The sequence below is a fragment of the Ascaphus truei genome, chromosome 6, assembly GCF_040206685.1.
Source record: "Ascaphus truei isolate aAscTru1 chromosome 6, aAscTru1.hap1, whole genome shotgun sequence".
Taxonomy (NCBI): Eukaryota; Metazoa; Chordata; class Amphibia; order Anura; family Ascaphidae; genus Ascaphus; species Ascaphus truei.
The window spans coordinates 80,173,775-80,317,953 of record NC_134488.1 but is presented as its reverse complement, the minus strand read 5'-3'; positions in this window follow the sequence as shown (position 1 = coordinate 80,317,953).

Sequence of the window (144,179 nt, the reverse complement as noted above, 5' to 3'; positions counted from 1 at the left end):
CTTGACTGGCAGGGGAAGAGGTGGAACCAGACCTGGTGTCCTTCTTCTGGCTTACTTAAGGGGATTGCCACCCAAATTTAGTCAGTGCCTCTCCCCACTTGAGAGAGGCAGGTCTCACACACAGGTTGCCTGAATACTGGCCTTCCCTGTTTCTCTTCCCCTTGGGGGAGAGTGAGTGTGTACCTTTTCCTGTTATCCAAAGGAACCTTAACCCTACACGTTTCGTCTTGAACAAAGACTTCTACAGTGGTGTATCTTACTGGTGTCACCATCACTATAATACACAAATAGATATCTCTTTGCATTTAGGAATTAAAAATTCTGAGATACAGAACTGTTGCAGCCCCTTTTAAACTCCAACATCCCCGAAAAAATTTGGGGATGTTTTCCGTCTCTCACGGACCTTTTCCGTGCGGCCCGAAATCACCAAATAGCGCTAATAGCGCTAGACAATGAAAGCGCTTAGCGCTAGACAATGAAAATGCCCGCAGGTGCCCAAAACTGCCGAAAACAGCCCGCATCAGCCCGCGATCTGCCCGCGATTTTAAAAATCGCGGGGAAAAGGCCGCAAGAGGCTAAAGGCGGCTGTCACTGTACAGTATGTTATGGGATTTTGAGCCGAATATAGTTTAAATCTGAGTTTTCCCCATTGTTGTGCATCACAATCAAGAGCATATGCTGGTATGGGCCAATTAAGGAAGGATAAAAATCCAGAGTATTTTAGAAACCCAAAATAGGTTTTAAGTAAGTAAAAGTGCCCTGGTAGCTCAACATAATAAAGAAAAGATCAATGAGATTATTTCCGAGAAGATCATGTGACAAATAGTAAGATCCATTCAGTAATTATTTTAGCAATAATTAAGATACCATTCAAAAGAGAATGTTCAAGTAATATAGACTAGGAGGATCCCTATTCCCAAAAGCAATTATTCATGGTTGCATAATACCATGTCATTTGAGAATCACATCATCTCACAAGTGATTTGTTTATAGGTATATGATTGGCAAAAACTAATAATGGGGAAAGTTTCAATAAAATAATGAGAGTTAACACTGATACTGTAGGGGTTATAACTACAATAAAACCAATCACAAGTATCTGCTCATTACTTATTAGTAAAAGGAAAACCCAAAGTCTTGATATTAAATATTTGTGGTTTGGGTATAAATGTTTCATGGACATTGTTGTATACACAGGTACAAAGTGACATGTCTGCCACTAAAAGTCCAGTTACCTAAATTGGGGGACAGACATATGGTTAATGATCGTATTTATGAGACTATGCTTTATACGGAAGTGGTCTGGCACAGACTACTCTATATGAAAATGTAGTTATTAGTTTCATAGTTATACAGGCCACTGCACTGCATGCTAGGCACTTGCACTAATACATACAGTAGAGTAATGAAAAATAATACACCTAATACTGGGTGACAGATGATGGACACTTCCCTATACCTGTAAAACTTTAAGTGAGTTATGTATATCTTATGAGTTAAAGGTTATCTATGAGAAGTACTGTATTGATATAATCACATTTCGTGCATCATGAATAGGAAATTGTATGTAGATCATCCAGTGTATTATTTGGATAGAGTGAAGTATATTTTTATTTGTAGAAATGAGGAAATGTTGTGTTTAACATTCCAGACTACTCCACTTTTCTTAATATTACAATAGATGAAGGAACTTGGTGTCCTAATGTAACTATGCAGTCCTAAAGACAGAGTATAATTTATATCTCAGAAAATCACTTAGAATTGAGTATGGCATTTAAGTTAAGGAACATGTTGTTATAATTTGGAAAATTAAAACTTCTCCTTAATGAGCTACAATATAATGTCGGTACCACACCATAGTTGCATGCAAACGGAAACATATTTAAAGCAGTCATTAAACAGCTAAATAACATAACCTTAAAGGTTATTAATCAAACGAGAGAGGCATGCAAACTGTTTTTGTGGCAGGGTCTCTTCGGCTTATGATTACCCTATGTATTGTACAAATTATGATAGGTCTTTGTAATTAAAAAGAATATTGTGGGGGGCGTATGCGTGGTGGCATTGGGTATGGCAGCATAAAGAAACTGCTCATCAGTACCTAGACTTATAAGACGCAAAAGCAACATTAAAAGTGACCAAAATTTTAAACAAACTAAAGAAAAATATGGAGAAGCTCTCAGGATGGCAACGAGATCCCAGAAGAGGAAAATTATGATGGACTTAAAGAATTATTTTGCTAACTCAGACCCGAGCATAGCGGGAAGAGCTCCTGCACTGGTGTCAAGTCATGGGTCTGACTCTGAAATGGAGGAACAAAGTTAACAAACCGCCAGCAAAGAACTTGTCACACGTACAGTAGAGGCAACTCTTATTCTAACAAAAAACAGTGGCAATTCCCCAAAAAACCCAGGAAACACCCAGGTACATTCTGAATACATGCCTTAAACTTTCCTTAAACTAGCCCCAGCATTTCTGCATTGATTAATGGCCTATCAGATTAACAGCGGGGGTCCCTGGCAGTCCCATTCAAACTGAATTGGACTGCCAGGGATCCATGCTGTGTTAATCCTATGGGTCGTTAGTCAATGCAGAAATGCCTTAAACGTGCCTCAAACTAGCCCAGAACATACCCAGCACATACCCAGCACATACCCAGAATGTAACCCGGCTAGTTTACGGCAAATGTTAGAATAAACGTTGCCTCTACTGTAGTGACCTTAAATGGGACCCACTCTCTTGGCTGTGCGCTTCACCTCTTTGGATGTTTACCTGGATTCTCTGTCAGTGGTAGCACGCTTCAGAACAAGCACAGGAGGGGGGTACTACAGAGATGTGAGTAGAAATCTATATACAATATTGCATTACTCTTTGTGTTTTAATAGTGATCCAGGGTCCTTCCCAATGAGGTTCTGAGCAGTGGGTTTTTACCCCCTTATTCAGTCCCTTCAGGGAACATTGGCCCCTTTTAGGATTTTGTACCACTTAATGCTTGTCTCAAGACTAGTCTAACCCCTCAAAACCAGTGCTGTGGATCAATTACTGATGACTATAATTGTATGTATTAAACAGATCCGGCGCTAGAGAGCATGTACAACATCAAATCTTGTTACTGCTATCCCTGCCTCCTTGTCTTGTACCTTGCATCCTAGTTCATCTGTTTCTATGTGTCTGACCTTGGCTAGAATCTGGACCCCTTACTTCTCCATTCTTGACCCCAGCATTACCTACCATGATTCGCACCTCTCCAATCTAGACCATGGCAAGTACCTAAGATGAGCCGCACCTCTCCAATCTAGACCACGGCAAGTATCTACAATGATCCCGACTTCTCCAACCCCGACCCGGATACCAACTACCAATCTACACTCCCGACACGCTCTCACGGCTGGAGGTCGGTGTATTCACACTCCCCACCTCGGCCCCGCGGTCGTGCCCTGTTTGTGGTGAGCACTCCGTCATACAGCTTCTGATTTTAATTAGAATGTATGGAACCTTTGGACGTAGCATGCAAACCCAAAAAATAACTACAGTAACAAAAAAGAAAAAAGTGAAGGGGAAACTAAACATTTTTACATTGTTTTAATGTTGTACATACTGTAGCTGTTTATTTTTTTGTTTACTTTTTGGGATTTTGAGTGTGGTTTACCTTGTTTGGTTATGGTTTTCACATTATTGGGTTATCAATAGTGGTAGTTTTGTTTCCCTTCACTTTTTTCTTTTTTGTTACTGTAGTGTGCTTTATGATTATTAGGTTCCATCCTGCATAGCATTTTCACTTGTATAATGTTTCTGTGTGCTACAGTCACTTCTTTGCATAGCCTATTCATATTGACAGCTATTGGCATAAATATAGTGTTTAACATTGTATGCTTCACTAGTTTAATATAAAATATAGCAGTTTTCAGACTTGTATTCGTTGTCTTTGTTTACTCTTTTGACCACCCTCTTCTTGTTTGTATTATTAAAAGTTTATTTAGACCATCTAGTCTGGGAGGGGTCCCCAAAAACACAATACAGCAGCACCCACACTGACATTCTATGCATGCAGTATTGCATGTGTCCCTAACATCTCTGTCAGAATTGACAATTTCTAAATTGGTACCTGGCAATACAGGATGGCCAGCCACCAATTCCATAACATCTAGATTTGCATTGGCACAGTGCTTAGCTTGTTGTGTTGGTAAGTATGTCCTAATTTAAGCCACCTTTACTGTAATATCTTGCAGTAATGCACAGATGGGAAGGGGGGCACCCATGACATTTTTTTTATTTGGATCCTAAAAATGACTAACCTGTGTGAACACTAACTTAGCACTCTTTGGGGTATATGCACTAAACTGTGACAAATCAGTGCATTGTCGAATGATTCTGCATTGATTTTACGCACACTAAAACATGTGGGCAGAAATGGTATTCACTTAGAATGAACGCATTTTTTTAATGCGCGTCGGACCAGTTTTTTTTATCAGTGCTATCGCGCTATATAACCTATAGCGCGGCAACTGATAGAAAAAAATCAGCCTCGATGTGCTGTATAGAGATGCTGCGTCTTTTTGCACGGCTGTTATAGGCGATCGTACAGTTTCAATATGAATTTCAATCATAGTGTACGTCTGCAGGGGGTCTCCTGAGCAGAACCGCATTGATTTCAGCCTCTGGGACCCCCTACTTCCTGAGATACAGGCCCCGGTATGGGGTGCTGGTATCCCATCACGTCACGTGACTGGGGGATTTAAATCCTGCAGTGGGATACTGGCACCCATAATGGGGCCTGTATCTTGGAAAGAAGTGGGTCCCGAGGCTAAAATAAATGTGGTTCACTTCAGAAGACCCCCTGGTCCCGCACCAAAGTATCAAAACCCAAATAAACTAATCATTACCGTAGCGGCTATCCGCTAAGGTAATGAAGCTGCTTTTTTAATTTTTACTAATAGTGTGCGCAAGCAGGGGGTCTCCTGAGCTGAACTGCATTGATTTCAGCCTTGAGAAACCCCTGCATACAGAGTTACAGGCCACGGTATGGGGTGTCGGTATCTCCTTCAGTATGTAAATCCCTGTCACGCTGCGCTCACAGGACTAAGACTGCAGGGCTGAGGTGAGGTTGGAAAGACACCGTCCCACAACCACGCAGTCTGGTCCGGAATGCATAGGCCAAGTCGTATAGCGTAGTAGGGTTGGAGAGGTCAGGGTAATCAGGGTACTTACACATAAATAATCAGATGATTACATAAAGCTCCCTATAATTGCACTCTGGATAGGTGACATTGATAGTACAACGTCATCTGTCAAGGGGCCACTGAATGGCCTATTCCCTTATTAGGGTAAGCCGCAAAGGTCACACTCAAATGAAAATAAAAAACTTTTAATCCGTAATGTTTAAAAACGACGAGACACCATAAAAATGCATACACAATGCATATTAAAATCCCCAAATGTGTGTGGGCACAGAAGTAGGCAAAGGACTCTCAATGTCCAGAGCCTGAGGATAGGCTGACACAATACTGCATAGATCCACACAGTAGGTGTGTGTGGTTGCGTGACCAAAGTTAAATAAAGCAATGGTATGCTGCAGTAGGTAATGGAGTATCAAACACTCCTCGGTTAGGTGAAATACAACCTGATTGTAAGCGTGTCAGCGGCTGCAGTTCCAGGAAGTGATCGGGACTGATCGTGCCTTCTCCACAAGCCGCGTGGACGTCAGCGTGATGACGTCACGCGTACCCCGACGTACGTTTTGCGCGTCACAGCGCGCTTTCTCAAGGGGGAGGAGTAATAAGCATGATATGGTTAGACCTTATATACACCTCCCTGAAGGGGAGGGGCGGGCAGTGGATGCGAGACAAACGTATACGCGCATCATAGGGAACGCATAGACCCTAACGAAACATAAAAGAATCAATGGGAAGGGGGGAAAAAAAGGGGGGGGGGGGGGATGGTTGTATGGAGAAAAACCGGAGGGGACGTGCAAATCATAACCACAGCAACTCTGAAAAAGACATGTACCAACTAGTGACTGATTTATGGCCTTTAGTCAGTGTAGAGGGATGGCCTCACCAATGTTTTGGAGACCAATGAAATACATCAAGTGGGTACATCTAAGAAGCCTCAGTGGATGGAATCCTTAGTAACAAATAGAGTGATTCAAGGGGTAATTAGAGGCTCAGAGGGTACAGGGGCCAGTGTACGTGTGTTAGATGTAGAATTGTACTACTCTGGGCGAAACCGCCTATAAAGTCAAAACGGTTCCTATTAGGCTGATGTTAATAAATACTGTATACCTGGATCCCTCTAACCCCTTATGATGCATCAGGTTGGGCACAATGATGGATAATAGCAATAGTAATAGACACTTGATGGCACGTTGGCACGAAGGCAGATATATGTGCTTATGTAGGAATGAACTACTCTAGGCGAAGCCGCCTAAAGAGTCAAAACAGCTCCTGCTAAGCTGATGTAAATATATCCTATATACCTGGATCCCTCTAACCCCTTTTACAGAAACGAAGAGAAGATAAAACCTTCATTGAGGCCATGTGGTGCCAGTGTCTTTAATGCATGTATCCATCGACATTCGCATTGGCGTAGCTTCATGTCCCAGTTGCCCTTGCGTGGGCCCCAGGGCACATGAGCTATACCAATGAACCCAAGATTAGAGGAGTCTCCCTGATGTTCTTCATTTATGTGCCTTGCAACAGGTGTGTCAAGTTTGTTCCTGATGGAGCCAAGGTGTTCTAAAATGCGTACCTTGAATGCTCTGTGAGTTTCGCCCACGTATTGTTTGCCACAGGAGCATTGGATGAGATATACAACTCCTGTGGTAAGGCAATTTATGAAGTCTTTAATGATGTAAGATTGGTGTAATGTTGAGTCCATAAATGTTTTTGTAACTTTAATCGATGGACAGGCCTTACATCGCCCACAGGTGTATGTCCCCTTAGGTTTGTTACCCAACCATGTGCGTGAGGGTCTGGTCTGAAAGTGACTTCTCACTAAGCGATCGCGAAGACTACGCGCTCTGCGGCTTGTCATATTAGGTGTTGATTTTAATATTTTTGCCAAATCCTCATCTTGAAGCAAGATGTACCAATGTTTCGTTAGGATTTGGCGGATGATATGCCATTGGTTACAGTAAGTGCCAATGAAGCGTATGGTTTGTAATCTGTTGTCTGTTGGTTTGATACGATCAGTCAGTAGGCTGGGTCGGGGTGTATTGACTGCTCTGTGGTAGGCCTTTTTTACAATTGTTTTGGAATACCCTCTATCTGTAAATCGCTTCATAAGATCTTTTGACTGAATCTTAAACTCACTCGGACTAGAGCAGTTGCGTTTAAGGCGTAAAAATTGTCCTGTAGGGATATTGTTAGTAAGTAATTTTGGATGGTGACTATCTGCTTTTAGGAGACTATTTGTAGCCGTAGGTTTACGGTAAATGGTTGTCTCTAGTCGCCCATCTTGTTTTTTCGAGATTGTAATATCCAGAAAATTGATACTAGCCTTTTGTATGTCATAAGTGAGTTTTAGATTATGTGTGTTGTGATTCAGTTTGTCTATGAACTCGACCAGGAGTTTCTCCGTGCCGTTCCACAGTACCAGCACGTCATCAATGTACCGCGACCAAAGCTCTATATGGTCGGTACACATAGAATAATCCTCCATGAACACCACGGTTTCCTCCCACCAGCCTAGGTAGAGATTGGCGTAGGTGGGGGCACACGCGGTGCCCATGGCGGTACCTTGAATTTGATGGTAGATCTTAGAGTTAAACAGGAAGAAATTCCTGGTCAGGACAAAGTTCAACAACCGCATAACAAAATCATTGTGTGCCCGTGCATGGGTGTCTCTGGCCCGGAGAAAATGTTCCACAGCTTTAAGTCCAGATGAATGGGGTATGCTTGTGTAAAGGCTTTCTACGTCAATCCCTACTAGTAGTGTGTCCTTGTCTACAGTGACATCCTCTAGTCGTAGCAGAGCTGCCTTAGTGTCCCTAAGATGTGATGGAAGGGTTTCCACAGAGGGACGTAGGAAGGTGTCAAGATAAATACTCGCGTTGGAGGTGAGATTTCCAACGCCAGACACTATGGGTCTGCCCGGTGGGGGTAGGGAGCCCTTGTGTACCTTTGGAAGATGATAAAAGGTTGCTAGTGGAGGGTGTTTAATGTAAACAATTTCAGATTCTGATTTTGTTATCACCTTATTTTCCAAGCCAGATTGAAGAATTACTGATAATTCAGTGAGAAACATGTCAGTTGGATCTGAATTGAGTACTTTATAGCAGTGTTTATCAGAGAGTAGCCAACGTGCCATCAAGTGTCTATTACTATTGCTATTATCCATCATTGTGCCCAACCTGATGCATCATAAGGGGTTAGAGGGATCAAGGTATACAGTATTTATTAACATCAGCCTAATAGGAACCGTTTTGACTTTATAGGCGGTTTCGCCCAGAGTAGTACAATTCTACATCTAACACACGTACACTGGCCCCTGTACCCTCTGAGCCTCTAATTACCCCTTGAATCACTCTATTTGTTACTAAGGATTCCATCCACTGAGGCTTCTTAGATGTACCCACTTGATGTATTTCATTGGTCTCCAAAACATTGGTGAGGCCATCCCTCTACACTGACTAAAGGCCATAAATCAGTCACTAATTGGTACATGTCTTTTTCAGAGTTGCTGTGGTTATGATTTGCACGTCCCCTCCGGTTTTTCTCCATACAACCATCCTCCCCCCCCCCCCCTTTTTTTCCCCCCTTCCCATTGATTCTTTTATGTTTCGTTAGGGTCTATGCGTTCCCTATGATGCGCGTATACGTTTGTCTCGCATCCACTGCCCGCCCCTCCCCTTCAGGGAGGTGTATATAAGGTCTAACCATATCATGCTTATTACTCCTCCCCCTTGAGAAAGCACGCTGTGACGCGCGAAACGTACGTCGGGGTATGCGTGACGTCATCACGCTGACGTCCACGCGGCTTGTGGAGAAGGCACGATCAGTTCCGATCACTTCCTGGAACTGCAGCCGCTGACACGCTTACAATCAGGTTGTATTTCACCTAACCGAGGAGTGTTTGATACTCCATTACCTACTGCAGCATACCATTGCTTTATTTAACTTTGGTCACGCAACCACACATACCTACTGTGTGGATCTATGCAGTATTGTGTCAGCCTATCCTCAGGCTCTGGGCATTGAGAGTCCTTTGCCTACTTCTGTGCCCACACACATTTGGGGATTTTAATATGCATTGTGTATGCATTTTTATGGTGTCTCGTCGTTTTTAAACATTACGGATTAAAAGTTTTTTATTTTCATTTGAGTGTGACCTTTGCGGCTTACCCTAATAAGGGAATAGGCCATTCAGTGGCCCCTTGACAGATGACGTTGTACTATCAATGTCACCTATCCAGAGTGCAATTATAGGGAGCTTTATGTAATCATCTGATTATTTATGTGTTGTTGCCTTGACGTTCTCCCTTGCACCAGGTAGTTTACCTTTAATATATCTTTTGTGTTTGTATGGTGATGCGACGTGCCCCCTGTGTAAATTAATCAGGGTACTTGCCATGGTTCAGTGTTGGAGAGTGGAGGATGGTAGATATCCGTTAGCCAATGTCCAGGGTTAGCGAAGGTAGAAGGGTCAATGGACGGAGCCGAGGTCAAGCGTTGGAGAGCGTGGGAATCCATAGAGCAGCCAAAGGTCAGGACAGGAGAGAACAGACAAGTCAAAGGCAAGCAGGGTTTAAGGCACAACGAAACCCACAGCAGTGAGCACAAAGCATAAACAGGAGTTTATGCTCAGCAGGGAAGGAAAGGCAGGACTAAGTATATAAGGGAGAAGGATCCAATTGCCATGCAGGGGTGTGATCCGATCCTCCAATGGCAGCAGGAAGGTAATGAGCTGGAGACAGCGTTCAGGTGAGGCACCCCGGGTTCTCCACTGATTGGGCACCGAGCGGCCCGCGCGCGTATGCGATGCACGGCGCAGAGCGATGACGTCACGTGGGTGAGCGGCCGCGATTCCTCCCTGTGGGAGGCGCCGCCAGCAGTCAACAGTGCGTGCGCGCACCAGCTTGACAGTGCGCGGGTGAGTTGCTCTGCCCTGTGACACGTCAGCCAGGCAGGATCTGGCGGCTGCGGCGGCTGCGGCGGCTGCGGCGGCTGCGGCGGCGCTCACAATCCCCCGGTCTCGTGATGCGGAGAATTTAAAAATGGCGGCGATTCTGGCACCCCATACACCATAAAAGGGCCTGTAACTCAGGAAGCAGGGGTCCCTGAGGCAGAAATTAAAGTTGTTCAGGTCAGGAGACCCCCTGCTCCCATACACTAGTATTAAAAATTACATTAAAGCAGCTTCATTAATTTAGAGGCAAGCCGCAAATGAAATTAAGGGGTTAAGGCACAATAGAAGGTTTATTGGGGGCAGAGGGGGTAAGTTAAGGGGGTACACTTGGCCCAGGGTGGGTGGTTAAACCTACCGGGAAGGTTGAGGATAAAAGAATCAAGCACAAATACCATACAGTATTAAATATAATTATGAGCATACTAGTGAAAGTGAAAAAAAATGGTATAAATACCATTCCTTTGATTAGGTGCCACTCCTGGGGTGGACTCAATCCAGGTCCATAAATGATAATGAAGACAGATGGTCAGAAGCGCACTCACAGCCAAGGGTATATAAAAGGGCAAAGAAACACATACAGTATATAGTGCGAAAAAGTATGATGACAATGGTTCGTATAGTATAATAAATAAAAACATTTATGTGTGTGATAAGTGTTTTGTGGTTATTAGGAGTGACCACTTCATAAGATGTATCAATGATGATGCCCATCAGGAACGTGAGGAGGGGAATCCCATAACATGAAAAGTAGAGGACACAAGAAATAGTGCAGATAGCTTTATGACATAAAAAATATATATATAAACTCACAAACATAAGTCAGATTCAAGCATTGGGACCACCTTGGGTTAGACAATGACGAAAGTCCAGCACTCCCTCCTTAGCTGGGCTCCATGGTGGCTGTCCACCATGGAGTTTGAACGAAGGAAGGACTCAATCATTTGTTGAAAATTCCTCAAGGTACACCAAGGCTTCAAAGTCCTTATCTAGTGTCTGTTGTTCACCCTACGCATTTCGTTCTTAACAGAACTTCATCAGGGGTCAGACGTCTGTGATTGGCACAGTGTTAAAACATGCCCTCAAAATATGAGCATGCTTTGCCACTATAGCAATAAATGGGAAAGCTAAAAAAAACAGGCACAAAAATAAACACATTACATTAAAAATATACACATTACAAATGTCAATAAACCAAATGATTGGCACAGTGGTACATCATGCCCATATAATATGGGCATGATTTATCACTATGACAGTTAATGGTCAAGCTAAAAAATAAACAACCACCAAAAATATAAAATTCAATCAAAACAATCACCAAAGAAACACACCAAAAATAAACAACAATAAAAAAGTAAACACAAAAAAATAACAGAAATACAAAATAGAAAACGCAAAAAAATCCACATTGAAAATCAAAACACATAAAATATCATAAATAAATAAAAGCAAACAATAAAAATAAATGTAAAAGAAATAAAAGCAAGCATTTGCCAAAACATGCATTGCTTGTCACTGTATTTATCTACAGCCCTAAAGGGGTATAAATAAATACATTGGCAATCAATGGGCAATGACATTTTTTAAAAGAAAAATACAATGAAAAAACCTGGAAAATTAAAATAACATACATTCAATAGTTTTTCTTACCTTTTAGATGTCTTCACCCTCCGATTCCAGGGGTCTCAGGAAGCTCTCAACCAAAGAAGCAATGATCCTCAACAGCCACAGTTCTCAGGTAAGTTCGTTTCTTCTTTCTTTTCTTCTTTATCTTCATCTGTTAATTGTAATCCAATTGGGGGTCTTCTTCCTTCTTTATCTTCATCTGTACAGTTCATTGTAATCCAATCGGGGAGGAGATGTTGCTCTGATGTCTTCTTGAGGGCAAATGAGACACAAAAGGCCTTTTATATGGCCTATGACATCATATTTACTGTCAAATAACATCTCCAACCCTATTGGACGATGTACAGTGTGACAAACAGATCTTTTTTTTTTAGGATGTGACATCATGTAAATAGTAGGTATAGATGAAGCACAGCCGAGGAAATCCTTCTTCCGGTATCCAAAGAGGGAAAAAAGGCAAGGCCACTCCAAAACTGACAAAGGGGGTAATTTATTGCAAGCTAAACATACAGTGAAAAAAGGACTAGATGAACGCACCTACGCGTTTCGTACACAGAGTACTTTATCAAGATGACAAGGTAAAACAAATGCTGCCTATTTATACTTACCTGAATTGTCCATCGCACTATCAGGTGTATTTTGACAAAACATTGGAATGTTTTATCATTGGATCCAATTCTAAAACCGTATGTCGCAACAGGCCCTAATGTTGTTTTCAACGTGCTAAAACCCTGTCCAACTCTTTATCGCCAAGTCTTTTTGGACCCAAAAATTTAGATAAACCATTGTTGCCACATGGAACATATTATTGTACTCATTGTAAAGCTTGTCCTAAAATGAATCAGAGTAAAACATTTTGTTCTTTCAATACTAGGAAAACTTACAAAATCAAGTCTTTCATTAATTGTAATTCTACTTACAGTACATTATCTATTTGCTAAAATGTGGATGTGGCTGACAATATGTCAGAAGGACGACTAGGTGCTTAAAAGTAAGAATACTTGCGCATTTACGTCTCATTAATAACGGAGATCAAAATCATCCCGTGTCAAAGCATTTTGCTAGTTGTCCAAATGGCAATAAGGACACTTTTACATTTCAGGGCATAGAACACATTCATGTACCCCCAAGAGGTGGGGATACAACTAAACAATTAGACAGACGTGAATCATATTGGATTTTCACCAAGGCTGTATGTGGAGCCCTTTGGAAGTGCACAGATTGGTGGGGCTGTCTCCGGTGTGATCCGTGATGGCGTTGCCGGTCCTGCTTGAAATATACTGCAGCCATCTGTGTGTGAGTCCATCAGCTGTGTTTCAGAGACTTCTTTGAATGCTTATCCTAATCCTGCTTGTCGTAAGTAGGATTCCAATTTCCCCCCCACCGGAGCAGACAGATACCAGTTCTTTACCCATGTGTGTGCTACAATTGCATTTTATATATCTCTTTTTATTAAATTAGTTTTTAGTTCAGTAATTAGGTGCTGTTTTGTTTTGTGTTGTTGTTCATTTTTTTGTGAGTTTGTTAGGTTTTGTTCATGTAGTTTTTATCTTTTTAGTATTGCAGATGCGCACTTTGATTATTTTATTTGTTTTTGTTGTTTCCCACATATTGTGAGACAACTTTCAAGATAAGTTTGGAGGTCCTTGGCCCACCGTGACTGGACATTAATATTTGGTCAAATTTAACCATCACTTTGGATTTATCACGTAGTTTTTGGGCACCAGATTATTTGTTTTTTCTATTCTTGTTGCCGATTATGTGGCAATCTTGTTTATCAAATCCCTATATTGTTATACTGACAAGACATAATGGTTTTATTCCTAATACGTGCATTGATATGCTGTGCTTCTGGCAGTGAATTGGTCACAATGTGATGTGCATACCATACAGCACAGGTAATCTATGAATCAATCTGTAATTTGCACTGTATCAGATCATAGACTTTTAACCATGTTAGCATGTGTGACGGCGAAGGGGTCAAGCCCACTTGGTTAACACTGACCCGTGCGTTAGGGTTTTAGAGTGTCAGCTCTGGGACCCAGATCTCGAAAATGTATTAGTGCAACTGAATACTGATTTTTGTTCCGGAGTTATGGGATACCCCAACAGTTGTTGAGATTGAGTGATACCTTTGGATGCAGCTAAGCGCATTACTCCACCAACCTCGGACCCTGGAAACGTTCTTACGACTCACCGCCTGGATCCATGCTGCAGCATCTTCCAGACAAGATAAATGGGTATGAAGGGGTTAAAATATATATTCAGGTATACACGGGGTATAGCAGGGGTTCCCCAGTATAGCAGAGGTACCCACATACATACCCATGTATCCTGAGCCTAGAGTAGGGGTTCAGGAAGTTGCTCAAGCTAAGGTTATAAAGCTGAGCATGTTTGCAGTGTTTTAAAAGTTTAAAAGTATTTTTCTCATGTGTGCCAGGAAAGAGGCTAGTGATTGAAAGGGAATATATACAATCACTTCACCCCTGACATCAGAATAAGAGCTCATAACTTTTAGCAAACAAAAGACAGGGCACCATATCTTTTATTAAACGGGTATAGTTTAATGTGTATAGATATTGATAACATGTATACTGTATGAACTGAGGGCTTTCTAAGTCATGGATTCCAGAAGACCCAGGTGGCTAATAGTTGGTGCCTCTGGGTCTGTCCGGAGGCCATACTTGAAAGGCTCAGTGATGCCTAGGAGTTTGGACAGGAGGGGCACTGCCCTTATTCTGGAGTGCCCATATACTGGCCTGACACAAGGCAAGCTAACACCATTTACCAAAATACAGACTCTGTGGAGCCTGAGCAGGGGGTGGGCTCAGTATGCAAAGAGGCGGAGGGGTCAAGTTAACCCATGCCCCCTTGCTACCTGAGAAAAGGTGCCCGTCCCGCTTTACAATACTGGCAAATTGATGATTGGCAGGCAGGAGAAGTCCCACAATCTGATAAGCTGTACAGGTTAGTGTATGAGGGTCTTAACGCTTTAGTGGGCCTGCAGCCAATGGGGAGTGCAGATTCCAAGGAGATTCCAAGCGCCACACCAACAGCGGTGAAGTAACAGATGTCCAGGACTTTTTGTGAGTAACTACCGGTCATTGGAAAGTGCTCTAAAAAGGTGATCTGAAGGAATTTCGTTCCGGAAATGGATTTATTCGTTAGCCCCATCCCCAGTAAGTGTGTTAATCGTGAATTGTGTAACTTTGTGTGTCTGTCTTTTCTAAGAAATAAATAACCATTTATTTTACCATCTTGTTTTGCTCAAACAAATTATCCCAGTTATAAAAGGTGTAATAGAACCTGGTCTCCCGTGACAGCATGGCTGTGAATTTATTTATTTAGCACCTTTAGGGACATATTTTCCAGCACAGTGCTTTGTACCAAACTGGTTTAAGAAAGACCGCAGTCAATGATGCCACCTAATTTGGTTTTCCCTAGTAGGACATAGGGAGCATAACCAGGCCTTTAATGTCAGGGGGTATTTGATAGTATGTATTGAAACTCTCATGAAACAATGATGGTACTACTCACAATAGTATTGCTTTATATTGCAACATATTCTTTGCTGTGCTTTTGTGAGGAAATATAAAAGTATCATGGTTATCATCATTTACATAGTGGTAGTACATCCTAGCAGTGCAATTAAAGGAATACATGAATGTGGGATGCAGTATAATGATGACTTTCTTCTTTTAAATCAGCAGGTTGAACATTTCAACCCTACACCATGGAGACCATTCATGAACTAATCACTTCCGCCAAAGAAATGCTCAGCCAGAAACCCCAACAGGAAGATAGTATAAATGTATGTGCTTGGCAGCATTCTGCTGACCTTTTTTGGGGTGGTTATAGGACTGGTCGCGACTGTGTGCAGTCCATTGACAAGGCGAGAACAGAAGGATACTCTTCCCAGATACAGGACTGCAACAGTGCCAACCACAACAATGCCACAATGTTCATCATTACACAGCTCAGCATTCAAAGCAATACTCATCACGTGTTCACTGACTGAATAGTAGCTGCTTCACTTGACTTTGTCTCATGCAGTCATCATCCATCATCACACTACTTGCTATTTTCTGCTAGTTCTTCTCCTCATCATAATCACACTTTGATTTACACAGATATAACACTCAAATTCACTAAACCTTGATAAGATTAGTGCATTGCCGAGCGACTTTGCATTGTTTTACCGCACTATAAAACGTGTGTCAAAACAGTATTCACTAAGAAAAAACACAATTTTTTTAAAGTGCGGTCAAAAAATGCAAATCGCACAACTTGGTTTTTGTTTTTTTCTCTAAATCTTATCACATTGAAACTGTTTGTTTAAACTGGAGCCTGGCAGAGCTGCACAGAGAGAACTGTATCTCCATGCACAGCTCTTACATGCGATCGTGCAGGTTAAATGTTCATTTTAATAATACTGTACAAAAGCAGAGGGTCCCCTGAGCTGAACTGCATCATTTTCAGCTTTTGGGAAGCCCTGCTTCCTGAGTTATAGGTCCTGGTATGGGGTGCCGGTAACCCAGCCATATTTAAATTCTCAGAGTCACGGCCCACGTGACAGGGGGATTTAAAAACTGGAGGAGATATTGGCATCCCATACCGGGGCCTGTAACATGGGAAGCAGGGGGTCCCAGAGGCTGAAATCAATGTGGTTCAGCTCAGGAGACCCCCTGCTTCCGTAAACTATTATTAAAATTCGCATTAAAGCAGCTTCATTACCTTAGCAGCCAGCCGCTAAGGCAATGAAGGGGTTAAGCCACTGCATCTGGTTTATTCAGTTTACATGGGGTTGTTGAAGAGGCATACTTGGCCTAGGGTGATTAGGCCTACAGGGAAGGTTTCAGGAGGAGTTAACCCTTTCATTACCATAGTGGTAACCACTATGGTAAAGAAGGGGTTATCCCCTCCCGCTACCCACTGAGTCGGCCTAACAACCCACCCTGGGCTAAGTACCCCCCATTTTTATGTATTGTATTTTTTATGTGTTTTTTTTTGGTTGCCCATTGACTGCCATAGCGGCAAATCATGTTCATATTATTTGGGCATTATGTACCACTGTGCCAATCAATTTTCTTATTGAAATGTAATGTATTTTATTTGGTGCTTGTTTTTTTATTTGAAGCTTGCCAATTCATTGCTATAGTGGCAAACCATGCTAATTATATGGGCATGGTTTATCACTGTGCCAATCAATTGGTTTATTGTCAAATGAATTTTTTATTTAAATGTAATGTGTTTTATTTTGTTTTTATTTAGCTTGCCCATTCATTGTCAGTATGGCAATCCATGTCCATATTTGGGGCATAGTTTACTACTGTGCCAATCAATGGGTAGCAGGTTTGGAGGGATGGGATAGTTGCTCCGGGAAGGATGGTAAGGCCTCTCAGGTGGGTAGCGGAGGATTGTGGTTAACCCCTTAATTACTATAGTGGTTACTAACTGCTGAGGTTATTAAGGGGTTAGAGGCCATTAGTTTTTTTTTATTGTAATGTTTCTACCCACAGAGTCTGGAGAGGACATGGAGGAAGATGAGGACAACCTTCTTCCTGGCAGGGGTAAGTGAAACTTTAATTTAGTTTATGCTGGCTGGTTTTATTTTTAATGGGCAAATGCACTTTTATCCATATCTGTGACATCATGTTAAGGGAGGGAAGCCAGACAATCAGGAAGGCTGTGCTTCCCCCCCTTTAAGATGGTGTCACCAAAACCAAGATGGCTGCCGTCACGTTACTTCAACCAATCAGATTGGGGTTATACATCTCACAATGTTATTAGTTGAAGTTAAATCTGACGCAGCCATATTGGTTTTGGTGACGTCATCTTCAATAGACCGCTCCGTCAGCTTCTCCTACATGGAGTGTGAAGTCACGCGGTCACCATGTGTGCAGCCTCTCCGCGCCGAATGGCCAGACTGTGCACGCACACAGGGAAGTCTTTGCTCACCGCGGACCCACCGTCAAAATCCACAACTGGCCGACAGCACGAGATAGCCACAGTTCAAGACAATAGTCCCCAAAGTGTTAACACGTTTCGTGAAAAAAGATCAGTTCTTCAGGGGCATGTAGGTGGGCAAATGCTGTATATATACACTCACAAAAGTTAATTGATATCACATCAAATTAAACAATTAGAACACACAAGAAGGTGCATACATATGACAAATACACAGTGCTTCTCCGTGTAGGGAGCATGCAGCTGGTGAAAACATTGGCCTTACATTTGTGAAAAACAGAAAGTGAATCCCAGCGCTTCTCCATTGAGCTATCAATAAATGGGAAAATAAATATACATAGTGAAAACTAAATCTGTAAGACAAAGGAGACATTTGGTTACATCATGAGCTTTTGAATCCTCAAGCAGCAGAGTTTTAGTGTTACCAGTTGGGTCCATATTGTGAAGTGTCCAGTGTGCAGGAATCTATTTCCTTGGAGTGCCTGTAGCCGGAGGAAGCAGCACTGTGAGACACAGGATGCAATTACCTTATCCGGTACACAGAGGAACCAGGAAATCATATTGAACAACGTGTGCAGTGAGAGAGGCACCATAATCACAATAATAAGCACAATATTACTCTGACAATCTCCACCAAAATACATCAAACCCAGCAAAACTTCTGGAAGGTTATCAACAATATATTCCAGACTCCTAACCATAACAACCAAGTAATATCACTAAGTGGAATATTACTCTGACAAACCCCACTGATATTGCAAATGCATTCAATGATTACTTTATGGGGTGTGCCACTAACTTATTAGCGAAACACAGCCCAAACCACAAACCTGAATCTCATCCTGGGAGTACCCACATAGCCCCACCCCCTCCCAACACTGCCCACAATTTTCAATTTGGCCCAGAATCTGAAGAGGATATTACACAAGCGCTCCTCAAACTAAAACTAAGCAGCCAATGTGGACCTGACTTACTACAATCTAGGTTGCTACGACTTGGTGCCCCAGCCATTGCCAAACCAATTGCTTCCATAGTCAACTCTATCCTGTCTGCAGGCCATATCCTTAAGACCTGAAAAACTGCCAGATTTGTCCCAATCTTCAAAAGTGGGGACAAAAACACTGTCTCAAACTACAGACCAATCTCACTTCTCCGATTCTATCCAAAATCATGGAAAAATGTGTCCACACCCAATTAAGCGATTACTATACCAAGACAAATTTCCCTAGCCAATTCCAATCTGGCTTTCGTCCCAAACACTCCACCGTAACTACCCTGCTAAAAGTTTGCAATGAAATCCATTGTGGAATGGAACAGGGACAACTCACTGGTGCAGCATTCTTAGATTTTTCAAAGGCTTTTGATACAGTTGATCATGCTATCCTGCTTAACAAACTCCAGAGCTCTGGAATAGGGAAGCATGCTTTAAACTGTTTTCAGTCCTACCTATCAGGAAGATCCCAACATGTGTCCATCTCAGGCTCTAACTCCAACCCCTTGATATCACCTGTGGTGTCCTGCAAGGCTCTGTTCTGGGGCCCCTACTCTTTTCAGTGTTCATTAATGATCTTCCCACAGCTTGTAAGGAAGCCTCAATACACATGTATGCAGATGACACAATCCTATATGCACACAGCCATAGCTTCTCTGACCTTCAACACATACTTCAGCCTGACTTTTTGAGACTCGAAAACTGGATTTCCCAAAACAAACTGTTTTTAAACACTGACAAGACTATAACAATGGTATTTGGAACCAAGACTACATTTTTAAAGCTTCCAGCGACTGAGCTCCAGATTAGAACCAACGCTAACACCACCCTAACCCCTTTCACTAGTTTTAAATACCTGGGCTTATGGTTTGACTCTCACTTAACATTCGGAATGCACATTGATACCCTGACAACCAAGACCTATGCCAAAGTAGGAGTACTTTACAGGAACAAATCCTCCCTAAGTCTCCTGGTCAGAAAGCGTATCGCACAGCAGATGCTAATGCCAATTATTGACTATGGAGACATGGTATATGGCACGGCACCTCAAACCCACCTTAGCAAACTTGACACCCTCTACAATTCAATTTGTCGTTTTGTTCTCCAATGCAACTACAACACACATCACTGCGAAATGCTCAAAGAACTAGATTGGTCATCACTAGAGTCTAGGCGCAAAGTTCACTTTCCTTTCTTGCCTTTAAATTCTGTATTGGCAAGCTACCCAGCTATCTGAACAAGCTCTTCACCCCTACCACATGCAGCACTTATCACCTGAGATCTGACTCCAAAAGACTGTTCATGGTCCCAAGGCTCAACAAAGTATCCGGCCGTTCCTCCTTCTCTTACCGTTCACCCCAAAACTGGAACAACCTACCAGAGACTCTCACATTCATAACCAGTTTAAGTTCTTTCAAATCTAAGCCTCTCTCACATTTTAATCTGGGCTGTAACTGTTTCATTCGCCCATAATATATATTTTCTTTAACTGTGCATGCAATGTCTTGTATATAATGTATACCCTGTTCATTTATGTAACTGTATTTGTAACCATGTATTATTTGTCTTAACTCTGTGCCCAGGACATACTTGAAAACGAGAGGTAACTCTCAATGTATTACTTCCTGGTAAAATATTTTATAAATAAATAAATAATCTTCCAAGGATGCTCAGTTTGGATCCGTTGCTCCTGTGCTGCATTGTTGGGGTTTGAGATTTTCTCATACATTCTATTATTCAAGTTCTGTTTGTGAGTGCACATTTTATATTTTTCCAGCCCGATAAAATTATTTTTATGCTGTAACACACTAGGAGTGCGCCTGTTTTCTTTGTCTTTTTGCGTGTACATATATACAGCTTAACTCCATTATAGCGCATTCCTTGGGGGCCACCCAAGACCACCGCGTTAACGGGGTTGCAGAAAAAAATGGCCGCCGCCGGAAAAAAAATTATTAAAAAAAATGGCCGCCGCATCAGTGCTTTCGCGGTTGCCGGAGGGGGAAAGCTGAGAACTCTCCCAGCATTCCCAGACCCGGTGGGGCAGCGGCAACCGCGCACAGTTCTTACTTGCCTTGCATCTGGCAGCTCTTCTCCCGGTCTCTGCTAGTGTTAGAAATGCCACACCATATCACTGCTGTGTTACGATCACAACGAAGCACTGCGCATGTGCATCGGATCGGGTTTCAAAGAAGAGACTGTGGCGTCCCTGTTTTGTTCACATGAGCCATGTGCAATGCTCTCTTCACATCCAGACACATGCGCTGTTCATGGCTATGGACGAAACACTACACAGACAGTATGGGCGTACAGTGTGTGTGTGTGTGTGTGTGTGTGTGTGTGTGTGTGTGTGTGTGTGTGTGTGTGTGTGTGTGTGTGTGTGTGTGTGTGTGTGTGTGTGTGTGTGTGTGTGTGTGTGTGTGTGTGTGTGTGTGTGTGTGTGTGTGTGTGTGTTACTGTGTGAGTAGGGAGGGGGGTTATTGTTGAGCAGGGGGGATATTTTGAAAAGGGGGGGTACTTTGAGCAGACGAGGGTACTTTGAGCAGGGGGTGTAATGTGAGCATGGGGTGTACTTTGTGCAGGGTGTGTACTTTGAGCAGGGGGGTACTGTGTGAGCATGGGGGTGGTTACTGTTTGAGCAGGGGGTAGTTTGAGCAGGGGTGGTACTGTGAGCAGGGGGGGATATTTTGAGCAGGGGTACTTTGAGCAATGGAGGCTGTGAGCAGGGGGTGTACTGTGAGCAGGGGGGGTACTGTGAGCAGGGGGTATATTTTGAGCAGTGGGGTACTTTGAGCAGGGGGGTACTGTGTGAGCAGGGGGTACTGTGTGAGCTGTGTGAGCAGGGGGTACTGTGTGAGCAAGGGGGTGGTTACTGTGTGAGCAGGGGGGGTACTGTGTGAGCAAGGGGTGTGCTATGTGAGCAGGGGGGTGGTTACTGTGTGAGCAGGGGGTGCTGAGTGAGCAGGGGGGGATACTGTTTGAGCAGATGGGGTTACTGTGTGAGCAGGTGGGGTTACTGTGTGAGCAGGGGGGGTACTGTGAGCAGGGGGGATACTGTGAGAGCAGGGGGGTACTGTGAGCAGGGGGGTACTGTGTGAGCAGGGGGGGTAATTCTGTGTGGTCTTTTGGTTAACATGAAAGATGTTGGCATTTGAAGTGGTAGGGTGCTTTGTGATCATGGCCTTGAGCACCCACAGCGCCCAGAACTCACACAGCACACAGAGTTCCCACAGAGTGCGCACTGCGCACAGAACCCACAGCCCGCCAATAGCACCCACAGCCACCCACAGAGCAGTGGCAGAGGCAGCACAATCCCATAAAGAGGAGAGGTAGGAAATCTTCAGCTTATGTCCTATTCACTTATACAGTATTCTTTTGGTCTATTGTGCTGTTTGGTGGATTTGTGTTTTTATTTTATTTTAAGCTTTTATTAATGTTTTGTCCCAATTTTGCCCAAACACCCCCCACCCCCCCCCCCAAAATAAAATAAAACGGGAGCCACGTGAATACTGCGTTAAATGCGGATTCGCGTTATAGCGGATCGCGCTATAACGGAGTTAAGCTGTATACTGTCCCGGCCAGCTTTAATCAAATGCTGCGGACGGCGCGCAGCTATCTTTGGCCGTTTTCGGCCGGTGTTCCCGCGCCTCGGGCGCTTTCAATAATAAGCGCCATTGCGCTTATCTATTGAAGCGGCCGCCGCGCGGGAAACTCCAATTCAAATCGGAGAAAAGCCCCTCGGTTGGCCCACATTAAACCCGGCAAGCTTTAGAATAAAGCTGGCCGGGACAGTATATATAAAAATGGTTTTGAAGCAAAAGGTGGCACAGTGTGTCCATTTTCATGTCACTTCCCAGAATCCCTTGCTGCAGTGGAAGTGCTGTGTGCTGGGTGATAATGGTGAAAGGCGGGGTTGCAGATCTGTCTAAGACCTGCAAATGAGCGCACAGTAATATTTCCATTTGTTATATGCTTTGCTGTGGAGGGTTTTTGTCACTTTTTATACCCACCATAACTTAACTAAGTATATATATATATATATATATATAAACACACACACACGCACAATTTTTATATTATATATATTTCTAGTACAACTGAAGCATATTACTTTAGCAATTAATATAAAACCTATGAGCAATCTCTTGCAAATCAGTATAAAGATATACTCTCAGATATCCACAACTGATATTAGAATCCTGTCTCATTCACTCGTTGCTGTCTCATTCACCCTTTGCTGTGTGTATTTTAGCATATGCAACTGAAACAATCCTAGGTAAATCCATATTTGAATCCTGTCTCATTCACGCCTTAATTAAATTAAGCTTTCACACCTAGGCAGAGAACACCCTGTGTAGAAAAAACACCTGTTTGAATGTGCCTCACATGTGCTAATTAAGCAGGCTGAACTTAACTGTCAGGTGACTTGTTAGGCCCATATAAACACAGGCATAGCAGCCTTAAGCTGTCTGCAGCCCATGTCCAAGTAGCACATTGTAAGTAGCAAGAAAACTGAAGCTCAAAAGGAGTGGAAACAAGTGGACAACAACTACTGGCCCTGATTCCTGCATTTGATCTATGCTGGAAAGGAGGATATTATCTATCTCAGACTGCACATCTCAGCACTTTACTGTAGCTGTGATGTCGCCTTTACTATTTATATTTGCTATGGTCTCACTTCTTTTCTAACCATCCTTTCTACCAGCTTCATAATGTCTCTAACTCTGTTCATATATCTCCATCTCTCCTTCCTTCACCACTTCTCAGTTCACAGGAACTCCTTTCTTACCTGCGCCCTCTGACAATACACAGCTATATCCCTGCACTAAATCACACCACTACAAATCATCCACACACAATTTCTATTGTGTGTCCCATGCTTCTCATCCTTGCTTCTGGGGATCTCTCCCAATCCTGGTCCCTGCCTTATCCCTACATGCTTTCGTCCTTGCCTGTCAAATGCAACCTCTACTCCTTCTGGTGTTAACCACTCCAACGTCATACCAATCCCTTGCTACCCTCTCTCCCTTCTCCTGTGCCCTTTGGAATGCTTGCTCCCTTTCTATCAAGTTCTTCTCTGTGCATGGCTTCTTTCTCTCCCACTCTCTGCTACTATTTGCTATAACTGAGACCTGTCTCACTCAGTCTGCCCTCTCTTATGGTGGCCTTTCTTTCTCCCACACTCTGTGCCTGATGGCAGGGGTGGAGGTGTGGGGCTCCTGCTCTCCTCTCTCTGCCGTTACTGTACCCTTCCTATTCCTCCCTCTCTTGCTTTTCCCTCCTTTGAGGCTTACATTGTCCAGATCGTGTCTCCTCTCCCTGTCTACGTGATGGTCATTTATCACCCTACTCACCCTACTCACTCTACTCATCCCTCTGCCCTTCTCTCTCACTTTGAATCCTGGCTCTCTTTCTTTTTCTCCTCAGACTCCCCAATTCTTCTCCTTAGGGACTTCAACTGCCACATTGATGACCCCTCTCTCCATTGGGCTTCCTGCTTTCTCTCTAACCTCTTCGTTTGGCCTTCAACAGTGGACTGCAGTCGGCATGCACAAGGATGTCCACTACCTAGACATGGTTTTCACTGAAAACTTTTCTCTCTCTGATTTCACCATTTCCCCCTTTGCTCTCTCTGACCATCACTCCATATCATTCTCTCTCTCTCTCGCTTCTCCCCTTCTCCACATCCATCTACCCCTCTGTTCTGCAGAAACCTGCGCTCTATTAACCTACCAGCCTTTGAGTCCACTTTATGCTCCTCCCTCTCCTCTCTCAGTTCTGCTATTGACTCTGACAACCTGTTTAGGAACTACAACTCTGCCTTATCCTCCTCTCTTGATCTACATGCCCTGCTTTCTCTCTGCCATCCTCACCCTTCTAACCCTGGCTAAATTCCCACACGCGCATGCTGCATTCCTCCACTCGTTCCTCTCAACGCCACTGGAGGAAATCTCGCAGACTTCCTTCACTCCAAATTTATGGTATCCATTTTCAACTCTGCCCTCTCTCAAGCTAAACAAACCTACTTTTCTTAATTAATCAACATGCACAAGTCTAACCCATGCTGACTCTTCTCTGTCTTTGACTCTTTACTCAAACCACCCTCAGTTGCCTCTTCTTCTTCCTCCATCTCACTTCAGGACTTTACTGACAATTTTAAGGAAATGGTGGAATCCATACATCAGAACATCTCCTTTGTTTCCTCCTCCGATCCTATACCGCTTCCTAACTCTCCTCCTGCCTTCCTTGACTCTTTTTCCACTGTTTCAGAGGAGGATTGTCACTGTTGATCTCCTCTTCTCCCTCTATCACTTGCCCTTTTGACCCCATTCCCTCCCATCTCCTAAAACCTCTTGCTCCTACTATAATCCCTACGCTCACACACATTTTTAACTCCTCCCTCTACTCTGGAACCTATCCATCCTTCTTCAGGCTTCAACAGTTATACCATTATTCAAAATCAGCAAGCTGGACCCTACCTGTCTTTCTAACTATCAACCTGTCTCTGCTGCCTTTTGCCTCTAAACTCCTTGAACATCTTATATTCTCTCGCTTGCTCCATTTTCTTAACACCTATTCTCTCCTAAACCATCTGCACTGCTCACTTGACTGAAACAGCCCTCACTAAAATAACTAATGACCTCCATGCTGCCATAGACAGTCATTATACTCTGCTCATATTACTCGACCTCTCTGCAGCATTTGACACCGTGGACCAACCTCTTCTCCTTCACATTCTCCATACTCTTGGTATTTGGAACAAAGCTCTATCCTGAATCTCCTCTTACCTCTCCCATCGTATTTTCAGTGTCACTTCTGCTAACGCCTCCTCCTCTATCGATATCTCTGTAGGGGTACCCCAGGGCTCTGCCCTGGGACCTCTTTTCTCTGTACACACTTTCTCTAGGTGATCTAATCACATTTCTTGGGTTTAAATATCACCTCTATGCTGACGACACACAAATTTACTTTTCAACCCCCGACATTACACCTGCTGTACAAACTAAAGTTTCTGAATGTCTCTCTACGATATCATCCTGGATGGCGTTACACGACTTAAACTTAACATGGCAAAAACAGAGCTCCTCATACTTCCTCCAAACCTGGTCCTACTGCCTCCTTATTACTGTTGGAAGTACTATCATTCACCCAGCACGCTGCCTAGGGGTCACAATTGACTCCTCTCTCACATTCAAAACGTTTCTAAAACCTGTCGCTTTTTCCTCCGCAATATCACAAAGATACGCCCTTTTTTCTGTTGCTCGACTGTTAAAACTGACTCAGGCCCTCGTCCTCTCCCGTCTTGTTTACTGTAACCTCCTGATGTCCGGCCTTTCTGCCTCTCACCTGTCTCCCCTACAATCTATCCTAAACGCTGCTGCCAGAATCACTCAACTCTTTCCTAAATCTGTTTCAGGTCTCCCCTGCTGAAATCACTCTCCTGGATTCCTATCAAATCCCGCATCTCGCACTCAATTCTCCTCTTCACTTTTAAAGCTTTACACTCTTTTGACCCTCCTTACAGTACATATCAGCCCTAATTTCTCACTATGCACCATCCCAACTCTTGTGTTCTTCTCAAGGATGTCTTCTCTCTACCCCCTTTGTATCTAAAGCCCTCTCCCGCTCTCCCCCTGTTATGGGGTGCCGGTACTGTATCTCCTATGCATTTAATTGTCCCGCATCACTTGACTGTGGGAATAAAATGTATAGGAGATACCGGCATCCCATAACGGGGCCTGTATCTTGGGAAGCAGGGGGTCCCCAGACTTAAAATCAACACGATTCCGCTCCAGAGACCCCCTGCTCTCTGCACTAGTATTAAATTTTTTATTAAAATACATTCATTTCGGGCGTGATTTGCGCAGGGAGAGGCAGCTCTCTTAGCAGCTCTCTGTAGCTGAAAGAAATTGCTGGGTGAGGCCTTTTCAGAGAGGCGATCATCACGCCACTGTTTACTCGCCCGTTTTGGGAATTTTGTTAGCACAGGTAATCGGGGCTTTCTGAATACAAGGATAGCAACGCTCAACAAAATGACGATTTAAATGGCCCAGCGTTTTTTTTTTTTAATGAAGACTACTAGCATAGGCCCTTATATCTCATATGCCCTGGCCATGACCCCTTGCAAACACACACTTACCAGAACACCCTCCTATTGTCTCTGTAAATTCTCCCTATATACCACTTTGAGTGTAAGCTCCTCGGAGCACAGACTCCTTTTCCTAATGTTACTTTGATGTCTTAAAGCATTTGTTCCCATTATGTGGTGTATAATTATGTCACATGCATTACTGCTGTGAATCGCTATGTACATGGATGGCTCTATATAAATAAAAATATACATACATACATACATTTTTGCCATAATTTTATTTGTTAATGTTACTACTTTATAGTTTTAATAATTCTATGTACAGTACTTCTTAAATAATGATAATAAAATATGAATTATAACACAATAGAATGAAACTACGTGAGCTGTGAGACGAGGAAGCATGTCAGGCCAGAAACCTTTCTAAACATGCACTGTTGTTTGTGAGTAGCATCATGACGACATTCACCAAGCACCAGTAAAGCGGTATAGGAGCTCAATATGCTGTTAACTGCCATTAACTTGTATAGCAGTTGACGCCGGATCAAGCGCCTATACCCCTTTTTGAAGCTTAGTGAATCACTCCCTTAGTTTCTATGTTCAAAAGATACATTTATATTGTTTAGGGCAACAGAAAGCATATCAAATCAGTTATAACATTAGCAGTAAGAACAGTTATTTATTTAGCTACAAGTACATTTAGTCATCCCTGAAAATGTGCAACCTCATTTCACACCAAGAGTTGAGTGACTCTAACCCGCTCTTATATTGCTTCACATTATTTATTTAATAATTTGCAATTTATAATACAGTTTTTTGCACCAACATGAATATTTACATCCGGTAAAGGTATTGAACATAAATATAGTGTGGTCCTTGTGGAACAACTATAAAAAAAATTGCAACAGATACTGAACAGTATATGTGTATTTATTCCCAAACTACAAGTAATATATGTAAATATCTATTTTATAGTTCATGTAAATGTGAAATTATTTACTGCTGAAGGGACCAGAATCAAAATTATTTGCAGTGTGTCAAAGGAGAAGCATAACAAGGACATAAAGCCTAAAAGTAACTAACTATGTGAGGGGTTTTTTTTTTGCTGAAGAAGAGAGTTAAGCTGTTCTCTGGTATTTTTAAGAAGATCCTCATCAATACCAAATAAAACAGCAGAAGCACCATAATTTCAAATCTGGCCTTGCAGATAAAGGTGCTGTACTTTAGAGGACAGCAAGTTTTCTGGGATTAACCTATTTTCCTTAGCACTTTTAACGGCAAAGCTTCATTTTATGAACAAAGCGAGAGTATGTTCCTTTGATGTAGGGTTTCATTCCAAGCATGAAATTGAGCCTGCAGTAAGTCGGTTTAGGTGATTACAAGAAACAATCCACATGCAGTAACTTCCAATTCAGTGGATGCTGACAAATTGTTAAAATGGAGCAATTGTGTGGTTCAATGTGAGCTATAAAAAGCTTTCATTTTAACTTTATGGGGCAAATTCACTAACCGTCGATGTGTGTCATAGTAACTCTATATAACGTGAGCTGCCATGACAATGTCAATGGCAGTTAATACACGATTGCATTGCAATGCGCTGCATCGGCACTTAATGAGTCCCAGCGTACAGATGTAGCAGTCATTTTTGATCTTTTTTGCGCATTGTAGCGGGGCACACACCATGCCCCAGTGGGAGCAACTGTCATTTTAAATGCATTCAACACGTACGCAAGATAGGTGGGGCAAGCACTGCAGCATGTGCAACATTGCCAGGTATATCTGCATGTGCCATAAATTATGCCTTAAATCCAAAATGGCTGCCTCGACCAAAAAAATGAAATACATACAGTACAACTTAATAAATTATCGTTTAGATTTAATTCCATATCTTTCCTGCAGTAAGCTTTTACTTTCTTAAATAATATGTATCAAAGTAATGATAACTGTTTTCAAGCCAATGTAACCAGGTTCCCCCTTCTGGGTTGTCCCCCCCTGGCTTTCCCTTTACCTCCGCTGCAGCTGGGGAGAGCGCGGCTAGGCATGGAGGTGCGGGGAGGTTACGTTTGGCGACCGGGTCACCGGGAGGTTTGCGGCACACCCGACAGCGGGGCCTGCCATGTTGGATTGGTCGCTCATGCGCAGAAGCACTCGTGCATGAGCTGAAGTATCCCCGAGTTGCGGCAGCCATCTTGCTCCACCTCGCACATGCGCAGGAGCTTAGTAGCGGCAGCCAATACACCCAAAGCTCCGTAGGGGAACTACAATTCCCAGCAGCCCCATGGGCTGTACAACACATGACACCTAGCAGCCAATCGCGCAGCCGGATTCCCCTGCTTGCATATGGATACATTTCAACCACACCAGCAGTCAGAGCTGGGACAAGGAAGGGGTCGGTTGTGTGTGTAGGTACTTAAGAGACTATCAAAGGTGTACAATCCATGCAGGCCCCACCCAACGTTGAGGCAGAAGCTTTGCGGGTTATGTCAACGGATCCGTGGATCCCATCTTGCGACATCAGCGCACCCGGGTGTGGAACCACCCGCAGGTACCTCATCTCATCAAGTGCACCAACAATACAGGGGCTAGTGGGGCAGCGCTGTCTCACACACTTGGGTGGGTGTTAGACTCTGTGGACACCAGGGTGGTTGGGTGCCCTGGGACACCTCAGTATATTGGGATAAATCCTACAGGGGTGTGGACACGGTGTTGGGGAAGCACGGTGAGGGGTTACAGCCCTGTGGGGCTGAGAGTTTCGGTAGTGTTATTAGTACCATATCTTTTTCAGTAAAAGCTGTTATATCATACTTGTGTGTGTTTATTATATTGTCCTGCACGGGGTTATCCCACATTGATAGGATCCAGCGCAGGATGAGGTGCTGTCATCAAACGGATCAGGTACACCCCAGGCTCCCAGCAGTGGAGGTTCTGGCCTCCTGTGAGCCGCTGGTACAGCACCACATATACCGCAGCCACCATATCTCCCAGGAGGTGGGGGAAAGTGTGCTACATTTGGAGGTACTGCTGAGATCTCAGACCTGGGGTGCCCAATCTAAATTAAAAGCAGTCCTTCCAGTCAGGGACCATGTCTATAAAATCCTGCCAGTCAGGGACCATGTCTATACCATCCTGCCAGAGCGTCCATGAGTGGGCCGTACGGTGCCACACATATCCTCACCACGTGGTCGCCATTAGTCAGGTCCCAGTATCCCTGCCCTTGCCCAGCTTGCAAACCGCACTGAGACAGATACCGGGTTTCAGAAAAGTATGTGTGGAGGACGCTAAATTGTCACTGTGACATTACGGGGGGAAATGCCCTGCAGTTCCTTAAGCTCCCTTAAGCCCCACCGGATGGGAGTCTACTTATCTACCAAAGACTGGGCACCAGAACAAGGGCCACTAGTGCGCCCCCAAGCATAGAGGAGTGCCAGCCGCCCCCAGCCGTCTCTCCCCCGGGGAGCGAAGCTGGCAGCCGCCGGTCCGGACGAAGCCACCACGGTGCCCGTAGTTCCAGTGAAGCTCAGTTATTCGTGGAGACCTTGAAACAACTGACTGAGAAAATATGTCAGTTGGCCCCGGCGCAAACCTACCGCAAATTGAAGGCTTTTTCCGGGCTATCGCACACTCCTGTCGGAGAAGAGGGAATCGTAGTATGGAAGGAACATGCCCTCAAGGTAGTGGAAGAGTGGACGTGCACCGAAGCGGTAAAAAGACGGCGGCTCATGGAATTCCTGAGGCCTCCTGCATCTACGTTGATGAGTATGCAGAGGGGGCAGAATGGGGGATGAAATGGCCAAGCATATATACATACACTACCCCCCAAATATATACATACCCTAACCCCCTAAATACATACATACACTACCCCCCTAAATACATAGATACACTGCTCCCCCATATACACACACACAGTCGTGAAAAAGAAAGTACACCCTCTTTGAATTCCATGGTTTTGCATATCAGGACATAATAACAATCATCTGTTCCTTAGCAGGTCTTAAAATTAGGTAAATACAACCTCAGATGAACAACAACACATGACATATTACACCGTGTCATGATTTATTTAACAAAAATAAAGTCAAAATAGGGAAGCCATGTGTGAAAAACTAAGTACACCTTATGATTCAATAGCTTGCAATAACTTGCAGAAATCTTTCTGTATGACTTTATCAGTCTCTCACATCGTTGTGGAGGAATTTTGGCCCACTCTTCATTACAACGTTGCTTCAGTTCATTGAGGTTTTGGGGCATTTGTTTATGCACAGTTCTCTTAAGGTACTGCCACAGCATTTCAATCGGGTTAAGGTCTGGACTTTGACTGGCCATTGTAACACCTTGATTCTTTTCTTTTTCAGCCATTCTGTTGTAGATTTGCTGGTGTGCTTGGAATCATTGTCTTGTTGCATGATCCAATTTCGGCCAAGCTTTAGCTGTCGGACAGATGGCCTCACATTTGACTCTAGAATACTTTGTTATACAGAGGAGTTCATGGTCGACTCAATGACTGCAGGTTTTCCAGGACCTGTGGCTGCAAAAACAAGCCCAAAGCTTCACAGTTGTTATGAGGTGTTTGTGCTGATATGCTGTGTTTGGTTTTCGTGGCGCTGTGCATTATGACCAAATATCTCCACTTTGGTCTCGTCTGTCCAAAGGACATTATTCCAGAAGTCTTATGGTTTGTTCAGATGCAACTTTGCAAACCTAAGCCGTGCTGCCATGTTCTTTTTAGAGAAAAGAGGCTTTCTCCTGGCAACCCTGCCAAACAAACCATAATTGTTCAGTCTTTTTCTAATTGTACTGTCATGAACTTTAACATTTAACATGCTAACTGAGGCCTGTAGAGTCTGAGATGTAACTCTTGGGTATTTTGCAATTTTTCTGAGCATTGCACGGTCTGAACCTGGGGTGAATTTGCTGGGATATCCACTCCTGGGAAGTTTGGCAACTGTCTTAAATGTTTTCCACTTTTGAATAATCTTTCTCACTGTAGAATGATGGACTTTAAATTGTTTGGAAATGGCCTTGTAACCCTTCCCAGACTGATGGGCAGCAACAATTGCTTTTCGATCATTGGCATTGTGTTAACACACACTTGAATGCTCCAGACCAGCAAACTGCTAAAACTTCGGCTTTTACAGAGGTGGACACACTTGCTGGATCAATTATTAATCAAGGGCATTTGATTAGCAGCACCTGTCTGTTACTTAGCATCTTAATTCCTATGGAAGCAGTAAGGGTGTACTTAGTTTTTCACACATGGCTTCTCTATTTTGGCTTTATTTTTGTTAAATAAATCATAACACGGTGTAATATGTCATGTGTTGTTCATCTGATGTTGTATTTACCTAATTTTGAGACCTGCTAAGGAACAGATGATTGTTATGTCCTGAAATGTAAAACCATGGAATTCAAAGAGGGTGTACTTTCTTTTTCACTACCCCATCAAATACACACATACATACACTACCTCCACAAATACACACACACACTTTCCACTCAACACACAAACATACACTACCCCTCAATACACATACATATACTACACAACCAAATACACATAAATACACTAGCACCCCCAAGTACACATTCAGAAACCCCACAAACACATACATACACAACCCCCAAATAAATACATACACTGCCCCCCCAAATACATGCACACTACCCCCAAAAAACACACACACACACACTACCCCCCAGAAATACACACACTACCCCCCCAAACAAACACACACAATACCCCCCAAATAAACACACAGACACTACCCCCCAAATACACACACACAGACACTACCCCCCAAATACACACACACTACCCCCCCAAATACACACACCTACAGTACACCCCCAAATACATACAGTATTTCCCCCTCAGGGTGAAACGCGTAAGAGTTGCGGGGGGTGCCTTCCCCTCTCTCTCTTTTTTTACTTCCATGCTGCAATAAAGAATTTTCTATGCCCAGCCCAGCCTCTGCCATTTGTTGCGCTGCCGTGCCCGCTGTTTTTTCCTCCCCGGTGAGGATTCCCTGCCTCTACTTTCACACAGCCTGGTGCACGCAAGAATCAAGAAAAAAGCCGGATGAACTGTGAAGACACGTGTGAGTTATTTCATTCATTACTTTTGGAGCATCCCCAGGTATTGTGGGTCACAAAGCAGCGGGACTTGTATGGGGTCTGGGTGGGTTTCAGGACCTCTCCCAGACAACCCTTCATAGTCACCGCCAGAACCACATTCCAACTAGGGGTTTATTCATTGATATGCTCCTGTATACAGTTTGTTCTTCCGGATAAAGCAACACATCTTTATTATTCAGGTGGAAATCAGCTCTGTAGCACTGTTAATTTGGGAAGCAGTGCACCCCAATGTTCTTTCTAGTATTTAAACATACAAAAAAAAACTATCGCATTATATAAGGATGCAAAATCAAGATCTAGTACTGGCAGTCAAGTAGTGTAATTATTTGCAACATCCATGAACAGAAGAGCCTCTTGAGATTATTGCAGAGATTTCTGTTGTGACAGAGCTAGTCTGGAGAGATTACTCAGATTTTACCTTTAGTGAAGGAGTAAGAAAGGAAATCTTAAAAACGACTTTAAATTATAAGGCTTTATTTCACTCCTCAGCAGTGCTTGGACATACAGTAGCACCGATTTATATAATAAATCTAAATTAAAGAGACTTTGCATGATATTTGCTTTGAAAAATACATTAATAAATGGCCTAGGAATAAATAATTAAATCCGACGATTGTATTATTTTATTACAGCATAATTTGAGGTTTCTTAAAGGAATTAAGCAACAATTACTATAGGTAAGGGGTTGCTCCTGCTTGAATAACAGGCAGGAATAAACATACTTGAAAAAATACCAGAATACGATATCAGTATTTTTCCAAATACAACCACCCTTGAATATGTTACTGAATAGCAGTAATTCTAAACAAGGGCTTCAATAAAATGTATAGAGCAAGATAAAATGCAGCTTTACACTAATGTAGCCCCCTCTTTGGGGACTACTAGTTCTGTAAGGGGTTACATTTCTTAAGGGGTAAACTGTGATCACTCAGGCTACCCACTCCCCTAAGTTAAGTATGATGACAATGTAAGGGTATATATTTCTATTAATGCAGCCACAATGTCTGGTTTTAACATAAAAACCCAAGGTATTTATGGTATGTAAAACATTCACCACAATAAGAAAATTAACCCTAAGTAGATAATCCTCGAGAGGGGGGGACTGATAATGTAATTAACGCGAGTAGATCAGAAATGTCCTGAACTTGCAATAGAAAATATCAATATGGAGAAACCATCAATGGATGTAACTTACAATGTTTACAGCAGACGACAGAGGAGCCCAATGCTACATCCAACATGACAGAAATACTTACATATTCTCTTGAAGTAGTGTCATTTAGTTTAACCCTTTGGCCAAAGCGTCGTAAGCTTGCGAGCCACGTCAAGGCAGACACCTGTTCGCAAGGCCTAACACTACCAGATAAAATCTATTAGGATTAAAATTCTCATTTACCTCTATTAGGAGGGAGAAAGACCACAGTGGGTCTATATCCAGCAGAATGAGGCACTTGCAAACTAGAGAAGTGGGGAGGGGCGGCTTAAAACCTTGGAAGGAGGAGCCACTAACCTCCACCAGCTGAAACAGCTGAGAATGGGTTAACAAAACTTGAGCTTGCTGGGGTTGCTGGGGTTCTGTGTTTTGTTAACTTACAATGTTGCAAGCAATTCAGTTGTGTAAATAAAATCCCATTGAAGTGTGCTTGTACATCTTAGTTTCTCTGTGTCTCCGCCTCTGTGACCCAAATAATCGGTTAACTCTGACTGTGTGTCCGGCTGTTCATCGTTGAAGCTGGTGTCTGTGCCTTTCTGCTGGATAAGCTGCTATCCGTCACCTCTTGCTGTACAGCGTGTCCAGGCTCCGTTTCGGCTCCCAGGTTATGGTAGGGGGTTCACGCTGATGACTGATCAGATCCAGTCTCCTGTGCCACTTAATCTTGGCGTTTCAGTGCCTCAGCTTCTCTGCTGTGTCATCCTTCAACCATGGATCACGTTCCTGCATCCTGCGTCATTCTGACTCCAAGCTGGGAATGACGTCACCTCACTGCAGAGAAACCTCGATAGGGGTAGAGGCAGAGTGTACACAGAGCAAAATCAGCAAATAACAACTCCACATATTGGAAAAAATAAAATAAACACAACAACCCTACTATGTACCTCCTCTACCCTCAACACACGTCTCCCCTCCCCCCAAAAAAATACAATATAGTAATGGGCAAAATTACTATAATAGTGCATTTGCCCATTATAAAACCTAATATTAGCCAGCCAGTATAAATAAAGTAAATAAAACGTTAAACATACCCCTGCCATCATGAAAGGCATCCTCATTAGCATACTCCAGGTCCATGTCCTCCTTTGCCAGAAAGAATTCAAGAAAAAATACAATCCAATGGCCCCTAACCCATTAATCACCTTAGCGGTTAATAACCGCTATAGTAATTAAGGCGTTAACCCTGTCCCCGCTACACACCTGGAAGGCCTTACCACTCTATACACATTTATTGGCATAGTGGTATATCATACCCATATATATGGGCATGATAAGCCACTGTATCACCCAAGGCTGGGAGGACACTGCTCCCCAGGATCCAGTTCGGGTAGACGCCCCCCCCCCCCCCCACATGCTGCAGCATCTGAGGATCTATTGGGACGCTGTCCCCATCTGTCAGTTAAGGACTCAATGTTATCTCTGTGTGTTATTTAAAGTTGGTAACTGACTTACCCAGCAAACATTGCAGATAGGGATATGCATGTGAGTTAGACTCCTGACAGGAGTAGATGTTTTTTTTTCTTGACTTACAGTCCCTTACATCCACAGACTTCATTTAACGCTTGCTGTATCTTGCACACAATCAATATTAATAACTTCATCAGGACTTTCTATCCACTTTGTATTTGCCCTGTGCTTCCCGAGATACAGACCCCGTTATGGGGGTGCTGGTATCTCCTATGCATTTAAATGTTCCTTGTCCCGTGACCGAGGGATTAAATGCATAGGAGATACCGGCACCCCATAATGGGGCCTGTTTTTCGGGAAGCAGGGGATCCCCGGACATCAAATCAACACTATTCTGCTCCGGAGACCCCCTGCTCTTCTACACTAGTTTTAAAATGTATATTAAAAAAGCTTAATTACCTTAGCGGCTAGCTGCTAAGGCAATGAAGGGGTTAAACCTCAGAAGCCTGTTTCTTGTGGCAGAGGGGTGGATGAAGGGGGTAGTAGTCCCATGGTGGGCGATTAGGCCTGCCTGGAAGGTTGCAGGAGGAGTTAACCCCTTCACTACCATAGCAGTGGAAACTGCTATGGTAATGAAGCGTTACCCAGTCCCGCTTACCCCCAGAAAGTGGTCCCTCTCATTGGCCGTGAGGTCCAACAATTTGCAGGCATCGGCCATCTCGGTCTCATAGTGCAGTATTAGGCCGGCCGATTGACTCATTAACTTACTCCGACGGGAGTACCACTGGACCTCCAGTGATGCTTTTTTCCACGTACAATCGTGGACGCCTTTCTGTCCTATTCTTATTAGAGACTCCATCTTTATAGCAAATTGTAATACTGCAACGGAATTGCAGAAACGCTTATAGGAACGCACAGCTTGCTTGGTTAGGAGGAACGATTGATATCCACTCTAGCAGCTTTTCCCATGTCCCGGTAGCGTCTTTGTTGCTGATACTTCCTAACCTTTAACTGTAGTAAAATCACGCATTCCTTCAAGTATTGATACTTCTTTCTTTGCTGCCTCAGATTTACACTAGGAGTGCGCCTGTTATTTTTTTCTTTAGGTATCATTGTGGGAAGTGGTGGCTCCTGCAAACAGGCTGCAAAGATCTCCAGAGGACTGTGCTTTGGAACTGTTTACATTTTTCCAATTCTCTTATTTATTGGACATTTTTTTTGTGTTTTTTTTATTTTTATTAATTTATTGTACATTGGCATATCTATATGGTGCTACGTGCAAATTGCGTCACCGCTCCGCGTTTCGTCTTTCCGACTTCAGAGTCATGGCCATAAAATCCAAAGACTAAGTAGAGCTGATTGAGCTATCTGTAATAGGTACCGTCAATCTCACGGGCATACCTTCCCGTATGTCCCTGAGCCCATAATGGATGAAATAGATCAACCGGCATGAGTGGTTGAGGTTGGCAGTCATTAAGAATATTAAAGTCAAAACGAGTGATAACAGATTTATTAAAGATTATATGATTCGCTCGGTAATGGAAGAATGGCTTGTGGGCACATGTACAGTATTTTAAAAAATAGAGTAGAGGTGAGACAGTGCCCTGGTCCTCCTAAGGTATATTATATCTGGACCAGGTTATTCAATGGAAGGGTGGTCAAGAAACCGACCCAAAACATTATAAGTGAGGGTTTCCTTGTATCTTCCCGTTGGGAGAATAAGTTATTTGATTATCATTGCTGTCATGAGTGGATGATAAAGGGTTGGTAATCTGTGTACAGTATGAGGTTACTGGTACATCTGCTTTAACGTGTATTTATTTGCAGAGACCAGGTGTATGGATGTACCCATATGAGGATCCAAGTGAGGATGTTGGATGTTTCAACCAAGGGGAAAGTATAGCATTTGCTGGTCCAGCTATCTCTCTACCTACCCTGTCATGTAAATTCTAGTAAGACACAGACAGTGACAGGCTGTCCTATGGGGTTTTCCCCATCCTCAAGCTGACTTCCTCAGTGACAGAGGGGTGTGCATGTGCTGGACCTCCCTCTTTGAGCTACAGGAAGGAAGTGCCAAAATTATAGTATGACGTTCAGCCCTTTAGGGGTGGGTCATTCAGTCTGTGATTGGGGTTCCACTTATCCCTTCATGGGGTATGAGCTCTGAGCTCTCCTCCTGGCTGGGAGAGAGAGACATGTGCTCAGTTCCTCATTGGCTGAGGCACTAATTCAATCCAGAGAGGCCTCACTATTACCAGCAGGCCAGTACCATCAAGATGCCAGGGATCTACCTTGTCAACTAAAACATTTGATGTAGCAACATCGCAGTGGCCACTATAATAAAGATACAGTAATCCTCATTTATACTTCTGGCTCCGTGGCAGTCTGTGTGGAGGGATATTGTGAGTAAGGACTGTCATAGCGGGGACCGCCTTCAGCCTTGCTGAAGCCCCCTATGTCTGGAGACACTGTCACAAAGAAGAAGAACCAGAGGAATCCCTAAAAGTCTGCCTGTCTTTCCCCACACCATCACGGGTACCTCAGCTCTCCTGTTCCAAACAGGTAACCAGCATTACACCTAGCAATAGCCATGAGGGGGGGCATGTGCTACATTACTATAGGGCAAATTTAAAAGCAATAACATACAATTCTCATTTATAATAATAACAACTTTATTTCATATAGCGCTTTACTCCCAATGGGACTCAAATCATTTCACAATTACAATATAGTATGCAGTACGCAGCTCATAAGGTTATTTACAGACACTGTTGCTGTTCAGATGAGCTTAAAATCTATGTTTCTGATGCCTGAGTCACAGGGAGATAAAGTGACATGACAAAGATCACAAGGCGCTTACACTGGAAATTGAACTAAGCTTCCTTGCTTCAAACTCAGTGTCATTGTTTACCGAGTTAGTGTCATTACTCACTGACCCACTTCATTTTCCTTACATGTAATAATATCACAATCAGTGACTCCAATGTACGCAGCGCAGTTTGGAGATCAGGGCACAGTCTTTTTTTACCTGGGTGGAGTAAATAATTATGCCTGGGAGTCTCTTTCCCGTGTCCTGATAACCGGCATGCACGTTAACTTATGTACACTCTACGTGTACACCGCTCACAGATAGCTTCTTTCTGGGTCACTTCCGTCTTGACTTCCGACATCACCATATTCACTTAGAGCACCACCACCACCACAAATTAAGGGTTATGCCTGTAGCTGGATAAGAAAGCGGTATGAGTGCTGTGCTGGCTTGTTTGAGCTCCCACAGAATGTTAAACAATAATAATTTACATGATGTCACTGTTATATGATGGCAGCTGGAAATAATGATCATGAGGTAAGTACTGGTGGACACTATTTGGTGTTCGTAATATGCCATGGGTGGGAGGGTACTGCAGTAGCTAATTCAGGTAGCTTAGTACACAGCCATTCAGTCAGTACATTGTATTTTGATTTGAAACTTAATTAGTCAACAACAAAATGTACATAATCTGTCATTTCATTTGCTTCCTCTTCAGAAGGTGGTAACACGGAGACCAACATAATAGTCTTGGTAAATAAGATGTTCATTTATTTTAATGAATTTACGCATTTCCCCACTGCTAGTAGACAGATTGCTTCTGCGATCTGTTATAAGGGATCCAGCTGTGCTGAATTCTTATTCAGATACTATGCTGGCTGGTGGACAGCTGAGGTATTGCAGTTCAGACCACATTGGGTTTTTTTCAAAACCAGTAATTTAATAGGTCAGGGTTAAAAGCAATAAGTTGTCTATCAAGTATGCCTCCACCATGTTAACCACAATTGCTCCCACTTCCTGTTTACGGCCTGGCACACACCAAACCATAATATCCCACAGATATCTACCTTGACTACTACTATCAATACTACCACCACATCTTCTATTATCACACTTTTCCCTCATGCCTTGGCTTGATGTTGAAATTGGCTGACCATTTGAGGTAGACTTTTTACTATGTCTGCTAATACTAGTATCAGGAGTACCCTACTCCAAGTCATCAATTATTTTACTCTTTTAGAGATCACTGGTATATTGAAGCATTGTTTACGCTGACCTGTAGTAAATCTGACCATAGAAATTCACTTTTATTCTTTGTCTTTTCTCTTCCATTTAAAACCAGAGAGAACATGAAACACAGACAGAGCTCAGTGCACATCCAGTGAAATTATACACGGTACAGTGCCTAAATATATATGTATAGATATCTATTAAATAAAATGGTCTTTTAGTTTAACATTTTGGCCTAATTGTTGTAAGCCCCTGAGCCACTACACGGCAGACCACATCTCAAGGGTCCCTAACACTAATATAAATTCTTAATAACCTGTGCATTACCAGGAAGAATGATTTATATTAAATCTGTCAAAATTAGTTGCATAGTTCTAAGTCTGATTGAAGCTCTTATTAACCTGTACATTACCAGGAAAAGCACTCTGTATTAGATTTGGCACAATCAAACTGCAAGCAAGCAAGTTCCCCTGAGAGTGGGAGATGCAATTGAGTGAGCTTTTAACCATTTAAATGTGGGAGGGGGTGAGCTTCAACTAGGTAGGAGGAGCCACCCTCCAATCAGCTAAGACCAGCTGAACAAGAATTGTAAAACACACAGGAAACCTACAAGCTCATATTGAACCCCCAAAAATAACCACAACATATATATAAGCATATAAGTGTCACAGAGGAGTGCTTCTGAGCATGGCAATATATATTTAAAACCAGAGAGAACAGGAAACACAGACAGAGCTCAGTGCACATCCAATGAAACTTATACACGGTACAGTGCCAAAATATATATGTATAGATATCTATTAAATAAAATGGTCTTTTAGTTTAACATTTTGGCCAAAGTGTTGTAAGCCCTTGAGCCACTACACGGCAGACCACATCTCAAGGGTACCTAACACTAATATAAATTCTTAATAACCTGTGATTTACCAGGAAGAATGATTTATAATAAATCTGTCAAAATTAGTTGCATAGTTCTAAGTCTGATTGAAGCTCTTATTAACCTGTACATTACCAGGAAAAGCACTCTGTATTAGATTTGGCACAATCAAACTGCAAGCAAGCAAGTTCCCCTGAGAGTGGGAGATACAATTGAGTGAGCTTTTAACCATTTAAATGTGGGAGGGGGTGAGCTTCAACTAGGTAGGAGGAGCCACCCTCCAATCAGCTAAGACCAGCTGAACAAGAATTGTAAAACATACAGGACACCTACAAGATCATATTAAACCCCCAAAATAACCACAACATATCTATAAGCATATAAGTGTCACAGAGGAGTGCTACTGAGCATGGCAATATATATTTAAAACCAGAGACAGAACATGAAACACAGACAGAGCTCAGTGCACATCCAGTGAAACTTATACACCGTACAGTGCCAAAATATATATTCCTGGAAATGTACAGGTTAATAAGAGCTTCAATCAGATTTAGAACTATGCAACTAATTTTGACAAGATTTATTATAAATCATTCTTCTTGGTAATGCACAGGTTATTAAGAATTTTTTAGTAGTGTTAGGTACCCTTGAGATGTGGTCTGCCGTGTAGTGGCTCAAGGGCTTACAACACTTTGGCCAAAATTTTAAACTAAAAGACCATTTTATTTAATAGATATCTATACATATATATTTAGGCACTGTACCGTGTATACGTTTCACTGGATGTGCACTGACCTGTGTCTTTGTTTCATGTTCTGTCTCTGGTTTTAAATATATATTGCCATGCTCAGTAGCACTCCTCTATGACACTTATATGCTTATATATATGTTGTGGTTATTTTTGGGGGCTCAATAGGAGCTTGTAGGTGTCCTGTATGTTTTATCTTTCCTCTTCCATCAACACTTTGTGAGGGCTGCGGAGGCGCACCGCCCCTGGCATGCTCTCCTTGGGGGTCGGAGCACCGCGCTACCACCGGCGCCGGCCCCCCTTACCGCCAGGAAGTTTGGTGAGTCTCTCATATATATTCCCTGCTTACCATTCACTCCACGGCTGAGCATAATTCTTGTTACCTGTGCATCACCTGTCCAGTACCTTGCCTTGTTCCAGTCTCGTGCTACCCAGCCCTGCCTTGTTTTCAGTGACTTCCTGTGTACCGACCCGGCTTTACTCTTGGACTCTGCTCTTCTGGCTCCCTGACCTCGGCTTACCCATGACGATACGGACTTCTCCAATCCCGACCTCGGCCACAGTATCCTCAACGATCTGTACCTCTCCTATCCAGACCTCGGCAAATATCACTGACTATCTAGACCTCTTCAACCCTGACCCAGCTACCCAGACCAATCTACAATCGAGACATGCCCTCGCTGCTTTGGGTTGCTCTTATTTCAAATCCCCACCTCGGCCTCGCAGTCCTGCTGGTTTGTGGTGAGCACACGGTGACACACTTGCACTCTAGAGATAATTTTTTTCCTGGACTATTCTACTGTCTGCTTCCCCTGTGGAGAAACTTTTTCATTTGCTCATAGATGTGAGTCTCTAAAAAAGCCACCAGAATATATTTCTCCAAAATTTTAACAGAAAATACACAGGGATCATTTTTCAGACAGTTAAGCATGGCATTAACCTGCCTCAAGAATTTAGCATTACCATGATTCTCACACTCTTGCTGCATCCAATAATGCTCCTAACTAGTAGGAATAAAAGAGGGATGACTTAGCTTATGGCAGCATTGTCACTGCTGACCAGAAGGTAGCTTCCTCAAACAAATTCCTTAAAATGCATGTCTGCTCTAGGACAGAGTTTAAACAAAAGTGTGCGTGCCGAGCACACACAATTTAAGTGAAACTTCTTTGTATTTTGTCATTGTTTTGTCACAGAAATTGTATTTTTGATGGTGATGTTTTTAATTAAAAATCAAAACACAATTTTAGTGCCAAAACGCAAAGAAGTTTGACTTAAAACGCTTGTGTGCGGCACACACATCCTGTTTTAGCTTTTTGCACTTCTATATTTATAGTAACTGTGAATTTCTTGTGTGTGTGTGTCTGTGTGTCTTTATGTGTGTGTCTGTGTGTGTCTCTGGGTGTGTGTGCTGATTCTGCGCATGCGCACAGCACCTGCAGCTAATGCGCAGGCACGCGGGGGAAGGGCATAACGGCTCCTGCACATGAGCACCGAGCGCGGGAGGCCTCTGGGCATGAGTGCTGGGATGCCAACACTGATATCGCTGATGGCCTCTTAAGCCAGCAGTGACATCCCTTCTGTGACTGTACTACCGTCACCACAAAGGTGATTTACTGCAAAGGAAATTTTGGTAGGTGTCGGCAAAGAAATTTCACTTCAACAGTTAAGCTCTACTCACAAGTTCACAATGTCATTCTTTATTTATTGTAACAGCCAAGAACAGAGGAGAAACAACGTTTAAGGTCCCATATGGGTCTTTCATCAGGTGATGAAAGGTCCATACGGGACATGACATTTTGTTTCTCCTCTATTCTTGGCTGTTATAATAAATGAAGAATTACATTGTGAACTTGTGATTAGAGCTCTACTTTATACCTCTGCCCTAGAGGAGACCTGCATTTTGATTAATTTGTTGTATAGTAAAGTTACGAAAATGCTAGCAGTTGATATGCTACCTTTAGGTTTAGAGTGCAAAGGCTTTAGGGAGCTACTACAATCTGCTGAGGCGCACTGGAATATACCAAGTAGGGCTCATTTGTTTAGTAATGCTCAACACATGTACCAATATGTTGTTGAAGTAGTGGATTGGGCTCTGGATACGTCAGACAGATATGTGGGCTAGTACAGGGAGGAAGGATCCCTTATAACAGATCGCAGAAGCAATCTGTCTACTAGCAGTGTGGAAAATGCATAAATTCATTAAAATAAATGAACATCTTATTTCCCAAGACTATTATGTTGGTCTCCGTGTTACCACCTTCTGAAGAGGAAGCAAATGAAATGACAGATTATGTACATTTTGTTGTTGTACAGCAGGGAAGCGCAAACTTTTGCTGCTGCACCCCCTGTCTCTCTTGCTCAGGCTCTCGTGCCCCCCTGCCTACCTCAAATCTGCATCAAATGCACTGCGTCACATAGCGCCGCCACGTCATTTGATGCCATGTTGCCATGGATACGCATCACTGCCAGCTGAATCCAGTAAGTGGAGTGTTGCAGTGGGCCTCACGCGATCCCCCAGCATTTTATTTAAATGTCTGTGGGAAGAGCTCGGGACCTCTGCAACCGCCCGCACCCTCCCAGAAAAATCTCCCGCCACCTCTGAGGGGCACACACTCCTGATGTACAATATGTTGTGTTGGCTGCACAAGCAGGATTCTCCTCACCTGAAATTGTTTCTCCGCACTTTGAAAAAACCTGCTCAAACAGCCTTAGTAACTTCCACAGTTCCCCCATCATATGCCACTTGTTTGGCAAAAAAAGTATGCCCCCTCTACTGTACTTGCTTTGAGTTCTCCATGATGTAATCATTCACTGCTTTCTACTGCTCATAGAGTCACTAGCACTTATAGGGTTAAGTTCCTCTGAGTGGGTATCTACATTGTGGTGCTACATTGTTCAAGGTGACAGAGGACATTATGAGCTATGTAGGCCCGGCTAAAGTAAGCACAGCTTTCTTTAACATGCTGGTATTGTAATATGCACAGACATACACAATTTAAAATAAATATTTACTATCAAGTGTAGGGCATGGGCAAAGCAGGGAATCAGGTTGCCCTGATGTACTGTAATGTTGCCACCCGGTTGGTTCCATTATCTTCTGCCACTAGCCCAACTGTCAGGCATCTTGGAGAAAGCCTACTCTTAATAACTTTTTCATTTCATTTTTAAAGAATATATGGTGCACTACTCTAAATTGTAAACTCTCACAATTATCTATCATAACTGGTTCTATCATAACTGGTTGTGCGTGTTTGTACTTATTTGGCATGTAAATCTTTTATGTAATGTACATGCTCTGGAACCCCATTGTACCTCATTACGGAATATTTTGGTGCTTTACAAATAAATAATAATAATTGTGGGCCTTCTGATTAAAGCCCTGCATTCATAGGGTAGCATGCCTCCGATTAGTGTTCCCTTTGCTGCTACTGACGCTCTAACTCTTAGCCTGAGCACTGCTCTACCACCTTCAACACACTATTCCATTTGTCAAGAGAGAGGAAAGCACACCCAATGGATGATAACAGTCCAGTAGTCCCCTCCACAATGTGTACTAACACAGGGGTGCCACGTGCTCTTCCCCAAGGCATTTAAATTAAATGCCAGGGGATCATGAAAGGCCTCTGCAACAATAAACTTACTATGATTGGTAACACATGACAACGCAGCATCAAATGACGCCATGGGGTCATTTGACACAGCTGCAAGGTAGGTGGGGGGGCTTGAGCGTCGGGGCAGGCCAGACAGGGGGGCGCAGCAGCAAAAGTTTGCCCTCCCCTGTACTAGCCCACATACCTGTCTGACGTATCAAGAGCCCAATCCACTACTTCAACAACATATTAGTACATGTGTTGAGCATTACTAAACAAATGAGCCCTACTTGGTATATTCCAGTGCACCTCAGCAGATTGTAGTAGCTCCCTAAAGCCTTTGCACTCTACAACCTAAAGGTAGCATATCAACTGCTAGCATTTTCGTAACTTTACTATACAACAAAAGGGCCCTACTCTGTGTGCTATGCAACATGCACACCGTATTTAAAGCTTTGTGAACAGTGGGTTAGTGTATTAGACTACCACGTGTTTGTCTAATTATTAGGGTGACCAGATGTCCCGGTTTATCCGGGACAGTCCCTGTTTTTTAATGTCTGTCCCAGCTGCCCGATATTCTTTAAAATGTCCTGTTTTTGTGTGGCTGTCCCGGTTTTGCCCATTAGAGCAGGGGAGGCAGCAGAGAGCAAGAATTCAGGGAGGAGAGCAGGAGGAGAGCAGAGTCCGGGACTGAGCTGCAGAGGGTGGGGGCGGGGTTAACTGCAGTGGGTGGGGGCTTGGTTAGTGTCAGCGGAGCCCCAACAGTGAGAACTTCCGGTGTCTGCTGCCAGGGCTCAAGATGGCTTCCCCCCCACATTCCACAGTGACGGGTAGGGACACACACACACACTCACTCATTATAGGGAGACAGAAACACAGCATGGGGAGAGAGACACACACACACAGCATGGGGAGAGAGACACACACACAGCATTGGGAGAGAGACATACAGCATGGGAGAGAAAGACACAGCATGGGGAGAGAGGCACACACAGCATGGGCAGGGAGAGACACACACAGCATGGGGAAATAGAGACACACAATGCATGGGGAAAGAGACACAGCATGGGAGAGAGAGACACACACAACATGGGGAGAGAGACAACATGGGGAGAGAGAGACACACACACAGCATGGGGAGAATGAGAGACACACAACATGGGGAGAGAGAGAGAGACAACATGGGGAGAGGGAGACACACACATCATGGGGAGAGAGACACACACAGCATGGGGAAAGATACACACAGCATGGGGAGAGAGACACACACAGCATGGGGGGAGAGACACGCACATACAGCATGGGGAGAGAGAGAAACACAACATGGGGGAGAGTGACCCACAGAGAATGGGGGAGAGAGACACACAGAGAATGGGGGAGAGAGAGACACACAGAGAATGGGGGAGAGAGAGACACACAGAGAATGGGGGAGAGAGACACAGATACACAGAGAATGGGGGAGAGAGAGAGCGAGACAGAGAATGGAGAGAGAGACAGAAAGGGAAGGGTGGAATGAGAATGGAGAGATGGAAGGGGGAACGAGGCTGGGAGGGGAACGAGAATAGAGAGTTTATTTATTTATAAAATATTTTACCAGGAAGTAATACATTGAGAGTTACCTCTCGTTTTCAAGTATGTCCTGGGCACAGAGTTAAGACAAATAATACATGTGTTCAAATACAGTTACATAATGAGCAGGGTATACATTATATACAAGACATAGCATGCACAGTTAAAGATAATTTGTATTATGGGCGTATGAAACAATTACAGACCACATTAAAATGTGTGACAGCCTTAGATTTGAAAGAGCTTAAACTGGTGGTGGATGTGAGAGTCCCCGGTAGACTGTTCCAGTTTTGGGGTGCACGGTAAGAGAAGGAGGAGCGGCCGGATACTTTGTTGAGCCTTGGGACCATGAATAGTCTTTTGGAGTCTGATCTCAGGTGATAGGTGCTGCATGTGGTAGGGGTGAGGAGCTTGTTCATGTAGCTGGGTAGCTTGCCCATAAAGAATTTGAAGGCAAGACAGGAAAGGTGAACTTTGCGCCTAGACTCGAGTGATGACCAATCTAGTTCTTTGAGCATTTCGCAGTGATGTGTGTTGTAGTTGCATTGGAGAACAAAACGACAAATTGAGTTGTAGAGGGTGTCAAGTTTGCTAAGGTGGGTTTGAGGTGCCGAGCAATATTCTATGTCTCCATAGTCAGTAATTGGTATTAGCATCTGCTGTGCGATACGTTTTCTGACCAGGAGACTTAGGGAGGATTTGTTCCTGTAGAGTACCCCTAGTTTGGCATAGGTCTTGGTTGTCAGGGTATTAATGTGCATCCCGAATGTTAAGTGGGAGTCAAACCATATGCCCAGGTATTTAAAACTAGTAACAGGAGTTAGGGTGGTGTTAGTGTTGGTTGTAATATGGAGCTCAGTCGCTGGAAGCTTTAAAAATTTAGTCTTGGTCCCAAACACCATTGTTAGTCTTGTCAATGTTTAAAAACAGTTTGTTTTGGGAAATCCAGTTTTCGAGTCTGAAAAAGTCAGACTGAAGTATGTGTTGAGGGTCAGAGAGGCCATGGCTGTGTGCATATAGGATTGTGTCATCTGCATACATGTGTATTGAGGCTTCCTGACAAGCTGTGGGAAGATCATTAATGAACACTGAGAAGAGTAGGGGCCCCAGAACAGAGCTCTGCGGGACGCCACAGGTGATAGCCAGGGGGTTAGAGTTAGCGCCAGAGATGGACACATGTTGGGATCTACCTGATAGGTAGGACTGAAACCAGTTTAAAGCATGCTTCCCTATTCCAGAGCTCTGGAGTTTGTTGAGCAAGATAGCATGATCAACAGTATCAAAAGCCTTTGCAAAATCTAGGAATACTGCACCAGTGAGTTGACCCCGTTCTAATCCACACTGGATTTCATTGCAAACTTTTAGCAGGGTAGTTACGGTAGAGTGTTTGGGGCGAAAGCCAGATTGGAATTGGCTAGGAAAATTTGTCTTGTTATAGTAATCGCTTAATTGGGAGTGGACACATTTTTCCATGACTTTGGATAGGATTTGGAGAAGGGCGATTGGTCTGTAGTTTGAGACAGTGTTTTTGTCCCCACTTTTGAAGATTGGGACAACTCTGGCAGCTTTCCAGGTCTTAGGGAGAAGTCCAATGCAATGTGGGTTGGTGCAACGCACAGCAAAATAAAGGGGGTGATGGCAGGTCTGGCAAAAATGTTTCTTTATTGTGTGGACATAAAAACAGAAGGCTGCAACCTTCTACGCGTTTCGTGCAGACAAATTGCACTTTATCAAGAAGTGTATCAACATGGTACAGCCGGTATATATAGGGGGACAGTCTGCCGATTTTGGCGCCAAACTCGCTCATTGGAAGCCTCATGCTACTTAAACAAATAGTGTATAGCTGTGAGGGCATGTGGGAATGGCTAATTACCTGTTGGCACTCGCAGGAGAGCCGCCTCCAAACACCGTGCTCGGTGACACGCACCGCACTGCAATGGAGGGCCAAATCTCGCGAGATGCGCCTCATGCAAGCCACGTTCTTGCCGCGCATGCACAGAACAAAAAATCTCAAGAATCAGTCCTGAATCACACGAGCAGTACCCACAGGGTCATAAGTGCTCGCGCATGCGTCCCTATGCCCGTTAGTGAAAAAATGATGTATGCCCCACCACACAATAAGGATGTTAATGGAGATGCCTATAAAACATAATGACACTCACATTGCTTGTCCATGGTGCGGTGGGGGGGAAGAGGGGGGGGAGGAGGAAAGAGACGGAGGGGGTGGGGAAAAGAAGGAATGGGAGGGTAGGGGGGAATGAAGAAGGAGAAGTGGGAGGGAAGAAAAAGGGGAGAAGGAAAGGGAAAGGGGGAGATAAAGAGGGAGAAAATAGGAGGGAGGGGGGGGGAAGGGAATGGGAAAAAGAAAGGGGGGGGGAAGGAGAGAAAGGAAGGGGAAGAGGGGGGAGGGGGGGGAAGGGGGGGAGGGGGAAAAAAGGGGGAGGGGGGGAAAGGAAAAAAGAAGAGGGGATAAAAAGAAGGAAAAGAAAAAGACAAGAAGAAGAAATTGGAAAGAAGGGAGGGATGGGAAAACTCAATATTCTAAAATATATTCATAATTCACGTTGGGGGCAAAATTAGGCAGACTGTACACCAGATATACAAAACATACATTGATTGTGAACTTAAAAACAAAAAATATATATGATCAGACATAACACAACATATTTTATGGAATTCTAACTTATACCTATATTAAAAACATATAAGCAGCCTTCCTGGAGAACAGAGGATGACTACTAAATTGGAAGTACATATATTCAGTTTTTTCAGTTTTTTCAAACCGTGAAAGGAAAAGAGTTACATACAATAATACTTGTTCGGTTTATCCAATAAATGGGAATGTTGTTTGACTTATATTGCTAATGATTGCAACCATAATAATTTCATACAGTCCAAAACCTTCTTTGAACATTATAGACTGATTAGTCAAAAACAAAGATACAAAGTTGTTACGGTTAGTGTACACAATGTAATACATCGATGACCTTAGAGCGGTGAGACTATGCATACTACATAAAAATCTAGAGAAATCTGACCATGGATTATTTTAGAAAATGATTAATGCTCCATTCAATGTTAATTCCATCTGGATCTTAGGTATATGGCCAACAGACAGGATAGAGTTGACTATGGAAGCAATTGGTTTGGCAATTGCTGGGGCACCAAGTCTTAGGAACTTGTAGTAAGTCAGGTCCACATTGGCTGCTTAGTTTTAATTTGAGAAGCGCTTGTGTAATCTCCTCTTCGGATACTGGGCCAAATTGAAAATTGTGGGCAATGTTGGGAGGGGGTGGGGCTATAGGGGTATTCCCAGGATGAGATTCACGTTTGTGGTTTGGGCTGCGTTTTGCTAATAAGTTAGTGACACACCCCACAAAGTAATCATTGAATGCATTTGCAATGTCGGTGGGGTTTGTCAGAGTAATATCGTCCTTAATGATATTACTTGGCTGTTGGTGGTTAGAAGGCTGGAATATGTTGTTGATAACCTTCCAGAAGTTAGCTGGGTTTGATGTGTTCTGGAGGAGATTGTCAGAGTAATATTGTGCTTTTGCGTGCCTTGTTTGCCTTGTGCACACGTTCCGCAGGCATCTGTAGTGATTGAGATCCTTGGTAGTGCCAGTTATTTTGTGGCTTTTCCACAAGGCATCCCTGAACTGGTAGAGTGTTATAAGGTCAGGTGTAAGCCATGGAAGGTGGGCACCCCGTACCCTTATTCTGCGTAGTGGAGCATGGGTATCACAGAGTTTTAAGAACTCGGATTGGAAATAGTCGAGCGCAGAATCAGGGTCATGAATTAAATTGATTCTGTGCCAAGGGCAGTTGGTAAGGTCAGCCAGAAATTGTTGTGGGTTAAAGTTTATAAATGTTCTAGTGAGGAAAACTTTAGGGCTTGATTGGGGCGGTTTAATTTTCCTTACACAGTACACTATTGCATGGTCACTGAAAATGTCAGGAAGGATGCCAGAGGATTGGATTCTGCTGGGATTTGAGGAGAGAATCCAGTCAAGCAGGGAATGGTTGTGCGATTTCAGGTTTTTTCGTGTGGGTTGGGAAATGAGTTGCGATAGTTTAAGCGACTTGATTTGTATGTGGATTTTGTGGTTTTTAGGGTCAAGCCAATTGAAGTTGAAATCCCCAAGAACTAGCAGCTCACTCTTCTCATTCTGAGAGGAAATGGAGCCAAGAAACTGGGTGATATCAGTCAGAGATTGTAGAGGGGCTTTAGGGGGGCGGTAGATGCCAGCAATCAGGACGGGCTTAGAGAAGGGGAGGCAGATTCTGCCAACTAGGATTTCAAAAGAGGTTGGTCTTGGGGGGCAGTTTACCAGTGTAAATTGTAAGGTGTCTGCAATATAAAATAACACCCCTCCTCCTCTTTTTGACCTATCTCTCCTAAAAATGGAGTATCCCTGAATGGTGATATATGCTTCAGGGGTTTTAGGGGTTAGCCATGTTTCTGTGAGAGCGATGGCTTTTGGTTTATGCATAAGGCACCATGCCCTTAGCTCATCCAGTTTGGGCAGCAGACTCCGGATATTTATAAGGGCGAGAGATAGGCCTTTTTGGAATTTAAAGGGGGTTTACTCATGGGTATGGGACAGAGTTGACATGGGAGGGCCTGGGTTAGGTTCCATATCACCTGCTAAAGAGAGTAATAGTATGAGTAGAAATTTGAGTAGTTGTTTGCAAGTTGTAACTTTATGATTTTTGCCAATTGAGTGGGTGGTGGTTGGAGTGCTGGTTTTCAGAGTTCTCCACCAACATTCAGTAGATAGTGCAAGGCTTTTGAGTAGTCCAGGGTGTATGGTGATGTTGGGCATGGGCCAGGAGGGAGGAGTGTGTAGTGGATAGAGAGAATAACATTTCAATGAGGCCATGAGAAAGAACAAAGTGGAGGTAAAAAGCAGGTTCATTATGCCAGAGGTAGGTAATGCTGCATTGAGCTGTTGTGAGCCAAGTGTGTATGCGTAGACTAAACAGCAGGGATTATAGTGTTGTCAAAATAGCTCACCGTTTGTTGCCATGTGCAGATGGGTTTGCAGTAGATCCAATCCCCAGTCACCTCTAGTCAAACTATAGTTTAACTATATATTCGCACTTAAAAAGCTCACTTTAAATGCCTCAATATCTAATGCCAAATGCAGTTCCTGCAGGGTTGGAGTGGGGGAGATAATAGGCTGTGTGTGTGAGGGGCGGAGAGACATAAAGCGTAGTTGATGTTGTCATTTGTTTTATAAATATTTCTTTTAATGTGTCCCGGTTTTAACTTTTGTAAATCTGGTCACAGTACTAATAATGCCAGAAGGCCTGCTTCCCTTGTAAGTATATACTGTATGAAACTCTCCACAATGCAATCACAACATTTGACACCTTTACGAGCCTCACCCCCCCCCCCCCCCAGATTTGACTACCTGTGAAACATTTAGCCAAGCCTCAAAGGGCTAACGATGTTGTCAAATTAGTACGCTTTTACCAAAATATCACCAGGCAGTGAGTGAGACATGGTGTGTGTGTCCTATTTATAGACTCACCATTAAGCTAAACTAACAATTGTAGAACATTTTTGAAAGAAAATATAGCAATTTTAGAAAATTGTGCAAATTAGCATATTCAATTAAATTGCAATGAGCACTGACTTAATGCACGGCGAATCATCTGCGAACCCTAGCTGAATTACTTCTTTAAAAAAGGGTACATTTTGCATGGTTTGTGACCTCATGTGAGAGGTTTGCACATCTCTACTAAATTGTTCATGCTTCAATTTTTTATATCTATTTATGCACTATATTTTCTTACAAATTTTGAGTCCTTATCCATGAGTAATGCAGTGCAAAAAAATAAAAAATGAAAGCTAACATATCCCAAGCCTCTCTATCTTTAAGACAAGATTACAACCCTGAATTTTGAGCAGTAAATAGAATTCCATTAGAAATGTGCTGATTTATTTTATTCCTCCCGAACCCCCCACGGCCCAGCAGAAATCAGAGCCCTGAAAACAACTATTGCAGAGCAATAAGTATATAAGAATCCCAGGTTAGAAGTTTACATAATAGAAATATACCAGAAAATGTCATGTTTAATGCTGGTGTTAATTTATGCATTAGCTAAAATAACTACTTTATGCACCAAATAAAAAAAACTTCTAAACATTCACAAACAAAAAGACAGCATACAGCTAAATTGAAATTCCCATCTGCCATTATATGCAGAACCTATAGTAATTATAGAGAAGATTAGATGTTCTTGCTTTCAAATGTGCCACACATAAAAGCCCGGGGTAGTTTCACTTAGCAACATTTAATGTGGATTTCACATGACTATTTAATCTAGTATTCAAAATAGAATATTCACTGTAGAAAATAGTTACCATAGTAACTGATGCATCATACGGTATTGCTACTCATTTGTACTTCTGAGATCTAAAATGCCTTTATAATGGAAGTCGTGTGTGCGCTGTATAAATAATGTAGCTGCTTATACTTTTCATAAATTTTGTAGTAAGTAATGGCAGTATTCTCCACGGTAACTTACATTTTTGTGTGAGTGTAGCCGAGTCCCCCTACCCTGCCTCTGGTGCGGGGGAGCTGTTTAGTGGTTGCAAGGAGCTTTGCACAATCGGGAGGTGGGGGTGGCCATTTTGTGAGGCGCGCATGCGCAGAGTAACAATGTGCAGCGGCCATCTTAGGTTAGCTCAGCACATGAAGTGCTAACCAACAATAATCCTTTGACATATATCCTGACCTCGGCCAAGTTAGATGCCTCCGTCAATAGGCGGTTGGCTGCCCTGTCTAATTATCGGTTCATGCTGAAGTACAAGCCAGGGCTATTGAACATCGGAGTCAATGCTCTATCCAGAAGGCCTGGACTGAGTGCAACGCCAGATGATGGCCCGTGGAAGAAATTCCTGGCCCTTGGATTTAGGCCATGTGCTTCACAGCAGTTATCGTGGAGGACAAAGCAGCCTTTTCCAAACTCAGAGTAGCAGCTCATGAGGGTGTCAGTCAAAGGCATTTCCTGCAGCATACTGCCATCCAGAAGACATGTCATCACGCAATATACCATAATGAGGCGGAAGGAATTAGGGATACACCAGATGCAGGATCCGGTGGCCAAAGACATCCAAGAAAACAACCCTTCCTTAGTGAATCGTGCTACTGCTGACACGGTCACCGTCATCATGAGGGAATGGGACAAGTTCCGCATGGACCGTAGCCTACTCTACTGGGTTAACCCCTATCACTACCATCCCGATAGGAGACAACATGTCCTGCCCCGATGCTTGCAGTACCATATCCTACGATCTCTGCATGATGATCATGGACACCTGGGAGTGGACAAAAGATTCTGACTAGTACGAGATTCTTCTGGCCTAAGATGCAGGAATCAATGGAGCACCATTGTCGGAAGTGTCTACGGTTGTCACGGGACACCAATACTTTTACACCAAAACCACCGGGATCACTAGCACCAGACGGGACAAGGTTTTTGAATAAAATTAGGTTTATTCTGGCACAACAGCAGACAAAAAAAAGATGCACAAAACAAGATACTATACCAACTGAAGACCTGGGGAGTAGACTCTAGCCTCGCTAGGTGCAAGGGCCTGCTTCAAGAAGACTTGCCCTGTCCACTTCTTGTCCAGGATATCAGAGTGCTGATCCCACAGTAGCCACTCTGACATGTATGTCTCTAGCTGGTCACAGTCAAGATCCAAACTCCTCCACAGAATGTCTCTATAAGGGATGTCTGAACATCCAGGAAGTAACATCATCTGGAGCAAAGCTACCACAGCCATCCTGCTTCCTGGAAAATTCTGCCATATTCCCCTTACAGGATATCAGCCTCTCTTTGGTTGTCATTGCCTGCAGCTGCCTCTGGCCTTTAAAAGGCAGGCATTTGCTACTAGTCTTTGCTCATGCAAAGTGCTGGATACCTTGTTATGTCTGAGCTCTCTGTTGCCTTAGATTTGCCTACTGCCTGCCTCGACCTCGGAATCAGACCTGACTACCCTTTTCCTGCTGCCTGCTGCCTGCCTCGACCTCGGACTTGGAGCTGACTACCCTTGCATCCCAGGCCTCTGGTCCCAGGCCAAGGTTTGTATATTACTCCCTACCTCTTCCCTTGCAGGTCTGTATCCTGTTTGCAGTCAGCAATGTTACAGTCTCTCAGATAGTCTCTCTCATGCACTGATCAGCAGTGCCTCTTATATAGCCCTATGTGGCTATCCTTTACATGGTACAGGGGCTGCTGGCCAATCAGAGCAGACCTGATTGTCTACTCTTTCCCACTCACCAAATATCTTTAACACCTCCACTCTCCCAGCCTTTGTCTCAATCCACAAATTTTCTGCAGGCACCTTGGCTGATTAAATCACAGAGTCCCCTCCATAGAAATGTACACATGCAAATCACATTACAAGTCTGCTATCTTAGAAATGAGTACATACAGTCACATAATCAAATTTACACTTTACAGGGCTGACTCCCAAATCACATCACAGAACAGTGTTGGTTCAATAAACTGGGGAATTGCATTTACAGGGAATAAAGTGCTTTGGAGTACCTTCTTACATACATAGTGCATTAGGCATTCCCTGTTCTCCCCCAGATATTAAAGTACATTTGGCCGAAATAAGTCTTGCATAGATGGCCATGTTACATGGATTTAGGGGTTGGTAGCTGGGCTTCATCCCAGTTTTGTGATGCCAGCTACCCCTACCGTCACAGCGTTGTATACAGCAAAAAACACTGCTTACACTCGCAGCCCCAATGTGCCACTTAAAGAGCTCAGGTCCCATAGACCTAGTCAGCATGGATTTCCTCTGCATGAAGGCAGACTCAAAGGGTATAGAGAACGTCATGGTAGTAATAGACCATTACACCCAATACGCTCAAGCGTTCCCTACCAAAGACCAGAAATCTCTCACGGTAGCCAAAGTACTGTGGGAGAAGTACTTTATCTATACAGGTTACCTAATTAGATACACTCCGATCAAGGGAGAGACTTTGAGAGCAAGTTAATCAAAGAACTTCTAAAACAGCTCAATATCGAGAACTCTCGTATGACTCCCTATCACTCTGAAGGAGATGCCCTTTCGGAAAGGTTCAAACGAACTCTACTGGATATGCTAGGCATTCTGAAGGGCTCCGAGAATTCCGGATGGAGCAAGCATGTTGAGCCATTAGTACATGCCTAAAATTGCACAAGGCATGAATCCACCTGATACACACTCTATTTTATGATGTTCAGCAGAGATGCGGGACTACCTGTGGACATTCGTCTCTGAGTATCCACCGACGGTGAACCGAACATGATGCACTACAAATACTGTACAAAGGCTCAGGATAACCTCCATAGAGCATATCAGTTGGCGGAAAAATCCACTGCCAAGCTGTACGAGAAGAACAAGCAGATGTATGACCATAAAGTACGCCATCGGGAACTTCGGCCTGGAGACGCAGTTCTCCTGCGGAATTTAGGAATACCAGGAAAGTATAAGTTAGCGGACAGCTGGCGAGAAAATCCCTTCGAGGTGGAGTCGCAGATGCCCTGTATATCACATCGATTTTCAGAAGGAAGGATACGGGTCTGGCATCGGAATAACTTGCTACCTATTCCTCAAGTTGGGGAAAGTGAACCTGAACCATCTTAAATAGTGATGGCAAGTTAACAGGAGGTGTCCAGCAAAATCCCGGATGCTGTAACGGAAAAGTATCCAGATCCTTTGGAAGGAACCTCTACCACCATAAATGGAGACTGGTGGGTACCATCAGAAGAAGTTGGTAATGGGCCTGGCTTCCATGTACCCTCCCCAACCGACCACTAGACCCAAGGAATCAGAGTTTCATTCCTACTAGAAACTATGTAGCATGCACAGAGTAAGGAGTGCGGTGGCCATCTTGGGTTAGCTCTGCACGTGCAGCCACAGGACTACATCCCAGAATCCCTAGAGGGAGGGATTGCCCATGTGGGGTTGCCCCAGCCAATGGGAATCTTGCAGGAAAGAGAAACAGGATATCTTCCGCATGCGGGAAGCGCGCAAGTCAGTCTGGACAGAGGAGGCAAAGGAGAAGGTACAGACAAGACAACGAGTATTCTAAACCTTGCCTTAAACTAGCCCGGTTACATGCTGGGTACATGCTGGGTGTAACCTGGCTAGTTTAAGGCAAGTTTAAGGCATTTCTGCATTGACTAATGACCCATCGGATTAACACAGCAGGGGTCCCTGGCAGTCCCATTCAGTTTGAATGGGACTGCCAGGGACCCCCGCTGTTAATCTGATGGGCCATTAGTCAATGCAGAAATGCCTTAAACTAGACCCAGCATGTACCCAGCATGTACCTGGGTCTTTTTAGCGATTGCCACTGGTTTGTGTTAGAATAACCATCGGCACTACAGTAATGTCCAGGGAGCAGTGCTTCCTGGCCTAGGCCTAGAACTTGCCCCCTAGGCCCAAGTTAGACCCTCAACCATAATAGAGGAGTGTTATAGGGAAGGCCACAGATAGGGACTCTTCCCCTGACAGATATTTCTGCACCGATGACCAGACCGCCATGCGGTGAGCCCAGGCCACACTACCCCAGAACATTCAGGTGAGACCCTCCGGTTGGGGCTCTCCTCACGAGGAGAATTGGGATCCGTTAGGAGAGAGAGGAGACCTGCTCCAACTTACAACACCAAGCAGCACCTGGGTATTGGAGTACGCAGGCAGGTACCAATGTGCACCTACATCACAGGGGGTAGCGCTACCTCACATTTGGGTGGGAATAGCTGGCACAGGATACCAGGGATATTGGCACCACTGCACCCTCAGTACTTTGAGGGAACCACCATGTGTTGGGGCATTGGGTTCATACTGTGGCTACAGTTATATGTTGGAATCCATTCATCAGAACATCTCCTCTGTTTCCTCCTCCCATCCTACACCGTTTCCTAACTCTCCCCCTGCCAACCTTGACTCTTTTTCTACTGTCACAGAGGAGGATGTGTCACTGCTGATCTCCTCTTCTCCCTCTACAACTTGCCCTCTTGACCCCATTCCCTCCCATTTCCTAAAACATCTTGTTCCTACTATAACCCCTATGCTCACACAGATATTTAACACCTCCCTCTACTCTGATACCTTTCCCTCCTCCTTCAAGCATGCAACCGTTATATCATTACTCAAAAACAGCAAGCTTGACCCTACCTGTCTTTCCAACTATTGACCTGTCTCCATCCTGCCTTTTGCCTCTAAACTCCTTGAACATCATGTATTCTTTCGCTTGCTCCACTTTCTCAACACCCATTTTCTCCTAGACCCTCTACAATCTGGTAGATCTGGTTTAAATATCACCTGTATGCTGACGATACAAAAATTTACTTTTCAACCCCTGACCTTACACCTGCTGTACAGATCAGTTTCTGAATGTCTCTCTGCGATATCATCCTGGATGGCCCTCTGTCGACTTAAACTTAACATGACAAAAACAGAGCTCTTCATACTTCCTCCCAAACCTGGCCATACTACCTCATTCCACATTACTGTTGGAAGTACTGTACCATCATTCACCTTGTAGCCCAAGCACGCTGCCTGGAGGTCACACTCAACTTCTCTCTCACATTCTCCACTCACATTCAAAACATCTCTAAAACCTGTCGCTTTTTCCTCCGCAATATTACAAAGATACAACCTTTCCTCTGTTGCTCGACTACTAAAACTCTGACTCAGGTCCTCATTCTCTCCCGTCTCGATTACTGTAACCTCTGGAATGCCCTTCCCCTCAATACCCGACTAGCACTCTCTCTATCCTCCTTTAAGACCCATCTTAAGACACAATTGCTTAAAGAAGCATATGAGTAGCACAGTAGATATTACTAGACACCTGATACATAAAGCTTGGCTCCTGCAGAAGCACTTTCCAAAATGCCCTCCTATTGTCTCTGTATGTTCCTCCTACATACCAATTAGATTGTAAGCGCCTCGGAGCAGGGACTCCTCTTCCTAAATGTTATGTTTATGTCTGAAGCACTTATTCCCATGACCCATTATCTGTATTTGTTATTTATATGATTGTCACGTGTAGCACTATTGTGAAGCGCTATGTACATTAATGGCGCTATATAAATAAAGACATAAAATACAATACAATACAATCTGTGTTAGCATGTGTGTACAGTAAACCTTCGTTATATACATTGTGTAGTGTATTACTTATTACTGTATATTGGTTCCTGTGAAGGATTATCCCGCGCCAATACTGGGAGCCCTCAAAGGTGGAGGCACTGCACGCAAGGAAAAAGAGCTCAACTCAGGCTCCCAAACGGGAAGGCTTAAGCCTTCTGTGAGAAAACAGGTACAGCAGCACAAGTACTGTAGTTGCCCGTGTTGTTCCCTTAGGCATAGAGAAAGGGGTCTACATGAGTGAGACAACTCAATTTAAATCAATTTAAATCTAGATTTTTATGTACTTCATAGAAACAAATTCTATTACAGCTGAGATTGTCTTGATTGACCAACGTTTTGCTTTGCTGAAAACAGGTCATGCTTTTACTTCACTTTGTCTTATCTGAAGCAGAGAGAAAAGTCATTTTGCAAAGGCAATTAAAATTGATTGAACTGAATCACTTAAGCAGTTGTCAGCTTCTGGCATCTGGCTTACAGTATGTATATATGACCCTGATTGATGGACATCCTACCATCTGCTAGACATGATATGTGGAATGAATTGATAGTATCCATAACATATTCAGAATAAATCAATATCCAGTACACAGGTGTCTACCTAAATATAAACAACACCATTAACAACACAGTAGATAGAAGAGTACATAAAATGACTGAAGAAGTAATGCTGGTACACGGTGTTCTGCCCTTTTTGCCTTCAGTCACAATGCAATGCTACCTTGGAAAAAAATAATGCGGTCCCTTTTTCTAGTATAAACAATTCATGATTATGCTGTATATTATAAGATCCCCAGAATCAACTGTACAATGCAGTACATTTATTTAATCAGTGTAAAATGTCATGGATATGATATTTCACTAATGAAGAATTAAATTAAGGGTTCTGACAAATAATTTATGTAAATTTCACCTGAAAATAGTAACTCCATAGAACTGGTGAGGACATAATATTTTTCACTGCTGATTACAATAAATATGTTGTATACCATAGTTGTATAGACAGAGGAAAAACAAGGTGCAGTATTCTGTGGTTCCCAATGATCTTTTTCAAATTGCATTTAAGAGTAACTTATGTTTAGTTATGCTATAGAATTATATATTTGTCAAACACAGGGTATTTGTCTTTTTTGATCTGTATGCATTTACTGACATTTTATTTATTTGCTTGACACATTATAATGTCTTTAGTCCACATAATGTACATTCCATTGGGAATAAAATGAGCAGAAGGGGGTTTTGCTTGAACCCATTGCATAGGTTGTCACATATTCTACTAATTAGGATGAGATGCAGCACTGTATATAGTAGCAAGACGTCTAGTTTCTAAAACCCCAAGTTATTTCATTAAGTTATTTTTGAATGAGATATATCATATTGAAATAAACAGGTTATTGTTTTACTATGAGTGACTTTGGCCTGGAGATATCCACAGATCAATCCCCAAAAGTAAAATCTGTAATGGTGGCTTAAATCTGTCCCTAACATATTTATTTTTTTCTCTCTAAAAAAAATAGGTTTGAAGCCGGAGGTCTGAAGCTGAACCACATTGATTTCAGCTCTGGGGACCCCCTGATTCCCGGGATACACACCCCCAAAGGTGCTGCTGGCATCTCTAGTGTTAAAATGTTATGGTCACGAAGGTCAATAGGAAGCCGTGACCAGGACATTTAAACTGGCATCATCAAAAATTTAATAGAAGAAAAACAAAAACAGTGCACAACTCATAGTGTATCAAAAAGTATAGTCGCTTGTTGTAAGTGTAGCGCTGTCTCCCCCACCCTATGGGAGATGTGGCGGTTACTGAGTGTATGTGGTGCTTTACCTGCGGCTCGCAGGAGGCCTGAACCTCTGCTGCTGGGAGCCTGGTGTGTACCTGGATCGTCCGGTGACAGCGCCTCCACCTGTGAGGGATCCTGACAGCGCCGGATAACCCCTTCACAGGACCCAATGCAATAAGTACACACAGCATATATAATAACAGGTTTACTGACATGCAAATGGTAATACTATACTACATATAACTCAGGTCTCCCACGGCCTTACCCACACACTGTACCCCACTGTCCAACCACTTAGTCTGCACCACGGTGAGAGTGTCCCCAACGTACTGAGGTGCCCATGGCACCTACCCAACCTGGTGTTCACAGTAGCCAACCCACCCGGGAGTGTGTGACAGTGCTGCCCACAGTTGCATAGTTTGTGCACTTGTTGAGGGTTGTGATACCTGCCGGGTGCTCCGGCACCCTGTACCACCAGCTGATGATAGAACCGTCTGATCCAGTGCCGTCACCGTCCACGATGGCGTCCCCCTCCATGTGGGGTGGTATTCAGCTGGTGGGTCCCACCGTGAAGATAGTCTCTATTCCTATCGGTAGTGGTCTGGTCCCAGACCAAAGGCCACCAGTTCTGCGCGGGGTCGCTGCTGTGTCCCTGATACTGATCAGCTAATGGGGCAGTGTCCCTGTTTAAGGGGCCTGTCCATGTAGCAGCCACAAGCTTACAGGGAAGTTGAAGCCTAGCTGGGGCCTATCAGGGATCTCTGGCCTTGTGCAGGGGCCACAGTCACCCTGCACATGCAACCTCACCCTTCTGTTTCCCAGCTCCAACTGGCATGGCCTCACGCGTGCCAAATGTATCAACTGTCGTGCAGGGGGAAGGCTGCAGCCCTATTGGCTGTGCTGTCTCACATGCCCGGCAGCCTATGTGCATTATGGGGCATGTAGTTCCCCTGCGGACCTGCTCTGTGATGGCCGCCACTTGCAATGCCTCCTGCGCATGCGCAAGGTGCACCAAGATGGCCGACGTAGCTCCACTCCCATCATGCGCAAAGTCACATTGCTCATGCGCGGCCAATCCCAATATGGCAGTGCCCTGCACAGGGAGCCGCCACGGACGTCCGGCGACCCGCTCGCCATCCTGACTTATCCACGCTACCGAAGCAATCCTTGCACTCTCCCCAGCCTCTGCTGCCGGTCGCAGCTGCAGCAGAAGGTATGGGGATGAAAGGGGACCCAGGGGGGCCCTGGCCACACAAGGAGGGTAAGGTTGCACATACATCAAAACTCAATCAATACATGTTAAGAACATGTTACCATAGGGCACACACTTCTGCTGACAGACTTCTCGATATCCACACCAGCTGGTAATCCACGTCTGTAATCCCAGATTGTCCAGTTCCTATGGTGTATTAGCTGTCCTTGGGCCATTTGTCTTTAGTTCTGGAACCTCCCATAAGTACAACCAGTAGTATGCACCGTATATCAATGTTAAACAACCACAGGGCTGAAACTAACGCCCAACACAATACACAGCTCCATGCCAACTGCAGTAGGACCGGTTCTGATGCGGTCAAACAGTGACGTCACAAGCAAGCGCCGAAAGCGACTGACAGCAGAGGGATTGTCAAAGTAGAAATGTATACAGCCACAGACCCAAGCTTACCTGGCAGTGTGCTGGTAGTGCAAGTGGAGCATATATCTAGAAATACTATCAATAAAATCCTTCATGTTTCGTAAGTCTTGCCTACTTCATCAAGGAGATGAGCTAAGTGATCTTAGTTGGTTTAAGTATCCCATGGGTCCTTGTGATTGGTCAAGGCTGAAGGCGTGAAATGCCACATATCACATCAGAACCCACAAACCTAACACAAACTGACATGGTTTATACAAATGAAAATATCACATACAACAATTCTTTAATTTCTAAATAAGAAATAAAACATATTTATCACAAATAAGTAAACAGCAATGGTTGTACGAAATGCTTACATGTATACATGGCTGTATACATTTCTACTTTGACAATCCCTCTGCTGTCAGTCGCTTTTGGCGCTTGCTAGTGACTTCACTGTTTCACCATATCAGGCCCGGTGCTGCCGCAGTTGGCGTGCAGCTGTGTTTTGTGTTGGGAGTTAGTTTCAACCCTGTGGTTGTTTAACATTGATATACGGTGCATACTACTGGTTGTACTTACGGGATGATCCAGAACTAAAGACGGACGGCCCCAGGACAGCTGATCCACAATAGGAACCAGACAATCTGGGATTACAGGCAGGGAGTACCAACCGGTGTGGTAATCGAGAAGTCCATGTCAGCAGAAATGTGCACCCTGTGATAACATGTCCCTAACATGTATTTCCTGATATATGGAGTTTTGATGTACGTGCATACATTACCTTCCTTGCAACAAGCAATTATACTTTTTGATACACTATGAATTGTGCGCTGTTTTTGTTTTTCTTCTATTAGCTTTTTGGTGATGCTGAGCCATCATTTCAGAAATAGCATCAGACTTGTGAACTGTTTTGAAAAGGAAAGGTTACAATTTATCTTATTTTTTCACTTCACTTTATTCACTGACACATTGTTTGTCGCCTCAATTTGATACTTATATTGTATCACTTTTAACTTTTTAGGTTAATATTTATTTATAATTATCTTTGTATATCATTGTATTATCACTCACCCTAACGTGTATTAATATCTAAATCACGTTTGAAATTATTTTATTCTATAGATACCGGCATCACCTACATAGGTGTCTTTATCTCAGGAAGCAGGGGTCCCTAGAGCTGAACTGAATGGGGTTCAACTCCAGAGACCCCCTGCTTCAAACCCATATATATATAATGTAAAAAAAACACAAATATTTTATCACATACTGTATACCAGGCTGGTGTTAGTCCTGTCTTTCCTAAGTATATAATGGTCAATATATTGGCCAATATATACATACTCAAGACAAGCTAACCCATCAAGAAATAGGTGATTAAATAGTCATTAATATACATTGCAGTCAATATTAATTCCTTAGTAGCCCATGGGTCAAATAAGCATGGGTTTCCATGACTAGCTTAACATAAAGGGCTACAAAGGGGTTAATATAAACATAAAACTATACTACCTACTCCCCTTGGACACCTTAGTGGCTAGTAAAGCATTAACATGCAATGATTTACTAACCGCTAATGTATCCAAGTGGTTTACCCCTCCTGCCACCTTCCTGGTGCAACTACCCATATCTCCCATCCCACCTCCAAACAACCACACCCCTCCTTCTAGACTAATGGCCAATAATCCAATTAGCCAAATGTGGCTAGTAGTGCTTTTGGGCATTTGAATGAAAAATACACATGTGTAAAAAAAAACACCAATAAATAATAATAATAAAAATAAAAATGTCACCATAAAAATCATTGATTGTAACGTGGCTATCTAAGCCCTCTCAATGGGGGTCTAGATATCCAAATTGACAATCAATGGTAAGATATAAATAAAAAAGATACATTTACAATTTAAAAAAAACATTATTTACTGCCCTGGGCCAGCTTAGTGGGTAGTAATAGCACTTCCATGCAATGCTTTACTAACCACAAAGGTAACCAAGTGGTTAACCCCCCCTGTCACCACCCCCCATGATGCTTAACCACCCTCCCTTGGACAACTACCCCCATATCCCCCCCCCCACCCACAGTAATGGACATGAGCCCAATGAGCCAAATGTGGCTAATAGGGATACTGAATTAAACTCTATCTTTTTAATCTATTGATTGTCAATGTGGCTACCTAAGCCCTCAACGGGGGGCCTAGATAGCCATATTAGCAATCAATGTACACACTAAATAAATAATGGTTTCATTTACCCCTGCCAGGATTAAGGCTCATCCTCTGGGGCGGAAAAACAAGAAGAACAGGGGAAGCACAGATTGAGGAACAATACAAATGTTTTTAACACTATGATGATTTAGGTCTTAGACTGTTGTGTATAATGAAGTGAAGGATGTATAATATAATCAACACTTACTTGTGTAAATGCTTTCACATCAAGGTTTCTTTGCTTTGCTCTTTCTGTCTTGTGTGTTCTCTCTTTCGGATCTTCTCTTCTTCGCTGGTCCAAAGGAAAGCTTCTCCAAATCATACGGCGGGGCTGACTTTATGGTGTTGTCCTCAAGATGTAGAAAAGAGTACAAGACAAATACGTGAGGGACAAAACGGATAAAGTAAATGATAACTCACACAGATAGTTTCTACTAAATCAAATGCAGAAAAAACTGCCTCCACTCACACGGGCAAATGTGAGTGTCCTCTGGGGGGAAGTGTCTTTAATTCACACTTCACTGCAGAGCTATCATGGAGTGTTCCTATTTGAATGGGAGAAATTGGAGGTGAGTAAGGGTAATTGAAAGCAATAAAAAATTATACTCACACGGCCATGTGTGAGCATACAATCGAATTGGTTTCTCTTCCTCCCTCTTTGGAGCTCCACAGGGACTTCAGCTAAGTGGGAATCACTCAGAGTGTTTGTAGTAAACACAATGGATATGAGGTAGAGTAATCGTAATCTTTATTAAACTAAACAGCTAACAATATCCAATACCACACAGATAAAACAAAGGGGTTAAAAAGCTCTTAGTCAAAGACATAAGAGTTCGGTAAAATCAGAGACAGCCAGTCTTTCAGGAACGATCCTGCAGGATGCTTAGGTGCGCAGCTAACTCTCCGCGTCCGGGTGCTGTGTTGCGCTCCTATTTCCTGCTCCTGACGGTGGCTGCAGTAGTCCAAAAGTACTCAGGGATTAAAGCAACGCGTTTCGCCCTTCTTGGGCTTCCTCAGGCTCTATCACCATTCCTCCTCTGGTGCACAAGCAGATAATTCCAATAAAGGGCCAATACCCAACCATCAAAAACATTTTTTTTTTAAATCCTCGCCTGATGGCCAATACAAATGAAAATCCAAAAAAAATAAAAATTGAATCCCTGCCCGATGGCAGAAAAAAAACAAACTGGAACAATAAATCCAATCCAGATGTTTGTCAGTGAATTCTCAAATTGACCTGAAAACATACATCCGCCATTGATTGAAAAGCAGTGTCCAGTGAGAAGTTCTTCTTTGTTGCATTACGGATGGCTTCTTGCTTTTCTTTTCTTCTCTCTTTTCTTCTTCCAGATGTGGACTCCCAGATGTTGAAAAGATGATATAATATTTCTGTATTTTCCAAAAATTTTAATAGGGTTGAAGCAGCGAGTCTCTGGAGCTGAACTCCACTAATTTCAGCTCTGTGGATCTCCTGCTTCCCGAAATACACACCCCACATTCGTGCTGTCAGTAATTCCTGCAGTTTAAATGTCCCAGTCATGGCTTACTAATGGCCCACGTGACCGGGACATTTATACAGCAGAGATACCGGTACCCTCTGGAGAGGTAAGTATCTCATGAATCAGGGGCTTCCTGGAGCTAAAATCAATGTGTTTCAGTTCTGGAGACCCTCTGTTTCAAATCAATTTAAACAAAAAAACACACAAAAAAAGGATTTTGGAGAGTCCAGATATTTAACAATCTGCTCAATACTTTTTAGTGACCAATCTGTGGGCGTTTTTTGGTGGTGGTTGGGGAGGGGGGGATTTGGACTAAAATATCAGGGAAACGGATTTGGACTGTTCCCCCAAAATAGATATTCCTGGGGTAATAAATTACAGGAAAATTAAAACTCATTCTTGTTTTATGGATGTAGAGGAGGCAGCAGTCTGTTTTGTTGGTGTGTGTCTGCAGTGAGTTTTGTGGGTGTAGAGGGTGGCTGCAGTGTGTGTGTGTGTGTTTAGAGGGTGGAGGAGGGCTGCAGAGTGTGTTTTTCTGTGTGTGTGTGTGTGTGTGTGTGTGTGTGTGTGTGTGTGTGTGTGTGTGTGTGTGTGTGTGTGTGTGTGTGTGTGTGTGTGTGTGTGTGTGTGTGTGTGTGTGTGTGTGTGTGTGTGTGTGTGTGTGTGTGTGTGTGTGTGTGTCTGCAGTGAGTTTCTGTGTTGTGTGTTTGTAGGTGTATGGAGGGCTACTGTGTGTGTTTTTTTAGTGTAGAGGGTGAAGGAGGGCTGCAGTGTGTTTTGTGGGTGCAGAGGATGGGGGCTGCACAATCTGTAGGGGGTGGGGGGCTGCAGAGTGTGTTTGTGTATATAGAGGGGGGTTGGTGTGTGTGTGTGTGTGTGTGTGTGTGTGTGTGTGTGTGTGTGTGTGTGTGTGTGTGTGTGTGTGTGTGTGTGTGTGTGTGTGTGTGTGTGTGTGTGTGTGTGTGTGTGTGTGTGTGTGGAGGGGGCTGTGTGTATGTACAATTTAGCCTTTTAATAAACTTGCAGTAAAAGCATAAGAACGTAGACAATCATGCTGATAAAAATCAATATGACTACAAAAATGTATCTTTTTATGAAAAATTAAAAAAAAAAAAAAAGCCTATAATAGTAATAATCCTCTCAGAACAGGGCATTATTGGCCAGTAATGCCTTGTTCTTCGTGGATTATTACTTAAATACACTACCAAGAAATATATTCAATTGCTTTTCTGCACCCTCTATATGAAGGAAAACAATATTTTTGCCTTTAAAATGCTATCTTTTTTTGTTCAGTAGTTTGGGTCACTTACTCTGGTCCTTAAAGCACAAGGCAATGCCATAAGGGCCTCTGGAATTTTCTTTGGTTCACTGAAGTTATTTTTAGGTTACAACAATATTTTGCTGCAAATAGAAATCGTATTCCCAAACAGTTTCTCCCAACACAAATCAGAGGAGAGCGGAGAAAGTCTTTTGGGAAGTTATTGCTGCTCTGACTTCAGGATTCACTTTGCACTGTATGAAATATTACTGAAAAATATTACAGATCAGAGAAGACTCAGGCTGAAAGGAAATGGTGTTAGGACAAGAGTAATAGTAGTACAAATACAATAGTAGCGGCAAAAAAAACATGAGCAATCAAATCTAAACCCCCCTCAGTGTTGGTGACAACGGAGGCACCACAACTCTCAATCATTAAACGGGCATAGAAATATATTTATAGCTTTAACTAAACCCCAAAAGGTAGAGCTTAAAGTTTTCCTTTTTTTTTTAAGGACAACAATTTGTGGTGCACACATTGGCTGTAAGTGTCTTTAGCAGTCTTTGCAATATTAAAAGAAAATGAATAAACACATTGATAGGCCGAGTGACAAAGAAGCACATAACAGGAACCTGTCATTTCTTCCGTTACAATTAAGCAAAGTGGGGTAAACAAGTTGATGCACAAATTATTAGAAGTCTCATTCCCGGTATTAAAGTATCTGAATAAACCATCACTTATAATAAACTATAAGTAAACTACTCTATAACTATAATAAAATATAAAATTATACAAACAAATCACAAACAGGATTCCAAATATATATATTTTTTTCATTATTATGACTTGATGTGAGTATTTGTATATTGAGTTAGCTATGTGTACGTTCAGGCCATTTTAGGTTACTATTGTAGTTACTATCCGTGCTAGAAGAGTGTTTACCTATCATCCACTAATTGTGGGCTTTTTTTGGCTCCATGGAGGTTATTTTGAGACCCTCTCCACAATTTCTCTAATATTTTAGCTTAGTAATGGGATAGTACCTATTAATCATAATAGGTACATACTTAATTCCATCCCTGTTGCTCTCTACATAGAGCTCCGTTAGCAGGGAATTCCTACCTAGGGGCTGCTTACACTATCCCTACTACAAGTACACTTGCTATAGTTCTGTCTCAGTGAACATTATAATTCACTGATATACTTGCATCTTTCACAAATACTGTACCTCTACAGTAGGTATTTTGTTATTACACATTCCTACCTGTTCAACTATGTGTGCTTTAATATAGTTATCAATAGCAGCGTGGTCGTGGGAGGGGGGAGTTGTTTTAGCAGCTCCCTTCCTTCTAGTAGGCGCAACTTCTATTTTTGTTGGGCTAACCTGCCCTGTCCTCAAAAATTATTTTTATATGCGGCAGTTGCTCTAAAGATGGGGTTGGGATTCATATTTCTGAATCTCATGGTGCTCTGAGGACTTTTAAATACCCTATTTTTAATTATATTATATTCATTAAAAGTTTTTTTAATATATACATCATATCAATTCATCATCATTTTTTCACCAATGGCCGATCTGAGTTCCGTCCATTTTTTCCAGTCACTATACGACATACTAAGTTACTATACAATATACTATAGACTTTAGTGTTATTGAGTGCTGTTACATAGGGTCTTTACTAGACCACTGACCCCACTCTTTTGAGACTAATGTTTGCCAGTGTTTTATTGATCGCTACTCTAAAGAGATCTACAATATCATTTTTGTTGACTTCTTTGACCTATCAGGGAGCATGGATCTTTCATATAATATACTTGCTTGTTAGTTTTCCTTGTAAATTGTATACCATATCTTTTAGAGTTGTATTTACAACTCAAATCAAAACGTCTACAATGTCCATTAGCAGAATTCAGCCTTGTTCATCTAATGTGTTTAGAAATCCCAGAGGCGAGGTGTATTTTTACACATAATTTTACTTTTTCCTAGGCAGCAAATTATTAACTTGCACTGTGTTTTTATTACACACAAAGCCAGAGGTTGAAAGATGAAGAGCATTAATACAGTACAGTATGTGTAAGATAAAAGTTAAAACAGAAAACTTCTGCACTTATTTGTAATAAGTGTGTCCCCATCATCAAATATTTAAAGGAAATATCCACTGCCCATTCACCCTCAGATTATGACATTTCTGATTTGTTTGGTGCATCCTACGCTGACCTGAAAGTTGAGGGCAATTTCCAAACTAAACCTATGCTTTGAAGAGATGTTCGAACTTGACCTGTTATGGTTTACAGCAGCGTTTCCCAAATGGTGGGTCGCGACCCGGCACCGGGCCACGGCACCAAAATTGCCGGGTCGCAGCGAGGCTGGCCGCGCGGTGTCTCCCGTCTGCCCCCCCCCCCCCCCCCCCGCTCGAGTTAAAAAAAATGGCAGCGATTCCCCCCGCGGTCCCGCGCGCATGCGCAGGGCAAGCAGGGCCCGCTCCCTTCCTCCCCCCCCGCTCCCTTCCTCCCCCCCGCTCCCAACGTGGGACGGAGGAGGAAGTCCTCTGCGGCCCGCTTCCTCCCGCGACCCGCTTCCAGAGCTCCCCTCCCGTGGCACCTCCTCCCGAGCCCACCTCCCGTGGCACCCCCTCCCGAGCCCACCTCCCGTGCCACCCCCTCTCGAGCTCACCTCCCGTGCCACCCCCTTCCGAGCTCACCTCCCGTGGCACCCCCTCCCGAGCTCACCTCCCGTGGCACCCCCTCCCGAGCTCAGCTCCCGTGCCACCCCCTCCCGAGCTCACCTCCTGTGGCACCCACTCCCCAGCTCACCTCCCGTGGCACCGCCTCCCGAGCCCACCTCCCGTGCCACCCCCTCCCGAGCTCACCTCCCGTGCCACCCCCTCCCGAGCTCACCTCCCGTGGCACCCCCTCCCGAGCTCACCTCCCGTGGCACCCCCTCCCGAGCTCACCTCCCGTGGCACCCCCTCCCGAGCTCACCTCCTGTGCCACTCCCTCCCGAGCTCACCTCCTGTGGCACCCCCTCCCGAGCTCACCTCCCGTGGCACCCCCTCCCAAGCCCACCTCCCGTCCCGGGCAGCAGGGGATATCGGGGGCAGCAGGGGATATCGGGGGCAGCAGGGTATATCGGGGGCAGCAGGGGAAAGCGTCCGGTGGCAAGGTAAGTCACCCCACCCAGTCACTGTCAAGTGTCACTGTCACCCACCCAATCACTGTCACCCACCCAGTCACTGTCAACCCCCAGTTACTGTCACCCAAAGGCACTGTCACCCAGTCACTGTCACCCACCCACCCAGTCACTGTCACCCACCCAGTCACTGTCACTCACCCACCCACCCAGTCACTGTCACCCACCCAGTCATTGTCACCCACCCAGTCACTGTCACCCACCCACCCAGTCACTGTCAAGTCACTGTCAAGTCACTGTCACCCACCCACCCAGTCACTGTCAAACCCAGTCACTGTCACCCACCCACCCAGTCACTGTCACCCACCCAGTCACTGTCATCCACCCACCCAGTCACTGTCAAAGTCACTGTCACCCACCCAGTCACTGTCACCCACCCAGTCACTGTCACCCACCCAGTCACTGTCACCCACCCACCCACTGTCTCCCACCCACCCAGTCACTCACCCACCGTCTCCCACACACCTACCCAGTCACTGCCTCCCACCCAAGTGTCCCAGTCCCCCCAGTCCTCCCACCCACCCAGTCCCCCCCCCACCCACCCAGTCCCCCCTCCCACCCACCCAGTCCCAGTCCCCCCTCCCACCCACCCAGTCCCAGTCCCCTCTCTCCCACCCAGTCCCCCCTCCCACCCACCCAGTCCCCCCTCCCACCCCCACCCACCCAGTCCTCCCCCCCAGTCCCAGTCCCCCCTCCCACCCCCACCCACCCAGTCCCAGTCCCCCCTCCCCCCCAGTCCCAGTCCCCCCTCCCACCCAGTCCCCCTCCCCCACCCACCCAGTCCCCCTCCCCCACCCACCCAGTCCCCCCCCTCCCACCCACCCAGTCCCCCCCCCCTCCCATTCACCCAGTCCCCCCTCCTCCCACCCACCCAGTCCCTGGCCCCCCCTCCAGTCACTCACATCCGTCATTGCCTGTAATTCACTGTTTGTGTCTGTGTGCGTATAGGGGAGAGCGAGTGTGTGTGTGTGTGTGTGTGTGTGTGTGTGTGTGTGTGTGTGTGTGTGTGTGTGTGTGTGTGTATCTGTATCAGTGTCTGTGTGTGTGTTTGTGTGTGTGTGTGTGTGTGTATATATCAGTGTGTGTGTGTGTGTGTGTGTGTGTGTGTGTGTGTGTGTGTGTGTGTGTGTGTGTGTGTGTGTGTGTGTGTGTGTGTGTGTGTGTGTGTGTGTGTGTGTGTATCAGTATCAGTGTGTGTGTGTGTGTATCAGTGTCTGTGTGTATCAGTGTGTGTGTGTGTGTATCAGTGTCTGTGTGTGTGTGTGTGTATCAGTGTCTGTGTGTGTGTGTGTATCAGTGTCTGTGTGTGTGTGTAGCAGTGTCTCTGTGTGTGTATCAGTGTGTGTGTGTGTGTGTGTGTGTAGCCGTGTCTCTGTGTCTGCGTGTTTGTGTTTGTCAGTGGCTGCGTGTGTGTGAAGCCGTGTCTCTGTGTCTGCGTGTTTGTGTTTGTCAGTGGCTGTGTGTGTATCAGTGTGTGTGTCAGTGGCTGCGTGTGTCAGTGGCTGTGTGTGTGTATCAGTGGCTGTGTGTGTGTGTGTATCAGTGGCTGTGTGTGTGTCTGTGCAGGCCCTATAGGCCAGTATAGGCGATAAAATTTTTAGTGGGTCACGAAGGAGAAGTTCAAAAATAACCGGGTCACGGAAAAAAAAGTTTGGGAAACCCTGGTTTACAGCATTTTTTTGCATTAAGGTTCTAACAATGTGCAATTTTGGAAACATTTTACTACAAAATTTCTCTGCAAAAAATACCACAAATTTTCATCTAAAATTTTACGAAAAGACTACATTTTGCCATTGTTGTTATTGTTGTTCAAAGTTGCATTAAAAATACCACAGTCACGTGACCAATGTCATGCAACATGCAAAATAATGTTGGCAGATGTAGCTGTTTTTCAGCAAAGAACTTTTGCAAAACAAACGGTGGATATTGCTGTGTTCTCTAAATCTGTAGAAAGTTTGCTCATCTTGCTCATAATGCAGATTGTAAATCCTGGAAAATCTACAGGTTAAGGCTGAGTAATCTGATATAAATTGTTAGCAATAACAACCACAGGCGGCTTCCATGTGTATATTTCTTGGGAGGAGGGTGGGGGGGGCTTTCTGCAGAGCCCGCAGGGTGAACATGGCAGAGGAGGGGGTCTGGTCATCAGGAAATTAGGACCCAATGTCGGGATCAGCCACCTGGGCCGGAACAATCCATAATCCTAGTCTGGTATTCTCTGGAAACACCTGTCCTGACTAAACCACGTGGGTCGGCTGAACTCATAGGACAATTTGCAGGATTAGCTAGAAACTAAAACTAAGATTAGGAAATAAAAGTAGAACTCAAGCATTATAGACTAAGAACTAACTAGAAAGTGGAACTGGATTTATACAATTGGACCTAAAACTCAGTTTACCTTTTGCCAAGATAGCAAAAGGGAGAAGCACTGCTGAAATGTAATATCTTAACCCGTTAGTAATCAACATGAGTTAGTTAACATAGGTGGGGGTTTACACTGGGATAAACTAAAAATGTAGAAGTTTATCTAATCTGTATGTGTTTGTTAGAGGTAAATTGCAGTTTGGGTTTTGTCCAGGCCATTGTTTGTATAGTAATTGTGAAGCCATCATTACACAAACATATTATACTGTAAGTAGCTCATATACAGTATGTGAATTCAACAGACCATAAGAAAAAAAATGTGACCTTCTTCTTGGGACAGCCCATTTAACTATATCATAGCAGAATGTTTAAAGTTCACTTTACCTTATGAACACTTCACATGGGCTTTGTTAAGATGCAAACCTAGGTAATTACTGCATCATATTGGAACATTTTACAACAATAAAAATCCATTCAGAAAACCTTGGACTTTACAGATATAGAAATGCAGTGATTTTGTCCTTCAAAATATATGATAAAAGCTCTATACTATTGTAGATAACACCAAGTATGAAAATACGAAAAAAATAGGAGGGGTTTTATTATTTTTGTGAACTGCCATTTTAATCGTTGTCAATCCATGTTTGTGTCACTGGGACATTATCTTGAATGCATTCACACTGTATTGTTCATCGCAGCTGGTTGAAAACGTATTCAGGAATGCGCCATTAGGTGCTGTATTAAATCAGTGTGGCTTGTTTGTGGTGATGTTTTTTGCACCAATTTTGCAACAGGGAACCTTTCATAAATAGTCCCACATATTTAAATGTGGTAAGCCTTGTTAGGAGCTATAGTCTCTTTAAACAATCACATTGAAACATCTTGTTCTTTGTTAAACAATACAACAGCTGTTTTTTTATCGTAGCTATGTTCTTTTTCTTGACAGTACGGTTGCTAGGCAATGCCCACCCATGGGTATAGTGTATTTGTTAACTGATCTCCATAGTGTCTATTGTGGCAGTAAAATCTAGTTGCGTAAAGGCAACATAATAAACAGGGGAGTGGGCATTCTTTGTGAACTACAGTACAAACAATATTAAAGGTTCAAGATGATGAATGCTGCTTTTAACATATTAATTAGACAAGAAATTATAATTAAAGGTGTAGTCCTAAATCCAAAAACCTCATGCAAAAACGATCTAATGCAATATAACAATCCTAGACCAGACAGACATGTACATCATAATACTTAAAATAACCTTTAAAATACAACAATAAATATGACAATAATGATAAAATAAAATAAAGAAACAACTTGAACTAACATTACTCTATCATAATTAATGATGATGATGACATGATAGAGTAATATGTTAGTAATGTGTTAGTAATCTGCAAATGTGAGTGTAACACCTTGTGGTGTTCTGTTGTGTTTTTTTTTTTTTTTAAATAAATTGTATCTTTTGGTATTTGCACCATGTCTATTCTCTGTATCCTTTGGGCACTCTGATTCTGAGCGCTGAAGCAGACAGCTGAGGACAACACATAGTGTGCAGTGATCCAGCGTTAGCTGCAGTGACCTGACTTCAGAGCTAAAGTTACCAATCAATATCTGATTTCTGCTACTTTGCTATAAGTAGCTAGTGGCTGGGGGAGAGAGTTTCAATTACTCAGAAGATACTGCACAATGGTTTTCTGTATTTTATCTTTGCAGAACCTTGTATTCATGAGAACTAGATAAAGAAAATCCTATACAGAAAAGAAGTGATAGTGTGATCAGGATTGTCTTGGACTTCACTTCCCTTCCCCTTCCCATTTTTCCAAGGAAGGACTGGTATTTTCTGTGAAGTCATTGGATAGATTTGTTCTGTATTGTGCCATCCCATAATTAACGCACTGATTGGGCTTGTATCACATTATTCATTATTTGTCATTAGCCATTGTTGTGCACCAGGTTGAGCGCATTGTGTAGATCATTTTTCTTATAGCTGCTGAGATACTGCTCAACAGGACAGGTTTTCAGTGACGAAAGGCTGGAATTTATCAGATACGCTTTGAGAGCAAGCACTGACAAGAAAGGGAGGCTAGGTGTAGAGTCACATGAACTGCAGCCTATGCTGATCCATAGGGTAACTGTGGGGAGACAGAGGATATTGCTGGTCTGAGTCGCCCTGAGGACTGGTAGGCGTATGATGCCTATAGGGGGTTGCCTATCTAATGTGTTCCAGGGGCCTCTGGAGAGGGTCTGCGATGCCCGTGCCACAGCAGGGCGGCGTAAAAGTACTGCTATGGAGAGTCTTAGGAGGGGTGTCTGACATACTACGTGCCTATGCCCCTCTGCTGGAAGAACGGCCAGAGTACTACTAGCCATCACCAGACAGGAACCACACACAGAGTACTTGTGATGGGCCGTGAATGAGTGCAGCATATTGGAGGGAGCTCTGCTAGCCTGGTGTATAACATACTCTCAGTAGACAGTTAACCATGTGCTGAGGAGACCTACAAGAAACAGATTCCTGTCGGAATCGCGACACCTATGGGGTCGGAGAAAGAACTGTGCTCAAAATGGAGGTTCCCTTGCCTGGGAATTCACCACGTGAGTCTAAAATGGCGGTTCCCGCCAAGAATGGGAACTGCGTGGGAGGCTTGCAGGAAAATTGCATGCCTTTTTTGCAAAGCTCTGCAAGGGTCTGGTGCGATAGCCAGGACCCCACCCAAGCAATGTGACTGGCTCAGGCAGGAGTCAGAGTCACGCCCCGTCCCAGTGTGCCCTTCCTCTAAGCTCCACCAGACGGAGGGGACACTATGACAGCCAATACCCAATGACTGCTGAAGACAATGGAGGACCTGGATGTGGCCAACCGCACCCTCAGTTCTTCGGAGCCTGGGGAGAGATAGGAGTTAATTTACCAGTACTCCTGTGTCCGTGCCTACAGAAAGATCTGACCATGTTTAGCGAGATGGACTTTGCGCACTACCGTCTACCAGGAGGCCTCCTGTTGAGAAGGTGGAAGGGAAGAGGTACCTCAAATGCCTCTGTCCCAAGTGCGATTTCCCAGACAGCGACCTGATATTGGGAGCCAAGTGGGGGGATCCGTGTGACCACCCTCAGTGCGTCTCCCGCCTGCCTCGTTCTGCGATTGGGTGCTCAGCTGCTCTCACCTGTCTCCTGCGTGATTGCAACCAATCCCAGCTTGCGCTGATGGCATGCCTCCACTCCACACTCATTGGCTCTCCTCCCTGTTATATGCTCAGCAAGCCCACTGGCTCATCGGTTGAGCATAACTCTTTGTCAATGCAAAGTGTTTCACCGCTCTCCTTGTTCCTACTGCCTTGAGCTCCTGTTCTTTAATTTCTGTTCCTGACCCGGCAATCCCTTGGACTCCGCTCTTCTGTACTCCTTACCCCGACTACCATTGACTATACGTATCTCTCCAACCCTGACCTCGGCATATGTACCACGACTATTCTCATCTCTCCAACCCTGACTTCGGCTAATAGTACCTGCAACAATACGTACCTCTCCAATCCAGACCCCAGCAAGTATCTCGACTATCCGTACCTCTCTAACCCCAACCCGGATACCTCAACCAATCTACACTCCAGACGTGCCCATGTGGCTGCGGGTTGGTGTTTATCTAAACCCCACCTTGGCCACACAGTCCCACCTTGTTTGTGGTGAGCACTCCATGACAGCCAGATGCGGAGCACGCTTCTTAAAGCCTATGCTGCTGTGGCCTAAGGCTTTCACAGAAAAATATGTGACCGACCCCAATACATGGGCGATCGATGCTGCTTGCACAACTACCTCAACTATGGAGGTTCCTGAGGGCCCATGTGCTCTGACGGATGCTCCAGGGGGTCTGTGTACCCCGATGATCCCAGAACGTTCCGAGATGGTTCAAGACCCGGTCCTCACAGAGGAACCAGAGATGATCAGTGAGCCATAACCATCCCAAGAGCAACCGGGTAAGGTGACTGCCTGGAGCAATGAGGAACCGCTGTTGTTAGAGGTGCAGGAACTGGAAAGAGACTTGCTAATTGCCGCTGACGACTCGGACATGATCCAGTACCTCTCCCCCACGGAAGTGTCCCTTCCCTCTTCCAGTACCAGCAGCTATTGGTCATCTGTGGTGTTTCAGCCGATGCCGAGTTCTCCTACCGATGCTGCAAAGGAACAGACCCTTACCAGTGACTCCGAATGATGGCAGAGTACGGTCCTGATGACGGTGACCGTGAGACCTGAGAGGCGGAGGAGCGTCCCATGTTTGGCGGTTCCTAGCGGCCTTGTCGGCGAACTAGCATCCCGATCAGTGAGTCCCAGGGTTCCAGAGAGTCAGCAGAGTGGTGATAGCCCACCTCCTTACTCCCAGCAGGAACCAATGGAGACTTGGCGAGACAATGGAGACAATGGCGAGAAGGTACCGGGTGAGAGTAACTTCTATGCAGAGGAAGATGACGACACACCCATTCAAAGACCGGATGTCGACGTACTTCCAGTGAGGGACATCGACCTCTATCAGGATCTCGCAAGACCGGAATCCGATGATATCGAAAGGAAAGCGACCTCCGGGGTTGATGAGGAATGTCCGATTCCCGCTCCGGTGAGTACCGCTACAGCTACCCCTGGGGTGAGACACTTTATGGGCCATGTATGGGCCAACTTGGAGTGCAAAAAGACTGTGACTCCATTGAGCATTAAGACTCTTACCCCCAAACAGCAGGCCCGTTACAGGACCATATTATGGGGCGTAGGCCTCAACCTACGGTAGAACCACATACAGGTAAACCCCGTTATAACGCGGTCCTCGGGGTCCACCCCGAGACCACCGCGTTACTAACGGGGTCGCGGAAAAAAAATGGCCGCCGCTTTAGCGCATATTCATCCCGCGGGACAGGAGATGGGAGCGGGAATGTCCCTCTGGTCCCCGCTTCCCCCTGTCACCGCGGGATAGGCCGCGGGACAGGAGATGGGAGCGGGGATGTCCCTCCGGTCCCCGCTTCCCCCTGTCACCACGTGACAGGCCGCGGGATGGGAGGGGGGATGCCCCTCCGGTCCCCGCTTCAGGAGGAGCAGAGGGAAATGGCAGGCAACATCCACACCTCACGAGCCGCACGGCGCATGCGCATGCGCACGCGCACGGCGAACGTGAGGGGTGCCTGCATAAGTTTCCTAAAGTGATCGCTGTCGGGATGTGCTGCTTTGGAGACAGGTAAGCACAGTCTCCGGAAGACCGCTAACCCCCCCCCCCCCCCCCGCCGCAGCACAGGGCCCTCGCGCAGCAGTACAGGGCCCGCCGTAGCGCAGGGTTGTCCTGCCACTCAGCCGCAGCGCAGGGCCCTGCCACCCCCCCACAGCACAATGACGTCCCACCCCCCGCTCCGGGCCGTAACACCAACCTAGAGAGGAGGGGGACACACAGGACGCTCGGACACCCTTTCCCCTTGCTGTGAGGGGGTTAATGTTGAAGAGGCACCACAGAGGTTGGGTTACCTTTCTGTGTGTGTGTGTGTGAGCAGTGTGCAGTGTGTGTCAGTGTGAGCAGTGTGTGTGCAGTGTGTGTCAGTGTGAGCAGTGTGCAGTGTGTGTCAGTGTGAGCAATGAGCAGTGTGTCAGTGTGTGCAGTGTGAGCAATGAGCAGTGTCTGTGCAGTGTGTGTCAGTGTGAGCAGTGTGCAGTGTGTGTCAGTGTAAGCAATGAGCGAGCAGTGTGTCAGTGTGTGCAGTGTGAGCAATGAGCAGTGTCTGTGCAGTGTGTGTCAGTGTGTGCAGTGTGCAGTGTGTGTCAGTGTGAGCAGTGTGTGTGCAGTGTGCAGTGTGTAGCAGTGTGTGTCAGTGTGAGCAGTGTGTGTGCTGTGTGCAGTGTGCAGTGTGTGTCAGTGTGAGCAGTGTGTGTGCAGTGTGCAGTGTGTGTCAGTGTGAGCAATGAGCAGTGTGTGTGCAGTGTGCAGTGTGCAGTGTGTGTGCAGTGTGTGCAGTGTGTGCAGTGTGTGCAGTGTGTGCAGTGTGTGCAATGAGCAGTGTGTGTGCAGTGAGTGTGTGCAGTGTGCAAAAAAAATTTAAATTTTTTTTTTTTTTTTTAAACGGGAGCCACGGGAAAACCGCGTTATAACCGAATCGCGGTATAGCGAGGCGCGTCATAACGGGGTTTACCTGTATTGTCAGTATCACACTGGTATCTAGTCAGGATGGACATCAGACCAAGAACTCTGACCAAGACTTGAAAGACTTTACTACCTAAGACCCTGCGACCAGTACCACGTCCTGTGTGCCATCACGACCCTCCTTTTCGAAGAATCCTAAACAGTGGGCTTGGAGCCTGTTAGAAACTGCCACCCCTTCCCAGGACTATAGGGATTGGGCCTTTGGGGACGAGCATGATGAGTATGATGATGATGATGATAATGAGGATGTTGTGTGTAATGTACCTAGTGGAGATAGCAAGTATGTAATGTCCTAGCGCTCGGACACTCCGGGGTTCTCCTCCAAGACCACTTCAGGGTCTGAGTCCACTACGGTGGCTCCGGTCGTCACTTCAATGGTGGCACCCTAGGTTCCAGGGTTATGTCCCCTGCATGCACCGCACAAGATTTTTGCTGGAGATGGGGGACATAGTAGACCACTGGTGGGTTGAGGGTGAGTTCAGTTCAGAGAAATCCGCAGAGGCTTTAAGGTGCAGGGAGTATGAGATCCGCCTAGGAATAGTACAACATAGGGGGGTGATTTACAGGTACTGCGAGCAACCCGTGCAGGAACCTTTGTTCTGGGTTCTGCCAGGCCAGGCTGAAAGCCATAGGAAGACTAAAATTAGTAGGGAAGAGCGACATGTAGTTCAGAGGTATAGGCAGTCGCTTGGGTTCGGATATCCCTACATCCCAGAACCCATAATGAGGGAGGTGAATGAAAACCAAGAAAAGTCGCAAGAAGATGTTATCAGGGATTACATCAAGATGCATAGTAAGAGTGCCTTCTACCAGCTAGAGGAGCAGGTGAAATACCTCATTGGAGTGTGGAAGGTAGGCAGTTCCATCTATATGGATGGAGTCGAATACGTGTCAGAGCGGCACCCAAAAAGGGTGTTTTCCGTTACAGTGACAGATAGTACTGGGGCACTAGATTGAAAGGCAGACCCTGAACATTACTACTGAGTAATTAGGTTCTCCATGTTGGGAGGGACCTGGGTTTTCATGGAATTCTGTGATTTAATCAGTTATATGCACTGTAATACAGGAAAACATGTATCTTTTGCAGTGTGATTCTCAAACTGTTGTTATTGATTCTCCTGTTCTGTTTAGGATATGCATCTGAAGGATGGTACCCGCAAATTTCGGTGAGGACATGGAAGTTTCCACCAGAGGGAGAGTGTAGTCGGGACTGGTTATTGGCTACCAGTCTGCCCTCACTGGCAGTAAGCCCTGGTAAGAGAAGGCCTGCCATTACTTATCATGGGTTTTCCCCACTCCCAGCAGTGCCCTTCAGTGACAGGTGGGGAGGTGGAACCAGGCCTGGGTTCACCCCATCCTGAGTCAGACCTGGTGCCCTCCTCCTAGCTGTTCTTAAGGGGAGTGCCACCCAAATTTAGTCAGTGCCTCTTCCCACTTGAGTGAGGCAGGTCACACACAGGTTGCCTGAATACTGGCCTTCCCTGTTCCTCTTCCCCTTGGGGTGGAGCGAGTGTGTACCTTTCCCCTGATCCTGATAGAGGATCAGGGAAGAGCAAGGACTGCTGTGGGGGGCAGTTGACCCGTAGTGCAGTTCCAGGAATCTAACAGCTGGAGATATCACAAGAGACTGCATAGGGCAGAGGCCTGCTGTGACTGCATTGAGCTGAACAGAATAAACCGTTCCTGTTTCATATACCTCCTGCCTGGTGTGTGATCTTACTGGGTAAGGAGAGGGATTGTTTGTAACGTAGGAGATCGCCTCCATACATCTGCAACCTGCGACAGATGGAGGCGCTGCACTGCTAGAGAATCATGCTGGGTATTTACCCCACAAACTTGTCCTGTGTCCCCACAAACATTGGCGAACGACTCAGCCCTCCTGCTTACCAACAGATAGCATGCACCACACATGCTGTAATGGCAGAATCTCCCATCGGGTGGGGGAAACACCGCTACATTTATATATAAAGTTGCGAAGATGGCAGCTATGAGCACATGTAGTTATGTGACCCGCAAGATCACATGGTTCACATTCTCTTAGAACAACTAATAATAAATGTAACTGTTTTGTTTCTGTATTTTTATCTGATAGTTATACATAGTTACATAGTTACATGTAGATAAGGTTGAAAAAAGACGTATGTCCATCAAGTTCAACCTATGCTAAATTTAGACAACAGATACTTTATCCTATATCCGTACTTACAGAATATTGATCCAAAGGAAGGCAAACAAAAAACCCCATTAAGGGGAAAAATAAATTCCTTCCTGACTCAAAGAATTGGCAATCAGATTAATCCCTGGATCAACATCCTTCCCATGTTTACTTATTTGGTATATTCCTATATACCTTTCCTTTCTAAAAAGATGTCCAACCTTTTTTTGAACAAATCTATTGTATCTACCATCACAGTCTCCATGGGTAATGAATTTCACATTTTAACTGCCCTTACTGTAAAGAACCCTTTCCTTTGTTGCTAGTGAAATCTCCTTTCCTCCAACCTTAAGGGATGGCCCGAGTCCTTTGTACTGCCCGTGGGATGAATAGTTCTTTTGAAAGCTCCTTGTATTGTCCCAAATATATTTGTATGTACAGTAGTTATCATATCCCCTCTTAGACGCCTCTTTTCTAATGTAAATAAATCTAATTTAGCTAGCCTCTTCTCATACGTTAGATTGTCCATCCCCTTTATTAATTTTGTGGCTCTTCTCTGCACTCTCTCTAGTTCCATAATGTCTTTTTTTAGGTTAAGTGCCCAAAAGTGTACTCCATATTCAAGGTGTGGTCTTACTAATGCTTTGTGAAGGGGCATAATTATGTTTACTTCCCTTCCATCCATTGCCCGTTTAATGCAAGATAAGATTGTGTTTGCCTTTGCAGCTTCTGCATGACTTTCGGCACTATTGCTAAGCCTGCTGTCTACAGGCACTCCTAAATCCTTCTCCATCAAGGATTCCCCCAATTTATCCCCATTTAATTTGTGTCGCCTTTTTATTCTTGCATCCCAAATGCATAACCTTACATGTATCTGTATTAAACCTCATCTGCCATTTACCTGCCCACGTTTCCAGTCTCTCCAAGTCCTTCTGGAGAGAAATTACATACTGCTCTGATTCTACTAGCTTACACAATTTAGTATCATCAGCAAAGATGGAGACTTTGCTCTTGATGCCAACCTCAAGGTCTTTAATAAACAAGTTAAAAAGCATGGGTCCCTGTACCGATCCCTGAGGTACTCCAATCACGACTTTAGCCCAACCTGAAAAAGTTCCATTTATGACAACCCTCTGTTGTCTGTCCTTTAACCAGATTTCAATCCAGGTGCATATATTATTACTGAGTCTGAATTTCTTTATTTTGTACACCAACCTCTTGTGCGAAACCGTATCAAAAGCCTTTGCAAAATCTAAGTAGACCTCATCAACTGCATTACCCTGGTCTACATTCCTACTTACCTCCTCAAAAGAAACAAATAAGGCTAGTTTGCATGATCTATCCTCCATAAATGCATGCTGACTTTTACTAATAATTTTGTTTTCCATTAGGTATTCCTGAATATTATCCCATATTAAACCTTCAAGTAGTTTCCCCACTATTGAAGTCAGGCTTACAGGTCTGTAATTCCCTGCTTGTGATCTAGCTCCCTGTTTAAATATAGGGACCACATCTGCTTTACACCAATCTTGTGGTACTGAGTCTGTGGAAATGGAGTCCTTGAATATTAAATAAAATGGTTTGGCTATTACTGAGCTTAACTCCTTGAGAACTCTTGGATGTATGCCATCGGGGCCAGGTGCCTTATTTACTTACATTTTTACAAGCCGCTTATGAACTTCTTCCTCAGTTAACCAATTGTTCATTAATATGGATGTTGTAGATTCCTTCTGCGGCACTACTATTGAACTTGATTCTTCCCTGGTGAACACAGAGGCAAATAATTTGTTTAATACCTCTGCTTTGTCCTTATCTCCAATAATCTCCCTACCCATCTCACACTGAAAGGGTCCTATATTTTCTTTTCTCATTTTTTTGTTATTAAGGTACTTAAAAAACTTTTAGGGTTGACCTTACTATCTATTGCAATCCTTTTTTCATTATCCATTTTTGCGAATATGATTGCCGTTTGCAATTTTTGTTACATTCCTTATAATTCTGATACGATGTCTCCGTCCCTTCTGACTTAAAGAATCTAAACGCCTTCCTCTTCTTGTCCATTTCCTTCACTACCTGTTTATTTAGCCACATTGGTTTTGACTTATTTCTTTTATACTTATTACCCAAGGGTATCCACTGATAAGTGTGCTTTTCTAACAATCTTTTAAAGACTGCCCATTTATCTTCTACATTTTTCCCTGCAAAAACATCATCCCAGTGTACTACTTGTAGATTAGACCTCAGTTTTTTAAAATCTGCCTTTCTAAAGTTTAAGGTCTTTGTTGAACCCAAGTAATCTATTTTTTGATCATTTATTTCAAATGAGATCATGTTATGATCACTGTTACCCAAATGTTCCAGGACTTGAATATTTGTTATTACTTCTACATTGTTTGATATGACCAAATCCAGTATTGCCCCTCTACTGGTTGGTTCCTCGATAATTTGTGTCATATAATTGTCTTTATGCACCCCCAAAAACCTGTTTCCTTTTGTTGTAATGCTAATCTCATTTCCCCAGTCTATGTCTGGATAATTAAAATCTCACATTATGCAAACATGACCCAGTTTTGATGCCTTCTCCAATTGCAAAAGTATTTTAGCTTGCTCAATCTCACAGATATTTGGTAGTTTATAGCATATCCCTACAAACATTTTCTTTATACAGTACTTTTACCTCCACTGCTAATTTCTATCCACACGGTCTCTACATTTTCATCATTCCCTTCATAAACATCTTCCCTTATAATAGGTTTTAGATCCGGTTTAACATAGAAACATACTCCATATTTGTTCGATCCTTCCAAAAAGGGAACAACCCTGTAAATTAACTATCCAGTCATGAGTTTCATCCCACCATGTTTCAGTAATGCTTATGATATCATACTGCTCCCTTGTAGCTATTAATTCAAGCTCCCCCATTTTATCTGTCAGGCTTCTTGCATTAGCAAGCATGCATTGAAGTTTTTTTCAGCTTGTACTATTCTCTTATCTGCCCCTTCCTTTCTGCGCTCACTTGGTTTTGTCTTTAGACATTTTCTAGTAAAATCTGTATTTACTATGGGTGTCTCACTGCTTGTCAAACTCGCACTTGCCCCCATTCTACCCCCATACCCCTTGGATCCTGCTCTATTCTTTTTTTTTTTTTTTAACTTAATTTTTATTAAAATTTTTAGGGAGAGGGTGAAATGAAGAAAATAAAAGATGGGGGGGGGGTACAATAAATAGAGATGGTAGAAAGAACACATTCATTTAGAATTTTACCTAACAAATCATCTTCTAATATTCAATCACACAGTTAATATAAATATAATTTTTTTACAACAAAATTGTGTGGGTATTAATTTCTGGTTGACTAGCACTCAAAATCCAAGGAAACCACACCTTCTGAAAATCTGTGCAGGTGTCGTTATTAAGACTAAACAATTTTTCCATGCAAAAAATCTGCCAGATTTTATTTTTAACTTTGGGGATTGAGGGAATAGTTGTTTGTTTCCATACTGCCGCGTCTTACGGTTGAAGATATGTGGCACAGTAATTTATTTTCATGTCTCGTGAGGAGGTAATATGGTTTGTTTAAAAGAAATAACCAGGGATCCATTGGTAGGTCCAAACCGAAAAATCTTTGTGACCACATTTTGATTTCCAGCCAATAAGCTGATATGAATGGGCACCCCCACCACATAGGTATAAATGTGGCTTGTACTCCAATCCTTTCAGACATATTGTTGGGTACTCTGGGATGAATTTAGCTAGTCTCGTGGGGGTTTAGTACCACCTCATCATAACGTTATAGGCATTTTCTCTGATTGTGATACACATTGAGGATGTAGCAACCTTCTGAAAAATAACATTCCAGTCTTTTCTGTCTAATTCCTCCCCCAGATCATCCTCCCATTGTAGCATATATTTCAGTTTTTGATTCATATGAGGAAGAGGCTAACAAAGTACCCATACAGTTTAGATATCAGTCCAGATGTGTTACTATCTGCTAGACAAAGTGACTCAAATCTAGTTACAGTAGAGGCAACTCTTATTCGAACAAAAACCAGTGGCAATTCCCCAAAAAACCCAGGAAACACCCAGGTACATTCTGAATACATGCCTTAAACTTTCCTTAAACTAGCCCCAGCATTTCTGCATTGATTAATGGCCTATCAGATTAACAGCGGGGGTCCCTGGCAGTCCCATTCAAACTGAATTGGACTGCCAGGGATCCCTGCTGTGTTAATCCTATGGGTCGTTAGTCAATGCAGAAATGCCTTAAACGTGCCTCAAACTAGCCCAGAACATACCCAGCACATACCCAGCACATACCCAGAATGTAACCCGGCTAGTTTACGGCAAATGTTAGAATAAACGTTGCCTCTACTGTAGCAATTTGGGGGGTCAGATTTTGTTATAAAAGGCATTCAATTGAAGGTATTGGAGGAACTGATTGTTTGGGATAGCCTTTTCTTTGTGGAAATATTCGAGGGGTCTGGGAAATCCCTCTGAACCTACATCTTTTAATCTTATGACACCTGCTATTTTCCAGTCTATAAAACTATTACGGCCCATTCCTGGACCAAATTCTGGGTTGTCATTTAGTGGTGTCATAAGTGTATTACGTGTTGTAAGGAAGTGTTGAATCGCAACAGAGTCCCATAATTTGAGCGAGTGGGCTATAATTTGGCAAGATTTGAATATTTCGGGTCTCTTTCTCACTGGGGACCATAGAAGATTACTTAATTCAACTGGGGCAACTAAATCCGTTTCCAATGATACCCAGTGTCTGTGGACTGGATTAGAGTGCCATAGTATTAGTTGGCTTGTTTAGGCTGCCTTGTAATAGGACATAAGGCATGGTAGACCCAGCCCTCCTGTCTTGCTTGGTATATTTAAGATTTTCTAACCAATTCTTGGTGTTTTATTTCTCCAGATAAATTTGTTTATTATAGACTGTAGAGTTTTAATTTCCTCCAATACCAATGGAATGGGTAGAGTTTGGAAAAGATACAGGAGACGGGTCAATATGTTCATTTTTATACTATGTATTCTGCCTATCCATGATATAGTGTGGCCGGACCATGACCCAATATCAGACTTAAGAGCTAACCCTAACCCTAATACCAGGCGCATTATTGAGTTGGTGACATTAGCTACCAAAAATAAAATACCATCGATGGTCCTGAGCCTTGACGCCGAAAAGGCGTTTGACCGAATTGACTGGAAATATATGTCAAAGACATTGCAGGTATTTGGAGTGGAAGGCCCTTTCCTTAGAGCCATCGAGTATTTATACACTACACCATCTGCAAAAATATACTCCCAAGGTTTCTCCTCTGAGACTTTTCCTATAAAAATGGAACCAGGCAGGGATGTCCCTTATCTCCGCTGCTATTTGCCCTCTGTATGGAGCCACTAGCTGCTAACATAAGAAACAACCCCAATGTAACAGGAGTTCAGGGGAAGAGTCAGATATACAAAATCGCACTTTATGCAGAAGATGTGATCCTTACAATAACAAAACCTCAAACTTCACTTCCAAATTTATACTCCACTCTGTCTTCTTTTAAGGATATCTCAGGTTTCAAAATTAATAGTAACAAATCTGAGGCACTAAATATAAATCTGCCTAAAGATCAAATTAAATTGATTGCTTTAAACTTTGATTTTAAGTGGCAACCGAAGACGATCAAATACCTAGGGATATTTATCCCAAAAGACTATAGTATCCTCCTCTATTCTATTTAGTTCGTTATCTGTTTCCTTCCCCTCCCCCCTACATCTTAGTTTAAAATCTCCACCATCCTTTTTAACATTCTCCCTCCTAGCACCGAAGATTCTTCTTCATTGAGGTGCAATCGTCCCTAGAATATAAATGGCACCTCTCAGAAAAGGAGTCCCAGTGCTCTAAAAACCCCAAAAAACCTTTCCTGCATCACTTTCTAAGCCATGCATTAACCTCCCTAATCTCTGACTACCTCCCTGCGGTAGCGCATGGCACTGGTAGTATTTCAGAAAATACTACTATGGAGGTCCTTGCCTTAAGTTTTTGGCCTAGATCCCTGTAATCATTTTTTAGGACCCTCCATCTTTCTCTAACTTTGTCATTGGTGCCAACGTGTACCAAGACCGCCGGGTCAATCCCAGCCCCCCCCCCCAACAATCTGTCTACCCGATCTGCAATGTGCCGAACCCGAGCACCCAGGATACAACAAACTGTTCGGTTCATGCGGTCATGGCAACAGATTGCCCTATCTACCTTCCTAATAATGGAGTCCCCTACCAACACAATTTTTCTTTGTATCTGAGCATCCTGAGTCCCCACTGTGCTGGAGGAACTATTCCCTGGCTGCTAGAGGAATTACAAGCAAAAAAAGGGGGAGCACAGGTTGAGGGACTACACAGACGTTTCAAACACTATGATGGTTAGTGACTGTGATGTGTAATAAAGTGTAAAATATCATGGACACTTACACGGCCTTGTGTAAATGCTTTCACATCAAGGTATCTTTACTTTTGCTTCTCTCTCTTCTATGTTCGTCTCCGCACGGTCGTTTCTTCTCCTCTGGTCTAAAGTAAGGCTTCTCTAATCTTCTCTGCAGGAATAACTCGTGGTGTTATATAGTTCTGGGGTAGACGGTTGTATTAAATCAAAACGCAGAGAAATGCTGCATCCACTCACACAGGCAAGCGTGAGTGTCCTCTGGAGGGAGGTGTCTTTGATGGCACCTCACTGCAGGGCTGTCATGCACTCTTCCTGTCTTTCACACTAAACAGTGGGAAAAAGGTGAAGGGGCAGAGGTAGGTTGAAATATAACCATGTATAGTTAAATGGAAACTCACATGGCCATGTGTGAGTAGAGACTGAAGTTGGTATCTCTTCTCCTCTCTATGGAACTCCAAATCCAAACCTTCAGCTGAGTGTGAAAGTCACTCAGAGTGCATGGTTAACACAGTGGTACACAATGGTACACGGGTAAAGTAATCTTGATTTTTAATAAATACCAAAAAACAGAACCCCAACAAAACGTTTAAAAAGCACTTAGTCAAAATGACTTAAGAGCTGGGTGAGCATAAAAACAGCCAGTCTATCAGGAAAAGTTCGTGCAGGATACTTAAGTGCGCAGCTAACTCTCCGCGTCCGGGTGTTGTGCTGCGCTCCTATTAATTCTTTAGGGTAGCACCCGGGCTTTTTCTTGCATCACTGCTAGAGGAATTAGTCTCCCCCAGCCTTGCCATTTCTGCCCCGACACTTCCAATATCTTCACTCAACATGGCAAATCTATTGGCATGTGTCAGCTCAGAAACAACCTGCCTCTCCCTATTGCCCCTGCTTCCCCTTCTAACTGTCACCCAGCTACCTAACTGCTCCTCACTAACAGCAACCAAGCTACCTACCACCTGCCCCTCACTAACAGTGCCACCATCTGCACCACTAGTCGAAGCAAGGGCCTGCTCAGTGAGCTCTAAACCCCTTTTAAGATTGCCATGTCCCTCAATATTGCAGGTTGCCTCTTCAGATCAGCAATCTCTGACTCTAAAGAGACCACCCGCTCACACTTCCCACAGCGGTATGCTCCTTGGAACAGCTGCTCCAAGTGCACATACATGTGGCAAGATGTGCATTGAGTGGCATTTTCAATCCTGCTCATTCTAGCAACTATGAAGTTTATAAGTAGCAACAGTAAACTATACTTCAATATACTATACCTTGTTTAACCGCTTCCTTGTTCAAACTACTTCTGTTTCCAACGCACACTTTAAACAACCAGCACTTCAAATCAACCACACAGATCAGTATACGCAAGCCTGTTATCTGATTTCATTTACTACAAAACTTCTTGGTGAAAAAAGCAGTGTATCAGAATCGAACTACTAAAGAAACACCACTATGAGCAAATCAGAATTCTGACTAACGTACATTGAGAGCTATTTACTAGCATAGACCAATATAATATATCCAAAAGGTTGCTCTGCAATGTTTTAAGCATTTTATTTGCTGTTGATATTTTTCAACATGCATTGGTAGCCTGCATCTATCAGACAATGTACTACTATAGTATAGTTCACATAGAAATTAAAAAACAAATTATGGCTATGACCCTTTAGCAAGCACAACAGTGGCTACATTACATTATTGCAATTCATAACATTATGGTAGATGTGTGTGCAATTTCAAAGTCAGCAGTGCACAGCAAGCAAAAACAGGAGGTTTCCGTAAAATAGTCATGTTTCTGCGTTTTATACAAACAAATTGAGGTAATTTATTTTAGCCATTCATCATTACACCTCATTTTATCTGCTCTCTAATAAGCATCATGTAGGGTTTTAATGGGAATTTTTTTTACTGTTTACACAATTTATTTACATATTTTTGTTAATTTGGATACCAAAACGCTTCTGTTCAAGAAATATATAATTTTAGATTTGTTTAACCTTCATCTAAGAAAGATGTTACCTCCTTTACTACTGTTGGAAACTCATTTAGTCAAATGGAGGCATTGCATATGTGAAAGAAAGTAATTTCAAGATGTTTGTTTTATTAGAGGATGATGTAAAAATTATGCTGACTAAGCTTGTGTAATGAAATGTAGATATAAATTACAGATTGCATCTAATGTAATGAGAATTGTAGGAAGTGCAATAGGAATTTATGGCATGGAATGCTTAAGCAGATAAAGATTAGTCAAAATGAGACTCATGGGCACTGTACGGAATATCTAATAATTGTTGTACAGTAAGGTTGCCCTGGAAGACACCTAAAAATTTGAAAAACAGTGGAGTATGCCATGAACTTTTAGAAAGGCTTGCATATGTAACAGAACTGACCCTGAATCTCTTCACATATATCAATGTGTTAGTGTGACGGTGCTCGTCTCCGATCAGGAAGTGGACCGCATGGCTGAGGTAGGGATGCAAATTAACCGACCAGAGCCCAGGGACAGAGTCATGTTAGAGTATCCGAAGTTGGTAAGTAGGCAGGAGGTCAGGTTGGTGGCAGTGGTGCAAAGTCAAGGCAACAGGCAAAGGGTCAGATGAGGCGACAGGCAGCAAGGTCGGGGTCACGGTCCGGGGTCAGCAACAGGGATTCCAAATGAACAGGCTAGCCACAGCAATAGGCAAGCCATATGGAAGGCTCATGAACAAGGAAGGCTCAGCAACTAGAACCCAAGGTGGCAAGGAACACAGGAAAACATATACAATGCCCAGGCAGGGATGGAAGTCACTGGCTGCAATTTAAGCCCTGGTGCAGCCAATCTAGCAGGCTGCACAGTTATAAAAATGTACATAGTAGCCAGGTAAGGGCTGATTCCAGCAAAAGCCATGACTGGAACCCTTACAGTATCCCCCCCTTCAGGAGAGACCTCGGGCGATAAGAACCTGACTCACTCCATGATCTTGGTGACTTTGAATTGTTTCGGAAATGTCTTGGACAGGTAGAAGACTTGAGGAAACCCTGTTTATTCAGTTCCCTCTCTGGGCAGAAAGCAGCGGTCCTGCTAGTCTTGATACGCAGAATGCACCATAAGACAACTCAGGCACAGATACAATGCTCTTGTCAAGGTCCTGTCCAGTTACACTTAGCAACTTCTCTGTGACAGTTGAGGTGATAAAGTAGCTTTCTGCCATGGGACTGGCCATCAGCAGGAGGCCAGCACCCCTAGACAGGTGGGCTTGGAAATGCATCAATACAGAGACTATGGAATCTGTGAGCAGTAAACTTGCCTTTGACGTAGGAGTCTTGGAATCTGCTGTAGATATATCAGGCTATGAAAAAAGATCAATGTGCACGAAGCTTGTCCCAGAATCCACAGAGGAAGCATCAGTCACTGAAGGGCAATCAGAAAGAAACACACCCATCCCCACAACGAGAGCACAGGATATAGGAACGGGTACATCATGCTCTGCAGGGAAGTCCAAGAGGGGAGCATTTGTCTTTGAAGGGGATGCCATGAAATCAGGAAAGGACATGTCAGGCGCTGCACAGGGCGCTTTACTGTAAGCAGTAAATCTATATTAAAAGCGGGAGCCCTTGAATCAGTAAGGATATCAGGTACTGCAGGAAAATCAGTGAGGTAAACCTGACCTTGAAGCAGAAGTCTTTGAGTCAGTACGTGGTACATCAAACACTGCGGAAGAATCAGCGAGATTTAAACTTGACTTTGCAGTGGGAGTCCCAGACTCATGAAGGTTACATAAGGTACTGTAGAGAAACCAGTGAGGGGAAAGCTAGCCTTTGATGTAGGAATCTTAGAGTCCATAATAAGTACCTCAGACGCTGCTGAAAAATCAATGATAATTACACGTGTGCTTGGAAAGGGAGTCCCAGAGTCTTCAATGGTTATAACAGGCACTGCAGAGCAGTCAGTGAAAGATATGCTTGTCTCTGAAATGATTGTCTGAGAATCAGCAGTGGTTACACTGGATACTGTAAAGGGATCAGAGAAATATACGCTTGTCTCTGAAGTGGGTGTCTGGGAAACAATAGGTATACTAGATACTGTGGGGAATTTCATGGCAAGAACCTTAGAAAAAAAGATGGGGTTAACCAATATTCCGTGGAACCCATCAGTAGGCGTACTTGTCTTGGAAAAATCAAAACTAGGTATATGGGGACATTCTTTTGAATACATCAGGCAGCTAGGTATTCTAGGTGCATTACCTACTCACAATTGAATCATAATACAAATCTCATGCATACAGACTGGACAAGCAATTGAAGGCATCATTTTATCATTAGTATTTGTATCATGATTGGATAGCAACAACTATTTAGTGTAAGGAGTTCCCTCCTATTAATTAGCATACCCCTGAGGAAGTGAGACGTCTCTCACTAAACATGCTGGGTTAAGTTACTATATTCATACATTTAATTCTGAATCTGCCTGAAATACCTAGCTGACTGTGGGCTTGTGTTTGGGGGACGTATATCTTATGATCGCGGACTGCCAGTGGACTGTTGTTTGCGGTTTGCTGCTCGAGCACTGTTAGTGTGTTGCTATATTGCCGCGTCACTTAATGTTACATCATCAGGATGGGATGGACAGCGCCAACTAGGAAGCTTCACCAGGAGATTTCCTGCACGTGCACTTCCAAACAGAGAATTGAAACAGACTGCACTCACAGCCAAAGTGTGGATATCGGCTGTTCTGGAGAGAGCATAACTGGAACTGCATTAGGCAGGGAGGCATTTAAAGTGAGCTTTTAAGTGATAAATACAGTTAGACTACAGTTTAACTAGAGGTGACTGGGGACTGGATCTACTGCACACTCTTTTACTCTAGACAACAAACGGTAAGCTATTCAGATCACACTATGATCCCAAGCTTGCTAATCTGCATATTTTAACCCCCCCACCCCTTTACAACTTATTCACTGCAGTCTCTCCCAAAACTGACTGCACAATACACTGAAACCCTGAACTGACTCTAGCATTGCAATACAGCTAAACATTTGACAAGGAACAGGCACACCCCTGCTGTTAGTCTGCTCACACTCACTCTGCTCACAACAGCTCCTTGCAGCACTACCTACCTCTGGCATCATGAACCTGCTATGTATTTTAACTTTTTTTCTTTCTCCTGGCCTCATGGAGATGTTACTCCCTCTACCCACTACACACTCCTCCATCCTGGCCCACACCCAACATCTTGGTCCAAGGGGGGGAAGGGAGCAGTACAGTCAGGAACACACCGGAAAATACAAAAGATAAACACAATAATAGTGCAATATGTTGAAACAATAAAGGAATTAGCTGGATCTTGGCTCTGATGCAATTCCTACTTACAACAAGTGGAATGAATATAGGCAGTGGTCTGACTCTGTCAGAAAAATGTAGGCTTGATCTTCCGCAGAGAAGGGGACAGGAAGTAACTTCATACAGGATTCTTTAAGGAGATGTCAACTCAGATTCACGAAGAGTATTGATACCATATAAGAAGGGAAACGGACCATAGTACAGATCATAAAGTACAATTTATCCAATCAAGCAAGGTGAGAAAAACGTACTTACAATAAGTACATAAAATATGTACACGTAACAGTATCGTGAGACAGTAGAGGGCTCTTATTGATAAGAAGCTGGCTGGATATCCTCCCTTGACTCCCACCTCTCCGTCGCGGTGTAGCGTCTGACGTCACTTCCGGCAAACGAGTGATGACATCCGGTAGAGAGCGGGGAAGATGGATCTCAGCAAATCGCCTGTATGTTCAGCAGACACCTCACACGTCTTCACTCTTAAAACAACTGCAGTAGACTGACGGCTAGGCTCAACGCGTTTCGCTGTTCTCAAACAGCTTCCTCAGGAGCGAATAATGTCCGTTAAGGTTGTTGAGTGTTATATACTCAGGTTGATTGAAATCAATTAACAGACTGAACGTCTGTACTATTGAATCATAAAATTAACCCACAGGTTGCCACACAAGTGGCACATAACTCTGCAGTCCAAAAAAGTAGCCATTATATAACATGGCATTACAATATTTAACTTTATTAAAAATCACATAATATAATAATTACACAAAGGAGATATATAAAATATATAAAATATAAAGCAAACGCTCGCAATAAAAACGGATGGAATAAAAGAGAGAGAAAACAAATGATTAGTGGACAATAGTAATCCTTACGGGTAAAATCTAATTGGTAGAACATTTAAAAAGGTATAAAAACGTATATATAAAATATGCAAGGTGCAATATGAATAGGCAGCAATACAGAATTTGTGCAAAACCGCAATTTTAGAATAATAAGCAAAAGGAGGATAAGCATGAATATTAAAGAATGGGAAGGGAGGGGGGAGGAGGAGGAATTAGATCAAAAAAGGAATAATTTCAAAATCAGCATTTAAGCCGTTTGGGATAAGTGTTTTTAATTTATGAATCCAAAACATCTCTCTTTTGCTAAGATCTAATTCTCTACTACGTCCTCTCCAATGTTGTAAGACATTCTCAATTACGGTAAATTTCAAGTCTCTGGGGTTGGAATTATGACATTTTGCAAAGTGCTTGGATACACTATGTGTAAGAATTCCACGTCGGATATTACTCAAATGCTCTAGGATCCGAGTCCGAATTGGTCTTGTGGTTTTCCCCACATACTGTAGCCCGCATGGGCATTGCAAAACATAAATTACAAAATCTGTGTGGCAATTCATATACTGTTTAATTTTAAATACTTCATTGGTGTTGTTACATATAAAGCTCTTTTTGTCTAATTGCTTGTGTTCACATGCCTTACATGAAGAGCAGCCGTAGAACCCCTCTACCGTTTTGAACCACCATCTTTAGTATCTATTTTCTTAAAGGCACTTGGTGCCACACGATTTTTTTATATTTTGTGCCTTTTTATAAATAATTTTTGGGTATTCCGGGAGTATCTCTTTTAAAATTTTATCTGCTTTAAAAACATGCCAATGTTTTTTTTAAATTTTATTAATACTATTCGCTTCCCTATTGTATGTAGTTAGAAAGGCTGTTTCAAAATTGTTAATAGTGTTCTTCACAACCTTTTTTGGGACTAATAGATCCTTTCTTTGCAGTAAGTTCGCCTTATCTAATGCTGTGTCTAATAAGGTATTGGTATACTTTTTTTCTAAAAAACGGTTCTCTAAAATTTTACATTGTTCCTTAAAAATATTATCGCCAGTACAGTTCCGGCGTAATCTTCTGTACTGACTATAAGGAACATTGTCCATCCACTGATGGTGATGACAACTAGAACGTAAAATAAAATTGTTGCTATCAACGTTTTTAAAATGTGTTTTGGTTTTTAACAATACCTTCTTCTATGTAAATGACCAGATCCAGGTATTCAATAAATGTTTTACTGGTAGTTGAAGTAAATTTAAGATTCAACGTGTTAACATTAAGATTAGAAATAAATTGGTCTAAACTTTCCTGATTGCCTTGCCAGATTAAAATGACGTCATCAATGTAGCGCCGCCACAGGACAACACCCACCCCCTCCCCCAGCATGCCGTCCAACCAGATGGTATGGTCTTCCCAAAATCCCATAAAGAGATTGGCATAACTGGGGGCGAATTTCGTTCCCATGGCGGTGCCACACTTCTGAACATAAAATACATCATTAAATAAAAAAAAGTTTTTTTCCAATATAAAAGCAATGCTATCTAATAAAAACTGGACTTGTAATTCATGTAGCTCCTCGTCTTTTTCTAAAAAGTATTTGACGGCTTTACATCCTAAATCGTGTGCGATTGAGGTATACAGGGAAGAGACATCTATTGTTGCTAGTATATAGTCTTCTTTCCATTCAAAAGATTCTAATAAAAGCAGAATATCAGTGGTATCCTTTAGATGTGATTTTAATGTCTTAACATACCCTTGTAGGAAACTATCAATGTATGCTGATAAATTTGAGGTAAGTGAATTTATGCCCGAAATTATAGGCCTGCCCGGTGGATTTATTAAAGATTTATGTATTTTTGGAAGTATATAAAATATGGGTATTTGTGGCGTTTTGTTTAATAGAAATTTATACTCTTTTTCTGTTAATATACCCATATCTCTCCCTTTATCTAAATGTCTTTGTAGATCAATACTGAAGGTTTTTGTAGGGTTTTTCTTTAAAACCTCATAGGTATTAGAATCTCCCAGAAGGCGGACAGTTTCTTTTAAATAATCTCTTCTGTTCATAATTACTATTCCTCCTCCTTTATCTGCCTGTTTGATTATTATATCAGTGTTCTCTGTGATTTCATCTAAAGCATTCTTTTCCTCTTTTGTTATATTATTTCTAGTTTTAGATTTAGTATTTTTTGACAGAGTTTCAAAATCTTTAACATTAGATCGTAAAATACCTCCAAATGATTCCCTTTGTAATAAGTTGGATAGAAAGTTGATTTACTCTTTAGTGTGGTATGTTTAAATTTTTCAGCTTCCATTTGAATCATCGGTTCTGGATTGATAATTCTAGATTCCACATTTTTGCTAAGAAAAAATCTCTTTACTGTTAATTTCCTTAAATATCTATTGGCATCTAAAAACAACTCGAAATTATTAGGTCCCACTGTAGGAGCAAATGACAGTCCTTTGGATATTAAATTTAACTGTGGAGTAGATAAAATAGTTGAACTTAGATTAAAAATACTATTGTTCACTTTGTTTTTTTCTTTATTTATTCTCTCTCTTTTCCTTCCTCTTCCCTGTTTTCCTCTCTGATGTTTTCTTTTCTGTGATAAACACTGTCTTCCCTTTTCTCTAATAGTGGAGTATATGGGTTCGATGACTCCCAGATGCTTAGTGGTTTGTCTAAAAAATCATCAGATCCAGTGGCTCCAATTGGGGAACGAGATCTGCTAGTTTGATGTTGCCTGCTTGGCTGAGGCCTATCTCTCTCTCTTCTTCTCTCCTCTCTCTCTCTTCTTAGCTCTCTCTCTCTCTTGATCTCTCTATCTTTGAGATATTCTCTCTCTTTACATTCCTTTTCTTGTAATTCTCTAGCTTTCAAATATTCTTTATCCCTTAGAGACTCTCTTTCTCTATGATGCTCTCTATCTTTCAAAGCCCTTTCTTTTTGTTCTTGGGTTTTCATTTCTCTTTCTCTCTGTCTCTCTCTCTCTCTCTCTCTGTCTCTCTCTATCCCTACGTCTCTCAATGTCCAATCTATATTCCCTTTCTCGCTCTCTCTCTCTCTCTAGACTGTTCCTGTTCTTTCGTTAAATCTCTATCTGATGTCTGTTTCTTATCAACATTGGTCTTACTATATGGATAACTATTATCTGTTGATTTCTGCGGTTCAGAGTATCTGCGATCTTTCATATCTTTTAAGGCTATATAGGTTTTGGAATTGGATTGTGTAGTATTGTTATCTTTACGATAGGAGGTACTCGAATAATTTGATTTATCATATTTCGAATCTGTCTTGTTATAATTATAATATTTTCTTTCAGTATGAAAGTTATTTTTCTTTTTCTTCCACTCCCTTTGTTCTCCTCTTTGGTAATCCTCCTCATCTCTCAGGAATTTGTTGGTCTTATTAATATATAAATCATTCTCTAATTTGTCTATTTTCTTTTTTAGCTCCCTATCTTTAATTTTAAATTCTGCAGTATCTTCTAGATGGGCCAATTTTTCTTCAATAATTTTGACTTCCTCATCTATAATTTTTATATTTTTCTTATGTTGATTAATTAAAGACAACATTAGGTCAAACGAACATTTGTCCATAGTTTCATACCAATTTTTCACAAATTCCTCATCATCCAAATTTGATGATGGAGATTTGGAAAATCTCAAACCTCTTGGTATTCTATTGCAATTTATATATTTGTTCAAAAAACTTAAATCCAACCATTTCCTTGTGTCTTTAATGAGTAATCTATCTAACTTGTGGAATTCTTCTTCTAATAAGTCATGTGAAACAGGTGTGTGTGATGTGTCTATATCGTGATAATCAAATTGCAATCTTCTAGATTGTCTTTTAGCAAAAATGTTAGGTGATGTTACATCCATCTTAGCTAATTAAAGAAATAACAATACAAATATATATAAAAAAAAGTGTGCAAAAAAGAGTGAAAAAAGCAGCCACCAAACCAATTACAGATAGCACAAGTGAACCCAAGTGATTTGTGTCGGCGCTATCAAACACCCTCTATTGGATAAAAGTGCAAAAAAAAGATTAAGTAAAACACTTAAAGAAAAGGTGTATAACCAAAAAATACTTCTCCACCTTCCAAGGAATATGTAAGGATTCCTTACAGAAAACAGTCTTGGTCCAAGGGGGGGAAGGGAGCAGTACAGTCAGGAACACACCGGAAAATACAAAAGATAAACACAATAATAGTGCAATATGTTGAAACAATAAAGGAATTAGCTGGATCTTGGCTCTGATGCAATTCCTACTTACAAAAAGTGGAATGAATATAGGCAGTGGTCTGACTCTGTCAGAAAAATGTAGGCTTGATCTTCCGCAGAGAAGGGGATACTGGATAGGAAGTAACTTCATACAGGATTCTTTAAGGAGATGTCAACTTAGATTCACGAAGAGTATTGATACCATATAAGAAGGGAAACGGACCATAGTACAGATCATAAAGTACAATTTATCCAATCAAGCAAGGTGAGAAAAACGTACTTACAATAAGTACATAAAATATGTACACGTAACAGTATCGTGAGACTGTAGAGGGCTCTTATTGATAAGAAGCTGGCTGGATATCCTCCCTCGACTCCCACCTCTCCGTCGCGGTGTAGCGTCTGACGTCACTTCCGGCAAACGGGTGATGACATCCGGTAGAGAGCGGGGAAGATGGATCTCAGCAAATCGCCTGTATGTTCAGCAGAAACCTCACACGTCTTCACTCTTAAAACAACTGCAGTAGACTGACGGCTAGGCTCAACGCGTTTCGCTGTTCTCAAACAGCTTCCTCAGGAGCGAATAATGTCCATTAAGGTTGTTGTTATATACTCAGGTTGATTGAAATCAATTAACAGACTGAACGTCTGTACTATTGAATCATAAAATTAACCCACAGGTTGCCACACAAGTGGCACATAACTCTGCAGTCCAAAAAAGTAGCCATTATATAACATGGCATTACAATATTTAACTTTATTAAAAATCACATAATATAATAATTACACAAAGGAGATATATAAAATATAAAGCAAACGCTCGCAATAAAAACGGATGGAATAAAAGAGAGAGAAAACAAATGATTAGTGGACAATAGTAATCCTTACGGGTAAAATCTAATTGGTAGAACATTTAAAAAGGTATAAAAAGTATATATAAAATATGCAAGGTGCAATATGAATAGGCAGCAATACAGAATTTGTGCAAAACCGCAATTTTAGAATAATAAGCAAAAGGAGGATAAGCATGTATATTAAAGAATGGGAAGGGAGGGGGAGGCGGAGGAATTAGATCAAAAAAGGAATAATTTCAAAATCAGCATTTAAGCCGTTTGGGATAAGTGTATTTAATTTATGAATCCAAAACATCTCTCTTTTGCTAAGATCTAATTCTCTACTACGTCTTCTCCAATGTTGTAAGACATTCTCAATTACGGTAAATTTCAAGTCTGTGGGGTTGGAATTATGACATTTTGCAAAGTGCTTGGATACACTATGTGTAAGAATTCCACGTCGGATATTACTCAAATGCTCTAGGATCCGAGTCCGAATTGGTCTTGTGGTTTTCCCCACATACTGTAGCCCGCATGGGCATTGCAAAACATAAATTACAAAATCTGTGTGGCAATTCATATACTGTTTAATTTTAAATACTTCATTGGTATTGTTACATATAAAGCTCTTTTTGTCTAATTGCTTGTGTTCACATGCCTTACATGAAGAGCAGCCGTAGAACCCCTCTACCGTTTTGAACCACCATCTTTAGTATCTATTTTCTTAAAGGCACTTGGTGCCACACGATTTTTTTATATTTTGTGCCTTTTTATAAATAATTTTTGGGTATTCCGGGAGTATCTCTTTTAAAATTTTATCTGCTTTAAAAACATGCCAATGTTTTTTTAAAATTTTATTAATACTATTCGCTTCCCTATTGTATGTAGTTAGAAAGGCTGTTTCAAAATTGTTAATAGTGTTCTTCACAACCTTTTTTGGGACTAATAGATCCTTTCTTTGCAGTAAGTTCGCCTTATCTAATGCTGTGTCTAATAAGGTATTGTATACTTTTTTCTAAAAAACGGTTCTCTAAAATTTTACATTGTTCCTTAAAAATATTATCGTCAGTACAGTTCCGGCGTAATCTTCTGTACTGACTATAAGGAACATTGTCCATCCACTGATGGTGATGACAACTAGAACGTAAAATAAAATTGTTGCTAACAACGTTTTTAAAATGTGTTTTGGTTTTAACAATACCTTCTTCTATGTAAATGACCAGATCCAGGTATTCAATAGATGTTTTACTGGTAGTTGACGTAAATTTAAGGTTCAACGTGTTAACATTAAGATTAGAAATAAATTGGTCTAAACTTTCCTGATTGCCTTGCCAGATTAAAATGACGTCATCAATGTAGCGCTGCCACAGGACAACACCCCCCCCCCCCCCAGCATGCCGTCCACACCCAACATCACCATACACCCTGGACTACTCAGAAACCTTGCACTATCTACTGAATGTTGGTGGAGAACTCTAAAAACCAGCACACCAACCACTGCTCACTCTAATGGAAAACACCACAAATTTACAACTTACAAACAACTACCCAAATTTCTACTCATACTATTACTCTCTTTAGCAGGTGATATTGAAACTAACCCAGGTCCTCCCATTTCAGCTCTGTCCCATGCCCCTAAGAATTCCACCTTTAAATTCCAAAAAGGGCTATCTGTCGCCCATATAAACATCCTTTAGCCTGCTGTCCAAACTGGATGAACTAAGGGCATGGTGCCTTATGCATAAACCCAAAGCCATCGTTCTTACAGAAACATGGCTATCCCCTAAAACGCCTGATGCAAATATCGCCATTCAGGGATACTCCATTTTTAGGAGAGATAGGTCAAAGAGAGGAGGAGGGGTGTTATTTTATATTGCAGACACCTTACAATTTACACTGTCAAATTGCCCACCAAGTCCACCCTCTTTTGAAACTCTAGTTGGCAAAATCTGCCTCCCCTTTTCTAAGCCCATCTTGCTTGCTGGCAACTACCGCCCCCCTAAAGCCCCTCTACAATCCTTGACTGATATCACCCAATTTCTTGGCTCCATTTCCTCTCTGAATGAGAAGAGTGAGCTGCTAGTTCTTGGGGATTTCAACTTCAATTGGCTTGACCCTAAAAACCACAAAATCCAGATACAACTCAAGTCACTTAACCTATCACAACTCATTTCCCAACCCACACGGATAAACCTGAAATCGCATAACCATTCCTTGCTAGACTGGATTCTCTCCTCAAACCCCAGCAGAATCCAATCCTCTGGCATCCTTCCTGATATTTTCAGTGACCATGCAATAGTGTACTGTGTAAGGAAAATTAAACCGCCCCATTCAAGCCCTAAAGTTCTCCTCACTAGAACATTTAAAAACTTTAACCCACAACAGTTTCTGGATGACCTTACCAACTGCCCATGGCACAGAATCGATTTAATTCCAGACCCTGATTCTGCACTCGACTATTTCCAATCCGAGTTCTTAAAACTCTGCGATACCCATGCTCCACTACGCAAAATAAGGGTACGGGGGGGCCAACTTCCATGGGTTACACCTGACCTTATAGCACTCTACCAGTTCAGGGATGCCTTGTGGAAAAGCTACAAGGTAACTGGCACTACCAAGGATCTCAATCACTACAGATGCATGCGGAACATGTGCACAAGGCAAACAAGGCATGCAAAAGCACAATATTACTCTGACAATCTCCACCAAAATACATCAAACCCAGCTAACTTCTGGAAGGTTATCAACAATATATTCCAGCCTCCTAACCATCAACAACCAAGTAATATCACTAAGGGGGATATTACTCTGACAAACCCCACTGACATTGCAAATGCATTCAATGATTACTTTGTGGGGTGTGCCACTAACTTATTGGCGAAACGCAGCACAAACCCCAAACATGAATCTCATCCTGGGAGTATCCCTACAGTCCCACCCCCTCCCAACACTGCCCACAATTTTCAATTTAGCCCAGTATCTGAAGAGGAGATTACACAAGCGCTCCTCAAACTAAAACTAAGCAGCCAATGTGGACCCGACTTACTACAATCTAGGTTCCTACGTCTTGGTGCCCCAGCCATTGCCAAACCAATTGCGTCCATAGTCAACTCTATCCTGTCTGCAGGCCATATCCCTAAGACCTGGAAAACTGCCAGAGTTGTCCCAATCTTCAAAAGTGGGGACAAAAACACTGTCTCAAACTACAGGCCAATCTCACTTCTCCCAATTCTATCCAAAGTTATGGAAAAATGTGTCCATTCCCAATTAAGCGATTTCTACACCAAGACAAATTTCCCTAGCCAATTCCAGTCTGGGTTTCGTCCCAAACACTCCACCGTAACTACCTTGCTAAAAGTTTGCAATGAAATCCAGTGTGGAACGGAACGGGGACAACTCACTGGTGCAGTATTCCTAGATTTTGCAAAGGCTTTTGACACAGTTGATCATGTTATCCTGCTTAACAAACTCCAGAGCTCTGGAATAGGGAAACATGCTTTAAACTGGTTTCAGTCCTACCTATCAGGAAGATCCCAACATGTGTCCATCTCAGGCTCTAACTCCAACCCCCTGGATATCACCTGTGGTGTCCCGCAAGGCTCTGTTCTGGGGCCCCTACTCTTCTCAGTGTTCATTAATGATCTTCCCACAGCTTGTAAGGAAGCCTCAATACACATGTATGCAGATTACACAATCCTATATGCACACAGCCATAGCCTCTCTGACCTTCAACACATACTTCAGTCTGACTTTTTGAGACTCGAAAACTGGATTTCCCAAAACAAACTGTTTTTAAACACTGACAAGACGGTAACAATGGTATTTGGGACCAAGACTAAATTTGTAAAGCTTCCAGTGACTGAGCTCCTGATTAGAACCAACGCTAACACCACCCTAACACCTGTCACTAGTGTTAAATACCTGGGCTTATGGTTTGACTCTCACTTAACATTCGGGATGCACATTGATACCCTGACAACCAAGACCTATGCCAAACTAGGGGTTCTTTACAGGAACAAATCCTCCCTAAGTCTCCTGGTCAGAAAGCGTATTGCACAGCAGATGCTAATGCCAATTATTGACTATGGAGACATAGTATATGGCTCGGCTCCTCAAACCCACCTTAGCAAACTTGACACCCTCTACAATTCAATTTGTTGTTTTGTTCTCCAATGCAACTACAACACACATCACTGCGAAATGCTCAAAGAACTAGATTGGTCATCACTAGAGTCTAGGCACAAAGTTCACCTTTCCTGTCTCACCCTCAAATACTTTCTGGGCAAGCTACCCAGCTACCTGAACAAGCTCCTCACCCCTACCACATGCAGTACCTATCACCTGAGATCAGACTCCAAAAGACTATTCATGGTCCCAAGGCTAAACAAAGTATCCGGCCACTCCTCCTTCTCCTTCCGTGCACCCCAAAACTGGAACAACCTACCGGAGACTCTCATATCCACCACGAGCTTAAGTTCTTTCAAATCTAAGGCTGTCTCACACTTTAATCTGGTCTGTAACTGTTTCATACGCTCATAATATATATTTTCTTTAACTGTGCACGCAATGTCTTGTATATAATGTATGCCTTGTTCATTTATGTAGCTGTACTTGTAACCATGTATTATTTGTTTTACTCTGTGCCCAGGACACACTTGAAAACGAGAGGTAACTCTCAATGTATTACTTCCTGGTAAAATATTTTATAAATAAATAATAACCCAAAGGGTCCCACAACAGGCTTAAAAGGTTAAAAGGCGTTGAAAGAAAGGAATCATTTGTGAATTTTATTCCATGTGTTTGTTTGTATGTACAATATTAAATTATAGTATACAGTATAGCAGTTCTGTGCTAGGTTTTCATTTTTTTTTCCTTATATATCACTGCTGGGATATTTCTATTTGCCGACTGGTTCCAACAACATCGTTCAGCTACACTTTTGTACTGTAAGAGTTTTTTTCCGTCTTGTACCAAACACATTGTATATTTTAAGTATTGGTGGACAAAGGGTTAATTATCCATTGAGGTCAACTGTTTTTTTGTCCTTAAAATAGTGTAATATCTCATTATTGTTCTCTAAACTTTTTTGTTTTTCCATTTTTGTCATGTACTGCATTGTGCAAGAGTAAATAGTACCAGCGGCAAGGAGGACTCTATTTTGCAAAGACTGTTCATATGGGATTTGGATAACCCCAGAGGACTCTCGGCTGCAAGACTTGTTGTTTGCAAGTAGACACTCTATACTTGTAACATATTAGTATATAATAATTGTCTGACTGTTTACATTTTATCATGTTGTTTTTGTGAACAGTATTTATATGTTTGATATATTTGATTGTCAATGGGTATAGCGCTATAGTTGTGTACAGGCATACCCCGGTTTAAGGACACTCACTTTAAGTACACTCGCGAGTAAGTACATATCGCTCAATAAGCAAACGGCAGCTCGCGCATGCGCCTTTCAGCACTTCCTGAACAGCAATACCGGCTCCCTACCTGTACCGAAGCTGTGTGCAAGCGCAGAGACTATAGAGCCTGTTACACATGTGTTATTTACATCAGTTATGCATGTATATGATGATTGCAGTACAGTACATGCATCGATAAGTGGGAAAAAGGTAGGGCTTCACTTTACGTACATTTTCGCTTTACATACATGCTCCGGTCCCATTACGTATGTTAATGCGGGGTATGCCTGTATTTGTTAGAGTAATGAGAGGAGGTACAGCTGTTACCTGTGCAGCATCATGGAGCCTTAAAACTACAGATTTAATTCCTGCCTCGGATGGAGCAGCCAGCAGCAGCAGTGGAGGAGTGGAGAGGTCACTACCAGCCACAGAGAAGCTGGAGAGAGGCCGGGGAGAGCAGAAGGCAGGCAGATCATGGGGTCCGCATGAAGAGATGCCGAGACCGGACCAGGGTCTAGCAGTTACCCCCAGTTTCCAAGCACCACAGCCAAGCGGATAAATGTGGTGAGGCTGCGATATAAAGGTACTGGGGATATCCCTGATAAATGCTTTATTGGCAGTGTCCTTCTGAAGGAATCTATGGGGTTTCAGGTCTCATGCATTTTTGCCTTTACTCATACCCCAGGTAACAGGGAGTATGATGTAAACTTCAAAAGGGGTGAGCTGTTAGAAGCATTTTGATAACATAGATTTGAGGACTTGAAACTCACGCAACAGTGGAAAGACTTTGTGGCAATTCTTGTTAGTCATCCTGCAACTAAACTAGTGTATCCCTGTTTCCCCATAAACAAGATGGATACTGGTGCTGCCTTTACCTGTTGGCTCACAGAGAGCCTAAGCCTCTGCCACGGAGTGCCCGGGGTGAAATAATAATGGTATCGTGCAGCGCCTCCACCTGAGAGGAATCCCAGCGTAGTGGGAGGAGCCCCTCACAGGACCAAATGACAATAATAACACGCAGTGTAAAATAACAATACCTTTACTGGCAACACATATCTTAATGCACTACTAATGGCTAATCAGATACTGTTACCCACCAGGCCTGGCACGGCCATACCCCACCACCGTGTTTTCCCACACGTGTCCCAAGAGTCCCACACCCCACCCCAATGTGTGAGACAGCACTGCCCACAAGAATAGGTGTAGAGTTGGTGCACTTAGTGTAGTTAGGTACCTGCGCTGACAACAAGGTAGATTGGATCCAACGATCCAGCGATGAAATCTTCCACGATGAATCCACCTCCGCTTGGGGTGGTATCCAGTTGGAGGGTCCCACCGTGAAGATAGTCTCTGTGCAGCAGGTGTCTGGTCCTGGATCACCGGTAATCAGGATGCAGCCGCGTCCTGACTGTGTCCCTTGTTCACTAATACTACAGAGGCAGTGTCCCTATGTTTATGGGCCTGTCCCTGTAGTAACCACAAGATGAGGTGAGTCGGGGCCTAGCTCGGGCCTACTGGGAGTAATCTGGCCTAGTACAGGTCACACACATACACCCTACCCTTTTGGCAGCCAAGCTCCGACTGACTTCCTCTCTGAGCACGCCAAATCCCCTTCTTGGCTGCCTGTAATCCTCGCAACCCTATTGGCCGATCGCAGCCCATGTGACTGCATGCCCCTATGCATGCTGGGGGCTGTAGTCCTCGTGGAACTTCTCCTATACTGCTGCCACATGCTCCAACATTACTGCACATGCACAAGTATGTATTAGCCACCGCAGCTCCTCTGTGCCTGTGCGAACTCTGCGCAAGATGGCAGATCTCTACTGATTAAGTTGCCGGAGCCTCCGGCCAGCCCATCAACCCGCTGCACCCATTACAGTATGCTCAGCCCCACAAACATGGACCCCACTGAGGTGGGTTGAGTTCTAACCCTGCACGCCACCCAGCTTGAACAAGTGTAGCAGTACCTAGAGCATATTAACAAATGGATGGAGCAAATCCACCTCACGGTACTGCCAACCACAGACCTGGCACAGCGTGCAGTAGTTAACCCTGCTCCCCTACTCGTGGAGGTGCCTACACAAAATACTACTCACGCCACCTGTGAACCCGTCTCCCCATGACTAATCGCTATGGCGGAGATCCCCTCAACTATCGTGGGTTTCTAAACCAATGTTTTATTCAATTTGAACTTTCTCCCTCTCGCTTTGTATCTCAGAGTGATAAAATCGCTTATATTATATTGCTGTTAACTGACAACATACTGGCGTGGCATCTCCTATCTGGGAGGATGACTGGACCTCATGAATAACCTGTTTCTTCACTCAGGAGTTTCAAAGGGTCTTTGGCACTCCAGGACATGGCCTCCTCTTCCCTCCTGCATATCTATCAGGGCAGCCGGACGGTGGCCCGCTACGCAACTGCTCCTAGAAGCAGAGACCGGTTGGAACGATGAAGCACTAGCAGCAGTTTTCTGGCACGGCCTGACAAAGAATCTCAAGATGATCTTGCCGTGCTGGAACGTCCCACTAATTTGGAGGATCTCATCACCATGTGTATCCACCATGTGTATCTGCATGGATCAGCATCTTCAGAAGAGAAGAGTGGAAAGGTCCCAGTGTGGAGGAGGTACACGTTCTTTTCTTAATCTGCCAGTGGCTCCTGTTACCGAGTATTCCCTGGATCCAGACGAAGCCATGCAGCTCGAGGGTAACAATCTATTGGCCAGCGAGAAGTAGTGCAGATGCAACTCCAGGCTCTGTATGTATTGCGGAACTGCCGGGCATCAGGCTCTCCACTGTCCCAACTAAACAAGAAATGCCAAATCCCAGTGAGAGATGGGAGAATCACACTGGGAACATTACGTACTTCTCCCTCTTCTTTACCTACTAAGGTGATGCTGCCTATCAAGTTGACCGGGAAATCTTTCACGGCCAAAACTTGGGCCTTTATGGACTCCAGGTCAAGTGGTAATGTCATCGACCAGGCTTTCGCAGAGAAACCTGGCATTCCGTTGGTACAGCGAAAATCTCCAGTAAGATTGGAGGCGATTGACGGCAGACTGCTACAGCCTGCACATATTTCATTGGAGACAGCTCTGCTACAGTTGGAGCCAGGTATGGATCATACGGGAACTATTCAACAGGACGTAATTCACACTCCCACTATTGATGTAATTCTGGGGTTACTGTGGCTTCAACTCTATAACCCTGTAGTAGATTGGTCGTCTTCGCCACTCAAACATTGGAGCTCTCGTTGTCTTAAGAACTGTTCTGTTCCATCACAAATGTTGGCTGGGGTCTCCGTACCAGTGGAAGCGAAATCCAACCTTCCTAATATCTACTCCACCTTTCAGGATGTTTTTGATAAAGTTAATTCTGAGGAACTACGGCCGCTCTGGTGTTTGACTGTCCTATCGATCTTTTGCCCAGGTCGGTGCCTCCCAGGGGAGCTTCATATCCACTTTCACCTTCGGAGACCCGCTCCATGAAAGAGTACAGTCAGGAGAACCTCCAGAAGTGATTCATCCAGAAATCTACTTCTCCTGCGGGCGCAGAATTTTTCTTAGTTAAAAAGAAAGATGGAACGCTACGGCCGTGTATCGACTACCGAGAACCCAATAAAATCACGGTAAAAAAATGATATCTGTTACCACTCATCTATGAACTGTTTGAGAGGTTACAAGGAGCCTCTGTCTTTCCAAATTAGATGTGCACGGGGCTTATAGTCTAGTCAGAATTCGTCAGGGTGATGAATGGAAGACGGCTTTAATACGCGGGATATGCACTACGAGTATCTAGTTATGCCTTTCGTACTCTGTTACGCTCCTGCCGTATTTCAGAACTTTATGAACGAGATATTTAGGGACCCTCTCAACAAATATGTCATCGTATACTTGGATGACATTCTGATTTTCTCAAAATCAGCAGATAGAGATCATGTAAAGCAGATTCTGAAACGATTACGGGAGAATCGCCTGTTAGCAAAGCTGGAGAAATGCCAATTCCACCAATCCAGTTCCTCCTTCATGGGATACATTATTTCAGAAAACCGAATTAGCCATTGGCCCAGATAAAGTCAAAACCATTATGGAATAGCCTCATCCCAACAGCCTGCAGGCGGTCCAGCAGTTTCTGCAATTTGCTAATTATTACCGATTTATTACCAATTTATTCAGAACTTTTCTTCCATGCTGGTGCCCATCACTGCCTTAACCAAAAAATAAGTGGATCCTTCTAAATGGTCAGGAGGCGGTTAATGCATTTGATAAACTAAAGACAGCCTTTGCCTCGGCCCCAGATTTGGTACATCCAGATCCCGCTCTACCCTTCACTCTGGAAGTAGACGCACGGATGTTGGGGCAGGAGCAGTGCTATCTCAATGAACAAATCCTAAAATCAGATTGCACCCGTGTGCATTGTCTCCAAAAGATTTTCCCCATCCGAACGGAACTACGACGTGGAAAATAGGGAACATTTGGCCATAAAGATGGCTTTACAGGAATGGAGGCACTTGCTGGAAGGGATGGAAAATCCAGTGACCATACTCACAGATCACCAAACCCTTTTGTACATTGAGGGAGCCCATCGATTGGGTTCACGACAAGCGCGGTGGGCGTTATTCTTTTCTCGCTTTAACATCATCATCTCTTACTTGCCAGGCTCCAAAAACGTGAAGGCGGTCGCTCTTTCCCATGAATTCTTGGTCGCGACACTGCTGAGGACCACGACGAACCGATTCTTCCATCTTCACGCATCATCTCAGCGGCTACCTCTGACTCCCAAGACGACATCGTTCAGGATCAAACCCAAATTGCATGAGGCCTCGTGGTTCCAGAAGGATGCCTCTTTGTCTCACCAACCTTCCAAAGAAAGGTATTGGAATGGGGACATAGTTCCAAAACGTCTGGTCATCCGAGTGAAAGGAGGACCATTGAAATATTGGAACGAAACTTCTGGTTGCCTGGGTTTTGGAAACATGCTAAAGCCTTTGTAGCCGCTTATCCTGTGTGCACATGGACCAAAAAATTCAGGACTCGACCTACAGGATTATTACAACCTCTCCCGATCCCGTATTGACCATGGACTCATATTTCTATGGACTTTCTATGTAGCTTCCCTTATCTAAGGGTATGACGACAGTCCTGGTGGTCGTAGATCACTTTTCCAAACAGGCTCACTTCATTCCTATGAAGGGACTACCTAATGCCACTTTCCGAGATTTTCATCCGTGAAATCTTCCAACTTCATGGATCTCCTCAAATCATCGTGTCGGATCGGGGTTTATACAGACGAGACCACGACTATTCTAAAGCTTGCCTTAAACTAGCCCGGTTACATTCTGTGTATGTTCTGGGTATGTGCTGCGCTTGTTTAAGGCATTTCTGCATTGACTAATGACCCATAGGATTAACACAGCAGAGGTCACTGGCAATCCCATTTGGATTGAATGGGACTGCCAGGGACCCCTGCTGTTAATCTGATGGGTCATTAATCAATGCAGAAATGCTGGGGCTAGTTTAAGGCAAGTTTAAGGCATGTATTCAGAATGTACCTGGGTCTTTTTGGCGATTGCCACTGGTTTGTGTTAGAATAGTCGCAGTCTCTGCTGTAGTTTATCTCCAAATTCTGAAAGGCCTTCTGCCAGCAGCTGGGGATATCATTGAACTTTTCTTCCGCGTACCATCCTCAGTCTAATGGACAAACTGAACGAACTAACCAGTATCTTTAACAATTTATCCGCTGTTTTGTGTCTGAGACCCAAGATGACTGGGCGAATCTCTTGCCATGGACGGAATTCTCCCACAATAACTTGCGGAGTGAGTCATCACAGTTGTCACACTTCTTTGTTAAGTTTGGGTTTCATCCTTCTGCTCTTCCCTCCCCAGGAGGTGCATCCGGAGTCCCAGCTGTGGATAACCGGACCCAGCACTTACAGGTATAGGGGAAGACTCAGAAAAATCTTCAGAGGGCAGTGGCCATACAAAAGACCCAGGCAGATCGGCATCGTCGGGACAGGCCAGTATTCCATCCCAGTGACAAGGTATGGCTGTCTACTAGAAACATACGCTTAAAGGCACCCTCAGCAAAGTTATCTCCAAAGTTCATCGGGCCTTTCAAGATCATTGAGAGGATCAATCCGGTAGCATACCAGTTACGTCTGCCACCATCCATGAAGATCCCAGCTGCATTTCATGTATCATTGCTTAAAACCTTTTGTACAGGATCCCAAGTCTCCTGTGCCTGCACCTCCTCCGGAACCTCTTCTAGTGGAAGGACAACAGGAGTTCGAGGTGCAGATGATCCTGGACTCCAGAGTCTCCAGAGGTAACATGCACTATCTCGTTCATTGGAAAGGCTTTGGTCCAGAAGAACGTACCTGGATCCCCATGGATCGACTTCATCTCCTTGTTTGATAGGGGCTTTCCAATGGAGATACCCCTCGAAGCTGTGCCTGTAGCACCCGGAGACCGCTCCTGAAGGCGGGAGTACTGTGATCATCGGGCGCAGGCATTGCCCCCGATACAGCAGCATCAGCAGCAGACTCCGCTCCAGGCTTTGATACAAACTGACTGCCACTGCTCTTCATCAGTGCCTGCTGTGCTGAGCTCACTCAGCAACGAATCAGAGGGCTGATTCTTGCAGCAACTTCTGCTGTTGTACTCCTCAGCTATTGGCTGCTTTCCCTTTACATGCACAGCTATTCCTGCTGCAATGTGGCTGAGCATAATGACTGATTCCTTGTGACGTCTTGCTAGTCACAAGCACCTTGTATTCTCCTGCTTTGCATTGTCTTGCCTGCTGCGGTATCTTTTATCTTGCAGTTCTACGGGAACCACGGCTTACCTCTCAACGATCCTGTCTATCTCCAACCATTGACCACAGCTAGTGACCCCAACGATCCATATCTCCTCCGACCAATTACCACGGCAAGTAATATGACGATCCTCCCCTCTGCAACCCTGACCCGGCTACCCACGACAACAGCTCTGCTGGACGCGATCTTGCAGCCTTAGGTCAGTGTTTCTGTATCCCCACCTCGGTCTCGCGGTTCAGTCTATTTTGTGGCGGGCACTCCATTCAGAAAACTTGTGAGTAGAGCTCTGCTTTTGTACCTCTGTCCTAGAGGAGACCTGCATTTTGTGGAATTTTTTTATATTTCATCTGAACATTTGTCCTGTGCCTTACATCTCCTTGTATCCCTGAAGACTAGAGGGTGCTGCAGCTGATACACTTGGCCTACTTACATGCAAGATGCTGTGCTTCTTTTTTGACAGTCCTTTCTACTCACTGGTGGAACACAAGCATTGGAATGCAACATCTGGTGATTCCATTTCCACCTATATCCGGGAGTGAAACACATACATTGAAACACATCTAATATAAATCAAGAAACCTCCTATCTCAGACCCTCCAAAGGAGCACTGGCAACTACCAGCATGGATCCACACTGTACATTTTCCGGTAATTGCACCAGAGAGGTTAGAGATTAAGTCAGAGAAAGAAGTGCTGAACGCTTAGGATCATCTGATCCCAATAAAGAGAGAAATAAATACATTTCTAGTTGGTGGTTTTCCTGTGGCTATACTGGACAGGTTAGAATTAAAACACACAGGTTAGAATTAAGTCAGAAAAATAAGAGCCATACACTGAGGAGGATCATATTCCCACAATAAAGACAGAAATAGTTACATTTGATGCTGATGATGCTGATGATTCTTTCAAGGTTTTAGTTGTAATTCCAACTAAAGTCTCCCCCCTATGGTCCTCTACACTGCTAGTGTCCACTAAACCAGCATCGACAGAGTTAATTTCATCAAGAAAGGACCGGCAGCTTGAAACCTGGAATTCCTCACCTTTCAAACTCTCTTTGATGTCACCACAGGAGTCTCCACAAAAATGGCAGCCAAGAGGTGATAGCTCTGTTACCATTCCCCAAAAATACATTATCTCTAAATGTCCATAAAAAGTCTTTAAATGGAATATATAACATCTGTTCATTTAATATAACCATGTATTGTCATTATAACTCTGTGCCCAAAACATAGTTGAAAATGAGAGGTAGCTCTCAATGCATTCTTTCCTTATCAAACTTTTTTTATAAATACATGTTTAAAAAAAATTGAAACACTTCGCAACTTCCAGTGATGTCACTTCAACCCACACTAAGCTAGACGTGAATCTGAAACTTATAACAGTCTACCTTCCACACCAAGACATTACAAAGAGGTTTTAGAAACATCACCTGCCTCCACTTACCCATTTGTAAAGATTTCCTGATATGTCCCTCTGTGGCTTAAGCCCTCAAAAAATATTTATGATTTTCTTTTGTATACTATTGTTATTTAGATTTTTAGATTTTTGTATACACTTCTTTAGCAACATTAAATTAAAATATATAACATCCAGCAACACAGACCTCTTAGTACTGTATGTTATTTTGAGAGCTTGAGGTCCATATTATTTTTTATATTGTCTATACAGTATGTTATTAGTCTCTTTGACTTTGTGGCTGAGTGAACATGTTTCTACGGCCAAATTGTTTTCTTATTTTAAGTTAATTTAATCATGTAGTAGCCTCTATGGGATTATTTATTACACTGCAATTGTGACATTCCGGGCACTGCTTCTTGTTTACAGGCTTCGATCATGTCACTGCATCCGTAACTATGAACAGGTGTTTCCCTGGGCCCTTCTGATCCTGACCCCCATAGGAGAGAAACTGTCCGAATTACTTGTCTGTGTAGTGTGGTGCACCTGCTGGCTCACAGGACTCCTGAGTCTCCCGCTTGGTGTGGTTGGGGATATCACCATGACAGGCATCTGAGGTAGTGTTCTGAGTCCTACTCACATTTGGTACAGCGCCTCCACCCCATCAGGATCCCCACGGTAGCATGGAGGAGTTTCTGACGGGGAACTCCTAGGTGCACCTTCTCCCTGAGTAACTCCATTCACAGGTAAGAAGGGTCTTTTCATAGGCATCTTTATTAGCATGTCTTTTGGCAGACTGCCAATCACAGCGGCCGACACTTAGCCGCACATCTTGTAGAGGCCCTCCATTCAGAAGATTCCTCCTGTCCTCTAATTAAGTTGTCCTTCCACCTCTCCCCTAAGGGAGACCACCAGCTGTGCCAGAGCCCTGGACACAGTGTGTACTCAGCTTGTCACTTGCTACTCTGACAGACAGACTTGACTGCTGCAGACCCTTCACTCAGGATGACTATAACACACTAAATTATGGGAGTGCTGTGCAATATATAGGCTCCAGAAAGACCCACCTCTGTGTCACTAACAGTGGACACAAAGCATGCTGTCACTTCCTTTGCTACATATGACACATCACAGGGGTTTGAGGGCAAACCTCCATGATCACTACTGGCAACCCTGTCTCCTTACCAGGATTACTGCCAGGAAGAGAGAGACATGTACACCAATTTTACACATGGCTACATTACCATACAAAGAAATGCTGCAGGCTTTGAATGCCGTAAAGCAGCCAAAAGAGGTATGTTCTGTTTATATAAGTATATCTATACGAAATCTATTTAAAATTGAAATATGAATATGTTTTAGGAAACATTATGTATTATTGTCCCCAAAATGAAACATACACAGTAAAGTACATTTAGCTTTGATGATTTTGAAGCATGTTAATCACTCAGAGAAGATAACCAACCATGTTTGGGTTATGGAGGTATTTGGGGGCTACAATTTATGTGTCTGCATAATGGTTAACCCCCTTGCTGCTTACTAGTGTGTTCAGTCTTCTGTCCTGTAATTAATTTATAATTATTATCTATGTAATGTATTCATATTTGGTTGGTAATGATGATTCAAATTCACAACATCCTTATACAACCTCTTGTTTGGAGAGTCTGGTGCTATTAAATTCCTTAGGAATAAATGCGTCTTGCTGGTTTGAACACTTAGCAAATAGCTTTATGTTTAGCTTAATCATTAATCTCATTTGCAACAAACTACATCCAGACTCTATAGGCACTGACTACAGACCTATTTCAGCACCATGAGCATCAATTATACATTAATGCGTCATGATTGTGCACTTACTGTGAATATTAGAGGTGTCCTAGCAGTAGCTATAAAATATTGTAACAATAGCTAAATATCAATTTACTGGCTTGTATTCATATAGTTTATGATTATGAAAGCATTTTACAAAAGTAAACTGAACAGAGTAGAGCACAGATAAAGTGCCCATAGTTTCAGAAACTTTACTGAAGAGTAAATAAGATAAAGTATTTGAAGGCACTGTTAAAATCCAGGTGACATTAAATTTCTTTCTGCAGCAGTGTGTTATTGCTGAACTACAATACCAATATAGATGTTATAAAAATGTCTCTCAGCTATGATTGTTTCATTCTAACCTTCAAGAAAGTTCAGGAAAGACACTGCAGAGCAATAAGGTATTAGACAATGTAGCAGCATTACCAGCCCAAAAACATGCACTATCATATGCAAACAAACAAACAGTCTTTAGGCACAGCAGTATATGTTTTAGTTCTTATCTGGTATGTTGCAGGGATTCCTTCACAGGGTCCCCATTTAGCTCCTTCAGCAAGTCAGGAGTGCCAGTTCCTGGGAGCAGGCTGTGTCCAGCCTGTAGCAATCTTTATCCTTGGTGGAATTCCTAGCTGGGCCCCGCAGGCCTGCTTCCTGCAGTCCTAGGGTCCAGAATAATCAGGGTCCCTCCTGGCTGGGAGAAGCCTCTCTACCCTCCTGGGGTAAAACTAACTCACTTGTGCAGGCAACTTCCTGCCTAATAAATCTCTGCTCAATCAGAAGTTTTACTCATCACATGCAGGAAACCTGACCTCAGTGCAGTCTCCTGCCCTGTAAAGGGTGTTTAACTCCTTGACTCTCTTACATACCTCCCCCCTCCTGGGAAACAGCTCAGCCTCACGGGGGAGTCTTTTGGACTCCTTTTCTTCTTTTCTCGACTTCCAATTGAAGAGGCTTTCAACCTTCCCTCCAATCTTTTCTTTCCCCACCTTCTTGCTGGATCCATGGACTTGGTTCTCCTTGGTGAGACGTCTTTTTCCAAGCACCTTGTAACTCCAACCAGTCACTTTGTTTTTTTCCTTTGGGGCAATTACCATGCTTTTTAGGCCTGCAGAATGGTATTTCGCCACCACCTCTTCCATGTCACTCAATATACTCAACACAGGAGCAGCAGATTCTACATCCATTTCCATAGAATGTTCTTTCTTTTCTGCTTCATCAGATAAGGATTCTTCTGTTTTTTATTCTTCACTCATACCTTTGTTTGTTGCCTGCTGGGCAGCTGAAGGTTTAGCTAGTACCAGGTGGTTCAAACTTTGCAATCTTGTTTTGCAGTTGAACGGTGTCCCCAGCTCTCACTGTACTCTTGTCTTCATAGGCATTAGTCTCTGTGGGGTACAGATGCTTGGGCACGGCCAATACCTTTACCTGTACTTTACTGGTCCACAGAGCCTCACTCTGTTTTAATTCTGTAACCTTTTCCGCCAACTTCATCTTTTCAGACTCCAAGGTTTTAACCACTGATCGTAAAGTCTTTGCATACTCTCCCTGCAGTACTGTAATCTAATTTCTTAGGCTGCACTTATAGTGCCGGCAACAGCGACGAAACATTGTGGCAAGACAAATGTATTGCTGTCGTCACGTGCGCTTTAAGTAGAAGCGACGCAAAGTCACGACGGAACAACGGCTTGGTCGCGAACGCTGGAAGCCAATTTGATTTCCAGTGACTGCAGCGTGAAGTCACCGTCGCCGGCACTATAAGCACAGCCTAAGTCTTTCGAACTCTTTGTCTTTTCCTGTAATCCAGGCACTGTCAATGTTGAGGGATTTCTGTAGAGAAGCCTTTTCTTCCTCAAACGCTTTCTTTATTAAAGGTTCTCTCTTTTCCATCTCTCGCAACTGATGATTAAGTACTGAGCTTTCCTCTTTGCTCCTTCCCTAGCTCCTGCACATGTTTGAGGTTGCCCTCCTGTAGAGCTCTGAGTTGCTGGGATGTGTGTTCAGCTGTCCGCTTTAGCGCTTCCACTTCTAGGCTTTTCTGCAAATGTAATTCATCAGTAAGAGACTTCTGTTTCTTGAGTACATCCTGTAATTCTATTGCCATCTTTTCCATGAATCCCTTCTGTAACCCAAGTGTCTCTTAGTTTTGTAATCTCTTTATCTTTTATCTCAAATGTCTTCAGAGCTTGTTCCATTTTCTTTTTGAAAAATTCAGCTTGATCCTGCAATTTTCCTCTTAGAGCTTCCACCTCTTTCCTGTGCTTGCTCTGAGTTTGCATCAATGCCTCCAACATATTTTGCATCTCTGCCGATTTCATCACTAGGGTCGCAGCAGCTTCAGTTTTCCACACCTCTTTCTCCTGGGCGTACTGACTTTTGGGGATGGAGCAGCCTCTCTGCTCCTCCAGCTCCAGTTTCTGGACCGCTTCGTGCTCCCTCTCATACAGAGTTACCTGGCCACTAAGCTCCTCTTCCAGCAATACTCTGGTTTTGCTCAGTGTGGCCTTCAGCTCCACATGCTGCTCTGCGGGGACAAACTGGGTACTCAGACGCTCCTGTGGCACTTGCTGCTTCTCCTGAGCATCCGCCTGTTTCACCTTGGCCTCCTGCAGACTCCCGCGCAGACCTTGCAGCTGACTCTGTAGCCTGTTTTCTGCTTGTGTGCGCTGCTCCGGGGAGACACTTTCTTCTTGCAGCACTCTCTCTGCATTCTGCAGTGATTTCTGCACTTCTAACTTCTCCTGGGCCAATTGTTCATTCACTTTTTCTTCTTGGTGAAGCTTTTCATTTCCTTCACTGGCTTGGTTAGTCAAATATGACTTTTCCTTTTCCAGACTTGCATTTTCTCTCTTTATAGTTTCTAAATTAATCAGGATCTTTTCCTCAGCATCCTTCTATGTACAGACCTCTGTGCTGAGAGCGTGGACCTGCTTCTGGGTGACTTCCTGCTCTGTAATGAGATTATGTACCTCTCTCTGAGAGATCTCATAGTAGTGCTTCCAGTCAGCAATCATTTTATCAGACTCTCTTTGCTTTTCATTCATGGTGGCAACCGCTGCCTTTGCCTTCTCCATAGACTCAAACAGCGACTGCCGCTGACAAGTCTCTCGGTAGCTCAGCCTTTGCTTCCTGCTGTTTTTTATTTTTGTAAATTCTTTATTTATAATCCACATTTTTATAACATTTAACATATACAAATCAATACAACACAACTTAAACCATGTAAGGGTTTTTACCTTTTCACTCTGCAGTCTACAGTTAGCCATACTCAGACATATTGTATAATATCGTTGTAACAGGGACTAATCCCTGTTAAGAAACTTGCCTCTAATCCAGCAGTGTGCTGGTTAATTGCACACCAGCAATCAACCAACTCCACCTGCCTAATCAGAACTCTGTCAGAAACAGCCTGTTCTGAGACACAGGAAGGGGATTCCCTAGTCCACAAGTGGGCTGACTTGGGGAACAACTGATGCATTGAGCTGCAGAGGGACTACAGGCTGACAGCAAGACAAAGGGGACAAGACCTCTATAGCTGGAAGCAGACATTTCCATAGCACACATGGGTGCGGACCCAGGAGAGCAGAGAGGCCTTCCCATACAGCTACAAGAAACAGATAAAACTTTCTTATTGGACTGTTGTATGTATATATATATATATATATATATATATTTGGGGCTGGTAATTAGCTTAGCTAACCACCCAGTTAACGAGGGCTGGAGTAGGTGTAGATATCCTCCAAAGCGGAGTAGGTTTTTCTTTGGCTTATTTTGAATGTTTTTGCTGTTTTTAAGGGACAGGTGCAATAAAGCCTAATTTTAGTTTCACTTTAAACGGTCTCCATTGCTTACCTCTGCACACGTCTCTTACAATCTTATAAACTAATTTATACATTAGAGTACCAGATATACAATAACACATTAACTGACAGCATTGATACTAATAAAAACAAACATAAGACCAACATACTTATACTGTTTTAATACAATTAATTCTACCTATCCACAAGATAATACAGCTCAACCCCATTATAACGCGGTCCGTTACAACGCGAATCCGCTTATAACGCGATGCAAGCGTGGCTCCCAATTTTTGCATTTATGAATACTTTACAACACGATTATCGGTATCTTAAATACTTTATTGTACAATTGTACATTATTTCTAACGCGATCCGCTTATAGCGCGATGTGATTCTTTGGACCCCAAGCACAGCGTTATAAGGGGGTTGAGCTGTATTCTTATTCCACATTTTTAAATAATTTTATATTGTTTTGCTAATGGAGTATAATTGGCCTGGAACAAATCTTCTATTTTTGGTAGAATCTGTATATATATGATATTATATCTGTACCGTACCTAGATATTTTATACTCTTATTCTTTCACTCGAAAGGGAAGTTCTCTTTAACTTGGGCCGCCAACTCTGCTGGAAGACTTATGTTTAGAGCCTCTGTTTTTGTTAAGTTGATTTTAAAATTAGATGCTAAACTATATTTGCCCAGAACACTCATTATACTTGGCAACTGTAAATGTGCATATAAGGGGGGACTCCATTTTGATTGCTGGATAACCATTTTTCTATAACTATTCTGTACTAACGTTTAAGTCTCAGGAACTAATCACATGCCATATGCCATACGTAATTGTGCTGTGCAGGCAGGTCTGAGAATGTGACTTGACCTGTCACCTACTTATCGCTAGCTGAACCGTATTTGTTCAGACTTATTTTGCCCTGTAGAAAACAGGAACTTGTCTTCAGCCATATTGGGCATAAGTTACACAACAATGCATTTCACAACATACTGCCATTTCCTTAACGGCCTCCTAACTCGGTATTGAGCCCCTTTCCCAGACCATAAACTGTCTAACTGTCATTTTGCTGAGATAGACAGACTGTGAAGTAAAAGGGGAAGTATGTTCTCATATGTTCTCATATCTGTGTTTTTTCTATGCTCAAGTTTGCTATATAAACTGGCTGTATACCCTTCAATAAATGAGAGAACAGTTTTGACAAAGCTTCAATGGTTGTCTGACTCAATTACTGTCTTCTCCCGAGCTCGTCCGCCATTTTGTTTTCCCAGATCATCAGCGCTATAAGAGTGGGTTAAATCCTCCGGAGGTTTGAAGTCATCTCGAGTCGGGCAGACGGTGTATTTTCACGCTAAGACGTTGGAGAATACAAGGACACATTTTCAGCAACAAAACCAGAAGTTTTGTTATTATCAGAAGAATATCATCCGCATATAATGCAATCTTATGTTCTTTCTCACCTATTTTAACTCTCGCAATATCTAGATGACTCCTTTTTGATTCTGCTAATGGCTCTATTATTAGTGCAAAGATCAACGGGACAAAAGGCATCCCGTCTTGTACCATTAAATATTTTAAAAGTCCAATTATGGTGAGAAGTGTCCAGAACTCTTCTAATCCTGTGCTTCCAAGTGATTGAGTGATGATACGGCCGTGCGTTCTGTGATATGTGGATCAAACACAGAAAAAAATCATAGTGCAATAATGCTGGCAAAATCACATAAAACTGACACTATATATAATAGATACTGACGGATGACTAACAAGACAGACAAAACCACATGAAACACTGACAGATAAGACAGAAAATAGCAAGGCTGAAAATATAAAAGCTAATTTAATGCAATAAAAAACAATAAAATTGCTAAAGTGCGGGTGACAGTGAGATCGCTGGTCCGGGGGGTTAAAACCAGGACCATACTCACAAGATGGATGACATATACAGGCACAAGTATTCAGCCACAGGGAGGTATCAGATTGTCCTCCGGTACACTGGAGTGTTTGTAGATGCACTCCCGTGCTGTCCCGCGTGCCTAGGACGGATGCTCTGACACTGGGGGGCGGACCTTGAGGTAGAAGCCTCTTCCTGCTTGGTGGTGAGATACAAGCCTGTCGCGCTGCTTACGTCAGTCCCGTCAAGTATAGCTTTGAACTTTGACCCTACGCGTTTCGTGCGCTTGTGCGTCACTTCCTCAGGGGAAGTTCCTGGGTAGCATTCTTTCAGCTTTGTGGTGTGCATTATCTTATATCCATTTTCTAGGATATTCGTTGATATCAAGGCAGAGCAGGCATTACTCCACATCTGTGTCAACTCGAGTGCAGAGTACTCCCTACCCAGTTATTTTTCCCAGGCTAGTACAAACCCTGGTTTAGTTTCAATATAAATTTCTAGTAATGCTCTATAGATATACAATATTTTGTACCCCACAAAACCAGCACTATTTCAAAAGGTTTCAGCACCCTTAATATTTTTTTTTGTATTTTTTCCGTTCATATAATGTAAAACGTGCATATATTGCCATCTCTCCCCTTCTTTAAATTCGAACTGGTCAAAAATGTGTTTAAAACATCTGGTCTTACCCATATCCATCAGCTCTCCTAGCCTACACTGGCGACACACTTTATTCGAGCTCGGCTAGTCCCACGAATTCGGGTATACTCGGGTGTATTGAGGTTTGTGACTGTTTTCTGCCCGAGTGCATTGCATTATTTTCCAGGCAGGGATTGAAGCATTTTATTCCCGCTGGCTGCAATACTGCACAGTATATATATATATACTGCATTACAATTTCATGAATTTATGCCATCTGGTAGACACGCGAAGCATTGCAGCCTATTAAATCCTAATCATTATCATTTAACAGATCAGCCGCCCGTCAGCCAGGCATGAACCATGGCTGGGAAGGCAAACGCAACGGGGCTTGTCTGAGGTGAGGAGCGGCGCATTCCAGGTATCTGCCAGGTACATACTGGGTATTTGCTCGAATAAAGTGTGTCGCAGCAGTAATTACACCCACCTGACTCCACCTTTTAATTATTCCGGAGTTGAGCCCTGGGGGGAAATCAGGGTTCCCACATATAGAAGTTAGTGAGGATGGGAACGTGGAGATTCTCTCATCTTTAGAAATGTTGTCCCAAGCACTTAGTGCTGTGTCAATAGTGGGGTACAGACCTCTAGGGCGACATGTCTTCCTAAGCCATGTAGCCTTATTTGTATCTATTTCTTTGTAATAATTATTTTTATTTTCCACCCAGAGTTTATTTTTAGTACAGTGAAACCATTCAAAAAGGGCGTCACTTGTGTAGCGTGACAATATTTGATGATGTTTGGTAGCCCAAGTCCACCTTGTGATTTATGTATTTCCAATGTTTTAGTATTGGTCCCTGGCTTTTTAAATTCCCAAATAAATTTAGTAATTTTACTTTGAAGCGTAGTAATATATTGCTCGGAAAATTTCACGGGGATAGCCTGGAAAAAATATATAAACCTCAGCAGTATAGTCATTTTAATACAATTAATTCTACCTATCCACAAGATAATACAGCTCAACCCCGTTACAACGTGATCCGTTACAACGTGAATCCGCTTATAACGCGATGCAAGCGTGGCTCCCAATTTTCGCATTTATGAATACTTTACAACACGATTATCGGTATCTTAAATACTTTATTGTACAATGCATACAATTGTACATTATTTCTAACGCGATCCGCTTATAGCGCGATGTGATTCTTTGAACCCCAAGCACAGCGTTATAAGGGGGTTGAGCTGTATTCTTATTCCACATTTTTAAATAATTTTATATTGTTTTGCTAATGGAGTATAATTGGCCTGGAACAAATCTTCTATTTTTGGTAGAATCTGTATATATATGATATTATATCTGTACCGTACCTAGATATTTTATACTCTTATTCTTCCACTCGAAAGGGAAGTTCTCTTTAACTTGGGCCGCCAACTCTGCTGGAAGACTTATGTTTAGAGCCTCTGTTTTTGTTAAGTTGATTTTAAAATTAGATGCTAAACTATATTTGCCCAGAACACTCATTATACTTAGCAACAAAACCAGAAGGTTTGTTATTATCAGAAGAATATCATCCACATATAATGCAATCTTATGTACTTTCTCACCTATTTTAACTCTTGCAATATCTTGATGACTGCTTATTGATTCTGCTAATGGCTCCATTATTAGTGCAAAGATCAACGGGACAAAAGGCATCCCGTCTTGTACCATTAAATATTTTAAATGAGTTCGAAACCTGCCCATTTACCTTGACCCTTGCTGACGGATTACTATATAGTGCCTTTATATACTTCCTAAACATGTCTCCCATTCCTAAACGTTCCAGCATTTTAAACATAAAATTCCATTGCACTCTATTGAATGCCTATTCTGCATCTATAGATAATATCATAGCTGGAGTCTCTGTTTTATTAATCTGGTTCAGTACATTTATAATTCGTCTAGTGTTATTCTTGGCTTCCCTTTTTGGTATAAATCCGGTTTGATCACTCTTTACCAGATCCGGAAAATATTCATTAAGTCTGTTCGCTAAAATTTTAGCAAGAATTTTGACATCTACATTTATAAGTGATATTGGGCGGTAGCTTGCAGTTTAACTTATCCTTAGCTGGCTTAAGGATAACCGTTATATGGGTTTCCGACATATATTGGGATAGGTTTCCCGAGTCTCTTAAAGTCTTAAACATGCCCTGAATATATACTACAAGAGAGTTAGCAAAGGTGTTATAGCATGTATGGGTAGTGTGTCAAGGCCTGGACTTTTCCCATTAGGTAGATCTTTCACCACTTTTTCTATCTCTTCCCACGTTATAACCGCATCAATTTTATCTCTCGCCTCAGGTGTAATTGTTCTGTTTGAATATCCTTCATAAATAATTCTACATCTTCCTCTATATATTCCTGCTTCCTATTTTGCATGGCTTCTATATTTTTTAATTTTTCATAGAATAGTCTAAACTCTTCATTAATAACTTTTGGATCCTGTGACACTACCGCATCCTGCTTCTCAATTTTGCTGATATTATATTGGCTCTGCTTCTGCTTTAACTGATTGGCCAACAGCCTATCCATCTTATTACCTTTCTCATAATATTTATGTTTAAGCCAAGTCAATTATTTTTCTATTTTTTGTGTTGCTAACAAATTGAATTTTCCTCTAGTTGTTATTAGTTCCGCCAGTATCTCTTTATCTGCTGCCCTTTTATGTTTTGTTTCAAGGTCTTGGATTAGCTTGCTTAATTTTATCATTTCTCTTTCTCTTAGTTTTTTCCTGAGGGAGGCTTGCTGAATGAATACACCCCTATAACACTTTTATGAGCTTCCCACAGTATTGCTGGCAATATATTCCCTACATTATTTTCTGTGTAATAATTTTAGAGCATCCTCAATCACTAATACTACATTACTGTTTTTCAGTACTCATTCCATCTCCATGCCCACTCACCTTTCTGTATAGACCCCCCACCCAAATCAATTTCTAGAGTTACTGGTGCGCGGTCAGACCTTGTAATATTACCAATATTGACTTTCCGTATTTTACTCACATTAATCTGGTCTATAAAATACAATTTATTCTAGAGTAGCTATCATGTGGGTGTGAGTAATACGTGTAATCTTTCCCTGGTGGGTTCAAAACTCTCCAGGCATCAACTAATGCCTGCTGATTCAATATTGTAATTATAAATGTTGTTTGTTTTTGCGCACTTTTGTTTGTCCTTTAGAAGTATCTAAAGGGGTAAAAGGGGGGGGAGCAGCAAAATCAGTCTTCTATCTACTCTCTTTTTACACTGCTGTTAAGGTACTTAATTTTCCTTAGTCCTTTCTAGTACATATACATAATTTCTTACCTTATCCTTCAAACTTAATGTTTTTATTTATAACTTACATTTGTATTAGATTTCTGAACAAATTAATACATGACATTCCATTACATCTGTTCTAGTAACATATGATGGTAAAACTGAGCAGAGCAAATGGTACTGTACATACAAATCATAAGAAGGAAGAAAAAAAAGAAAAAAAGACGTGGGAGAGTTGTGTGTGTGTGTGTGTGTGTATGTATTGAAAGACCTTTTTCTGTCTCTTTTGATGTCTTCCAGGGTATAGCCCTATCATTTTTACGCAACCAGCCTGCTCAACCTTCCGTGCGGCCCTGTTCCTGCCCTGCTTCCCCTATGGTTCATGCAACTAGTCAAAGGAGAACGCATCTAAAATTATCAGAGTAATATTGTGGTGGTATTCACTCCTGGCATGTATGTCTGGGCCAACCATGGCAACAAGACTTTTTGGAATTTATTACCAGTGTCATTAACTAGACTTGTTAACTTCTCCATCTGCCACACAAACCAAATTCTCTTCCCAATTTTGGCCAAAGTCAGAATCTCATTTTGTTTCCATAATGCTGCGATCTCGCACCTCGTTGCTGTTGCAAAGTGGGCAACTATATTGGAATTAGATCTGGATAAACCTTGTATTGGTCTATTCAATAGGAATAGCCAAGGGTCCATGGGGATGTTGAGGCCCAATATCTTCTGTAGCCAATTTTTAATTTGTTCCCATAAGGTTGTCATACACTACCGACACACTTTATTAAAGTGTGGCCGGTTCCGCAAGCCGGGAGATTTCCCGGCTTGCTAGTGGCCGCCCCTCGGCGTGCCGCGCGTCACCGCGTCCAGGGCTCCCCGAGGGAGCCCTGGTGTCCCGCGATGTGGGGGACGGCGGCAGGGGGTTCCGGGGGACCCGGCGGACCCGGCAGCGGGAGGGAGAGTGCCCCGATTGGAGGGCGCTCTTCCGCTGCTTCGGCGCGCGCCCGGCACCCTCCGGCGCGCGCCAGTTTACTGCTGCGGCCGAGAACGGGCAAATGCTCGAATAAACTCGGCCGCAGCAGTACGAGGGCAAGACCACAGCATGTGCAGCAAGTTTGCTGGCTCTTCACATTGATTGGGGCACAATGGGGAGTAACCTGGAATTTTTTTAAATAGTTTGAGTGGAGTAAGATACAACCTCATTAGGACCTTATATGCGTTATTCTTTAATGTCATACAAATTGAAATTTTCGAAGCCTACAGAAAAAATCTTTTTCCATTCTTCTGCCTCCAACTCCTCACTCAGGTCTGCCTCCCACCTAGCTATGTATTGGAGATTCCTAGGGTACTCAGCCCCAACAGATCACTTCTTTGTACATTTTTTGAGGTTAGTTCACTCGTATCCGTTTCTAAAATACAGAGTTTTTCAAAATTTGTCAATGGTGGGTGGGGTGTAATTTTATTATAAAAAGCTGGAATCTGGAGGTATCTAAAGAATTCTGAGTTGGGGATGTCTTTGTCTGACTTAATTTGATCAAAAGTTTTGATACCAATCCTACCCTCCAAATCCTTGAGTCTACAAAACCCTTTCTGTTTCCAAATTCTAAAATCCTTCCCATTCAGGCCCGGAGCAAAGTCAGAGTTATCTAGTAATGGAATCATTAGCGAATTTTATACATATACATAACTTCTTACCTTATCCCTCAAACTTAATGTTAAGGCAACATTGAACCCTTAATTTATTATCCATAAAACTTCGGTTATAAAATCACAGCATTAACATAGACATCTTCATAAACTAATCTAGAAAAACATTGTCCTCCATTAATTATCTCTAATCTGAACTGACTATCAACAGAAAAAACAGGCCTTTCTAAAACTTTGAACTGTCAGATACTATTACACTTTGGGGCTTATGCAGAGAGCAGCGCTATTTCGAAATTCGCCATTTTTTGGAGAAAATCGCGCAGAAAGCAGCAGAAAATGGCGAGTTCCGAAAAACGCGCCAATTTTTCTTTTCTATTTGTAAAACTCGCCTCGCGGCTGGCGAGAACCTCAATCTCGCCAGTTTTAAAAATATCCGTATGCAGAGAGGCGCGAACGGCATCTAGCGGCTGTTCGCGCCAATAAAATGGCGCGATTGTCTCCTTTTTGCCTCGCCAGAAAAAACTGGCAAGAAGCTGCCGCTCGCGGCCATTGCAAAGGGAAAAAAAAGGCGCGAATTTGTTTTTACACGTTTCTGAAGCGCGCATCTCGCCAATTTAAACTCGCCACACGCATCCATGTTAAACATAGCAGAATTCGCACTTTTCTGCATATGGAGAATAAAACTCTCCAAAAAAGCTACTTTTTAATAAATTCGCCAATTTTAAAATTCGCTGCTCTCTGCATAGGCCCCTTTGTCTTTTCCTCTTGCAAAGGCATTTAGTTTGAGAGTTATAGTCATATCAGCATATGTCCACCACGTTGCGTAGTACGGACCTCTAATCTGACAGTCTGACAGTCGGACATAAAAGTACATAGTCAAAAATGTCTGTTATATTACATAATTACTCTTCATCACTTGGCGGTCTCTGTTTCATCCTGCGGGCTCTTCCTGTCCCTGTTCTGCCGACCGCTGTTATTGTTGGGATTTCTGTTCTTCTTACTGCCCATGTCAACTTATTGTTGTCCTCTCCACTCTGGGTGGAATCGGGTGGTTCCTGGTGTCGTGGAGTCCTGCGATTCTTTACTTGCTTTGGGTCCTGGAATATTAATTCTTTCAAAAAAGTTAGTGTTGTTTTCTCCGTACCTGAGGATAGAATTATCCCTTGTTGTATAATCATCAGTTTGGTAGAAATTACCCATGTGTATCTCACGTTAGCTTTTTGAAGGTGCACGGTTGCTGCAGGGTTAATGTGGAGAGATCATTATACAGCTGGATCTTGGCCCCCTCAAACTTTATATTGTTAATGCCTCTGGCCTTTTGCATAATGACCTCCTTGTCAGTAAAGTCTTGCATTTTAATGACAGTGTCTCTCGGGGGATCCGATGTTCTGTGTCTGGATCTAAGCACTCTGTGTGTCCTGTCCATCTTCCAGGTCCGTTCCTGTGATTCATCAGTTACATGGGAGAATAGCTTTTGTAGGTATGGGACCAACTCTTGGGGTTCTACTGTTTTGGTATACCCCTAATTCTTATGTTAGAACAGTGGTTCCCAATCTGTGCTTGCCTAGAGGGGCAAAGGAACATAGGGCACAACGGGTTTAGCAAATCAAACTCATTTATTGAGCCAACACGACGTTTCGACCATAATGGTCTTTATCAAGTGACAATGGCATAAGTACATTCCCTTGTAACAACATATAAATAGTGCCCCAAACCCCCACAATGCAATCTGTTCAATTAGTGCTGATGGAATTCATGTGCTGATTCAGTCCTTCTAGCCAATGTCCAGTCTGTATCTCTTGTTAGATAACCCCAACAGCTGTTAGCAATCCTCGTGGAGTTTACATTCTCATCATTTCTGTGTATCCTGGCATCCATCTTGCAATGATTTGCTAAACCCGTTGTGCCCTATGTTCCTTTGTTCATCTGTTCAGGACTGATTGCAGGCTTTCGTGCAAACACTGGAGCACCGGTAACTGTATCATTATTTTTCTTTTTGAGGTGTGCAGCATTTCTCTTATATTGTCTTGCCTAGAGGGGCGCCATGATTATTCCTCCCCACAATGCAGCGTGTGCTCCGCGGGAAACCAAAATGGTGAAGGGCTGCACACTTGCATTTTTTGGCGGTGCTAGGGGTCCCGTTTGGATCCTTTTCTCTGCTGATTGCCCCACCTGGATGCACGCTGTGCTGGAAATGCTGTAGCTTCAGTGAGTACATGTTTATGTCTAACCTTTGCCTTACCCGAGGGAAGCAGTCTGCTCTGTGGAGAACCACGCTGTGCTGAAGCTGTCGGAGCCTTTCTCTGAGATCGTGAGTAACCGCGCCAACATTATTGTGCTTATTTGGCAAAGCCAGTTGTTCTGTGGCTATATATAGTAGTATTATGTGATTATTGGCTAAAAGTGGCGGTTAATTTGTTACTAGTCTCACTTATCTCTGGTTTCTATGGTTGGATCGGGGAATGTTTATTCACAAACACAACAACAGGCAAAGACATTAAGGATTTATTTTGCAAGATTACAGCTTTTTTCAGCTCAATACTTAACATATGTTTTTGGAGCCCCAGACCTGGGGGTTAATTGTAGCCCACTATCCTTTTGGATACCACTGTAGACACATTTATATATTGCTTATAAAAGGAGAGGTGTTTATGGGAGAACTAATTGAGGGGCAACCAGGGGAACTTTTCTATCTGGGTCCCAGGTTGCGGGTACCTTGCTTCAATCCTTCTTTATCCTGGTTTTAACCAGACATGTAAAGAGACAATCCCTCCTAGAACCAAAGTGAGTAAATTCCAGGCACATGTTTAACGGGTCTCACCTGGGTGATTGATGCAATTTTTACCCAAATCTGACACCTGTAAGTATTTTGTGTCATGTCACTGTGTGGTCAGCAAGCGCTTGTACAGCCAGAGCCCCCCTCCTCACTGCTCCTTAACCGTTTTAGTTCTCTGATAAGGACCGGCTAGGGATAAGGGTAAATAAATCACTTGACTGACAAACACTTCCTTATTCAGAAGCCCCTAAGAAATTCAACTGGTCAACTGTGGGATTTCACAGTTAACCAAACTGGACCTTGGACTGATTTTATTGTAAGTGCAGGCATGCACGGCATTGCACGTGCACATGACAGGCACGTTTTGTGCCTATAGGGGGCGTGGCCATGATATGAGAAGGGTAGGCCTCACTGTGATTGGCTCACAGTCATGCTCTTAATTATAATTCATGATGAATATCTGCTGTTAAGTGGTAAAGCTCAGCGAATCTTAATTCCATTTGCAACATCATATTTGTGCGAAGCTGGGTTTTCGGTGGTCGCTGTGATAAAAAGAAAATACCGTGCGAAAATCAACGTGGATAAGAAAATGACGGTGGCTGTATCCAGTTTGATTCCGAGATTTGAAAAGATGTGTAGTGAAAAACAGGCTCATCCGTCTCACTAATTATTTCCAATACATTGTTTTTCTGGTTTATACATTCGCGTTTAATTTTTTTTCACTAAACGTAACCGCCCCAAGTCACCAACTGCGCACTGCAACTGTTAGGTATGTATATACAACTTTGTTTTCACTTTGGGCACCATGGAAAAATCCTGATCGCCTTTGGGAGCCTTGAACCGAAAAAGTTTGGGAACCACTGTGTTAGAACGTCTCCCTCTATTATCCAGGTCCTCTATATGAAGGAGCATATTTTGTATAGTCTCTTCCTGCTCCTGTACTTTATGAGTTACATACTCCTGAACTGTTGAGACCATTCTGGCTTCTTTTTCCAGCTCATACACCCTGTCTCCCAAAGTAGTAATGTCTTTTTTAATCTCAGAAAAATAGCTCGAAACGCGTTGGTGGGGGGCTCTGTACCCCATGATGCTGTTATATTTTTTCTTGTAGAATCCATTAAACTATTTTTTATGGGAACTAGTTCTCATTGGAATTCTTTATGTACTTTTTGATCCTGTGCTGTTGGTGCCTGCTTTTTCCCATCTTCATGCTTTTTTAATCTCAAACAGTTCGGTTTTAAGCATTAGCGTCAGGTCTGTCAGCAGATTTTGTATATCTTCTTTTGTTGCTAAATTTGTCAGGTCTGCTTTTGTGGCATATTCTACCTAGACTTCATTCGTTTCGGATTCCCTTTCTTTCCATTGCCCCAGTGAGCCTTGCAGAGAGCCGGACGGCGCTCGCAAACCCACCGTACCCGTGTGCTTGGGCGCTACCTCCGGCCGCCGGAACATCTGCAGTGTGCTTTCCGCACCTGCAGCCATTTTTTTGTAGTGGGCATTTTTTACAGTTCTACTGCTGCCTTGCGTGGCTATTTTGTTTTATTTAGCTTTTGGGCAGAATTTGTTGATGCAGTTAGTGTATAGCTATGTAGTTATTTTGTTTCGCTTATGTAGCGCTCCCCTGTGGTTACAGTACCTCATTTAGGCAGGTGTCCCGTCCATTGCCTGCCACATCTCCCCTGGGCTCCCTTACTCCTCACTTGTGCAGGTGGCAGCAATCTTAAGGCATGGGGCTTGGACTGCTGAGCATGGGTCAGTCAGCCGTCACACCTCACCTCCACGGTCCCTCAGCAGTGCATCCAGCCGGAATAGAGCCTGTTCTGTCCCTCTGTGCCCCTGAGTGCCTGCTCTGGAGAGGTAAGAGGGGGTCGAGTCCCAGCCCTCTGGGAGGACTTAGCTGTCAAAAACAAAATGGCCACCGCATAATCCCTCCCGGCAGCATGGCCTCCAGCATGGCCGCGATATCCCTGTTTCTGTCTCCCTCACCCCTCGAACGGTGGTGGCGGGGGGGGATGCCGTCACTTTTCCCCGCCAGTGTCTGGTCCTCTCTAGGGGCCTGGATAGCCCCGCAGATCTCCCTGCCTGATGGAGCTCAGCAGACCTGCATCTTCTCAGCTCAACTTCCAAGCCACACCCGGCTTCTTGCTCTTTATATAATCGTTCATGGAAAAGGCAACAGTCCTGCCTGGTACTTTGCACCGCATTTCAGTGTGGCTCAAGGAATCCTCCTATCGCCGCTGAATCTGCCAGCCAATCTGAGCTGCAGTACATCTCAGCTCCTTTCGAACACACACTTTCCTGACATCCAGGATCATCTCTAAACATGTCTGCAACTTCCTCAGCATTTTCCTTGTGTCCCCAGCGCATTGCTTTCTGCTGAGGCTGTCCTTTTTGCAGGGCCCCATAGGAGGTCTCCTCCCCCCAATCATCATATGACCTGCCGGCACAGAGTTTGGTGTGGCTGGTCTCTTGACACCGTAAACGCATCTGGTATGGTTCCTTTTCAGGGCCACATAGGGCTGATCATTCCTGAAAGGACATTGTTTCGTGTGGCTGAGTACATTACACAATAAACACTTTTTTTTAATACATTTTTACACTTTAAAAATATTCTTCACCATGGCCTCTGGGGGGGGGGGGCAATATTGCATACACACTTTTCCTGCATATACTCCAATCACAGCTGGTAATCCTATGTGGTGTGGCAAACTTTACTTACTTCCAGAATCAGTACTTGCGTAGGTCACTCTCTGTATTCATTTCCCTGCTTCAGCACAGCCTTTTGAAAGACCGGTTTTTTTCCACACACCTAGTGGTGCACACTTAATTTCAAGAATCAGTACCTCTTTTGGATTACCGTCTGTAGCCATCTCGCTCTCTTTGCTCTCAGGATCAGTACCTCTCATAGATCACCGTCTATTGTGCAGCCTTGTTTTGTTGCTTTATCCTGCTCAGTAATCATTGTCTTTCTCCCTGGATTTGTGGCTTTTGTTTCTGGTGCCCTCTGCATTCGTTTCTTCTGACGACCACTGGAGGGGCTGCGTCCCACTTTTGACACCATATATCATGGTGCAGCCTGTAGGCGAGGTCAGTCAAGAACCCACATTTCTGGGTAAACCATAAGAATTGAATGGTTTTATCCTCCACAAAACAACTACACTATCCCTTTAAGAAAACCAAATCATAGAATAAACACCTATTCCCTTTAGGGAAAATAATTTACTATTTCAGCCCTTTCTAAAGGGCCACCAGCCCAAACACATGCACTATCATATGCAAACAAACAGTCTTTAGGCACAACAGTATAAGTTTTTTTAGTTTTTTTCCAACTTAAGTTTTATTAGGCTCGTACATCATTTACATACAGAATATACTTTCATAATACAGGTTCATCGTGCAAAGTATGTAACTCCATCGTGTGTAAGGGCCTACGATTACAGACAAACCGGGCAGACAAACAGACATACATAGAGTCCCCGGGATAGGGGGGGGGGGTTGTGGGAGGTGAGGGTGTGTGGATTTCTCCTACTGTGGCTCCGCCTCTGTTATGCTCTAGCTGGCTCTCTGCGTCTGGGGAGGCAGGGTGCTCCCCTTATTTCGGTCCTGATTTACCTTCCGATCTCTGTCTGCCGCTATCTAGGTGTTCAGGGGGGTACCGTTTGAACCGTCATGTTCTCCTAGGCCATCGTTCAAGGGGTCTGTGCCTCTATTAGTGCCAGATTGTGGCCCTTTCCACCCCCGGGATGTCTGTTTGGGCTAACCATGGTAGACAGACTTTTAGGAAATTTGCACCAGTGTCGTTGACTAAACTTATCAACTTCTCCATCTGGCAAACTGACCAAATTCGATTCCCGAATCTTAGCAATTGACGGGATTTTTTTTGTTTCCAACGTGCTGCGATCTCCCCTCGAACCGCCATAGCAAAATGAGCTATTAGTTTGTTCTCGCCTCTGGTAAACCCTTTATCTGGCCTGTTCAAAAGAAACAGCCATGGGTCAAATGGTACAGGTTTTCCTGTAATCTTGTTCAACCAGTCTTTAATTGAATCCCAGACTGGGGCGATCTTGGGGCAAGACCACAGCATGTGTAACAGGTCTGCCTGCTGTCCACATTGTCTAGGACACAATGGGGAGTAACTGGACAGAAATTTTGCTAGTTTTGTGGGGGAGTGGTAACAGCGAATCATAACCTTATATGCGTTCTCCCTTAAGGTTGTGCACATGGAACTTTTAGATGTCGCTGTCACAATCTTTGTCCACTCCTCCAGCTCCAGTTCCTCTCCTAAGTCTTTTTCCCAACTAGTCAAGTATCCCGTTTTGTTCGTCACTGTCGCGCTAGACCCGGTTACTTCTTTGTACATCTGCGATGTGAGTCCCGTTGTGGATGTCCCTGATCGACAGAGCTTTTCAAAATTTGTCACGGGGGTATGCGGCTGGACAGTCTGATAGAATGCCCTGATCTGGAGGTATCTAAAGAACTCTAAAGATTTAAGTAGATCAAATGTTTGTATGCCTCGTCTACCTTCCAGGTCTATCAATCTCTTAATGTTTTTTTGTTTCCAGATAGTGAATTCTGCACTGGCCTGTCCCGGAGCAAAAAGTAGATTGTCCCACAGTGGAGTCATGCCTGATGACTTGTGTGTCAGTGTACATTTGAGCCTAGTAGCCTCCCAAACCGACAACGAATTGGTCATTGAGGATAGCGGCATTTTGGCGCCTAATCGCACCTTTTTTGGGTACCAAATCAAGTGTTCCAACTCCACTGGGAAGCAGAGCTCTCTTTCTAGAGCGACCCATCTTTTGAAGTCTAGGTTAGAGTGCCATTGCGCAATTTGGCATAATTGTGCCGCTTTGTAATAGGACAACAAACAAGGTACCGCTAGTCCTCCTGCCCCGTTTTGTTTGCGCATGATTTGTTTGCCCACCCTCGCCTTCTTCCCTCCCCAGATAAATTTATCTATCTCGGATTGGAGCGAGAGGGTATCCTTCAAACCTAATGGCACCGGAAGGGTTTGGTAGAGATATAGAAGGCACGGTAGTAAATTCATTTTAACGCAGTGGATTTTACCAATCCAGGAGCTTTTATGTGTGGCCCATCTCTTAATGTCCCCTCTCATGGTCGCATCAAGCTGGGGTAGTTTTCTTGGTATATTGTGCTATATGTCTTAGTGACGTTGATGCCTAGGTATTTAATTTGGTGCTGTTGCCATTTGAACTTAAATTTATGGCGATCAGTTTTTCCAAATGTTTGGGGAGATTTATGTTTAGGGCGTCAGATTTGGTCTGATTTATTTTGAACCCGGAGACCCTGTTGAATCGTCCCAGCAAATCGAACAGGTTTGGTAGAGAGGTAAGGGGTCTGCATATTGTCAGGAAAACATCATCTGCATATACTGCTGCGACACACTTTATTAGAGCAAATACCCAGTATGTACCTGGCAGATACCTGGAATGCGCCGCTCCTCACCTCTGACAAGCCCCGTTGCGTTTGCCTTCCCAGCCATGGTTCATGCCTGGCTGACGGGCGGCTGATCTGTTAAATGATAATGATTAGGATTTAATAGGCTGCAATGTTTCGCGTGTCTACCAGATGGCATAAATTCATGAATTGTAATGCAGTATATATATATATATATATATATACTGTGCAGTATTGCAGCCAGCGGGAATAAAATGCTTCAATCCCTGCCTGGAAAATAACGCAATGCACTCGGGCAGAAAACAGTCACAAACCTCAATACACCCGAGTATACCCGAATTCGTGGGACTAGCCGAGCTCGAATAAAGTGTGTCGCCAGTGTAGTGCCACTTTATGCGACTGGCTTCCGATGTCAATACCCGTGATATCTTTGCTGTCTCGTATCTGGGCCGCTAATGGCTCCATACACATCGCAAAGAGGAGGGGAGAGAGCGGGCATCCCTGTCTCGTTCCACTCTTAATTTGGAAGGGATCTGAAGCAAATCCCTGGTGGGTAACCCTAGCCGACGGGGCCGAATAGAGAGCAAATATAGCTTTTATCAATTTATCTCCCATGCCAAATGCTCCAAGTGTGGCTTCTAGGTATGGCCAGTCAATCCTATCAAACGCTTTTTCCGCATCCAGACTGAGCGCCATAATTGGTATTGATTTTGAATTAGCGAATTCTATCAGATCAATAATTTGTCGGGTGTTATCTGATGCCTGTCGACCCTGGATAAACCCGACTTGATCTGGGTGCACCAGTCTGGGTAGGATAAGACTTAATCTGTTGGCCAGTAATTTAGCGTAGATTTTTATGTCCGTATTAATCAAGGATATTGGTCTGTAGCTCTTACAGTCCTGGGGGTCTTTCCCTTGTTTTTGTATTACCGAGATGGACGCTTGGAGCATATGTTGGAGAAAGGGGGTACCTCCTAGCACTTGATTAAACATACGGAGAAGGTATGGGGCCAATTGTTTCCTAAATTTCTTATAGTAAAGATTCGAATATCCGTCGGGACCCGGGGCTTTAGAGGGTTTTAGGTTTTTAATCATCTCTGATAGTTCCTCATTTGTGAAATCACTACCTATTACCTTTCTATCTGACTCGCTTAGGCCCGGCAGATTCGTGCTTTTCAGGAAATCCTGTAGGGCCCTGGTCGTTCCGGCAGATATAATTTTTCGTAGAAGGATTTGAATTCCTCTACTATATTTTTGGGATTGGCCGTGACCCCTCCTGATTCCAGGCGCAGGGCTTGTATATTATAGTTATTTGTTTTAGAATTGATCATGTTAGCCAGCATGGTATCTGGTTTGTTTGCTTTCTCGAAAAATCTTCTCTTTGACCAGCTTAACGATTTCTCAGCTTGGGAGGTAAGGAGAAAATTCAGTTTAATTTGGGTGTCCTTAATTTGTTGGAGGGTGGTTACTTTCGGGGAGCACATGTGTTGCTCCCATAAATGCTTTAATTCTGATTGTTCTTTTATGATTTTTGCGTTGCTTTCTCTTTTCTTTTTGGCCGCAAGGCTAATGAAAACCCCCCTCAATGTTGCTTTATGTGCCTCCCAGAGGGTTATGTGAGAGCGAACGCTACCTTAATTTTCTTTAAAGAAATATTTAATCGCCTCTCCGATATTTCCTTGCAAATCAGGGATTTTTAAGAGGGATTCGTTTAGTTTCCAATTTGCTCCGGGCCTTTCCAGCCCTATCCGTGTGCACCGTAGCTCAATGGGTGCGTGATCTGACCATGAAATATCATGGATCCCGGTATGGGCGATCACGGAGACCAGTCTACTAGAGACAAAGAAGTAATATATTCTGCTGAATAAGTCATGGGGGTGGGAGTAGAAAGTATAGTTTATATCTAATGGGTGCATCTCTCTCCAGACATCGATTAATTGTAGATCTTTTAATGCTTGTACCAGGGCCAAGGGCCGTGGTATTGCTCTGTGTCTGGGGGGCCTGATCTGTTTAATGATGTATTTAGCATGGTGTTGAAATCCCCGTCTATAATCATAGCGCCTTTACTGAATTTCCGTAGGGTATCAAACGTTTTTGTAAAGAAGTGTGGGTCGTGTCCGTTTGGGGCATATATTGTGGCAACCGTTATTGGCTGTTGGTTAATGGACCCCGTAATCATGAGAAACCTGCCCTCATTATCTGTTTTCACTTTATCCACCACCAGCCCCACCCTGTTATGGATCAATATTGCCACACCGCATTTCTTTTCCGTTGCAGCAGATAAATACACCTGTTTAAATTGTTTATCAAAAAATTTGGAAAAGCTGTTGGTGCTAAAATGTGTTTCTTGAATTAACACGAAATCCGCCCTCTTTCTTTTATAGTCAGTGAGTGCTATCTTACGTTTGCGGGGACAGTTCATCCCTTTGGCATTGTGTGAGATAAAGGTTAGAGGCATGACGGCTGTGTAACCTTACCTCTCGTCCGTAGTATTTCTAACTGGGGAATCAGACATGTTTTGGGGAGCCTCTGGTCCTCTGCTGTGCATAGCGTTTTGCTCAACTTCAGCGGGAAACCACCTATGCACAAACAAATATAAAGTCCCCAGCGCTATAAGTCCAAGATACCGTGACCTTAAAGGAAGTCTCTGATCTTTCAAGATGGTAGTTGGGCTTGATAAAGATGTTTCAGATGGGACGGTGTCTTTGATGTAGATGATTACACCTTCTGAAATATAGATGACAGACACACCTGATTGCGCAGCGTATTTCTACAATCAGATCCCTATCTAGACTTACATAAGTTACATCTGTATGTTCATTGGAGAGAATCTGTGGTGGCTCCCCTTCTCCTCTGTTCCTCTCACGAACCCCCGTGTGGAGACAGCTTACTGGGATCAATCACAGTCCTCGATGACGTCAGGGATAGATCCGTTGCGACACCCCCACCGACGTGAGATAAGATGGGCACAATATGGTGTAGTATGCAATTACTTTATTGAGCTAAAACACTTAAACAATGCTTTAAAATACACTCACATGGTGCAATGTGGATGATACTCCGCGCTAATGCCGTCCGCAGCTTGCAAATCCTTCCAGCACAATGGGGAGGTACACTGCTCACAGACACGCTGTCGACTCGGCGTGTGACGTCAGTGATGCAGGAAACCCTCCTCGTGTCAGGACTACAGATGCTGCGATGCCTCAAATCACTAGGCTCCTCCTCCCTACGCGTTTCGTGACACGTGGTCACTTCGTCAGGGGATGGTGGAGCCTAGTCGCTGCTAACTTTTATGCAAACCCAAATGGAGAGAGACTCCTACTGGGGGTGGAGTTAAGCTTAACAATTTACCATGGAATGTCTGCTTGGTAGTGACCGCGCGACTGGGGTTTGTGTCCATGGCAACTCCAAACACAAAATCCCTCCTGCATAGATAGTTGAATTGATATACGAGTATCACAAATATTAGGAATAAAAGAAATAAAAATACAAATTACTTATCATTGGTCTTATACAATTCAAATATGATAAATTGTAATAATGTGACATCCACTAGAATTAATAAAATAATTAAAACACTGAAATTGATGTGGTTCATTTGACATACAAAAATTCCCACTAAATTGAATAAAATGATTTAAGAATCCTTCAGAAAGGCTGCAAGATCGAACTCAATGTTAAGTCCTAGGGGGGACAGGGTTTTGAGTGTGTAAATCCAATAACTCTCTCTTTTAGAAACTGTATTAAGCCTGTCCCCCCCACGCCAGTTAATTTTTGGATTGTCGATCCCTACACATACTAGACCTTCTGGATTCTGATTATGGTGTTGCCTGAAATGATTAGAGACACTGTGTGTCTCGAGGCCCCTCCTGATGTTATAAACGTGTTCCGCGAACCTCCGTTTGAGGGGTCTCCCCGTGCGGCCCACATATTGCAGGCCGCACGGGCATTCCAGCAAATAGACACAGAAATTGGTTTTGCAGTTGATGAAAGTTTTTATGTTAAAGCTTTTGCCTGTCACATTAGATTTAAAAGTCTTTGTTTTTATACTGTGTTTACATCCGATACAGTTGGAGCATGTATAGTAGCCCTTGAGGTCACTAAGCCACGTTACATGGCGGTCTCTCAGGCAATCTATCGGGCAGCTGGGAGATAAGGAAGATTTTAGATTTTTAGCTCTTTTAAACACAATCTTAGGTTTAGTGGGGAGAATGCCCTTAAGGACTGGATCTCTTTGGAGAATACTCCAATGTTTATTCATGGTCTTCGAAATGATTGGGGCTATGCCACTATACTGTGTGATAAAAAACGGAAACTGGGCCCGACCATTATCGACTGTCTGCCCTTTTTCACACAGTAGTGACGCTCTGTCTATTCCATTGACCTCTTTAATTGCAAGGTCCAGTTCCTGCTTTTGGTACTCCCGTTCAATAAATTTAGTTCTCAAATCCCCAATTTGCTGGTGATACACAGAATTTTCTGAACAATTCCTCCTAATTCTAAGTGCTTGCCCCTTTGGGATATTACGCAACCAGTTGTGGTGGTGGTGGCTGGATGCCAATAGATACGTGTTGGCATCTACCTCCTTGTGGAAAGTTTTGGTATGGATGATGCCATTAACTACATACAGGGAAAGATCGAGAAAATTTATAGAAGTTCTATTCTGACTGAACGTGAACCTGAGATTCCGCGTATTATCATTCAAATACAGCTTAAACTGTTCAAGTTGATCTAATGACCCCCTCCAGACACACAGCACATCGTCGATATACCTTTTCCAGAGCACCAGGTTTGCACCGAATGGGTTGGAGGACCTGATATGGTCCTCCTCCCAGATGGACATAAACAAGTTAGCATAACTAGGTGCAAACCTGGTGCCCATGGCCGTGCCGCATGTCTGGAGGAAGAACTTATGGTCATGGCTGAAAAAATTATGCGTAAGGATGAATCTGATTCCATCCAGAATGAAGTGTTTCAATTTCTCGTCTACTCCAGCGTCCTGTTCGAGGACTCTTTTAATAGCATCTAGTCCCATCTGGTGATCTATCACCGTATATAACGAGACTACATCGCAGGTGACCCAACAGAAATCCTCCCCCCAAGTCAGATCTCGTACGAGATTCAGTACCTGCGATGTGTCTTTCAGATAGGACGGGATCTGCACTACATACTTTTGGAGTAGATAGTCTAAAAATTGGGAAAGGTTGGAGGTAAGGGAACGGATCCCAGAAATTATTGGGCGGCCGGGGGGTCTGGTGAGGCTCTTATGGATCTTCGGGATGAAATAGAACACTGGGATTCTTGGCTGTTCAATCATAAGGAACTCCATTCCATTTTCCAAAGGGAAAAAAGAAGGCCAAACCCCAAAAGGGAATGGTAAAGAGTAATGTGTTCAATATAAGTAGCACAGAACTCAAACCAGTAGAGCTAGACGTGCTATCTCGAGGTTTGAGCTTTGCCCCAGTAAGTGGACCCAACATGTTCAACATTTTTGTTGATGTCCACAGATTTCTGAGGAAAATTTCCCTCAAGAAATACTATCTCAAGGATGCGGTGAGTAGATCAGTTTTATTACCAAATAACACTACTTCGGTGAAAAACCCGCCGCTTACTCCATTTAAAAAGCCGTCTACATTTTACCCGAAAGGTATGAAAGGGAATTTCGTGGACACCTTTGCCGAAATGGTTATTTCGGATTTAGAAGAAGCTAGTACTAATTTTAAATGCCGTAAACAAAACCTTAGCAAGGAGGAAAAGGTGGCAGTAAAATCCCTTGAGTCCAATTCGCAGATTGTAATTAAAGCGGCAGACAAAGGTGGAGGAGTCGTGGTGATGAACTCCTCTTATTATAGGGAGGAGTCCCTTAGAATTCTGGGGGACAGTGCCACCTATCGAGAATTAGAGTCCAACCCAACCGACTCTTTCAAAGAAGAAATGGCAGCTCTTATGGATCAGGGTCTTCGGGATGATATTATTAGCAATAAAGAAATGGAGTTCCTTATGATTGAACAGCCAAGAATCCCAGTGTTCTATTTCATCCCGAAGATCCATAAGAGCCTCACCAGACCCCCCGGCCGCCCAATAATTTCTGGGATCCGTTCCCTTACCTCCAACCTTTCCCAATTTTTAGACTATCTACTCCAAAAGTATGTAGTGCAGATCCCGTCCTTTCTGAAAGACACATCGCAGGTACTGAATCTCGTACGAGATCTGACTTGGGGGGAGGATTTCTGTTGGGTCACCTGCGATGTAGTCTCGTTATATACGGTGATAGATCACCAGATGGGACTAGATGCTATTAAAAGAGTCCTCGAACAGGACGCTGGAGTAGACGAGAAATTGAAACACTTCATTCTGGATGGAATCAGATTCATCCTTACGCATAATTTTTTCAGCCATGACCATAAGTTCTTCCTCCCGACATGCGGCACGGCCATGGGCACCAGGTTTGCACCTAGTTATGCTAACTTGTTTATGTCCATCTGGGAGGAGGACCATATCAGGTCCTCCAACCCATTCGGTGCAAACCTGGTGCTCTGGAAAAGGTATATCGACGATGTGCTGTGTGTCTGGAGGGGGTCATTAGATCAACTTGAACAGTTTAAGCTGTATTTGAATGATAATACGCGGAATCTCAGGTTCACGTTCAGTCAGAATAGAACTTCTATAAATTTTCTCGATCTTTCCCTGTATGTAGTTAATGGCATCATCCATACCAAAACTTTCCACAAGGAGGTAGATGCCAACACGTATCTATTGGCATCCAGCCACCACCACCCCAACTGGTTGCGTATTATCCCAAAGGGGCAAGCACTTAGAATTAGGAGGAATTGTTCAGAAAATTCTGTGTATCACCATCAAATTGGGGATTTGAGAACTAAATTTATTGAACGGGAGTACCAAAAGCAGGAACTGGACCTTGCAATTATAGAGGTCAATGGAATAGACAGAGCGTCACTACTGTGTGAAAAAGGGCAGACAGTCGATAATGGTCGGGCCCAGTTTCCGTTTTTTATCACACAGTATAGTGGCATAGCCCCAATCATTTCGAAGACCATGAATAAACATTGGAGTATTCTCCAAAGAGATCCAGTCCTTAAGGGCATTCTCCCCACTAAACCTAAGATTGTGTTTAAAAGAGCTAAAAATCTAAAATCTTCCTTATCTCCCAGCTGCCCGATAGATTGCCTGAGAGACCGCCATGTAACGTGCCTTAGTGACCTCAAGGGCTACTATACATGCTCCAACTGTATCGGATGTAAACACAGTATAAAAACAAAGACTTTTAAATCTAATGTGACAGGCAAAAGCTTTAACATAAAAACTTTCATCAACTGCAAAACCAATTTCTGTGTCTATTTGCTGGAATGCCCGTGCGGCCTGCAATATGTGGGCCGCACGGGAAGACCCCTCAAACGGAGGTTCGCGGAACACGTTTATAACATCAGGAGGGGCCTCGAGACACACAGTGTCTCTAATCATTTCAGGCAACACCATAATCAGAATCCAGAAGGTCTAGTATGTGTAGGGATCGACAATCCAAAAATTAACTGGCGTGGGGGGGACAGGCTTAATACAGTTTCTAAAAGAGAGAGTTATTGGATTTACACACTCAAAACCCTGTCCCCCCTAGGACTTAACATTGAGTTCGATCTTGCAGCCTTTCTGAAGGATTCTTAAATCATTTTATTCAATTTAGTGGGAATTTTTGTATGTCAAATGAACCACATCAATTTCAGTGTTTTAATTATTTTATTAATTCTAGTGGATGTCTCATTATTACAATTTATCATATTTGAATTGTATAAGACCAATGATAAGTAATTTGTATTTTTATTTCTTTTATTCCTAATATTTGTGATACTCGTATATCAATTCAACTATCTATGCAGGAGGGATTTTGTGTTTGGAGTTGCCATGGACACAAACCCCAGTCGCGCGGTCACTACCAAGCAGACATTCCATGGTAAATTGTTAAGCTTAACTCCACCCCCAGTAGGAGTCTCTCTCCATTTGGGTTTGCATAAAAGTTAGCAGCGACTAGGCTCCACCATCCCCTGACGAAGTGACCACGTGTCACGAAACGCGTAGGGAGGAGGAGCCTAGTGATTTGAGGCATCGCAGCATCTGTAGTCCTGACACGAGGAGGGTTTCCTGCATCACTGACGTCACACGCCGAGTCGACAGCGTGTCTGTGAGCAGTGTACCTCCCCATTGTGCTGGAAGGATTTGCAAGCTGCGGACGGCATTAGCGCGGAGTATCATCCACATTGCACCATGTGAGTGTATTTTAAAGCATTGTTTAAGTGTTTTAGCTCAATAAAGTAATTGCATACTACACCATATTGTGCCCATCTTATCTCACGTCGGTGGGGGTGTCGCAACGGATCTATCCCTGACGTCATCGAGGACTGTGATTGATCCCAGTAAGCTGTCTCCACACGGGGGTTCGTGAGAGGAACAGAGGAGAAGGGGAGCCACCACAGATTCTCTCCAATGAACATACAGATGTAACTTATGTGAGTAAGATTCTGTATTATCCTAGATAGGGATCTGATTGTAGAAATACGCTGCGCAATCAGGTGTGTCTGTCATCTATATTTCAGAAGGTGTAATCATCTACATCAAAGACACCGTCCCATCTGAAACATCTTTATCAAGCCCAACTACCATCTTGAAAGATCAGAGACTTCCTTTAAGGTCACGGTATCTTGGACTTATAGCGCTGGGGACTTTATATTTGTTTGTGCACTTTTGTTACCAGGTTTGGAATAGCCTGTTATTATTGTCACCAAGCTGCTTTTGCTATAGATTTTGTTCTCACTTTGATGTTTATAATGACACATATTGTTTAGCACATATCGTTAGCACTTATTAATATTTTTTTAGTGTAGGTTAGCGCTTTTTGGAGGGGTTATTTTCTTTGTTTTGGGAAACCACCTATGTAGGAGACGGTGCGGGATGGGGAGGAAACATAAGAAACATGGGACACATAAGGGGGAAAAGACACAAAAAACACAAAACACAGGGTGGGAGAGGTATTTGTGGTCTGAGACCCCATCCCCTCCCCCCCTCGCCTTTGGGTTGGTGGAAATCTTTATAGCTTCCTCCGTCCTCTTTCTCCTCGCCAGGGCTGCTCCGTTCCACCTTTTCCCAAGGTCTTGCTCGGGGCCTAGGGAAGCCGCCCTAGCCCGAAAATGCAGACACATGATGACGACGAGACCTCAGACCCAGATGACAACTCGTTATCCATATCACAAATGTTCAATGTGCTAATCATATTTTAAAACCATTAAACTTTTAAAGCACTAACTCAACTTGCGTGCTAATAGCTTTACCAACACAACCTCCTAGTAGTTCTGTATCCCCCAGACATCTAATATGAGCTGACATTCTCCCCTTCTTATTTACCCCTAGGATCTTTTCGCGTGCCTTTGTGGCTTAAAACTGTGCCTCGTGCTCCTATGACCTTTTGCTGAAGCTGTGTATCGCTGCGGGCTATATCCTGGTATTTTTACTGCCCTTACCCTGCCTGGAGCCCGTCCAGCTAGATGTCTATCTTCCCCTATGTCTCCTGTCTATTCTGCCAGTGTCTTCTTATTCCCAGCCCTTTGCCTCAACTCTTCCCCCCTCTTGTCCTGCCTTGCCTTGACCCCTCCTTACTGTTTCCCCTCTTTGTCTGTCTTCTTTCTTTCTGTCCAGTATCCCCTTCCCTCCGCTCCTGCCTGCTACTTCCCCTGCTCCCCCTATGGCCCTTTGTGCTTCCCCCCCCTCATTCTTTCTTCCTTCTCCCCCCCCTCCTCCTTTCTTCTTTCTTCCCCCCCTCCTCCTCCTTTCTTCCTTCTTTCCCTTAACTTCCCCATCTGTCTTCGGCATTAATTGGCTTCTCCGGTGGCCCCGCTGTCCTGTGGCATTTCCGCATTGTTCTGCAGTCTCCGCCCCTTCCGGGTCTACTTGCCGCCATCTTGGAGGGGTCCGGGTCCCGTCCGTAAGGACATCTCGCGTGAGGCGGTGGCTCCGCTCCTCCTACGTCATCTAGCTCCGCCTCGCTTCCTGTCTATCGCCGGAGCTGCTCCAAGATGGCTGCCAGTCTCAGGGGTCCGCCGCTGGGCTTCCAGGTTTGCATGGGGCAAATTTTATTTTCAGCTGGACACCTCTGGTCTCTTCCTGGGCACCGGACTGTGGGGTGTCAGCATCAGGAACCACATAATAGAGAGGAGTGCTGCACACCTTTAAAAGAGAAAAATTATACAATTACCGGTGCTCCAATGTTTGAACGAAAGCCTGCAGTCAGTCCTGAGTACATAGAGGAAGGAACAGAGGGCACAGCGGATTTTGCAAATTCAAACTCATTGTTGGCTCAATAAATGAGTTTGAATTTGCAAAATCCGCTGTGCCCTCTGTTCCTTCCTCTAAGCATCAGGAACCACAACAGGTGGATCAAACGGGTGAAGGTAAGGTTAACTTTAAACTTTTGGTAGCGTCCCTTCGATCCCTTTTCATCTGGGGCTCCGGGGTTGCCTGTTTTTGTCCGCTTTGCCTGCCTCTCTCCAGGTTGGGTCTGGAGCTGTTCTGCCCCTGGTTACTTCCTCCGGGATTTTCTCTTGCAGGCCCAGTTTTGTAAGGAAGCCTCCCCCTCCTCCAGGCGTCTTAACATGTTGGATGCCCCGTTTCTGGTGACCAGGAGGCCGAATGGATATATCCACCGGTATCTGACCCCTTCGTCATGGAGTATCTTCGTGATGGGGATAAGCTGCCTTCGTTTGAGCAGGGTAGTGGGGGAAATGTCCTGGAAAACCTGGATTTTGTGGCCCTCAAACGTGGGATCAATACGGGTCATCTGGCAGAAGGATT